Below are 137,355 nucleotides of genomic sequence, written 5' to 3'. Positions count from 1 at the left end.
CTGTTTCTCCAGAAGGGAATCATCCAGAAGGATCTAGAATGGTCGGTGACCAGCCCTGCTGGTGCTTCCTTCCTGCCTTCTCAGACCAGCGCCCCACGTCTTTCCCTTTGCCTGCACCTGCAGAGCAGGCTTGTCACCAGCCTGGCAGGCAGGAGTTCGGAGAAGCAGGCGTGAGCTCCTGCGAAGAGCCCAGTGCTTCTCTGACAAAGAAGCCGCCGGGCAGCTGCTCTTCCCTGCTGGCTGGTGCCGGGGGAGTAGCGGGCACGACGGCCTGGGAAATGTCCCCACACACGGAGCAGCTGTGAGGGAAAAGGCCGCTGTGCACACACCCCATCCCGCAAGGCCGGCTCCCAGGCCGGGAAGGGGGGCAGCTCGCCCTGGGCCCGGGTCTGGGGGCACCTCCTTGTTTTTCTCAGCTCCCAGGACTGGGACTCTCGGGTGCCGGGGGCCAGGGCGGACTGCAGGCCAGGAGCAGTTGTTTGCCCCCTGCCCACTATGGGCTTGGGGACCCCGCCCTACAGGTGCCAGGAAGGGGGCCCCGTGGGGCTGCAGTCAGCCTGGCCCTGACTTCCCCCTCCTGTTTTCATTGGCAAAGGGCCCCAGCTCATGTGACAGGGAAGCCCACCATCAGGGCCCTGGCAGAGACTGGTCTGCTCTGGAGGGCTGCAGAGTACCTGCTGGGTGCCAGGCTCTTTGCAAGGTGCTGGCCTTGAGCAAAGACACCACTCCAGGTCATTTGTAAAGTCACCAAGGAGAGCAGCTAGAAATGTGAGAGCCACTGCCCCCCCTCCCCCGCCCCTCAGGGAGGGGGAGGGGAGACCAGCCCACCGAGGAGCCGAGGGAGGGAGGGCTGGCAGGGGCCTGGCCAGGCCAGCACTGCAGCTGGAGGCCATCGGCCAACTGCCCTTCCTGTGACAGCTCCTCCCTGGAAGCGCTGCCAAGCAGTGTGCCCCCCGGCCGCCACGGCAAGATGGGACGCAGCTGCCGTCCTCCCGGGCGCAGGGGACAGACCGTGTACAGTTGGAGACTGGGCGTCGGTGTCTGGCAGGAAGGAAGCACCCCCCTCCCCGCTTCCCTCCCCTGCTGCTGAGGAAGGGCACTGGGTCGGGGGGAGCATCCCAGCTACGAGGACAGGACAGGAGGAGCGCCTGGGGGTGACCCCCCGTCCCCACCCGCCCTGCACCGCCTGCCTCCACGCCCTGTGCAGGTGGATCCCGGCTGCTTTAGCCCTGCTGATCTGCGCGGCTGATCCTGCGTCCTGAATACAGGGGTCCCGTTCCTTTGGTCCGCAGTCGGACTCTGTCCAGCAATTAGTGGCTGGGAAAAGACTGCATCAGCCCACAGGCCCCAGCCCTCCGCACCGCACCGGAGCTCAGCTGGGAGCAGGAGGGCGAGGGAGGAACTCTTTGGGCACCTGAGGCCGATATCTGTTCGTACAGGGGCAGAGCCTGAGCTGTGCCATCTTAACCATCTTGAGTGTTCAGTTCACAGGCATCAGGTACCTTCCTGGTTTTGCACAACCATCCCCACCACCCACCTGCAGGGCCCTTTCTTTTCTTTCCCTTTTTTTTTTTTTTTTTTTTAATTTTTATTTTGTCTTTTCTAGGGCCGAACCTGCGGCATATGGAGGTAACCAGGCTAGGAGTCTAATTGGAGCTGTAGTCGCCAGCCTGCGCCAGAGCCACAGCAACACAGGATCCAAGCCGCATCTGCGATCCACACCACAGCTCATGGCATGCCGGATCCTTAACCCACTGAGCGAGGCCAGGGATCGAACCCACAACCTCATGGTTCCCAGTCAGATTCGTCAACCACTGAGCCACGACGGGAACTCCATCACCTGCAGGGCCCTTTCATCTTCCCAAACTGAAACTTGGTCCCCGTTAAACTCCTCCCTCCCCTCCTCAGCACCCCCCACCCCCATCCCCCACTTCCTACAGACTCGACAGCTGTAGGGACCCCATGCGAGAGGCATCTGCTCTCTTTGTCCTTCTGTGTCCGTTTACTGCACTGACATCCCCAGGGTTCCCCCGTACTCTAGCCTGTGCCAGACTCTCCTTCCTTTTGAAGGCTGAGCGATATTCCCTTGTGTGGATGGACCCTCTTTTGACTTCCGTTCATCCGTCCATGACACTTGGGTGTTTCTGTCTTCGATGGCACCAGTGCTGCTGTGACCTCGGGGGGTACAAGTGTCTGCGTCCTTGCTTTCGGTTCTTGGGGGTATATTCACATCTGTGAGTGGAATTGCTCGATAACATGTTAATTCTACATGGCTTTTTAACTCTCTCTTTTTTTTTTTGCTTTTTAGGGCCGCACCTGCGGCACATGGAGGTTCCCAGGCTCGGGGTCAGGTCAGATCTGCAGCTGCCGGCCTCCACCACAGCCACAGCAGCTCGGGATCCGAGCCGCATCTGCAGCCTCCACCACAGCTCACGGCAACGCCAGATCCTTCACCCAGTGAGTGAGGCCAGGGATCGAACCTGCATCCTCATGGGTGCTGGTCGGGTTTGTTATCACTGAGCCACAGCCGGAACTCCCTTAACTCATTTGTAAATTTTTTCGAGCCTAAGTCCCGACAGGGCCGAGTTCCTTCCCGTCCAGCTGAGAGTTGGCCAGTCGTGTCCTCTGGGGCCAAGCCAGGCCAGAGCTCTCCCCGCTGTGGCCCAGGAGGCTTGCGACGTGTGGCTTTCCTGGGCTGCGTACCGAGGCTGACGGCATTCCCCTGGCCCCGTCCTGGGGGCCTGGGGGCTGAGCGTGGGGACCCCTGCTCTGCACAGAGATTGATGTACGAAACGCCTCTCCCTGTGACGTGCAGGCCAAGAGGAGGGTCTCCCCGGGGGTCTGAGCCCCGTGGCAGAGGCTGACTGCAGCCTCACTCTCGGGGGTTGGGCCGGCGGGGCGAGAGGGCTCCTCAGGAACGAGGGGGGTCGAGGAGGTGAGGGTGAGAGGCGCCAGGTTCCCTCCCCTCTGAGTCAGGGGAAGGGAACGGAAGCGGGGCGTGGGCTGAGTGGGAGGCCGGCCGCACCCGCAGCCTCACCTGCCTCCCAGGTGAGTCCCACCTGCCAGGCGGGGGGGGGGGGGGTCGGAGGGGGAGCATCAAGGGGCCGGGTCTGTTTTCAAGCAGGCCCGGCCGGCCGGGAGGCTTCCTTTGGAGGAAGTTGCGAAATCTCCCTCCGACCGATTTGAGTTTGGTTTGAGGCCAACCGGGCCTATCTTTATGGCTCTGAGAATGTTCCAGTGTGCATTCCTTCCATGACATGGCTTGACTGACGAGCACAAAACTGGCCCCTCACCCTTGCCCTGGGGGCTGCAAATCCGGGCGGGAACGCACGCGGACAGAGGGGGACCCCGCGCTGACCTCCCCGGCCCCGAGCCCTGGCCCTGGGTCCCGGGAGCCACCCAGGAGGGAGGAGGTAGTGGGGCCCCACGGGAGGGACCCTCACACCCAGCACACCTGGACGAGAAAAGCACCCAGACTGAGGGAAAGGCCGCAGCAGCCGTGGCCTGGGAGGGACGCAGCGTGCGCGGTGCACCCGCTCTAGAGTAAGCAGCGGGCCCTCCGGGGCCGTGCTGAGCTGGCATGTTGCGTCTTGATGACCAGTGATGGTTCCACGGCAGGGGCTGGGGGCAGGTGCCCCCAAGTCTTCCAGCTGCTCTGGGTGCTCGAACTTCGTCATCATAAAATGTACGGGGTGGGGGAGGCAGTTGTTTCTAAGTGGTGGGTTATTTTATCTTTCTGACGTGCTTCTCTGTGTCTTAAAAAGCTGTGTGAGGAACACAGGTTCCTTTGCCTTCTCTGCCTGCGTTCAGTGCTCAGGAATCCCGAGGCTCTGAGAGGTGCTGCCCAGAAACCTGCCCTCGGCCAGAGATGCACGGGCCGCCTCTTGGAAGGTGCTGCGTCAGTCACGTGTGGGACTGGCCTCTGTAGACAGAACCTCTGGGGCAGGGGGGCTCTGGAGGGGACCGGCTCCAACCTCCCAGCCCCCTGATGCCCATGGCCTGCAGGGCACAGATCTGGGGCCCTCACATCCTATGCGCCCACCCCGGAGGAGCAGGACGGAGGCCCCGGGGACACCTGGGTGCCGCAGAGAGAAGATTCAGGGCCCCCGCGCTCCCCCCTGTGGGCTCCTGGGCCAGAGCCAGGCAGCTCGTCTTCCCGTCTTTTTTCTGTTTAAGTTTTCTAGGGCCGCACCCGCGGCATGTGGAGGTTCCCAGGCTAGGGGTTGAATGGGAGCTGCAGCCGCCGGCCTCCGCCACAGCCACAGCCACGCAGGACCCAGGCCGCATCTGCGAGGGCCATGCTGCAGTCCCCGGCAACGCCAGATCCTTAACCCGCTGAGCAAGGCCAGGGATCGAACCCACATTCTCACGGCCGTTGTGTTGTGTTCCTAACGTGCTGAGCCACTTGGAGAACTCCCCCTCTTCCTGCTTTTATCCAGGAGGAGTGGAGGCCGGCGGTGGGGGGTGAAGCCCCAGCCTCCGCACCACGTCTGCGTGACCTCGATTCTCCCTTCCGAGCCTTTATTTCCTCATCTGGGAAACGGGCTGTCCCAGAAGCACCCGGCCGTGCCTTCTATGTGGGGCTTGGGCAGCCGTCGCCGACCCCGTCCATCTGCAGCCTCCTCTGTGCCAGCCCCAGCCCAGGGCCTGGTGAGAGGGATTGTCAGTCAGCGCACTGGGAGCCCCTGTGTGACGCGTAGGTTCCGGGGTCGACTTGGGCAGGCGCGGCCGTGCCGGTGGTGGAAACAGGCAGGGCAGCTGTCGGACCCTGTGCAGGCCGCGGGTTGCAGCCTGCGGCTCAGCCGGGCTCAGACTGTTTCACGGGGTGCTCGGCGCGGGAGCCCAGATTCTCCGGGAGCCGCATGGCGGGGCCTGAGAACCAGATTGCAACTCAGGGCCATCCCAACCCCGTGCCCCGAGGACCTGGCGTCTCTCTAGGGACAGGAAAGCACAGGTACATTTTTATGGACGTCTCTCGGCTTCCTGGGCCCCGGGCTGCCCGTGCAGTGGCCTGTTCCTCCAGCCTGTCCTTGGCCAGGCTCGGAGTGAAGCCCTGCCCCGCGGGGAGAAGCGCCGAGGGCTCGTTCATCTGTGTGGGCAGAGCCCAGGCCAGGGCCTCTGAGGACGCGGGTGGCTTCTGGCTGGTCTGCTGTTTGGACCCTGCCTCTGGCCCGGCTCGGGCTGTGGAAACCTTGGCCCCAGTGAGATCTTTAACCCCAGGAGGTCAAGACCACTGTCCCTTTGCAATCTGCTGCTCTTCAGTCACATGGGTGGTGCTGGGGTGGCCGTGGGCGTTTGGGACGAATGGCTGTTTCTCCGGCGGAGCGGGCGGTGCGTCTGGTTCATGGGCGCGTCCTCCTGCCGGAGCCCGTTTCTGGCCGCTTCAAACAGGGCTGACTCGCCTTCCCGGCGTCAGGACAGAGCGAGGGGTCGCTCCTGACGTCCTGGTGGCGCCGGGGTCACGGAGAAGAAGCAGGGCTGACGTGCACGGAGCACCCCTGCCCAAGGTGCCTGGCCGTGTATGTGGGGGGTGCCGTTCCTGGGTTGCGCTGCCTTCACGTCTGCAAACAAGGCTGCGCCCGGGAGCTCTGCCCACCTCGAACGTCTCTTTTCTGGTCCTGGATCTGCGTGTGAGGGATGACTGTCAAGTAGAGAATCTTCTGGAGAAGGAAGTGATCTTTCCCTGTTCTACCTGCTTTGAAGATGCAGCTTTTCCTTGCAAGTGGAGCACATCTGGCTGTCTTCAGTGTAGCAGTGGAGATGAGTTCAGTGGTGGAGCCAGGCGTCAAAACAAAGGCTTCAGGGCGTTCCCGTCGTGGCTCAGCCATAGCGAACCTGACTAGTATCCATGAGGATGCAGGTTCGATCCCTGGCCTCGCTCCGTGGGTTAAGGATCCGGTGTTGCCGGATGAGCTGTGGTGTAGGTTGCAGACGCGGCTCGGATCCCGCGTTGCTGTGGTTGTGGTGTAGGCTGGCTGCTGAAGCTCTGATTTGACCCCTCGCCTGGGAACTTCTGTATGCCGCACCTGTGGCCCTGGGGGGGGGGGGGGGGAGATGCCAAGCAAAGGCTTCAGAACCACTCGCCTCTTCCTACCCCAGGGCCTGAGGCCAGTCACCTGCCATCCCAGGCTGTAACTGGGAGTCACTGCCGTATCCGTACCGGGAGGGCTGCTGGGCGAACCAGACGGGACAGAGCAGATGAGCGCACATGGCGGCCGCGCTGCCCCACGGACTGGCACGGACAGGCTGCTCGTCCGCGATGTTTGTCAGTTTTAATGCCCTTTGGTCAGTGTGATTCGCACTCTGGGGAGTGCATCTGGCACAACACGGCCTCAGTGGGTGCTGTGCGAGGCAGGGAGGAAGAAGGGGGGATGCACCCCTGTACATCCCAGAAGCAACCCCGACCTGTTTGGCTCAGGAAGTGCCCCCCCGGGGGGGTGCAGACAGAGAAGGGAGGAGAGGCCTCCAGGGACCAAGCGGAGCCAGGAGGCTGAGTGTCCCTCCCACCTGTTGCCAGGTAAGGGCCATCCTGGGGGAGGTGACACCTCCAGCTCTTGGAGGGGTGGACAGGTAGCTGTGGGGTCCTGGGGACAGCCCCTCTGAAGATTCTCAGGTGGCTGAGCCTGGAGAGGAGCCGCTGCAGCACGCAGGTGAGGGTCCCGAAGTACAAGACAGGAAGCGGTGGCGCTGACCAACGCGCAGGCAGACACCACGCTGTGTCCTTTGACCTGGCTCTTGTCACTCAGCTATCTAGATCTTTCCAGATCAGAGTTGGGAGAGCCGACTCATGCTCTCTTTTTAACAGCTGCAGTGTTCATTGGGCACATAAGTTACTAAGGTCTTATCCTCTACTGATGGGTAAAGTTGTTTCCAAGTGTTCGCTACTACAAAAAAACAAAAAAAGACTGCAGTAAAAATCCGTGTCCCGGTATCATCTGTACACCTGCAAACGCCCCTGCAGGATAAATTCCTAGGGGTGAGCTTTTGGGGGTTTTTTGGTTTTTGGTTTTTTTTCTTTTTGCCTTTTCTAGGGCCACACCCGCTGCATATGGAGGTTCCCAGGCTAGGGGTCGAATCACAGCTGTAGCTGCCAGCCTGCGCCACAGCCACAGCAATGCAGGATCCGAGCTGCTGCCGCCGGCCTACGCCAGAGCCACAGCAATGCCAGATCCGAGCCTCGTCTGCGACCTACACCACAGCTCAGGGCAACACTGGATCCTTAACCCACTGAGCGGGGCCAGGGATCGAACCCAAAACCTCATGGTTCCTAGTCAGATTTGTTAACCACTGAGCCGCAAGGGGTGAGTTTTTAGGTCAGAAGGCATGTGTATGGGAGTTCTTGTCGTGGTGCAGTGGTAATGAATCCAACTAGGAACCATGAGGTTTTGGGTTCGATCCATGGCCTCGCTCAGTGGGTTAAGGATCCGGCGTTGCCGTGAGCTGTGGTGTAGGTTGCAGACGTGGCTCAGATCTGGCGTTGCTGTGGCTGTGGCGTAGGCCGGCAGTTGTAGCTCTGATTCCACCCCTAGCCTGGGAACCTCCATGTGCCACGGGTTGCAAGTGTGTGTGTGTGTGTGTGTGTGTGTGTGTGTGTGTGTGTAAAACGTTCACCCACCCCCGTGCCCCAGTAATGAGTGAGAGCTTGTCTCCTACACCCCCACCTGCACACTGGTATCAAAGTTTTGGATCACTGCCGATCTGACGGGTGAAAAATGGCCTTGGACTGTAGTGTCAATTTGCACTTTTATTTTGAATGTGACTAAGCATCATTTTAAAAGCTTGAATCATTTGCATTTCCTGTTCTATGGGCTGTCTGTTCATATTCTTGCGCATTTTTCTGTTGCAATTTCGATTGTCTTGTTGGCTTGGAGAAACTCTTTGCATATGAAAACTGGAACCTTGAGTTCAACCTTGAGACGCAAGGATGGGAACAGAAGAATGTTCTTCCCGAGGCTGCCCATGAGAGGTCTGTGTCCTCAAACTCTGGCCAGACAAGTTCTTTCCACTTATTTTTTTGCTTCCCAGAGCCAACCTACAAGCTCCCAGTACAGCCCTGCTTGTTTCGTTTGGCTTAATTTACTGGAATGAATTGCAGTGATTTAAGGAAGCGTCTTGTGTCTGCCCTCCCTCTCCAGGTGCAGGTTCAGGGGAAGGGTCTGAGCAGGGTCTTCTCCCCCTTCCGCCCAGACTCCCTGCTTTCTCCGCAGCTCCCCGACGTCTTGGTCCCCGACTTCTGGGCGAGCCTGCCAAGCGTTTGCAGCTCCCTCTGTCCCATCCCCTTTCTGGCCGGGGGTCCTGTGCTCTTCCCTGGGAAGGTGATGGCTACCACGGTGCTCAGAGCTTGTCTGCGCTTGCAGCTCTGGGAATGTGGACAGCCGGTGTCCCTTGATGACTGTCCAGAACCTCAAGGTCAGAGCCTGTGGGGCCCTCAGGGACCGGCTGCCTCTGGGTGGAGGAGATGCAGGGCCCAGAGCCCAGCTGTTGTGGGAGCACGCCTAGGGCGCCCCCAAAGGCTTCATGGGCCTGTTTTGAGCTGGTGGGAAGAAGATGACTCAGTGCAAAGCACTTGCCCTCACGCAGCCTCAGAAGGCTTCCCCCGAGGACTTCCCCGAGACCCCCGGCCAGGACTCTCCCGTCTCCCCCAGCCTGGAGCGGCCACAGCCAGCGTCTGGTGCGAGTTGGCAGGTTGGTGCCCTGCTGGCTGGCAGTGGGACTGGGGTCTCTGGGGGCTTGTGCAGGTGGGGAGCCAGGGTGCCCCCGGCGGTGGCCCGGGTCTCCTCCCTAGCCACTCACCACCGCCTTCCCTCTGCCTTGGCCAGCTGCACGCAGAACCTGTCTCAGTGCCAGTGGCGGGGGGCGGGGGTGGTGGGGAGGGGTGGCTCCTATAACCAACTGGAGCTTGTGCGAGAGCCCTCGTGTATTCCCCCCCCCCAGCCCCCCCAGCCGGGAGGTGTGATTCAATATTCCTATCCTGCAGATTCCACAGAATCTGGCCCTTCTACGTGACGCAGCCGCAGCCCCGGTGGGTGTTGTTGGGGTGTGGTTCCTGCAGAGAAGGCTGGGGGCCTGAGGACTCAGGCCACAGGTGTCAGGACTGGCCGTTCCGCAGGGCTGCGTCCACAACAATCCTGCCAAACCGGCTGGGAACCTGTCTTGCTGGGTGCAAGGCCTCTGGGACCTCAGTCCACCCACGTGGGGGCGGGTGGTGTCAGACAAGAGGCCCAAAGAGGCCTTCCCCGTCCTGCCCCCCCACCCCAGACAGAGCCCACTCCCTCTGCCCGGGAGCCATGCCCTGGGATGGTCCTTGGCTCTGCAGCAAACCCCGATGGACTCCGGAGTTTGTTAGTTACCTCTGAACCTGCCCCGGGTACTGGACGCCAGCCTGGGACCCAGGGCACAGCGATGGGCAGTGGGGGTCGGGCCTGCCCCCATGGGCTCCCAGGGAAGCCGGGCTCCGAGCAGGTGTTCTGTCCCTTCTCAAAGCCTCGAGGGGACAGATGGGCAACTCTGTGGGCCAAGGACAGAGGAGCAGGTATGGGGGCAGGTGGGGCTCAGAGAGCGTGGCTGCCAAGCCTGGTTGGGGCAGGATGACAGCCAGTGCAGAGGCCCCGAGGTGGGAAAGAGAGGCATTAGGAGACCCCAAAAGGGAGGCTGGCGGGCGGGGGGAGCTGGCAGGGTGGGCAGGTGCTTCTCGGGGAGCTGAGAGCCCGGGGCGGGGGGTGGGGGGACAGAAAGGCCACCAGTACTGAACATGAGCCATTAGGACTCGAGTGAAAGGTGGACTAGGAGCCAGGCTGTGACCCGTCTGATGACACAGGCCCTGGGAGGGGGCCACAAGTGACCTCACACAGCCGCCCTCCCCCTTCCCACTCGAGGAAACTGAGGCTCAGAGACGGGGGGCGGGGGGGAGCCCCTGGTGCTGGGCTGTCCCTGTCCCCCTCACGCCCCGACGCGGGCCTCGTGTTCTGTGCTCTGGCAGCTTGGTTTGTGGAGCTCCCGTGTCGCTGGCCAGGAGCAGAACACACCAGGACGGCGGGCCAGCCCTGCGGTGGCCTGGGAGGCGCCGGCCCCTGCTTTACCTCGGCCGGACTCCAGCCGAGCGGGAGGCCAGGCGATACGACCTTGGCCGTGACCTCACCTCCTCCTGCTTCCGTCTGGACGGGCTGCCTGACCCTTCTGGCCTCCAGGCACCAAAACTGGAGCGAGGTGACCCTTAGAGAGCCCTCCAGCCAGTCTGGGCAGACAGGGGTTGAAGGCCAGCCAGCGCTCCCGGCCCCCCGCCCGTCACCTCCAGGCGGGGCCTCCGCCAGGGCCCTGGCCCAGCCACCCGACTTCCATCGGGGCCAGGACCCCGACCTGCCTGCGTGGCTGGTGCGCACTCCCCCAGGGACATGGCCCAGAGCAAGCGTCTCTTTCACCAACGAGCCTGTCACAACCTCAGGCAGCTCCTGTCCCCTCCAGGCCTCAGTGGCCCCTCCAGTGGGGGGTGCACCAGGGTCCCGCCCAGCTCGGATGGCGACCTGGGGAGGAGACCGGCCTTCCCTGCGCCCCTCGGAGTCCTGGGAACGCCCACGCCCTTTGTCCCATCAGTCCTGGAAAAGGCCAGGCTGATAAGGCTGTGGGTGGCCAGATGACAGCATTCTTGGGACGCGAAGAAGTGGGCGGGGCCCACGGGCTCAGCTGCGCAGCCAGCGCCGTGGGGCAGCGGCCCTGCATTTCAGGGATGCCAGGAGTGCCCGGCCGCAGAAGGAGGCCACAGTCGTATTTTGCAAGGTTTCGAGGAAAGAATGCCAGCGTCGTGGGAGGGAGCCGGCTCTGCCCCGCCCGCCGCCCCCACCCTGGCCCCTCAAAGCCCACTCCTGAGAGGCACCATTGTCCCTTCTCCCCGGAGGACGGGACCCGACAGCTTGTCTGGGCCGGGCCGTCCGGGGGTGGGGGGCAAGGCGCAGGGCCACTCCTCGCCCCACCTCAGCCCGGCCTCTCCTCTCGGCCCGGGGTTGCCTGTCAGCTGCCAGGCCTGAAATGCCACCGCCTGGGCACCGTTCTTTCACTTTGGGGGGAAAGCAGAGATTTCCATGCTGTGAAAGGCAAGCTGGATGGGATGTACCCGGGGTCAAGGAGACCCGCGCTCTGCTCGGACGCCTGGCCGCACATGCCCAGAAAATGCTTCTGCAGACAGGCGGGGCTGCTGATGGAGCGGGTCGGGAGGCCCAGGGCCTTCCATCGGCTGCTGGTGCCAGGAGTGTGGGTGTGGGAGAAACTGGAGCCCAGCCTGTGCCTCCCCCCGCCCCCCCCCACCCCCCAAGCAGCCTTGGCCAGTGCTTGCCCTCTGAGTTTCAATCGGAGGTAATCGTGCACACACGTGGTGCTCAATAAATGCTGGTGGCGCGGTGGATTGAACAGCATGCCCAGACACGCTTGACCTCCAAGCCCTGTTCCCTGAGTTGCCCGGGGATGCCTGGCCGTGGGGCGACCACCCCATGAGGGTAACCCCCTCACCAGGCTCCCCGTCGGTGCCCGAGGCTGGTCCCCAGAGTCTGGCTGGCCTTCAGCGGGGAGGGAGGGCTGCGTGGCCGGGCACCCAGGCAGGGCCATCGGAGCCTGGCTGCCCCCTTCCCATAGGGGGGCCCACCACGCTCAGGAAATGCCCACACCTCCTCTGGGGAGGCAGCCGAGGACGTGGAGGCGGGGGTCCGGCCGGGGCTGTGGAGGAGCCTCCCCGTTGCAGTGACACTGGGGCTGGCGGGGAAGCTTCAGGAACCCTTCTCCTTCTTCCTTAGTCTGGACCATCTCTGCTTTGTATTTCAGCAGCTGTTACCTCCCTTCAAGGACCCGGAAGCATTCGCTACCTCTTCCGGCAGCGGCAGAGGTTTAAATATATCACTCAGTCTGATCCCCGGCCCGGGAACGCCACATGCCGTGGGGAGGCCAAAATACTTAAGAAAATAAAAAATATTGATTAGCATTAAAAATTCATGAAACCTGGAGTTCCCATCGTGGCGCAGTGGTTAACGAATCCGACTAGGAGCCATGAGGATGCGGGTTCGACCCCTGGCCTTGCTCAGTGGGTGAAGGATCCGGCGTTGCCCTGAGCTGCGGTGTAGGTCGCAGACGCGGCTCGGATCTGGCGTGGCTGTGGCTGTGGTGCAGGCCTTCAGCAACAGCTGCAGTTCGACCCTGGGAGCTACAGCTCCGATTACACCCTAGCCTGGGAACCTCCCTGGGCCGCAGTGTGGCCCTCAAAAGACCCACACACACGCACACTTTAGGAAACCTTTGGGACGTCAGGAACATGTAAAGAAATATACCAGACATTCACGTTCTCACCCCGCGCGTTCATCGAATGTGAACCTGAGGCCATGTTCTGGGCCTTCTCTCTAAGAAATGAGACCGCACATCAAAGGGTGAGTGGATCGGCACGACGTGGTCCACTTTGAGCACAGCTGCTCAGTGACACAAGCCCATCCCCAAAGGCCAGGGGCACCGGATTCGCCTCCGTGGAATGTGCAGGACACGCAACTCCGCAGAGACAGAAAGCAGGCCCGGGAGTGTCCAGGGCGGGGTGGAGATGGGCAAGGACCACTTCACGGAAGGAAAATGTTTTCTTTTTTCTTTTTGTCTCTTGAGGGCCGCACCTACGGCCTGTGGAGGTTCCCAGGCTAGGGGTCCAATCGGGGCTGTAGCTGCCGGTCTACACCACAGCCGCAGCAAGGAGTGCCAATTTACATCAGGGCAAGAGCGGCACAGCTCTGAGCCGAATAAAGGACTAGATTCTACCTTCCTTCATTTTTTCATTTTTAAACATGTCACGGAAGTGTTGTCGTTTTACAGTTTGTGTTCGTTGCTGCTGTGCAGCAAAGTGATTCACTTTTATACATACAATCTCTATAGGGATTCTTTTTCAGATTCTTTCCCCATGTAGACTATCGCAGCAGGTTCAGTCGAGTTCCCTGAGCTGTACTGTGGGTCCCTGCTGAGCAGCCCCTCCCCAGACAGCAGGGTGCACGTGCCAGTCCACACCCCCAACCCATCCCTCCCCCCTTCCTCCTTTGGTAACCATAGGTGTTTTTCAAACTCCGTGAGTCTGTCTGTGTTTTGTAAATAACTTCTTTTGTATCATTTTTAAAATATTGCACATATAAGTAATATCATATGATATTCGTCTTTCTTGGTCTCACTTACTTCACTTAGCATGATAATTTCTAGGTTCATCCATGTTGCTACAGATGGCATTATTTCACTCCTTTTAATGGCTGAGTAATACTCCACTGTGTATATGTACCACCTCTTCTCGATCCACTCCTCTGTCGATGGGCATTTAGGTTGTGTCCGTGTCTTGGTTATTGCAAAGAGTGCTGCAGGGAACGTTGGCGTACGTGTGTCTTTGCGAGTCGTGGTTTTCTCTGGGTAGATGCCCAGGAGTGGGACTGCTGGATCCAGTGGGAATTCTGTGTTTAGTTTTCTGAGGCATCTCCATCCTGTTTTCCAAGTGGTTGCACCAGTTTACATTCCCACCAACAGCGTAAGAGGGTTCCTTTTTCTCCACACCCTCTCTCCGGCACGTATTGTCTGTAGACTTGTGGATGATGGCCATTCTGGCTGGTGTAAGGTGGCACCTCGTCGTGGTTTTGAGGTGCATCTCTCTAATAATGAGTGAGGTTGAACATCTTTTCATGTGTTTTTGGCCACCGCGTGTGTCTTTTTGAATTAGTTTTCTGCAGATACGTGCCCAGGAGTGAGACTGCTATTCATACGGTAGCTCCATTTTATTTTTTTAAGGAACGTGCACACTGTTCTTCATAGTGGCTGCACCACTGTACCTTCCCACCGACAGTTTAGTAGGGTTTCCTTTCCTCCACATCGTCTCCAGCATGGAATGTTTGTGGGCTTTTTTTTTTTTTTTTTTTTTTTTGGCTTTTTTGGGCCACACCTGCAGTATGTGGAAGTTCCCAGGCTAGGGTTAGAATCCCAGCTGCAGCTGCAATGGCCACAGCAATGCTGGATCCAAGCCGCATCTGTGACCTACACCACAGCTCATGGCAATGCTAGATCCTTAATCCACTGAGCAAGGCCAAGGATCGAACCTGCCACCTCATGAAAACTGGTCGGGTTCGTTACTGCTATGCCATGATGGAAACTCCAACGGTTTTTGGGTTTTTTTTGTCTTTTTGGGGCCACACCCGTGGCGTATGTGGCATATGGAGGTTCCCAGGCTTGGGGTCTAATCGGAGCTACAGTTGCCGGCCTACACCACAGCCACGGCAACGCCAGATCCGAGCCACGTCTGTGACCTGCACCACAGTCGCAGCAACACCGATCCTTAACCCGCAGAGCGAGGCCAGGGATTGAACCTGCAACCTCATGGTTCCTAGTTGGATTCGTTTCTGCTGTGCCACAACAGGAACTCCAAGCAACTCCAATGTTTGTAGACTTTTCGATAATGGCCATTCTGACCTGTGTGAGGTCGTACTTCATTGTCGTTTCGATTTGAATTTTTCTTTTTTCTTTCTTTTTTTAAATTTTTCTAATAATTAGTGATATCGAGCATCTTTTCGTGTGCTTTTTGGCCATCTGTCTGTCTTCTTTGGAGAAATGTCTGTTTAGATCTTCTGCCTATTTTTTGATTGGGTTCTTTGCATTTTTTTTTTTTTTTTTGATATTGAGCGGCACGAGTTGTTTGTGAATTGTATACTTTAAACGAGGGAATTCTGTGATGTGTGAATTATATCTCGATAAGGACGGGCGCTGGTTTGCTGCGGCTGCTGGGCCCGAGCACCTCACGCGGGCGGCTCCACCCACAGAAACCTGCTGTGTCCTGTCTGGAGGCTGGAGCCCGTGGAGGGGTCGGCGGCCTGTCCCGCTGATCCGAGAGGGGTGGAGCCGCCCGGCCTTGCCCCGGGGCCAGCAGGGTCTCTGCCAGTCTCTTCTCTCAATGTCTGCCCTCCATGGGTCTGTCTCTGCGTCCAGGTTTTCCCTTTTTGTAAGGAGATCTGTAATGTCAAATTAGGGCTCCCCTGTCAATGGCCTCATTTTAACTCTATCATCCCTGGAAGGACCCCATCTCCAAGAAGGGAGACGCTTTCAGCGCGCCCCGTGCTGTGGTTGCTGGCGCAGACTCCAGAGGATGCACTGGACGCATGCATGGCTGTTGGAGTCCAGGCCGGCATCACCTCCCTGGCCCTTTGAGGGACTCCGCCTCATGTACCCAGATGCCTGATGCAGCACTGCCCTGGGCCCTATGTTCCCAGCATCGAGCACCAGAAGAGCCTGCGGCCCCATGAAGGTCACAGAGCCCCAGGGGTGGGAAGAGAGCATAGGCGGGAAAAATGGAGGCAGAAGAGGAAACTCAAAACACAGCCCCTGGGAGTCCTCCTGCTGCACAGTGGGTTAGGGATCCTGCGTTGTCATGGCCATGGCTTCGGTCGGGTCGCTGCTGTGGCACGGGATCGATCCCTGGCCCAGGAACTTCCACATGCTGTGGCTGTGGCCAGAAAACAAAACAAAATTCAGCCTTGGAACCCATCAGGGGAGGCCACTCGGCCTCAGGCGTCGCCATCGGCTGGGAGCGGGGCGCAGAGCCCTGTGGGTCCCGAGATGGTGTTGGGTTGCCCCGAGGCAGCCTCTGTCCCAAGGGCGTTCTAGATCTGAGCTGCCCTGGGGGTACCCGGCTCCATTCCCCCCACCCCGCCCCAGTGGTGGGGGGGGCACATCTTATGTCCCCAGGGCCAGTACCAGCCACTCAGTCCAGCTGAAAACGACCCAAACCACCCCCCCCCGCCCCTTGCTGCCACGTCTGGTGGCGTGGCCGCCCACAGCCCAGGACCAGGAGGGTGGCCAGGTCAGGGTCCAGGCCAGAGCAGGCCCCTGCCCTCCGCAGAGCCTTGGTGTCCAGCTGTCCTGGAGGCAGCTAGGCCTGCACCTGGTCAGGGCCGTTCTCAGCCTCTGCATCCCACGCCCAGGCCAGTGGTCAGTGCTCTCGAGTGGGTTTCCTTAAAAGCAGACTCTTAGACGAGGATCTGGGGGCCCCTGTGCAAGTGGGACAGGGATGGGGCGTCCACCAGGGACTCACGCCCCTCCTTGGCAGCGACTCCAGCCCTTCTGTCTGCCCCTCTCGTGGTGACAGGGCACAGAGGGACGTTGGCTGGGCAGGCACAGCCTGGAGGGCAGAAGCAGAAAGTCAGGTGCTGGTGGAGCTGAGGATCCAGCGTCTGCCCGCGAGCACCGAGGGGAAGCGGGGGAAATAACCGCCTCCGGGCTCGTGGGCTCGTCGTCCCTGTTGATGCCGCTGCCGTCGCTGGGCCAGACCTCGAGCTCAGCGCTGCAGGGCCCCGTCCTTCCATGAATGGGGTCGTCCCGAGCTCAGAGGCCCTGGTCCCACCGGGCAGTGTCACAGCCTGACCAAGGCCGCCCGTCAAGGCGCAGCAAGAGCCAAGCCAGGCTCCAGAGCCGGTGTGTCTTTGTTCAGGGCGACTTATTACGCTACGCTTACCTGTAGCTGCCGCTCCGCGGAGGGCACTGGTCTGGGTCCAGCTTCCTGTGCGGGCCCAGCGGTGCCTCTGAGCGGCCCTGCTGGTGACTTTCCAGCACTTATGGGGACCCCCTCCCTCTGCAGGCGAGACGGTGAGGCCTCTGAGGGGACGTCGCCTGCCTGGAGTCACAGCAGCAGTGGAACAGAGCTGAGGCCCCGCCCCAAGTCCCAGCCCTCCTCTCTGGGACCCGCCCCCCCACGGCTCCAGGGTGCCGCCGATGTTGCTGCGATTGGGAGCTGTTGGGTGCGCCGTTTAAGAGCAAGCAGGACCCAGGGCGTTCCCGTCGTGGCTTAGTGGTTAACGAATCTGACTAGGAACCATGAGGTTGCGGGTTCGATCCCTGGCCTTGCTCAGTGGGTGAAGGATCCGGTGTTGTCGTGAGCTGTGGTGTAGGTCCCAGACGTGGCTCGGATCCCGGATTGCTGCAGCTCCGGCGTAGGCCAGCGGCTACAGCTCCGATTAGACCCCTAGCCTGGGAACTCCATATGCTGCAGGTGCAGCCCTAAAAAGACAGAAGACAAATAAATAAATAAATAAGTAAGTAAATAAGATCAAGCAGGACCTGGGGCCGGGCGGGTGTGAGGGCGAGCTCTGCGAATTGGGGCAGGTGCCCTAGGCCTCGGCTTCCCCTCCTGCAAAGGGGGGTGAGGACAGCGTGTTGGGGGGTCACTTCTTAGGCGTGTTGGGGGGGGTCACTTCTCCCACAGACCGCCTGGGGCGTGGGACACACGTTCTTTCATAGCAGGTGATGCTTTCATGCTCTCATTTTAAAGTCTCCTGCATGCAGGTGAAAGGTCAGAGAGTGCCCGTCCTGCACTCAGCTGTCTGGGGGCGGGGCCTCACCCCAGCCTGGACAGACCTGCCTCCCTGCCCGGCCCGTCCAGGCTGATGCAAGGCCAGGGCGTGGCCAGGCACCCTAGGGAGCAGGCCTGCAGCCCGTGACCGTGACCTGGGAAGCCACCCGGGTGCCCAGGGCTCCGTCTGCCGGGTGGCCCGGCTGAGGCCACTGCAGGCCCCACTTTCAGCTGTGCATCTTTCCTTGGCCCCGGGGCACAGCTGCAGGGGCCCCAACTCCGCACCACCGGCCAGCACCCCGGAGAGGTCACAGCTGAGGTCAAACCTGCCGTGGGGCTGGGGTTAGTGGAGGCCTGAGGCTGAGGGCAGAGCCCGGCCAGCCGCTGCCCCCCCCCACCCCCGCCGTGTCCTCCCCAGTGCACCTGGAGGGGGGCTCACCTGTCCCAGCTCTGAGGGATCCAGGGGGAGTGGGGACCCTCCCTCCAGGCCACGGGGTGCCATGTGTGCACACGGTGGCCTCTGCGTGAACCGTGGCCGTCAGCCCGTGTCCCCTGGGCCAGCCATTCATTCCAGAAGCCTCGGAGCTTCTCCCACAGGCCAGGAGGTTTCAAATCAGAGCTACAGCTGCCGGCCTCCACCACAGTCACAGCCACGCGGGATCCGAGCCCTGTCTGTGACCGACACCCCAGCTCAGGGCAAGGCTGGATCCTTAACCCACTGAGCAAGGCCAGGGGTCAAACCTTCGTCCTCATGCCATCCGCTATTTCCAGAGAGGGCATCTCCTCAGATGGAACCACAGCCCCTCCTCTCGTTTTGTTTCGGTTTAGTTTTGGCCAAGTCCTGTGGACGTTCACAGGCCAGGGACCAAACCTGTGCCGCTGCAGTGACAGCACCAGGTCCTTAACCTGCTGTGCAACGAGGGAACTCCCAAAGCCCCTCCTCCTGAAGTGAGGCCTCAGCTTCCTTGGGCCGAGGGCAAGCTCCTGCCGCCTCCTGCCCTGCTCCAAGATAACCATCGTGGCGCGGAAGGTCAGTGAAACACCACGTGGCCTAAAGCATCCTCCCGCAGACCCAGGGCAACCAGATGGGCCTGTCTTAGCAGTTCGGGACACCGTGAGAGGAGCAAGGCCCTGGAAGGCAGCTGGGCCCCGGGTGCCGAGTGAGCCCGGGAGCCGGTCCGGGCGCTCCGTCCAGGGACTGGAGGGTTTTCGGGCAGCCTGTGGGGGAGGGGGATAGGTGGGTGGTCCTGGCGAGGGTGCTCAAGTCAGCGCCCGGTAACCAAGGGGAGAGAAGGGCGCTTGGGGGATGAAGCAAACCTTAGCTTCAGGTATGGCTTAATCCAGGACCCTGAGGTCTGGGGAATGACTGGTGGCTCTCCCTCCCCCACCTTATCACCCAAACCACAGTCACCTTCCTCTCTGTGACACAATGGCATTCTCACTGCACCTCCCTCCTTCCATTCTTGCCCCCCCCCCACCGTGAAGCCATTCTCCACATATTTTAAAAACCATGTCACTTCCCTGCTTCAGCTACAGCCCATGGCTTCCTGATACCCTGAAAATAAAGCAGAAACTCCTATCAAAGCCCAGGGTCCCCAACGACATCCTCAGCTCCATCTTATCTCGCTGCCCCTCCCCTCACCGTCCCTTCTGTCCCTTCAACACACCCCGCCCCTTCCTCCCTCACAGACTTTGCACCTGCTGAGCCCTCCTGGTACGCAGTATGTGGTGGCTCCTTCTCATGGGACAGCTCAGACTTCGCGGTCCTGGGCCGACAGCGCTCCAGCCCCTTTTCACTGCAGTGCAGTGCCATCCATCGGACCCCCTGTGCAGGAGGTGTCCTCTCTCTGTGCTGCCCAGCGCAGTGCCCACCTGGCTAAGGGGCGCCTGACGCGGCTACTGCGGCTGGGAGACGTTTCGTCCTCCGCAGCTGAGACTGGCACGGCTGCTGGGTGCTCTGGCTGGAGCCGCACCAGCGATGCATGGGGCGCGCTGGCGAGTGTCGACGGCGACCTGGTCTGTCTTCTGTGTGTACTGTCTGTCTCTCCGACGAGAGCGTAAGCTCCGTGAGGGAAGGACTGGGTCTGTCTCGTCTGTGCCTCTGGCCCCAGGGCTCCGAACTGGGCCTGGCTGTGGCAGGTGCTCAGGGCCTGGCTGTGGAGTGAGTGAATGAAGGACTCCTACAGGCTGTGAACCTTGGAGCCACCCAGGTCTCTGAGAGGAAGGCTCGTTCCGCTGGGGACTTGCTCTGTGCCCTCAGGTCAGGATCTTGCCCTCTCTGGGCTCAGCGTCCTCATCTGTAAATTGAGAAGGTCCCAGAAGGTCTCCAAGGGGCCCTCTGCCCTAAGGCTCTTGAGGCTTCCTGCTTCGTTACGCACCCCCCGGCTGCCCCCTCTTGCCCATCGCCTCAATCTCCCGCCCCCGCCTCCTCCACCCCCCCAGCTCGTGGAGAACAAAGGCCCTCACGGGGATGATGAGGCGGGGCTGGGCTGAAGGGGCTGTGCCTTGGATCAAAGACGCTCTGAAGGCCAAAGCCAACGGGCCCCAGGTTCCACGCCAGGGCAGACTGGTGGCTGCGCTGCGTGTGCAGAGTGGACTTGGGGCCTCCAGGCCCGGACTCTGCGGCTGGCCCACCTTCGCCCTTCTCCCCCCGGGGCTCAGGGGCTGGCGGGGGTGTGGGCCCCACGTGCTTCTTCTTCTTCTTTTTTTTTTTTGCTTTTTAGGGCTGCACCTGCAGCACATGGACGTTCCCAGGCTAGGGGTCTCATCGGAGCTGTACCCACCGGCTCCACACAGCCACAGCACCCCCAGATCCGAACCGTCTGTGACTCGCACCACAGCTCACAGCACACGGAGATACCCCTACATACAAGAGACACAAGCAAACACAACAGGCAGAGCATACACGTGGGCGTGCGCACACGGACACGTGCACACACGGTATAATCGCACATGCAGTCCCACAGAAACACAGACCCGTGGGCACTGGGGCCGGCCAGCCAGTGCAGCGGCCCCCACAGACTCATGCAAGCACCTGCTCACACACATACAGCAGACACACAGATGTGTGCGTCTGTGCAACTCACACTCACACACACACACACACACACACTCGTGGACCCGCGTATGAAGGTGGCCGTGCATATGCTGCAGACGTGGCTGGGCCTGTTCACACCGTCACAGACAGACCCCCCACCAGATGTGCGCAGATGTGGACTCCCGCGGAGGTGTCACTCCCTCCGCACGGGGTGACGGCCCCGCAGTGACCCGGAGCACCCAAGGGTCAGAACCCGGCACGTGGTCCCAAGCAAACCACCCCCCGCCTGGCCGCACGCAGTGGTGGCCGGAAGGGCTGCAGCCTGCCCTGCCCTGGCCAGCTGGCCGCACGCCAGGCCCCGGTCTGGCGGTAGCGTTGGTGTGGCCCGCCTCTCGCCTCCCCGGCCCCTTCTCCTTGGCCGTGTGACCCCGGAGGCCTCACCCCACAGCCAAGCAGGGCCTAGAAATTTGGGTAACAGCTTAGATTTTGATTTCTTTTGGAGAACGAGAGGCTCCGGCAGGCCTGGTTCCGAGTCCTGCAGGGGCCGGCTGCTGCCCATCCTAGAAGGGCCGTGGATGCCCGGGGCCTTGTCCCCCAGCCCTGGGGGCTGCAGCCTGGAAGTCGGCTGTCCTGCACGTGCGCGCGTGCCTAGACGGCCCGTTAGCGCCTCTCTTACACAGACGGGCTCCTTCAGCGGAAACTGCACCGGCCCAACCAGATTCCTCCAAATATGTGGCGAATACATCTTTCTCTGCTAGTAAATATCTACCGTCTGACTCTTTAGAATAACTCTACATTTTTGAACTATTTAGATTTTTTTTTCTTTTTTTTTGGTCTTTTTTCCATTTTTTGGGCCGCTCCCGCGGCATATAGAGGTTTCCAGGCTAGGGGGCAAATCGGAGCTGTAGCTGCCGGCCTACACTGGAGCCACAGCAACACGGGATCCGAGCTGCGTCTGCAACCCACACCACAGCTCATGGCCACGCCGGAACCTTGACCCACTGAGCAAGGGCAGGGATCGAACCCGCCACCTCATGGTTCCTGGTTGGATTCGTTTCCGCTGGGCCACGACAGAAAGTCCTGAACTATTTAGACGTATAAGCAAGAACACAACGTGCTCCTGTCTGCTCTTCCCCCAGCTCCCCCGTGTCCGTGTCTTTCTGACAACGGCACAGCAGAAGTTGGCGTTTGTAAGGTATCACTAAGCGAGGGCTTTCTCAGGACGCTGCCAGTTGCTCGACGACTGCCCTTTCCCCGGTCTAAGCCCCCGACCAGGACCCCGCCTGAGGTTCGGGCCAAGCTGTTTCCTTTCCTCCTGCCTGGTGACCTTGACTGTTTCGCAGGGCGCGGCTCGGGATGTTGTCGAGTGCCGCTGCCCCATTTGCGTCTGATGTTTTTCCCACAGGGACACGCGGGGAGCGCTTTTGCGGGGAGGGGAGCCCCCGGCGCGCCCGTCTCTCTGCATCTCCTGGGCGCTGTGACGTCACAGGTTTTGTGGCTGCGGGTGTCCGCGTGCAGGCGCGTCTGCTGGGCTCCCCCGCTGGACAAGCCCCGTTCTGCCCTTTCCTCCTCCTCTCTCTGGCTGCCAGGCCTCAAGTCCAGCCACGCCAGGTCTTGGCATATCCACGCGTGTCACCACGGCCTGATCTTCAACGACCGGAAGCATCCCCGTGTGCGGAGCTGCCGTCACTTGTCTAGCTGGGACCCTCGTGTCTCAGGCGTCTGCTGTGCTGCCTTTTCCTTTGACAAACAAAGCAGCAAAGAACGACACTGTAGCTCAGCCTCCCATTCAACAAATATTTTCCAAGCCACTTTCCTGTGGCAGGCGCTGCCCGCCCGGCAAACAGTCTGCTTCCCTCTTTCATCTTGTTTTCTTAGAATAAATTCATGGGTTGGGATTGCTGGTCTGAGATAAGCACATTTTTAAGGCTTGTGATACGTGTCCCTAAACAAACCTGCAGGAGAGTTGTGCCGGTCAGCCCTCGGACTGGCTTTCTTTATTATCATTATCACAAAAATAATTCATGTTTTCATAACTGGAAATTATCGGACATTAGATGATATTAAAGAATTATTATTTTTTTAGGTGTGATAATGGTATTGTGGCTACTTTAAAAAAAAATAGGCCTTATCTTGTAGAGACACATGTTGAAATATTCATGGAGGCAGCGGCACGAGGGGCATTTGCTTCAGTATAACATGAGCGGGGAGGCGGGAGCGGGGAGCCTGGACTCAGGCTCGTCCCGGGCTGGCGGTGGTCGAAGCTGGGAACGGGTGGGTGGGTACACTGATGGGCATCTTATGACTCTCTGTTAGTAAAAACCAAGTGTTCGCTTAAAAAAGTGTTTCATACAATATGATTCCGCGACGTGGATGAGACTCCTCATTCCTGCTCCTCCCGGGCTGGCGACAGCAGCTTGGGCGTGTGTGCGGGCATTCCCCACGCGAATCGTATGTGTGTCTGCGTCGTATGTACGTGCAGACGGCTGGCCACTTCAACGCCTTCGTTCTTTAATGGCTCGATGTCCGCCCCGTATCAGAGAACCATCATTTATTTATCTGATCCTCCAGGGGCCGACAGCCAGCGCATCCCCGCGTCTCTGCTCTCAAGGACAAAGAATGACCCAGTGGCCCTCCTTGGGCATAGCATACTGGGTGTGCTGGCACGAGCGGTTCTACAACCCACGTTTCTAGAGCGAAAGCACTGGGTCACAGCGCGTGCAGGCTGAACATTTTGCCCGAACGGCTAAATGGCCCTTCTCTGGACCCGGTCTGCCCAGGGCCTGACAGTGTCTCTCAGCGCAAATATCTGAGGACTCTTGTCATTGGTTTCCTTCAGTAGAAACGCATCTAGGAGTCACAGCTGGAAGGGGCCTCCGAGATCCTGAGCCCCGGGGCAGGGCGGGCTCCAGCTCCCCACACTCTGAGCAGCCTGTGGGCAGGGGTTGTGCGGAGCCGTGGTCGTGACCGGGCGTCCCACGTCTGAATTCGGGCTCCCTATGTGCTCAGTGAGTGACCTTGAACAAGGTGCTTGAGCTCCCTGGGCCTCAGTTTCCTCATCTGTAAACTGGGAGTGATGCTAATCCCGGCTGGCAGTTGAAGGGTACATTCATCCAGGGAGGCTTGGGGGACTGCTGAGGGTGGGGGGTACTAAGGACCCCCTGCCAGGCACCACCTGGTCCAGAACTGTCCCCACATGGTCGTTGGGCTTAGTGAGATGGTATGTGACAGAACCTGGCGGTGACACGATGGCAGGCAGGGCTAGACCAGGACCGGGGACACAGGCCTTTCTGAGAGAAAGGACAGGGTGGCTCAGGCGACAGGACAGGAAACCCAAGCCGGCCCACTGCTTTTTCTTGTAAATAAAGCTTTATTGGAACAAGCCACACCCATTCACTCCTGTATTGTGGATGAATGTCCCCAGGTGACCACAGTTGAGTTCTTGCAGCAGAGACCACGTGGCCTACAAAGCCCAAAGTATCAGCACCTGGCTCTTTGCAGACGAGGCTCGCCAAGCCCAGTCTAGGAAGCGAGGCGTGTGGTGAGTGCGCGCTTCCCGAGCCCCCTCTACGAGCCAGGTGCCGTTCTAAGCAGGGCGTGTTGTAGCGTATGTGCTCCTTGCAACAACCCTGTGACACAGGCGCATCTGTCGGGGCTGGTCTCAAAGCGGGGCCCCAGGAAGCCCTCCCGGGGACCCACCCCCTCGTGTGGTCTCCTCGCACCGGGTCTCGGTGGCCTGTGAAGACTCACAGGGGGCAGAGGGACGGCGCCAGGGCCCGGCCAGGCATCAGGACTAGCGGCTTAAGCTTCCTCCCTCTTGGGACACTTTGGGGAGCCCTGAGATGTGGGGAGAGGCCTCAGAGAAAGGAGAGGCTCCGGGACCACGAGGAGAGGGTGTGGCCCAGATGGAGCCCCCAGAGGCCCAGCACGTCCCACCCGCGATCCCAGGCAAGGCCAGCAGAGTCACTCCCTGAGCCTGGTTGGCTGGGAACCGTGAGAGGCTCTGAACCCGAGCTGAGTCCCTCGTTCGGTCGGGATGGGTGGTTTTCTGCAGCTGTGTGATCTCTCCTGGGGCCACCCTAGGCCTGTCCACCTCCCAGCTTCCGCCGGCCCGTGCCCCAGGGGCCCGCGCCCCGGAACAGGCATTAAAGCCCGCGAGGAGTTTTTCCAGATGCCGATTAAACCAGAATATCTGGGGATGGGGACCCAAAGGAGGCCTTTTTTACACCCCTCAGGATTTGAGAGCCACAGTTGTTTCCAAAACTTGCCTGGAGATAAGACATGCTTGGCACACTGCTTGAAACACAGACTCCCGAGCCAGGTGCCCTCTTCAGAGGCAGCCTGGTGAGTGGGCTGAGCAGCACCGACCCCGGCGAATCTTGTCCATTGCAGAAGCGAAGCCCGCGGTGCGGGGTGGGGGGACCTTCTGGCATTTCTTATTAATGTTAATACTCAGCAAACACGGCTCCCTCTCTTGGGCTGTCCTAACAGAAGGATGTTCTTATGAGCTGAGTCGTGCCTGCCCCGATCAGACACCTGTGCGCAGGCAACCAGGGGACCGTGGCCAGACAAACTGTATCTACACTGGGATCCTAGGTGATGGTGACACAGCGCGAGGCTCTGACTCACGGGGTCCACGGATCTACAGCTGAGTGAGAAAAGCCAGATACCCGCAGGCAGATTCCCTCCCCACGTGGCTCAAGGGCCGGGCAGCCTGACCTGCGGTGACAGAGATCCAGGAGGGTTCCCCCTGCGTGTGTGTCCACCTGGTGGTTCTGTAACTGGACCTAGGGGTGGATGCACACACGGGCGCGTGTGCGCGAGCACGTGTCCTACCCGCCCACGGGTAGCTGTCAGGTGCGCAGAGCAGGCCTGACCTGCATCTGAGGCCCAGGTGGGAGAGCTTGGGTTGCGTGCCTCTTTGTTCATGGCTTACTTGAGGGTTGCGTGCGGCACCGAGACGGACCCAGGGTCGTGCGCAGGCCCGTGAAAGTTTCCGTGGTCACGGGGCGTGAGTGCCCTTGCCCACGGCACAGGTCCAGGATGCTAGGAATGGAAGACGGGGCTGCAAGACGCTGTTTGCCTGGGTTTTACAGCCTGGTGTGGCGCACGGCCATACAGGACGGAATGGGCTGTTTCTGCTCGTTCGCACTGTGTGAGCGCCTCCTGGGTGCCAGGCAGTGAGTAGGCAGGGGACGCAGCAGTCACCCCGAGCCAGCCTCACCCTCAGGTGCTCACGGTCTGGCCATGTTTGGGAGAGCAGCCCTGCGAAGGGCTGAACGCACCTGTTCTGCCTCCTAAATATTTCCGAATTCCATTCCGAACTTCTCCCGCGGACGGTCCTAATTCAGGCCCCTGCCTTCTCTGCTCCCAGGGCTCCCGTCATTGTTTCCTGATCAGTCACCTCTGGCCCACGTGCAGACCACTTGCCCTTGTGTAGGAGCGCAAGCTACAAGCTTCAGCTCATGGGCGTTCCCTTGGCGACGCAGCGGCGTCCGAGCAGGACTCGTATCCATGAGGATGTGGGTTTGATCCCTGGCCTCGCTCGGTGGATTGGGGACCAGGTGTGGCCGCGAGCTGTGGTGTAGGTCGCACATGAGGCCCAGGTCCTGCGTTGCTGTGGCTGTGGTGGAGGCCGGCAGCTGCAGCTCTGATTGGACCCCTAGCCTGGGAACCTCCCTATGCTGCGGGTGCGGCCTAAAAACAATTTAAAAATATAAATAAATACACAAAAACTTCCGCTAATGGTTTCCCACTGCCTAGGCCGCTCTGGGGCCAGCCTGTGTGGGCTTGACTCCCCACTGCAGGGAGTGTGTTAGGACCATAGGCAAGTATTTTAAATGTCCTGAGCCTCAGGAGCTGATTTTCTGCAAAACCACCTCTGTCCAATCTGCTGCCGCAGGCAGCTTACCCAGCAAGGGCTGGACCTCTGTGCACACTCTCCGTTTACTCTTCCCCGGCCCTCCCGCCTCTCCGGGCTCCTTCTGTCTGGAATGCTTTCCCTTCGCCTTCTCCTGGTTGGATCTCATTCAGCTCAGTCCTGGCCCCAGCACCGCCTCCTCCAAGAAGCCCTCCCTGAAGCTGCATACAGAGCTGGGTGCCCTTGTCTGGACCCCGTTATACCCCAGATTGAATCTGTCTTCTGTTTTTTTGGATTTTTTTTTCTTTTTAGGGCTGCACCCGTGGCATATGAAGTTGCCAGGCTAGGGGTCCAATCGGAGCTACAGCTGCTGCCCTACACCACAGCCACAGCAGTGCCAGATTTGAGCCAAGTCTGGGACCTTCACCATAGCTCGCAGCAACGCCAGCTCCCCCACCCACTGATCGACGCCAGGGATCGAACCTGCATCCTCACGGATGCCAGTTGGATCCATTTCCGCTGTGCCACAGTGGGCACTCCTGCCTTCTAATTTGTCTCCATTTGCTCAGGTGTGAGCTTCTTCCAAGGTGGCCTGAATCAAATGCCTCCTTATGCCCCCACTGCAGACCCTCCTGCCCGGGGATGTGTCCACAGACTTGAGCAGAACACGACAGGCATTTGCTTCAGGGACGGGGCCTGTGAGATGACCTTGAGGCATGGGTAGGACTTTTGAGAATTATTTTAGAGCAAGTTATACATGCACACAACACTGAATCCAAAGAAAGAAGAGGGCGCACAGTGAAAATTAAAAGTAGGTCACCTCTCAACCACCCAGCTCCCTCCCCAGAGGCCACCCGTGGTATCAGTTTCTGAGTATTCTGTGTAGGCAAGAATTGTCTGTCTCCCCCACTACACACACACACTTTTTTATTTTGCAAAAATTTAAACCCACAGAAAAGCCGCGAGGGTAGGACAATAAACACCCTTTGCCTAGATTCACCAATTAACATTTTGGCACGGTGCTAAATCGTTTACAAGCATTATATCATGTGACACTCACGGCAAGCACACACTCATGCCAGTTTTGTGGATGAGGTAACGGAGGCAGCAGGCAGGTGAAGGCACTCGCCCAGGGCCAAGGGCCGGCCAGGCTGGGGCTGGCCTTCCCCACAGGCGGCCGCGGGACTTGGATTCTCCGTTCTTCAGCTCGCTTTGGAGCAAAGTACTTTCTTACACGAACATGACATCCGCCTCCCTGGGATGTTTGCAGGAGGCTCAGTGGAAAAGTACACAGCTCTGGAAGCCTTCGCTGCTTCTCCGAAAACCTTCCATTCTCTAAGCAACAGCTGCTGTCACTGACCCTAGCACATGCTTCAGTGTCACCTCCTCTGCGAGGGCTGAGCTGGCTCAAGCCCTGATTTGGAAACCCCGGCGCTGGGCTCCTCGCTGCCAGTAGGATGACCTTACCAGCCTGGGCTTGGACCCCAGGGCCCTGGATGACCGGGCCCTCACGAAGGCCTCAGCGTGGTCAGTCCTGCTCCTTCTTCCTCCACCTCCACCCCAGCCCCTCTCGACTCACGCTCGGCCTGAATTTCCTCTCCTCTTTAATTTCCCCAAGGACTCCCTCTCTGAGCTGCTGAGCCTTTTGTCCACACCTCCTTCAGTCTTCTCTAAGTGGTCTCCTGGCTCGGAGACTGGACGGTGGAGGACTGGAGGGACGGTTCGCCCACCTAGTAGAACTACGTGGCACAAATTGCTTGGAAGCGTTGGAGCCTTAATTTCCTCAAGTGCGTAATGAGGGCAGGAGTGCCTGGCTCAGTACCTGGCATCGCGTCAGCCCTTACTAATCTCCCGCAATAGAACTGACAGCTCTTCCAGGCTGATGTCTCTGAGTCACCCCCTGAAACCCTACCTCCCTCGTCTTAATTTCTATGTGCCTCAGTGTCCGCCCGTGTAAAACGGGATGGTGATGGGGAGGCTGTGCGCCTTCACTGAGCTCATGCATATCAAGCACTTGTAACACTCTGCAGCCTTGCTGACCACCGCGCGTGGCCCGCGCACAGTGGGTGCGGTGGGTGTCAAGCTAATCCGCTCCACGTGGGCGCAAGAGAGCCAGGTTGGAAAAGCTGTTTGCAGCACCAGCCCGCCGGCCCCGCCCCGCCGGCCCCGCCCCGCCCCGCCGGCCCCGCCCCCGCAGCTGTCAGGGCCGGCGGCCGCGCGCCCGTCCACCAAGCCTGAACGTCCCGCCGCGCCCCGCCTTTCCCCGCCTACACAAGTTACCTTGCGCCCGGCCGCCTTTGTCCCTCCCCCGGCTCCCATTCGCAGGAAGGTTTCTTTGTTAGCCGCGGCGCCCAGCTGCCATTGGCCCGCTGGGCCGCCAATCGCGCCGGGACGCGGCCCCGCCCCGCGTGCGGCCCCGCCCCGCGCGCTGGCCTGTCGCTCCCTCGCGCGCGCCCGCCGCCCCCGAGTGCGCCCGGCGCTCCGCTCCCCTTCGCTGCGGCCGCGGGCGCCCAGGGCGGCGCGGGCACCGAGCGCGGCGACCGGCGGGCGCTTTGGGAGCGGGAGCGGGCGCGCTTGGCCGCGTCCATGGGCCCGGGGCCGGCGGGCGGCGGCGGCGGCGGCGGCGCGGGCGGGCGGCGGGGGCCGCGCGCTCTGTGAGGCGCCGGCCTGCGTGCGCGGCTGGAGGCGGCGGCCGGGGATGCGGCGGCTCCCGGCCTGAGCCCGCGCCCGGCCATGTCGGCCGCCAAGGAGAACCCGTGCAGGAAATTCCAGGCCAACATCTTCAACAAGAGCAAGTGTCAGAACTGCTTCAAGCCCCGCGAGTCGCATCTGCTCAACGACGAGGACCTGACGCAGGTGAGCGCCCGCGGCCGGCGGCGGGCGGCGGGCGGCGGGCGGGGCGGACAAAGCGGCGCCCTGCGCCCGCCGCCCGGTGACTCATGTGTTTCGGAGGCTCGAGGCGCCCGGCCGAGCGCGGGAACAAAGCGCGGGGCCGCACTCGGGCCGGGCGGCGCGGCCGGAGCGGGGTCTCGTCTCTCCCGGGCGCCCCGGGTCGCCGCGCCGGCCTCTCCCCGCGCCGGTCCCTCCGCGGCCGGGCTCCCGGCCGCGCCCGACGGCCCGCCCCCGCCCCGCGCCCTCTCCCGGCCGCCGTGCTCCCCGAGCGTCCCCGGGCGGCCCTGAGCGAGGCCGGGAGCCCCCTTCCCATTGCGGCCCCGCTGACCTAGTTGCGGCCGCTCCTGCCGCGGACACGCTGCTTCCGAGCGGACCGGCCTGGCCCTTCCTCCGCCGCTGGAGTGCCCACCGGCCTTGGCGCTTACGGGGCCGGCGGCGGCGGCCCGGGACGTGCCGCCCCCTGACCGGAGCCCCCAGGCCGCGGAGCCCCCAGGCCGCGGAGCCCGGGTCGCGCCCCGAGGGCCCGCGGAGCTGTTTGCGGGGCGTGCTCCGGGCTGTGCGGCGGGCTTCCGAGGGCCCCTCCTCGGCGCTGCGGGGCTCTCTGGGCGGCCGCGTAGGCGGTGATGCGGGCCCCGCACCGGGACTCGGGAGATCCAGCTTCTGGTCTCCGCTGTCACTCTGAGCCGCGTGACCTTGAGCAGGTCCCTTCGCCTCTGGGTAGTTTCCTTTCCGTTCCCACAAATTGGGAGCAGGGGTCCCTGGCTCTCCCCCCCTCCAGGCGGTTGTGAAAAGCAAGGCATGAGACCTTCTTAAACTTTTCAAAAAATAAGCAGACAGAAAGTTGCTTACAGACCCGTACACTTGGATTTAGGAAGTTTCTGGGCTTGGCAAGGTTATTCTCGGAGAGTTTTCTGGTTATCCCGGGCCGCTGCCTCAATTGCGTGTTTACACCTCATGGGGCTTGCTTTCCATTTCTTAAATTTGGGTGGACTAGAATGGAATCTGCATATTCGAGTTAAATCTGTTGAAAAAAAATCTGTTTATTAGGTGGGTTCAGAGGAGCAGGAGGTGTTGCACATTTCCAGTGTGTTGCTCTTTCTCCTTCTTCCCAGGGGAAGTGTGGGTTTTGAAGCAGGCCTGGGCCCTCCAGGGCCCAACTGGAATGGTAGTTTCTGAAATGAGTGGGGTTATTTGTGCTGGGAGAGATGAGGCCGGGCTTCCACCTCCTGGGATCTTTCAGGAAGAAGCTGCTCTTGAAAAGAGGAGAGAGACTCGGGCGGCTGCCAGCAGCCTCAGCTGCTGCTCCCTGCATCCGGCCCTCCCCCAGCCTGTTCCTCTCATCCTCGGGGCTCCATTGGAAACCCTCAGCCAATCGGTTCCCACCAGTCTCCCCCAAGTCCCTGCTTCCTGCTGCCCCTCCCGCCCCGAGCTTATTTTAGACCGTCCAGGCTGGAAGATAGATCAGCAATCACTGAGGCCACCTCCTCCGTAAGGCGTTTCTCCTTTAGTCCTGTGCGTTTCTCGACATTCATACATACAAGCTCAAGTATAGTTGAAAAACCTTTTTTAATCTAAACTCTACTGCATTTTTGCTCTGCAACATATTTTTTTTTTCCTGCCTAACAGACATCTCACAGTCCCTTTCATGGTAGTACGTATAAACATACCAAAACTGTTTGCATCTTGTACTGTCAGGGATGTACCGTAATTTAACCATTCCTTTATGGATGCACAGCAAGGTTAGTTCCTGGTTTTGTCATTATAAACAGTGAGTGCTTCAGCGAACAGCTTTCTACATGCTTGTGTGTGTGTGTGTGTGTGTGTGCATGCGCGCACGAGTGTAAGTATTTCTCTGGGGGCAGTTACCCAAAAATAGAATGGCTGGGTTGACATCAAATGCCTTAAATTTTTTTTTTTCACAGATAATCACCAAATTGTCTTCCAAAAAAGGCTGTGTCATACCATTGCCAAGATTGGGTAGCAAATGATTTAATTCTCTAGTAATTCCCCCAATGACCAGTGAGTTTAAGCCTCTTTTAATAATATTTATTGAGTGTATTTTGTTTCTTTTGTGGGTTTTCATATTTTTTGTCCATTTTTCTCTTGGATTAGCTCCTCTCTCCCGCACTAATGTGTAGGTGCTTTATGTGTACTTTAGGTGAGGCGTCCGTGAACTTTCTGTAAAAGATCACATAGTAAACATTTCAGCCTTTTGGGCCACGAGATCTTTGTGGCTCCCCGGTAGCTTTGCCCTTGTAGCACGAAAGCCTCTGTGTAAAGCTGCTGTAGATAAGACATAAACTAAGGGGTATGGATCTTTCCAGTAAAACTTTATATACACATACAGGCAGCTGGCGGGATTGGCCTTTGAGCCATGGTTTGCTGATTCCTGCTCAAGATATTAATCTGGCACTTGTCACATACTGTTTTTAATTTTATGTATGGTTAGTTCTCTTTTTCATGCGGTAGTTTTAAATGTGAATGCAATTAAATGTCTGCATTTTCTTTATAGTTTGTAGTTTTAATCTCATGCTTACGAAGGTTTTCTTTGCAACTTTATGGTATAGCCTCTTATTTCCTTCATTCTTTTATAGTTGTTTTTATGCTTAGGTTGTTCATCTATTGGATTTGTGTTTTGGGAAAATAATTCTCGGGAAAGGCAGAAGCTCTAATAGATGCTCTTCCACAAGTCCGTGTAAAGTTCCCGTCGTGGCACATCGGAAACAAATCCGACTGGGAACCATGAGATTGTGGGTTTGATCCCTGGCCTCGCTCAGCGGGTTAAGGATCCCGTGTTGCCGTGAGCTGTGCTGTAGGTTGCAGAGGCGGCCCGGATCTGGCGTGGCTGTGGCTGTGACGTAGGCGGGCAGCAACAGCTCCGATTCGACTCCTCGCCTGGGAACCTCAAAATGCCGAGGGTGCGGCCCTTAAAAAAAAAAGACAAGAGACAACAGACAAAAAAAACAAAAAAAAAAAGATCATGCAAATGTCAGTAAAGGTCTCCAGGTCAGTGCTGTTCAGGGAGAAGGCGTCACCAGACACCAGCGACGGGGCGACAGGACGTTGGCAGTTGATCAGAGGTGGGGATTGAGGAAACCTGGCCGGGTAAAAGTCCCTTTAACGGTGGCCGAGGAGAGCATATTTGGAGTAGGTTTGGGCAGGTGGGACGGAGTGAAAGATAATGTGGTAAATTGGCCATCAGGGGAGTGGAGGTGGCTGGGGCTGGAGGAGGAATAGGGCCGCGTGGAATTCTGGCACGGGAGGGAGCGGGGTGGCTCCGGAGGCTGTGTAGACTGAAACAGGAAGAGGGGAGCAGAGGGGTTGGGGGTTAGTGGGAGCTGCAGGTCTGGAACTGAGGATGCTGGGTGTCCAGGTCCTTGTCCCAGCTGGGGTTCCTGGGCTTTCTGGTGGGGCGTGACCTGAGGTGATGTTTCATTCTCCTGCTGGCTCCTGCACCAATAGGCATCGATTTTTGTGGGAGGAGTCACCAAACTTAATTCTCGTTCCTGGTCCACTGCTGTTTTGTTGCGGGACCTTGGCTGGGTGGTTTTTCTCTCGTGGAGAATGAGAGGGTCGGTCTGGATCTTGCCCAGTTCTTCCAGTCCTCCTGGTCTAATTCCGCCCCTCGCTGGGCCCATGCGCCACGGCCAGGGCTACTGGGGCCTTGGGGTAGGAATCCCAGATGTTGAGGTAGGGGGGCCAGCGCTTGATCTCTTGAATCATTTCATCAACTTTCGTTCCTATGATTTTCTTGGAAGTTCCGGGATATGGATGGTCTTCGTTTGACCTAATGGTCATCTCAGAAACAGCGGGAGGATTTTGTGCCCACCCTTTTTAGAAGGTTTGTAATTACTCACAGATTGGTGGGTAGTTTGGCAAGGGGTATGTCAGAAGTCCCAGACCTCACACTTGGCCAGCAAGCACGTGAAAAGACGGTAACATCCGTAGTGGTTAGGGAAATGCAGGTTGAACCCCTGATGAGATGCCGCCTTCCACCCACTAGGATGCAGAGGAAGGAAAAGGGAAAGTATCAGGTACCCCGAGGATGTGGAGCCCGCGTGCGTTGCTCTCGGGAAGGTGTGCGATGGTTCAGCCGGCGAGGAGGTCGGATTGTCAGTTCCTTAAGAGCGTTATCACCTGACTCCGTGAGTCCATTCCTAGCGTGGACCCAAAGAATTGAAAGTAGGTATTCAAGCAGTTCACAATAGCACTGTTCACAATAGCCAAAAAGTAGCAACAACCCAAGTATCCGTCGTGAACGAACGGATAAATCCAGTACAGTGGTATATCCAGACAGAGGAATATAATTCAGTTATAAAAAGGAATGAAATACTGAGCCCTGCTGTAACATGACTAACCCTCCAAACCATGGCGCTTAGTGGAAGAATCAGAGACAGGTCACAGATTGGTCTGTTGATATGAAATGTTCAGAAGAGGCAAATCCATGGAAACAGAAGGCAGACGAGTGGTTGCCAAGGTTCTGGTTAGTGGGGGACAGGGAGTGCCTGCTGATGGGGTTGGTGTTATTTAGAAGGTGATGAAATGTTTTGGAATTAGATGGAAGCACTGGTTACATAACACCATGAATGTACTAAGTGGCACTGAAGCGTTCACTGTAAAGTAGTTAATTTTTTATTTTTATTTTTATTTTTTGCTTTTTAGGGCTGTACCTGCAGCATATGGAGGTTCCCAGGGTAGGAGTCAAATCAGAGCTACAGCTGCCGGTCTGTGTCACAGCCACAGTAACTCGGGATCTGAGCCGCATCTGCGACCTACACCACAGCACATAGCAACACTGGATCCCTGACCCACTGAGCGAGGCCAGGGATCGAACCCACATCCTCATGGATACTAGTCAGATTTGTTTCCGCTGCACCACAATGGAGACTCCAGTTTGTTTGTTTGTTTTTACTTTTTAGGGCTGCAGGTGCAGCACATGGAAGTTCCCCGGCTAGGGGGCAGATCAGAGCTACAGCTGCCAGCCTACACTGCAGCCATAGCAACACCAGATCTGAGCTGTGTCTGCAACCTACACTGCAGCTTTCAGAAACACAGGATCCCTAACCCACTGAGTGGGGCTAGAAATTGAACCGACATCCTCATGGATACTAATAGGGTTCATTTTCTCTGAGCCACAACAAGGACTCCTAAAGCAGTTAATTTTGGAGTTCCTTTGTGGCTCAGTGGGGTTAAGGATCTGGCATTGTCCCCGCAGTTGCGTGGGTCGCTGCTGTGGCATGGGTCTGATCCCTGGCCTGGGAACTTCCACATGCCACAGGTGCAGCCAACAATAAAAAAGCTGTGGCGTTCCCATTGTGGTGCTGCGGAAATGAATCCCACAAGTATCCATGAGGATTCGGGTTCAATCCCTGGCCTGGCTCCGTGGTTCGGGGACCCAGCTTTGCTGTGAGCTGCGGTGTAGGTCGCAGACGAGGCTTGGGTCCCATGTCTCTAGAGTGTGATTTGATCCCCACTCTGGGAACTTACATGTGCCCCAGGTTCAGCCCTTAAAAGAAGAAGAAGAAGAAAGGTAAAGTAATTAATTCTATGTTACATGAATTTTACCTCAATTAAAAAAAAAATGTAAGAATCACACCCCCTTCTCCCCCAACTCCCAAACCTACCCTTTGCTCCTTGTATTACTGGAGTGAATATCTGATTGTTTTCCAGAGTCTGGACTAGGGATCGGCAAATTTTTTCTTAAAGGGCCAGATAGTAAATATTTTAGGTTTTGTAATTCCACAGGCAAATTCAAGGAGTTTGCATAGGTACTTACATAACCATTTGCAAATATAAAAGCCATTCTTTTTTTTTTTTTTTTTTTTTTGTCCTTTTGCTATTTCTTGGGCCACTTCTGCGGCATATGGAAGTTCCCAGGCTAGGGGTCCAATCGGAGCTGTAGCTGCCGGCCTATACCAGAGCCACAGCAACGCAGGATCCAAGCCATGTCTGTGACCTACACCACAGCTCACGGAAACGCCGGATCCTTAACCCACTGAGCAAGGCCAGGGATCGAACCTGCAACCTCATGGTTCTTAGATTCGTTAACCTCTGAGCCACAATGGGAACTCCTCAAAGCCATTCTTGATTTCTCAGCCTTAAAAAAATAGCCAGTGGGGAGTTCCCGATGTGGCTCAATGGGGTTGGAGGCATCTTGGGAGCACTGGGGCACCAGTTCAATCCCTGGCCGGGCACAATGGGTTAAGGATGCAACGTTGCCACAGCTGCTTGGGTCGAGACTGTGGCTCGGATCTGGTCCCTGGCCTGGGAAGGCCATGTGCCTTGGGGTGGCCAAAAAAGAAAAGGAAAGACAAAGCTAATGGGCTGGATTTGGCCTGTGGAGCATAGCTTGCCAACCCTCCCTGGGTTAGACCAGCCCTCTCCAATGGAACTGTATTACATATGTGTAATTTAGAATTTTCTAGTAGTCATGTTTAAGTAGAAAAAGGTGAAATCGATTTTAGTTTTATTTAACCTAAGGTGTCCAGAATATCATCATTTCAACATGTAAAGAAGCTGTCGTACACACTTGCACCTTCCCAGCCCCTCCAGTGCAGACTTAGCCACTTGGCAAGCGCCGAGTATCTGTGTGTGGCTGGTGCCTGCAGTGGTGACTAGGGCAGGTCTGGGTGCAGCGGCCTGGCCCTCGGCTGGGTCCCTGAGACCCTGGGCGACGCGCCGGCTGGGAAAGCTGTGCTCGTGAGCTTTTCCTCACTGTGGGCTGTCGTGCAGACAGCTGGGCTCAGAAGCTTCCTGGAGCGCCGCTTCTCCTGCTCGTGCTCCTGTGTGCATCTCTCTCAGTGTCTTTGGCCAGCTTTAGGGGTGTGCTTTCTTTGTCACCATTTTTTTTTTTTTTCCTCCTTTGGCCGCACTCACAGTCTGTAGAAGTTGCCAGGCTGGGAATTGAACTTGAACCTCAGAGGTGACCTGAGCCGCTGCAGTGACAATGCCTGGTCCTCACCCAGCTGCATCACAGTGGGAACTCTTGCATGTCCCTTCCTTTTTGGTGACTCCTTTTGCTGTGTCCGAGAGCTCTGGGGCTCTGGTCACTACTTCCCCTCCAGGGCAGAAGGAGGGCGGGTGCTTGCCAGTCAGGGCTTAGGGGACCTCTCTTGCGGGTGGGCTGGGAGGGGGCAGGCCTACCTGCCTGTCCAGGCAGATGGCCGGACGTGGCGACTGCATTCCGCACAGCCCTCTGCATGTGCTGAGTCTCTGCAGCCGTATCCTAGCTGCTTTTCTCCTTGCATTCGAGCCTGCTACCTGAGCCTGCTACGTGAGCTTTCTCTCTGAGCTCCTGTTCCCGTGCTACCCAGAGGGACTGCAGTTGAAGACCTGTGTTCTCTTCTTGGCGCACCTGTGGCAGGCTGACCCAGAAAGGTCACTTACATTCTCCCAGGCCTAGTTTCCCACCTGTAAAGCTGGCGCCCACATTCTCTCGACAAGGAGTGTTCTGCTGATGGAACAGATGCAGCGCACTGGCCAGGCCCGTGGAGGCTCCAGGATGGCCTTTGTGGTAACTGCTGTTCCAGGAAGCATGCGACCACCTCTCCTGTGGGGAACGGCCTTTGTCTGGGCTCTCCCTGATGCTCTTAGGCCAAAATAAAGAAATTTGGCTTGGAATGTTTATCTTTAAATTGTCCCCAAGCTGCCAGATAGATGGAAAGAGAGGAGGGAGAATTGCAAGCTGGAAAGGAGACGGGCGGGTGGGGCGGTGTGGCCTACGCCCAGGTCCCTATATGCTGTGGGGCGGGGAGCCCTGAGGGCTGACTTCGAAGCACTGGATCTGAAAAAACAGGCTTTTATCCTTGGAAACTCACTCTCCAGGCACCCTTTTCCCATCTGAGAGGACATAGTTGGACCAAGTCAGTGGTTTTCAAACTTAATAAATTGAACATGGAGCCTTTTACCAGAAGAAATTTGTACGGAAACATCGTGCGTGAAAAAGAGACATGGCTTCTGGGTGACATGCAGTTGGAGCCTCTCAGCCCCCTCTGTTTTCTGCCCGTGGGACCTCCAGTCATTTCTGAGGCCTCGAGGGCAGGTCTGAAAACTCTGCCGTAGGTGTTCCCGTCGTGGCTCAGCGGTCAGGATCCCAGCTGGTATCCGTGAGGACGCAGGTTCGATCCCTGGCCTCATGCAGTGGGTTAAGGATCCAGCATTGCCGTGAGCTGTGGCGAAGGTCACAGACGCAGCTCGGATCTGGCATTGCTGTGGCTGTGGTGTGGGCCAGCCGCTGAAGCTCCAACACGCCCCCTAGCCTGGGAACTTCCCATACGCCACAGGTGCGGCCCTACAAAGTTAGAAAGAAAGAAAACGCTGCCCTAGATTTTGTGGTCCCTTGGTTTTAGCAGTTGAGCGTCCTGTGAAGTGGTCTGCAGGTCTTTCGCAGCTGCCCTGGGAGGACGCCCTGCATGCCCAGCCCTCCGGCTCCCACTATTCTGTCGCTTCCTTTGGGGGCCAGAGAGCCAGCGGGTTGATTTGCTGGCACATCGTCTCTGGAGACTGGAACTAGAAGCTTCCAAAACGCTTGCTGGGTTTCTCAGTCAGGGTCATCCTAGTTCACATGAAACCGCAGCCTGGCTTTTGCCTGGCGTCTGTAACCCTTCAGGCTCCTGCCTCCTGTCACTCAGTTTAGCGTGTGCACCCTGCGCTGCAAGTGGCCCGAGGTGGCCTGCCCTCGGCTTCAGGGCGGCTCGGGCGAGAGTGAGCAGATGGGCCTGATGCGTCCTCCGGGGCCTGCGTGGCACGGGATCAGGGGTTGTGTCCGCCGTGACCTCCTTCCGCCCGAGGCCGCCGAGCTCCCTGGGGATGGGGCTGCGTTCCACACGATTCCCACGCCAGCCTTCATGCGACCAGAGCCTGTCCTCCCTTCTCCTGGGAAGGCCACTTGGACTTGTCAACCTGGTGTTTCAGTAGGAGGCCGGGCTACTGCCACCGAAACGAAGGCTCTTTAATGGACTTCTACCTCCAAGCCCTGGGAGGAGGGCCTGCGGGCCTGGACATCTCCCCCCCGCTCCATTAAGCAGGCAAGGGACTGTCCACTGAGACCCAGCGAGGGTCAGCCTGGGTCACAGGAAGACCAGGGTGGAATTTTCCAACGTTCCTTTGGCCTCCCTGTGTCTGATGACAAGTGTTAACCTTTGCTGTCAGAATCAGGGCCTGGTCCTGACTTGGATTCCTGAGTTTCTGGAGTGGGGGGCGGGGTTGGGACAAGCAGAGCATTTCGCGGTTTGTCACCCGGTCCTGACGTCTTTTAGCTGTGGGGTGTCCCGTGTCCCCTGAACAGGCTGCTGGCTTTGGTCCAGCCCTGAGCAGGAAGCAGGTTTTCCCCTGAGGAATTGAGACCCAGGGAGTGGTTGTGTCCTTGATCTCTCTGGTCCTGAAGCCCTGGTCTGGCAGGTATGCCAGGGAGCCTCCTGTGCGCCTTAGACAGGCCTCTCACCTCCCAGGGGCCTGGTAGCAGCAGAAGAGCCTAAGGCAGGCCAGCAGCTGCTCAGTTCCAGTTGAGCCAGAGAAAGAGCCCAGGCCTCCTGGGCACCACACTCAGAGCCTCTTTTCCGTGCGGGACCCTCAGGTCTCAGTAGGGCCGGGCCGTTCATTTGCTTTCCGCTTGGGGCTGCGCTGACCTAGAAATCTGACACGGTCCCACTTTTCACTTGCACGTGTTCACGAGAGGGAATGGGGTGGTTGAGGGCGGGGGCTTTCAGCCCAGATTTGGGTTTTATGCTGATTGAGCAAGGTAACAGGATTTAAGTGTCTGTGTCCCTCCCCTAAAAACCGGAGGCTGCGATAATACCCCTGTCTTTGGGTGCCTGTGAGGATGCTGGAAGGTGCAAGAAACAGCTGGTGCTAAATTTATAACTGCTTGAGTGTGGAGCAGGCACCCTGTGGACGCGGCTGGCTTTGTAGGCACGGACCCAGAGCGGGAGCTGCCTCTGTGATGCAATTCTGTGGGGCAGCTGGCACTCATACTCTGATTCTGCCTACCCTGCGCCCACAGAGCAGAAGCCCAGGCTGCCACCTCCCCTGCTAAGCTGCCTAGCACCACCCCAATAGCTTCCTCACAGGAGCCCCTCGGGCTTGGAAGGGCCATAAGCAGTTAGCTTGCTTCAGTATAAAGATTCAACTTTTCAGAATTTTATGGTCCCCGTCGTGGCTCAGTGGAAACAAACCCGACTAGGATCCATGAGGATATGGGTTCAGTCCCTGGCCTCACTCAGTGGGTTAAGGATCCAGCGTTGTTGTGAGCTGTGGTGTATGTTGCAGTCATGGCTTGGATCTGGCATGGCTGTGGCTGTGGTGCAGGCTGGCAGCTGCAGCTCCAGTTGAAACTCTAGCCCAGGGAGTTTCTATATGCCTCAGGTACGGCCCTAAAAAGAAGAGAAAAATTTTTTTTCAGAGTGTAAGAAGTGGAGAGACCGGGTTCTGTCAGCCTGAGACCTCCCTTTAGAGGGTGACGGCTGCTCCGGAGGGCAGCCGCCAGCCCCGCGGCCACCCTGGAGCACCTGCCAGGCCCAGAGCAGGGCCTGGTGCAAGTCCTGTGCATGACTGTGGCAGGTCCTGATTTCGGAAGTCACTTTGGGTAGAAGTGTCAGAGGGGGACTAAGAGAAGCTGCTTTTCCTGCGGTCGCCCCTGGGAGCAGTTGATGGGATCTACATCCTCGTGCCCCCGGCCTAGGTGCAGTGGGGCCACCCAGTCGTCCTTGACTCTCATCTGCTCATCTCCCTCCCCTCCGAAACCCGCTGCGTGTAGGGTCTTCTTCCTGGAGCAGGGCCACGCAACCTTCCACGGCGTGGTTTTCTATACTTAAATCGAAGGAGCAGTTGACTAGCTCTGGGAGTATTTCCTGTGGCAGTGGTGGCATTCATAGCTGACAGTAATCGCTGTGTGCCAGGCCACTGTTAACTCATTTGTATTCGGAGCCGCCTGATGAGGCAGAGAGAAGAAAACAGACGAGAAGAGGGCCTGTAACTTGCCTAATGGCCAGGCAGCAAGGGACAGAGCCGGGATGCAAACCCAGGCCGTCTGACTCGACCTCCGCCTCCCAGTGCTCCCCGCGCGCACGTGAGCGGCTCAGATGGGGGCTCTGGACGTTAGATCCCTGGGTGTGTGTGGCCCTTAGCCCCTAGATTCTGGGAGCCGGGGGCTGCCAGAGGGTGTGTGTGTGCTGGGAAGAGTGGGTTGGAGGGTAACACTTGGGCTGAACTTGTTAAATTTCCTTTTTTCCCCCCTTCCCTCGCATTTTCCTGTCCTACCTGTCATTTTATAGGAAGCACTGCTATTTTGTTTGTTTTGGCCACGCCTGTGGCATGCGGAAGTTCTGAGCCAGGGAGTGAAGCTGCACCTCAGCAGTGACCCAAGGCACAGCAGTGACCCAAGGCACAGCAGTGACAATGCCAGGTTCTTAACCTGCTGAGCCACGAGGGAACTCCAGCAAGCACTGCTTTTTTGAGGGTCAGGGTGTGACTTTCCTGCCAAGCCATGGCCTCTAAACTTTATCCCCACACGCTCTTCAGCTTTCTTCCCTTTGCCACGAGTGGCGTCATGTTCCAAAAATCCTGTGGCCACGGGCTTCTCGTCAGGCCCAGTCAGGGCAGGGGCTTCCGCTCTTCCCCCAGCGGCTACAGGCCAGGGAGGGGCCCTGAGCAGGGGCTGGGCTTGCAGGGCACGTGTGTGGGCAGACGGGGGAGCGGGTGGCTGAGCTGGGGAGTGGGAGGGAGAATGGAGAGGGTGGGCTGCCCCCTCCATGCCTGGCATCTAGTGAGCACTGTGTGTGGGGTGTTTTGTTTTGTTTTGAGGCAAAATTTATATAACGTCAAGTTAATCATTTAAAAATGGACATTTCAGGGAGTTCCCGTCCTGGCGCAGTGGTTGACAAATCCGACTGGGAACCATGAGGTTGTGGGTTCGATCCCTGCCCTTGCTCAGTGGGTCAAGGTTCTGGCGTTGCCGTGAGCTGTGGTGTGGGTCACAGACGCGGCTCGGATCCTGCGTTGCTGTGGCTCTGGTGTAGGCTGGTGGCTACAGCTCCGATTCGACCCCTAGCCCGGGAACCTCCATATGCCGCAGGAGCGGCCCAAGAAATGGCAAAAAGACAAAAAAAAAAAGGACATTTCAGTTGTGTTAGCACATTCACAATACGCCAAATCCACCAGTACTCTCTCATTTTACATATTTCGTCACCCCGAAAGAATACCCCATACCTTGTAAGCGGTTATGCCCCATTCCCCACCCCCAGCCCTCAGCACCCGTCTGTCTGTCTGCTGTCCCTGTGGACGTATTTTTTCCTGTCCCTGTGGATTTACCTAGTCTGGACATTGCAACCTTTTGTCTGGCTTTTTGCACTGAGCATGTTTTCAGGAGTTCATGTGGTCGCGTGAAGCAGTGTCCACGGCTTGTTTATGGCCGAATGTTCCATTACATGGAGAGAGCGCATTCTGCCCCTTCATCTGGAGGTGGCATTTGGGCTGTTCTGTCCTCTGGCTGCTGGGAACGTTCGCTCGTGTGCGTGTTTTTGTCTGACACCTCCTCTCTCTTCTTCTGGGTGGAGACTAGGAGGGACTTGCTGGGCCCCATGGAAATGTGTCAGTGAGCTCTGTTTGGAATCAGCTCGTCCAGCCAGACATCCGCACTGCAGGCTGTGGGGGGGGGGGGGGCAGTGGAGATGGTGCTGGACGGGCGGAGGAGTCCAGGATGGAGACCTGGGGTCTGCGTGCGACTGCGAGGTGCTGCTGGAGGGGCTGTGCCCATGTGCGGGGATGGCCAGGCCCCTTGGAGCCCCGTCCCCCTCCTGGAGTTCAGCGCAGCTGCCAAGCAGGAGCAGAGCTGGAGGGGGTGGGAGAGGAAGGCTAGGCCGTGTGGGGACACGCTGGTGCACCCCAGAGTGGGGAGGTTCATGGAAGCGGCGGAGAGCCAGCAGCCTCCAGAGAGCCTTGGAGTCAGAGGAAGAGGTCTCTGGCCTGCTCGCGCCTCTGTTTCCAGTTTTCAAGCTTTATTAGCTGTGGAGCACGGAGCCCCTTGAAGTGGCTCTCGGAACTCAGCCATGTGAAGTCCAGGTCCAGGGCAGGAGTGGCGCCCCCCTGAGGCTGCTCCCACCCCAGCTGCCTGCCCCACCTGTGCTCTGCAGGGGCTCTGAAGGGCTCTTGGAAAACCACTGGTTTGTTCTAGTCTTGCCTTAGTACTTTTTAGTGGAGTGGAACATTTGATGGATCCGAAAGGGCTCGAGTGGTGTATGGCTCTAGCAGCGGGTGCCGCGCTCCTGTCGGATGCCCGAGGTGCTCAGTAGTTTGATGTATCAGCCTCGGGGCCGCTGGGACCTGGGGCAGGGCGCGGGCAGGGCGCCCGCAAGTGCATGTTGTCTGTTGTAGAGCCAGCCCCCTCTCCAGGCCCCTGTCCTGCCCCCTCTCCAGGCCCCTGTCCCTGGCAGAGCTCGCCTCTCAGGAGGAGGGTCTCCCTGCCCAGCGTGTGCCGGAGTCTTTCATTTCCATGGTTGGTAGGGCTGCCGCCAGGGGAAAGTCTGGCATGAGATTCTTCCCTTTAGGAAGTGTGTTGAGGAGAAAGGCTCTGAGTAGAAGCCTGGAGACGGACATGAAGGCTTGTTTGTGTTGGGCTGACAGAGAGCCGGGGGTGTGATCAGTCCCGGGGGAGCACGGGTGTTGTGGGAGTACAAGGGCCAGTTGCTGATGGGGTGCGCTTGGGTGGCTGGGGCTCCTTTATGCTTCTGATTACTCAGGACTTTTGTTAATGTGGGTTACATCCATGGCATTTACTGTAGAAATTAAAACTGAGGCATTAAAATTTATTTTTTAAGGCCACACCTGTGGCATATGGAAGTTTCTGGGCTAGGGATTGAGTCTGAGCCACATTTGTGACCTGTGCCGTAGCTCGGTGGGTTAAGGATCCGGTGTGGCTGGATGAGCTGTGGTGTAGGTTGCAGACACGGCTCAGATCCCGAGTTGCTGTGGCTGTGTCATAGGCTGGCAGCTGTAGCTCCGATTTGACCCCTTGCCTGAGAACCTCTGTATGCCACAGGTGTGGCCCTAAAAAGCACACATACAAAATTTTTTTTGACTTGAAATTCCTGCAGCAGGTTAAGAATCCAGCCTTGTCTCTGTGGCCGTGAATGTTTGATTCCTGGTGTGGGAACTTCCAAATGCTACGGGTGTGACAATTAAAAATACAGTTTTGGCTCATGAACCCCTTAAAAGAGTCTCAGGGCCCCCTGAAAAAGGCCGTACTTTGAGAACCTCTGGTCTGGCCCAAGCTGGGCCATTTGCTTGAAGGCTCCAAATGCCTCGATGGGAGCTGCCCTGAGGACGCAGAGGCGAGGACACGTGTCGGGACTGAGCAGAGGCCGAGGCCCCCGCTCAGAATGCTGGGGTGGGCACAGGGTGGAGGAGTGGGGCCACCAGCACATTCCAGGACTGGCTCCCCCGGCCTCCTGCTGCCAAGGGTCCCCTGAGGTGCGGCACGTGGCTCATGGTGGGGACGGTTCGTTCTGGCCGAGTAGACAGGAGTTTGCGGCTCAGAGGAGTCGTGCTCTGTGTCACTTTCTCGTCTGGGCACCGCTGCGGGCGGGGCAGGTGTCACTGGGACTGGAGAGCCGGGCGGCTGAGGACTGCCGGCCAGGGCAGGTGGTCCTTCTCTGGCTCTGCCGCTGCCTTGCTCTGCCGCCAGGAAGCAAGACCACCTCCGTCCTCCCCTGGTCACTGCATGTGCCTGATACACTCCAGGACCCTGGAGACGTGGGGCTGGGCTTGGGTGGGAAGCCAGGGTGGGGACGAGGATCGCATTCTGGGCTCCAGGTGTGCCCTCTGAGCACGTGGGCGGGAAGGGAATTCAGGGGACTCTTGGAGGCCCCCAGGGATCTCAGGTCACACACTAGGGATTTTTCCATTCTATTTTTTGGGAAGAAGCTTGGATCAACCTTCAGAATTTTCCTCTTCCAAAGAAAATGACCTCTTATCCTGGAAGTCTCCTCGCCAGGTCCTGCCCCTTGGATTTGGTAGCCGGACAGGAATTTCCCTGTCTTTAAAGTTAAATGAGACGTTATCCCCCACGGACTTAGATGCCTCAGTTACAGCACAGCCTTTGCAGTGACTGTGTCTTAGGGCGTCTGGTAAAGAACACATCTTGGCCTTTCTTGTCCTCTTGCTGCCCCTCTGCTTCCAGCCCGGGGGTGTCAAAAGACCTGCACGTGGAGATTTCCAGCTTGGGCCCCCCAGCCTGCTTACAGGGAGCCCCCCAGGACCCCCGTCCAGCACCCCCTCCAACCTATTTGCCTTTGTGGCTTTTGAGGAGCTAACTCTGCAGACTCCCTTTGACAGGTGGTGTTTACTTCGTTGGTTTCCCCTAAAGGAGGTTTAACAACAGTCACCAAACTTGGACATGCATGTGCACAGCCACCAGAAACAGGGACATGACCCCAGTGTCACCCACAGATGAATGGATAAGCAACTGTGGCCCATCCACGCAGCGGGGTAATTTTTGGCCATGAAAAGTAGTGAGATAGCAGCACCTGCTACAGCGTGGCTGCCCTTGAAAACATCTGCTCAGTGGAAAAAGCCAGACACAGAAGACCACATGCTCGCTGATTCCTTTTGTGTGAAACATCCAGCTTAGGCAAGTCTGCGAGATGGAAAGCAGACGGGTGGTTGCTGGGGGCTGGGGAAGGGGTGGCCGCGGGCAGTGACAGCTCGAGTGTGTTGGGCCTCTTTTGGGGTGACGCAGATGCTCTCAAGCTGATCGTGGTGATGGATGGCACCACAACCCATTGACTGTACACTTACTTTGGTTTATTTTTTCCTTATGGCCTCAGCTGTAGCATGTGGAAGTTCCCTGGCTATGAGATGCACCAGAGCTGCAGCTGAGGCCTCCACCACAGCCGTGGCAGTGGGATCTCAGCTTGCGGCAACGCTGGATCCTTAACCTACTGAGTGAGGCCAGGGATTGAACATGCCTCCTCACAGACACCATGTCAGCTTCTTAACCCACTGAGCCACAGTGGGCACTCTGGCTGTACACTTTTGAATGCTGAGTTGTATGGTATTTGAATTAGACCTCAAAAGTAAGTTATTAGAGGAAGTTCCTGTGTGGCCCAGTAGGTTAAGGATTTGGCACTGCTGCAGTTGTGGTGCAGGTCATGATGGCGGCATGGGTTCAGTCCCTGGCCTGGGCGCTTCCATATGCTGCAACATGGGATCTGAGCTGCCAAAAATATGAAGAAAAAAGAATGGCATTCCCATTGTGGCTCAGTGATAATGAACCCGACTAGTATCCACAAAGATGTGGGTTTAATCCCTGGCCTTGCTCGGTGGTTTAAAGGACCCGGCATTGCCTAGAGCTGTGGTGTAGGTCAGTGATGCGGCTTGGATCCAGCATTGCTGTGGCTGTGGTGTAGGCCAGCAGCTGCAGCTCTGGTTCGACCCCTAGCCTGGGAACCTCCATATGCTGTGGAGTAGCCAACAAAAGGGTAAGTTATTACAAAAATACCCCTGAACAGTTTTACCCCACCTCGTTTTCGAGTTGTGCTTGTAATTCACATTTTGCCCAATGATTATTGGACATCTTTGTTTCCTGTCTCTCTGTCATTTTTGGTTTGACATTTGCTCCCCGTGTGTAGCTAGCACCACAGTCTCTCTCTGTCATACGTGCCATCCTGGTGCCCCAGGCCCCCCAGAGCATGCTGTGTGGACCTGGCATTGGCCTTGTCCTCATACCTTTGTGTGCGTGTCTGTACACACATGGCTTAGGGCCTGGCATGGTCCTGTGTGTGGCAGCAGCGTGGTTGTGTTCTGTCCTGAAAGCAGCTGGGCATCACATAACATCATTTGGAGTTTGGGTCGTTGTTTTACCAGATAGTGTCTTTGTCTCAACCCTATGCTACTTGTGATTTGGCTGAAAGGTAGGACTGTCAGCAGCTTGTCCCAAGGTTTAGGGCTCTGCAGGAGGCGGTCCTGGAGATGCTAGGCCTCCTGGCATCATGGGGACCTGCCTTCTCCCCTTTAAAGCCCTGCTCCCTGACGTGCTACCAGATGGATGGCACTGCATGAGGCCCTGTGGCGTCAGCCTCCCTGGCTCGCGCATGTCCCCGACATCCATTTCTTTCTCTTTTTCTTTTTCATGGCTGCACCCATGGCATCTGGAAGTTCCCAGGCCAGGGCCTGAATCCAAGCTGCAGCTGTGACCCGTGGTGAAGCTACGGCAGCATCGGATCCTTTAACCCACTGCGTTGGGCCAGGGATCAAACCCACATCTACGCAGCGACTCAAGCCGCTGCGGTCGGGTTCTTAACCCACTGTGCCATGGCAGGAACTCGGCGACGTGGGCTGCTGAGCTTGCTCCTGCTTGGTCCTCACAGAGGCCTCCCAGACCCTCCCACTCTGCTCCCTGGCGCCGAGTTCCTCCCCTTGGTTCTACTTTTTGTGTTGTCTTGTTTTGGGTGTTCTCAGTGGCTCTGTTGTCTTTGCCTCCTGATCTTTGGCAGCAAAAATGGGTAAACTGCATTTTCTTCCCCCCCCCTTTTTTTTTTTTTTTGGTCTTTTTTTGTCTTTTCTAGGGCCACTCCTGTGGCACATGGAGGTTCCCAGGCTAGGGGTCTAATTGGACCTGTAGCTGCCAGCCTATGCCAGAGCCACAGCAACATGGGATCTGAGCCACATCTGTGACCTACACCGCAGCTTATGGCAATGCCGGATCCTTAACCCACTGAGAGAGGCCGGGGATTGAACCTGCAACCTGATGGTTCCTAGTCGGATTTGTTAACCACTGAGCCACGACGGGAACTCCTCCTTTTTTTTTTTTTTTTTTTTTTTTTTTGCTTTTTAGGGCTGTCCCTGAGGCATATGGAGGTTCCCAGACTAGGGGTCGAATAGGAGCCATAGCCACTGGCCTATACCACAGCTCACAGCAATTCCAGATCCTTAGCCCACTGAGCAAGGCCAGGGATCGAACCTGCATCCTCATGGATGCTAGTCAGATTTCTTCCCACTGAGCCAGCCCAGGAGCTCCTAAACTGCATTTCTTGCAACTTTCTTCAGGGCCTCGTGTCCTGGTGTAACTAGTGGACTCTCTGTCCGTTCCCCAAAGTATCCCAGTTTGGATGCTGAATCTAGGGGGTGCTCTGCTCACTTGGCTCTGCTTCCTCTGGGTGGAGGTGGGTGCCTGTGCTCACAGTTAGGTCTTTGCAAACACGTTCTCCTTGGGGGTCTCGTCCTGGACCAGCACGTACATTCTGCAGGGACGGCGCGAGCCTTTATTTCTGGACGCGGCTCGCTGACAGGTGGCTCATGGTTAAAGGCAAGATGTGGGGTCAGGTTGCCTTGACTCAGGCCCCGCAGCTTCCTTGGGTGTGAGATGGGGGGAAGAGGGGGCGCAGAGGGCCTGGAGCAGCGGACGCCTCCTAAGCCGTGAGTGTTGGCTGTGGTGACAGCGGGGGTAGGACAGCTGTGACTAAGAGAGGAAACTGACGGACCCTTCAGATGACTTCTCTGTGTGCCCAGTCAGATGGCGTGTGTGTCCCCAGAGCCACCCTTGATGCTTTCCTGACAGCTGGGGAGCAGCAGCCTCTGTCACTCAGAAGCCTGGTCACACGCCCTGGGTGCTGATGGTGCCGAATCGTGTGCAGTGGCCGTCCCGTGGCTGGGTATCCTCGCAGTGGCCGACGGTCCTCTGCTGATTTCCCGTGGCAGGTGACAGGCCCTGGGCGCTGGCACTGGCAGAGGGCGCCCGCGTGAGGAGTGGGGCTGGGATTCTGCTGCAGGACGGTTTTCTCCAGGGCCCGAGAGCTCTTGGCCGGTCTTGGAGGTGAGTTCCAGCACCGTCCGGCCCACTCGGCATTGGGGGGAGAAGCCCGTGCGTGGCCTCTGGCGGGTCTGCAGCGGCAGCCGATGCCGGTTGTGGTAGAAGAGAAGGGGTCTTGGTTCTGCTGGGCAGAGGGGCCTGTGCTGCCCGCTCGGGGTCGGGAGGCGGGCCCTGCCCGCCGAGGAGCCTCCGTGTTTGGCGGGTTTGGACAGAGCGCGCTTCCAGCGGCCAGGACGCAGTGAGGTCTTGGCGAGGGCACGGCCTCAGACTGACTTGGACGTGGGCTCGCGTTTCTCTTGACCGACTTCCATCCACGCGGCCCAGAAAAGACAGGCGACCTTGGAATCGCTCGTGATTTATTTACAAGCGTATGAAGACGGCCAGACGGCTGCTACCCAGGCCTCATTTCTCCTTTTGGAATCGAAATGCAGAAACTATGACACAGCCCGTTTTCTCTGCGAGTGGAAGCGCTTCCACAGAAACTCTTTTGGGGAAAAGAAGGGCAAGGAACCAACCTCCAAACCACAGAAGACGGATTAGCCGGCGTTTACACTCCCTCTGCCCACAGATCTTTCAGCGAGGCGTCTGCCAGGGGCTCTCTGTCCCACCTCATGCTTCAGGGCAGCTCCTCAACGCCCCACCTCCTTGAAATCCTGGCCCCCGCAGGTGGGATCCTTCTCTGAAGCTGCGGGGGCCTGTTCCTGGGAACTGCTGTGCACATGGCCGCTCTGCGTGGGGTTTATAGCCGCAGCCTGCTGTGACCAGCCTGTGCGGGGTCGCATGCTTTGCCCTTACCCTCCGAGTCAGGGGCCCTGGAGTCCCTCTGCCTGACCTCGAATGCTCTAGTCCTGCCTGGTTTCAGCACTGGCCCTGTGCTTGGGCCTGAGTAGGTGCTGGGGTTTATGTCCCTGACTCTCAGGCATTGGTCCTTCAGTGACTCAGTGGGTGTGTCTGATGTGATTTAAAATTTTTTAAATGGAAAGGATGTATGTATTTTCCTTTTATTGTAGATGATGAAACTGAGATTCGTAGACACAGTGTCTTGTTCTGGGCCACGCGGTGATAAAGACATAGAACCAGGGCTTGAACTTGAGCCTCCTGGTTCCCAGGCTGTGTTCTTTCTTTTTAGGGCCACACCCGTGGCATGTGGAAGTTCCTAGGCTAGGGGCTGAATCAGAGCTGCGACTGCCGGTCTACACCGCAGCCACATCAACGCCATATCCGAGCCACGTCTATGACCTACACCAAAGCTCACAGCAATGCCAGATCCTTAACCCACTGAGCCAGGCTAGGGATTGAACCTGCATCCTCATGGTTACTGGTTGGGTTCATTACTGCTGAGCCACAACGGGAGCTCCCCAGGCTGGGTTCTTTCCACTGACTGTGTCGAGCTGTTAGGTCGTTTTGGTGAGAATGCAGTGTAAGGTATAGGGGTTCCCTGACCTCACTCATCTTCTGTCAGGAGTGATCAAGCCCCTGCCCTGGGCAGGATGCAGGCAGGCATGAGCAGGCAAAACCTCTGCCCTTCCTTTTCGTCAAAAATAATGTCTGGAAAGTGCTACGTAGTAGCATTACTTTACAAAAAAGGAGAAAAATAAAACACTCAAGACTTGTTCATGATTCCAATAGTGAGTGTAATAGCTGTTTTCTTTCCTTTTTTTTTTTTTTTTTTTTTTCTTTTTGGGCCATGCCTACTGCACATGGAAGTTCCCAGGTCAGGGATGGAACCCACGCCCCAGCAGTGATCCCAGCTGCTGCAGTGGCAGTGCTGGATCCTTAATCTGCTGTGCCACAGAATTCCCACAATAGCTATTTTCTTACTGCCTCCTAATCTTACTCCATCCTGCTGCATTTTTTAATCCATGGATCACATTTTCACATCCTCCTTTGGTTGCGTGTTCACATGACTGGTCTCTTGCTAGACTGAGAGCCCCTTGGGGACTGAACACGCTTCATGTTTTTGTCTCTGATTCCTTGACCGATTCCAGTTTCACAGCAGCCTGTGGGGAAATTTGCCCAAACGCCTCAAGAAGAGGCTGGTTACCCAGGAGACAGAGGGAAGCCACCTGGCTCTGCAGGGAGCACTGCTTGATGGAGTTTTGTGGGCCCATGCTCTAGAGGGTTTCTTGGGGCATTCCCTGGTGGCTCAGCAGGTTAAGGATCCAACCTCGTCGCTGCTGTGGCACTGCTTCGATCCCTGAGCCTGGAACTTCTGCATGCTGAGGGCGCAAGAAATAGATAGATAGATAGATAGACAGAGGGTTTCTCGAATTCCTCCTAGTAGTTATTAATTCCTCTGAATGGCTGTGAGTGTTATAGTGGCTTAATAGTCATCAGCAGTCGTTTAGCCATTTTCTTATTGGACACCAGTTCCTCCCCAGTCCTGAGCAGAGCTCTGTGCTGCTGTCTGTGTGATTTTTTCAGGCGCAGTTTCTGGCTGTGGGGTTCCTGGGCCAGGAGCATGGAAATGTCGTGGTTCTCACACACGTGGCCACGTGGCTGCTCTCTGAGAGGCCAGGTTCCTGCAGTGTCTCTGCCTTTGGTTTTTGCCAGTGGGGTTCATGGGGTGGCCTGGTTGGAGCTTGGCTTCAGGAAAGGGAGAAGCCTGGTTGCAATGCAGCCTGTCTGCCTGTGCCTCTGCCTGCCGGCTGCCCCCAGTGTTGGGTGCTGCCCGTTCCTCCTGGTGACCTGGGCCCTCCGAGGGTGGAAGCCAGATCACGCAGGCCGTGGCTTGGAGGCTTGCCCAGCAGCACCCAGTGAGCACGTAGGGAACAGTGCTCAGCTGTGCGGTGTGACGCCCGAGTGTGTCACTGACTCACGCCCGCGATGGTTTTCCCAGTCATGAGGCCCTGCCCTGCGCTGGACACCTCGCTCGACCAGGGCGAGATTCCGGTCCGCGGCAAGCTGGGGTGTGGACGAGGATGGGAACAGAGGAGGCTTGGAGTAGGGAGATGGGCCTTGGCAGGGGAGCAGAGTGTTGCCAGAGGTGGGGGGGTGGCGTCCTTCCCTGGGGGGCGTAGGGATGAGAGCAGCTGGGGTGGGGGAGGTGGGAGCAGCCGCAGGAGGTGCTCCGTGGACACTTGGCTTTGGGTCGGTTCCTGTACTCAGAGGGGGTGTGGGGTTTTGAGGGGACCTGTGTAGGGACAGTGTGGTACCCTGCTCCGCGGAGTAGTTGGGTTTTGGGGGGGGAGGCAGCTTTGGAAGTGAGAGGCCCCAGAGGATGGGATGGAAGGCCTGGAGGATGACGGGACATTGACCAGGGCTCAGGACGGGGGCAGCGCGCGTTCTTGCTTGGTCAGTGTTGGGTGCTCCCTCTTTGGCGGTGTGTCTGCTTTCCCTTCTCCGTGCCCTGTGCACGCTGAGGGTACGTGAACCCGAGGGGACAGAAGAGCGAGCTCAGCCCCTCTCACTGCCTCCTCGACTCCGTGAGTCTCAGACGGGCCACGTGCAGCTGAGAGCCGAGCGTGTCATGTTCTGGACCCTTGGAGTGGGCTGTGCTCGGCGGCTGTGTCCAGAGGCCTGTTTGCGTCTGGGAAGCGTCAGTGTGGCAGCTTGACGACTCTATGGGAGGCAGGCCAGGAGGTGAAGGCCTTCCCTGCTGCCTGCGGCCCGCCCACTTGGCCTGAGTCGAGACCGTCAGGCCGTCCCTGATGCAGCCCAGATCTGCCCGAGGACGGTGGGGAGAGGAAGGGGGCCAGAGAACCTCACCTCAGTCAAGTCACAGGCCCGAGAGAAGGTGCACGCATGTGTGCATGTGGGCCCAGAGGAAGCTGTTGGGAAGGCCAGTGGGCCCAGGCAGTGCAGCCCGGCCAGGAAGGGCTGGCCTTGTCTGGAGATGAGCCCTGTGGACTGCAGAGGCCTTGGTGGCTGGAGCCTCTGTGCTCTGGGGCTGCGATGAGTCTCCTTCTAGCAGTAAAGGCCTGTGTGTGGGTAGAGGGAGTATTTAGGAAGTAATAGGTTTGAGGGTTTTTTTTTTTTTTTAATTAACCTTTTTCCTTTGAGATAATTGAAGTTTTGCCTGCAGTTGTAAGACGTAACCCAGAGAGATCCCACGTGCTCTCTACCCGGCTCCCCCAGGGGTAGCATCCTGTAAGGTTAGAGCACAGGATCAGAGTCAGGCCAGCAGCATCGCACAGTCCCTGCGGGATCCCTCACAGCCACACCGCCTGCCCACCCACCACCACTGCCTCCTTAGCTCCTGGCAGCCGCAGATCTGGTCTCCATTTCTAGAAACCCCACATTTCAAGAATGTTAGGTCAGGAGTTCCCATCCTGGCTCAGTGAGTTAAGAACCCGACTAATAGCCATGAGGATGCGGGTTCGATCCCTGGCCCCACTCAGTGGGTTAAGGATCTGGTGTTGCCGTGAGCCGTGGTGGAGGTTGCAGATGCAGCTTGGGTCCTGCGTTGCTTTGGCTGTGGTGTAGGCCACCAGCTACAGCTTCAGTTCGGCCCCTTGCCTGGGAACTTCCATGTGCCATGGGTAGGTCCCTAAAAAGACTGAAAAAAGAAAAAAAGAAAAAAAAAGACTTATGTCCTGGGAATCATACATCATGTAACCTTTGGGGATCGGCTTTTTCACTCATCATAGTTCTTTGGAAAGTCACGCGGGTAGCACTGATCTCTAGTTGGTTCCCTTTTACTGTTTACTCGTGACCCACGGCGTGCGCCACTTGGCCACTGAGGGACATCTTCATTGCTTCCAGGATTTTTTTTTTTTACCCCTCCGAATAAAGCTGCAGTAACCAGTCATGCACAGTTTGGGTGTGAATAGAAGCCTCTGTTTCTCTGGAATCAGTGCCCAGGAATGCATTTCCCGGATCATACTGTAGTTGCATGTTTGGGTTTTTAAGCACCTACTAAATGGTTTTCAGAGCGCTGTGCCATTCTTCATCCCCTCCAGCAGCGTGTGGGTGATAGACTGTCTTCGCATCCTTCCCAGCACTTGGAGTTGTCATCATTTTAAATTGGGGCCATTCTGATAGGCGTGCAGTGACGTGTCACGTGGTGTTACGTTGCATTTCACCAGTAGCTGATGATGTTCAGCAGCTTTTCAGGTACTGATTTGCCATTCGTGTGTCTTCCGTGGGATGTCTTTGCATGGCCTTTGCCCATGTTCTAATTGGGTTGTTTGGGTTGTTCTAATTGGGTTATTGAGTTTTGAGAGTTTTTTTTTTAATATATTCCAGATACTAGTCTTTTTTTATACATGTGGTTTTCAAATATTTTATTTCACTCCGTGGCTTATCTTTTCACTCTTCTAGTGGACCTTTAGTAGAACAAATATTTTTATTATTTATTTATTTGTCTTTGGAGGGCCGCCTCTGTGGCATGTGAAGGTTCCTAGGCTAGGGGTCAATTCAGAGCTGTAGCTACTGGCCTACACCACAGGCACAGCAACGCCAGATTCAAGCTGCATCTTCAGCCTACACTGCAGCTCAAGACAATGCCAGATCCTTAACCCACTGAGCAAGGCCAGGGATTGAACATGCATCCTCATGGATACTAGTCAGATTTGTTTCCACTGAACCACAACGGGAACTCTGAGCAAATAGTTTTAATTTTAATGTCCAGTTTGGCAATTTGTGTTCCACTTTGATTTACTTTTTTGTGTAAGTTTGAGATTTATTTATTTTTTGCCTATGATGCCCAGTTGCACCAGCACCATTTGTTGCAGGACTCACTCCTCCACTGAAGTTTTAGCACCTTTGTTAAAAGTTAAATTGGGCATATTTATGTGGGTCTGTTTCTGGGCTCTCTCTTCTGTTCCATTGATCTGTGTGTCTAACCTTCTCAAACCTCACAGTCTTGTTTACTGTGATTTATCCTTTCACTTAGACGAATGGATTCTTCCCTCTTTCTTCTTCTTCTTTTTTTTTTTTTTTTTTTTTTTTTTTTTGCTGCATCCTATGCCGTAGCTCTGGCAGTGCTGTATCCTTTAACCCACTATGCCGGGCTGGGGATTGAACTCACATCTCTGCAGCCACCTGAGCTGCTGCAGTCAGATTCTTAACCCACTGTGCCATAGTGGGAACTCCTATTCCTATTTAAAAACTATTCTAGTTCCTTTGCCTTTCCATATAAATTTTATAGTAATCTTACCTATATCTGCAGAAGGTCTTTGTGAGCTTTTGTTAGCAATTACATTAAGCTTATACATCAATTTGGAGATGATTGACATCTTAGACTCTCTGATCCTGTGAGCACAGTAAGTCCATCTGTTTAGACTTTTTTTGGCTTTTCATCAGCATTGTGTAGTTTTCAGCATATGCAGGATCCTGTTCATATTTCGTTAGGTTTGCACCCAAGCATTTCATTTTTTTTTTAAATGATTGCAAATGGTATTTTATTTTTAATTTTGATGTCCACATATTCTTTGCTAATACATAGAAATGTGGTCGCTTTTTGTATACTGATCTTATGTACTACAACCTTGGTGGCTGTTGTTTTTGTTTTTGTTTTTGTTTTGCTTTTCAGGGCCGCACCCATGGCGTATGGAAGTTCCCAGGCTAGGGGTAGAATCAGAGCTGTAGCCGCTGGCCTACACCACAGCCACAGCAATGCAGGATCCGAGCCACGTCTGTGACCTACACCACAGCTCACAGCAACAATGGATCCTTAACCCACCGGGTGGGGCCAGAGATCAAACCTGCAACCTCGTGTTTCCTAGTCGGATTCGTTTCCACTGCACCACGACGGGATCTCTGCTTTGTGTTTTTGTTTTTTTTGTGTTTTTTTTTTAAGAAATTTGTCCATTTCATCTAGGTTGTCAAGTTAAAGCTTGTAGAATTGTTTGTAACACATCCTTGCTATCCTTTTGATGTCTGTGGTGATATCTCTTGTTTTATTCCTGATTTGAATTTGTGTCTTCTCTCTTTTTCTTTGTCAGTCTTGCTAGAAGTGTATCAATTTGGTTGATCTTTTCAAAGAACCAGCTCTTGTTTCATTGATTTTTTTTTTTTTTTTTTTTTTTTTTTTGTCTTTTTGCTATTTCTTTGGGCTGCTCCCGTGGCATATGGAGGTTCCCAGGCGAGGAGTCTAATCGGAGCTGTAGCCACCGGCCTATGCCAGAGCCACAGCAACGCGGGATCCGAGCCGCATCTGCAACCTACACCACAGCTCACTACAACGCCGGATCCTTAACCACTGAGCAAGGGCAGGGACCGAACCCGCAACCTCATGGTTTCTGGTCAGATTCGTTAACCACTGCGCCGCGATGGGAACTCCCAGTTTAGTTATTCTATCGATTGTTGAGAGAAGGATGTTGAAATCTCCAGCTGTCATGGTGGATTTATTTATTTCTCCTTTTAGTTTTCACGTCACATTACTTTGCAGCTATGTTGCAGAGACCATATATATTTAGGATTGCTTTATCTTCTTGGTGAATTGACCCTTTTATCATTATGTATGATGCGTTTCTGTCTCTGGTCATTTTCTTTATTTTTAAGTCTAGTTCATCTGATCCTAATAGAGCAACTTTGCTCTCCTCTGATTAATATTTGCAAGATGTGTGTTTTCTATTCTTTTACTGTCAAGCCCATGTGATCACACTTACAGTGTGTTTCTTGTAGACCTTGTGCAGTTGGGTCATTTTAAAAAATCTTCTTGGTCAGTGTCTGTCTTTTAATTGGTATATTTAGACTATGTACTTTGGGGTGGGGGGCTGTACCTATAGCATATGAGTATTGTTTTTCTCTGCTTTCAAGATTTTTTTCTTTGTCTTTAGTTTTCAGAAATAATTTTGATGTGTCTTGGTGTGAATTTCTTTGGATTTATCCATTAGCGTTCACTCAGCTTCTTGAATTGCTAGGTTGCCACTCTTGCCACATCGGGCAAGCTTTCTCTTCAAGTGTACTTCTGCCTTCCCCTGCTTGTCTCCTTCCAGGACTCTGATGACGCAAACGCTAGATCTTCTTTATAGTCCCAGAGGTCCCTCAGACTCTTCTTCTCGTCCTTTTTTTACCCCCAGTCTGTTTTCTTTCTGACGTCTGACTGGATAATTTCTTTTGCCGTGTCTTGCGGTTCTCTTGTTCATTCCATGGCTCTGTCATTCTGCTGTTGAGCCCTTCCGCTTTGCTCTTTTATTTGGTACTGTATTGTTCAGTTTTAGAGTTTCGCCCTGGCTCTCGTATCTTGTTTCTTCGCTCAGGCTTCGTTTTCATCTCTTCCAAGCATGTTCATAATTTCTTGTTGCAGTCTTTAGCATGGCTGCTCTGAATCGTCATCAGGTAGCTCCACCTGCCTGTCACCTCGGTGTTGGCATCTGTCGGCAGTCTGTGTTCATTCAGTTACTGGTTCTTGGTATGAGGGCGATTTTTCTGTTGAAAGATGGACATTTCTGTGTCACGTTAGGTGACTCTGGGCTGTGTTGGACCCTTCTCTCTCCGTTGGCTTTTTCTAACACTGCTCCAGCAGGGGCAGGGCTGCTGCCTTTTACCTCTGGATGGAAGTGGAGGTCTGGCTCCTCCCTTGGGTCCCACTGACACTGGAGGCGGGAGGCTCCTTGCTGTGCCACAGGGAGGGGGGTTCAGCTCCCCCCGTGTCCTCCTCTGATGTTGCCCGGCAGGTAGAGGGAGGGGAGCTGTTACTGCGGGTGGGGGCTGCCTGAGCCCTCCCTGGTAGGGGTTCCGGGACACCTCTTAGCTGGTGGGCAGGAGTCTGGCCTCTGCTGGTGGGGGTGGGGCTGCGTCTCTTCTGTGTGTGCTGGCGTCAGGTGGTTGTCATCGGAGCGTTTTCTGCCTTGCCAAGTTGTCCCCCATCCCTGGTCCTTGAGCTCAGTAGAGGCTTTTATTGGGGCTTTTCTCATCTGTGCCCGTTGGCACTAGCAGGTTGCCCCTCCTCCGGACCCCAGTCCGGGACAGGGTGCCCATCTCCATGTCGCTCCTGGGGTCTTGGGGTCCCCAGCCCCTCTGCCTTCTCTCTGCCTCTTCCAGTCTGCTCAGGTTTGTCCTATGTGCGGGATCCAGGGTCTTATTTGCAGGTGGTGGAGGTATAGTGAACAGTACATCTCTCTACGCCGTCTCCCAGGAAGCAGACATTTCCAGCGATCGCTTTCAGAGGGGCTCTGGGCTGAGCACACTGCCCCGGCCGCCAGCTCTTCCCAGAGCCCCGCCTGAAGTGCAGCGTCCGGGCGAGGGGGGGCGTGAGGGCCGGGCCAAGGCGCAGGCAGGGCTGCTCTCCGGGGAGGCTCCTACATGGGGTCTGGACGGGTGCGCTTCCCCCCGGGCGGCCTGCGGGAAGCAGAGCTCAGTCCCTGCTCTGGGTCCTCAGCACGGACGAGAGCTACCTGCTTCGCCTGTACCCCAGCCTTCAAAGTAAAACCCCAGCCCCCAGCCAGAGCACACCAACAGGACTGCACGCTTCCAGGGCCGGCTCCCTCTTGGGCCACCAGAGTCGGCAGCTCAGGTCACTGTGGGGCTCTCAGGAAGAGGAAGCCTTTGGCCCTTTCAGAGATCTTGCCCCGGAGAGGATGAGATGGAGCCTTCCGTCCCCCTTGTGAGCCTCTCCCACGGGCCCGAGGCTGTGGTGGGCGCTTCTGACTGGCTGATGTGGCCGGGTCTGCTCCTGTCGCCTTCGAAGAGTCTGAGTAGTGGTGGGAGAAGCAGAGCACCTCTGGGACGAGGCAGAGTCAGTGGGTGGGGACTGCAGGTCACCTGAGCCAGAGGAAACTCGCGGTGGGGGCTGGGGGGTGGTCGTGCTTGCTCTCCAGGCTCTCGGAGTGGGCTGCAGGGTCTGGAGGTTGTCGGCGAGGCACAGATGGGTTGAAGGAGGGCCCCGGCCTGGGCTGCTCCGCGCTGCCAGACACGGCTTTGCTTTCGCTGTGCTTTAGCCCTGCAAGTCCTCTCCACCCCAGGCCGCCCTCTGCTCATAGGTCCCTCCCTCAGACGGCAGTGCAGGGTGGCAGGTGCCTTCCTGTCTCCTGAGGACCCTGCAGTTAGTTGCACACTGGACGTTTAGAGGTTCTTCTCATGCAGCTGTGAGCACCGGGTCAGGTCAGCCAAATGTGAGCGCTTTGCTCCACTCCCTGCCCCGCTGACCTTGAAACAGCTGTACTGAGGTGTAACTCACATGCCGTATACACTTGACTGTGGTGTCTTCCCGGTTACCGGCACCACCAATTTTAGAACATTTTCTTCTTCCCCCAAAGGAAGCCCGTGCCCTGTAGCTGTCGCCCTCCGTGATCCTTTCACCCTGCCCTAGGCACCCACTGCCTGCCTTCTGGCACGTGGATTTGCCCTGGTCAGTGCTCTTGGGGAACCTTCTCTGCTTCCCAGCCTGTTGGAGCACCTCTTTTTTTGCCCCCACCCTGTGCTGGCCCAGCCTCCCACCTTTCAGGACGGCCTGCTCTCCGGGAAGGGTCCCCTTGCGGTGATCCAGTGATCCATATGAAGAGGTCATGGCCAGGGGAGGTGTGGGCTGGCAGCCTCTCTGAGTTTGTTGAGTGAATAACGGTGCTCGTTGTGGGCCCGGTTCTGGGGGACGTGTGCCAGTCCCAGGTCTCCTGTTGCCCCCTTTGAGGACAGGACAGGTCAGCACAGCTGATGGTAGGAAATCGCCCCAGAGTCCTACAGCTGAAAACCAGGAGGGTGGTGTGCAGTCCCAGCAGGCAGAATCGGAGGAGACTCGGCCTTGGCATCCAACTCCAGATTTCACTGGTCAGGGAACTGCCAGCAGAGCGGCCAAGTGGGGAAGTCACGTGACCAGATCTGCACAGGGAGTCGTCCCCTGGCACTGACCCCGCCATCCTGTGTGCGGGCGGCGGCGGCGGCTCTGCTCCGGGTGTGCAGTGGCGCCGAGAGAGGCCCAGTGCACTGGCCTGCGCCTCAGGGAGGCCGGGTGCCTCTGGTGTTGGCTGAGGAAACACACCTTTCCTCCTCTCCACTCTGCTGTCCCGCCCGGGTGGCGCTTCGTGCCCTGCACCCCACAGGCCCTCCAGGGCAGTCCCTCTGACGCTGGTTGCCTGCCGGCACCCACTCCCGGGTTTTGCCAAAGCCAGTCTCATTTCCTTCCATCAGCGCCCTCGTCCCCCTCTTCTGTTCTTGGGTGAAAGCCACTGTCTCCCCTGGGGGCCTGAGGACCCTGCAGAAACCAAGGAGAGAGGCTCAGCCGCATGCTCTGTGACCTCTGAGAGGTGACCTTCCCTCTCCGAGCCACAGATTCTGCAGCTTTTCAGAATGAGGTGTTGGGACAAGGCCTTCCAGTTTGGAAGCATGGAATGGAACGCTCTTAAGAGGACCCCCAGGCCTTCCCCAGAGATGGCCGCGGTGTGGGATCAGCAGGCGGGGGTGGGGTGGGGGGTTGCTTTGTGTTCCTGGCCTCCAGCTCGTGGCGGAGCCCTGGGCCTGCCTGTGCCTTTCCTGCCGCTTCCTCAGGAGCTGGGCGTGGCTGAACCGGGAGCTGGAGCCTGAGTGTCTGTCTCCGCTTTCAGCTCCTGAGGAAGCCCTGTGGCCAGGGTCCTCGGAATGGAGGGACTCTTAGGCTCTAAAAAAGTGTAAGAATAGCTAACATTTATTCAGTTCTTATAAGCCAGACAATGCTCGGGTTATTTATTTTTTTCTCATGCAGTTTTTCTGAGATAATTCACATACCATAAAATTCACCCTTTCTTTTTTCTTTTTTTCTTTTTCAGCCACACCTGCGGCATATGGAGGTTCCGGGCCAGGGAACTGCCACCTTCAGCAGTGCAGTGTGCTGGCTTGGGGATCAAACCCAAACCGCTGCAGAGACAACACCAGATCTTTGACCCACTGTGCCACGGTGGGAACTCCAGAATTTACCCTTTTAAAGCATACGATTTTGTAGTTTTTAGCCATTCTTACAAGTTCGTGCAAGTAATTCCACTATCTCATTCCAGAATCTTTTCATCACCCCCGAAAGAACCCCACACCTGTTAGCAGCCACCCCCATTTCCTGCTCCCTCCACGTCTTGGCGACCACTCTTGCCTCTCTTTCCCTGGATTTCCTCATTCTGGGCCTTCCACGGAAGTGGAATCCTGCGATGTGTCGTCTTTGGGGTCTCTCTTTCTCACTTAGCATAATGCCTTCAAGGTTTAGCCACACTGTAACGTGGTGGTGCTCCCTGCCTTTTTATCACTGAATAGTATTCCATCGTGTGGTTAGACCACGTGTCGTTTATCCGTTCCTCTGCTGATAGACACTGGCCTGTTTCTCCCCTGTGGCTGTGAATAGTGCTGCTGTGAACTTCACGTCCACGTTTTGGCTTGATCACCTGCTTTCAGTCTCCCTGGGTGTGTGGTTTTTTGTTTTTGTTTTGTTTTTTAGGGTTGCACCCGTGGCATATGGAAGTTCCCAGGCTAGGGGTCGAATAGAAGCTATAGCTGCCAGCCTACACCACAGCCACAGCAGCTCGGGATCCGAGCCACATCTGCAGCCTGCACCACAGCTCATGGCAATGCCCGGGTCCTTAACCCACTGAGTGAGGCCAGGGATCGCACCTGCGTCCTCATGGATGCGAGTCAGATTCGTTTCGGCTGAGCCATGACAGGGCCTCCTCCCTGGGTGCGTGTGTACCTGGGAGTGGAACTCTGAGTGTACCCTTGAGGACCTGCCGGACTGGTTTCCCCCGGGGCCGCGTGCGTCCCCGTGCTGTGCCGTGCTCTCCTTGCATTATCGCATCAGTCCTCCATAGATGTCACGAGGTGTAGGTGAAATTTTCATTACTCTCACTATCAAAGGGGAAGGCAGGAAGTCCAGGGTCCGTGGCCCAAGGCCCTGCGGCCGGCAGGTTGACGACTCTGGGGCCAGAGCGCGTCGTGGTCGCTAAAGCCTCCGCTCTGTTTTGCACCATCAGGATGAGGGCCTGCGACTGCTGCTGTCCGCCCGTGTGCCTCCTGCCTGCACGCTGGCACTCACAGGTTACTGCAGACAGTGCCACCGTTTCCCCATCTTGGTAGCTTGATCGGGAACTCGAGCAAGGTGGCTGTGTCTTGGGTGTTTCTGTGTCCTCCCGGTTTTCAGGCTCCCCCTGGGTGTTGCATCCTCTGCTCCACAGCCAGTGCTGCAGACCCACCCAAGCCTCTGGCTCCGGACCGTGTTTCTTGGAGGTGGGCTGGGCCAGGCAATGAGATGCTTGGCGTGTGCTGAGCACAGGTGGATTCTGTTTCCAGTGAGTCCCTGTCAGCTTGTCCCCAGCTTGAACCTGTCCAAGGCCCCTGATGACCTGCCCTGCCTTTTTCTCCAGGCAAAACCCATTTACGGCGGCTGGCTGCTCCTGGCTCCAGATGGGACTGACTTTGACAACCCGGTGCATCGGTCTCGGGTAAGGGCATCAGGGTGCACTCTTGGGGGGAGTCGGGGGGGGCTGCTAAGGGCAGGTAGACCGAGTGGAGGGGAAGGGGGTGGGGAGTTGAACCGTGGATCTGGGGATGGCTGGATCCGCAGGGAACCCCTGTTTGCTGGACTCTATTTGATAGTGGGTCCCACGGGAAAAGCCTCAGGTCCATAGTTAGGCTGGCCCTCCATCCAGGATGAGAACACACTTCCTAGAAACAGCTCGTGGAAAAGGCCAAGGGGTGGTCCAGCGCGCCTGTGCATTGTCCCTTCAGAGCGGGGGCCCTGCTTCCCGCAGCCCCTTCTTCCCATCCTTCTCCCCCGCCGGGGGCTCAGCACAGGAGCACCCGTAAAGGGATGTGGGCCTTGAGGGCCGACTCTGCATCAGCCCCCTGTCTCCTGGGGACCAGCCCAGGGCAGGTCCGGGCTGGAGCAGCAAGGTGGTCGCCCAGCACTGTCCTGGCTTGCAGCTAAGTCACTCTTTCCTTTCCCACGTGCTCCCCTCCAGGCACCTGTTTTCTGCACGCTGCTCCAGCTCTGCTCCCTTCTCCTCCCCTGCTCCCCTGAGAGCCTCAGTCCTGCCTCTGGGACTCTGCTGCCCTGGCCTGAATGGTACACCCCATAGAACTTGCTTTGTGTCTCGGGTCTTTGGGCTTCCTTCTGGAAGGTGGTTGATTTTAAAGACAGCACCCAGGGGCGTTGGAAATATTTCTCAGGCAGAGTCCAGGTGGCCTCTCCCTGGACTAGGCTGCCTCTCCCAGCCAGGTCGGAACACCCGGTATGGAACTAGCCTTCGGCAGGTCCCCTTTGCAAGGCCATGTGAGTGTTCTCTTGCTGCCGCCTGGGCGTGAAGATGGCAGCGGCGACTGTGTCCCAGTGCTGCAGTAACCAGGGAGCAGCCCTCATTCCTGTTTTATATTTAGATCATACAGAACTGCCTTTTCTGATGGGAAAATCATTAGTGTAAATGATATAATTCTGGCCCAAAGCAGAGACACAGTATTTTAGTTCGTTCCTGTGGCCTTGTTGCCGGTGGAAGTACGAGTTCTGCTGGGCTTTTGGAAATGTTGACAATAGGTCATGGATTTTCGTGATGATCTTTGGGATTCAGGGACCAGCTCTAGACAGGTGCCCCCTGCAGGGAAGGTCCTCCCGGTCCCCTGGCAGTGCACCTGGCCTCCATCGGCCCCCGCTGACCTGGCCTTTGGGTCCTGGGCGGAGAGCTGCACCCTTCGCCAGTGGGGCCCTCCCTGCGTGTCGGGGCTGTTCCTCCTCGGCCTCACTCCCCCTCGGTTTTGAATCTTGTTTGTGGCCGCCTCCTCAGTGGACGCTGCAGCTGGCCGTCTTTTTCTGTTTCTCGCTCTCCCCTGGATCACTGTCTTTTTCTGTTTCTCGCTCTCCCCTGGAACACTATCTTTTTCTGTTTCTCGCTCTCCCCTGGATCACTGGGACAAGTCTTCTATACCATGTTTCCAGATTTTTCAGAAGTTGGCAACCAGTGCCGGGCATTGTCAGGTTATCCTGTGTCATGTCAGGTGAAGGAGAAAGCCAGTGTTGGCAGTGGTGTGCGGTAGGCTCTGCGCCTGCCGCGTACGGAGGGCAGGAGGGTGACCCAGATGTCATCGCCGCTGCGAGGAGCTTGCACATTAAAATAGACCAGGCGGAGTTCCCGTCGTGGCTCGGTGGTAACGAACCCCACTAGCATCCATGAGGACACGGGTTCCATCCCTGTCCTTACTCAGTGGGTTAAGGATCTGGCGTTGCCATGAGCTGTGGTGTAGGTCACACATGCCACTTGGATCCTGCATTGCTGTGGCTGTGGCGTAGGCTGACAGCTGCAGCTGATTCAACCCCGAGCCTGGGAACCTCCATATGCCTCGGGTACAGCCCTAAAAAGGCAAAAGAAAAGACCAGGCAGGGTTAGGGTTTAGGGTTTAGGGTCAGGGTTTAGGGTTATGGTTTAGGGTTTGGGTTAGGGTCAGGGTCAGGGGTTAGGGTTAGAGGGTTAGGGTCAGGGTCAGGGGAGCACACTGCGTGTTTGGGCCCCTTCCCTGGCCCAGTCCTGGCTCACAATGCACCTTCTTCCACCCCGGGCCTGCTTTCCCTGCCATCTACCCCAGAAATGGCTGTGCAGCCTGCATCCCTCAGATGCCGGCTTGTTGGACTCGGGCCGGGCGAGTGGGGCCGGGCCGGGACCCAGCCCCCTGTGTTCTGTTGCAGAAATGGCAGCGCCGGTTCTTCGTCCTCTACGAGCACGGCCTCTTGCGCTACGCCCTGGACGAGATGGTGAGTGCCTGCGCCGCCCTCCTCATCCCCAGCCTGCGCCAGGCCCTTCCCGGGGGCGGGGCTGCCTGGTGGGCACCGCAGCTCTGTGCTCTCACGCAGCTTCTACTCGGGAGCCTGGAAGGGTAAGGGCCCGCGGCAGCTGGTTGCAATGATGCCTGCAGCCCGGGCCTTTGCTCCGAGCGTCCTCAGTGGTCCCGGGGGAGGGTTGGTGGTGAGGGAGGAAGTCGTTCTTTTCAAGGATGATGGGGTTGGGCCCAGCCAGAGCACCTGGCTCTGGGAAAAGCGGGCCGGGCTGCAGACCTCAGGGGCAGGCGGCGGTGGCCCTGGGCAGGCGTGTGCAGGCTGAGCGCCGCGGATCACTCCCTGCAGCCCAGGGCTCCTCTCAGGGCCGTTGCCGAGATTGGCCTGGCCTGTGCCTTTAGATGTTCGGAGGCCTCCTGGCCGTAGGGCCAGTGCTCTGGTCACCCAGCCGTAGTGTATGGGCGCCGTCCTGCCCCACCGCTCACCTGGTTTGCTTCCTGCTTCCTGGACTCACTGACTGTTTACCAACCAGGTGCAAGGTTCTGGCTTTTCTTTTCCCACCCATTTCGTCTCTTGATTTTTTTCTCTGAAGGAGGTGGGTCTGTCCTAACTCGCTGGAGGTAGGATGAATTTTAAGCTTTATAAAAGTTTGGAGACGGAAGATTTGAGCACCTTTTCCTGTGCCTTGGCGTGTGTGGCTCTGTGGGCAGCATTTTAAACCGGGGCTGTGGAAGAACCTCTCCTCACAGCGCGTGAAACAGGCGTATCCCACTGCCTGCATCCCAGCCTTTCCTTGCTTTGGGGTCCTGGAAGCAGAGTGTGGGCCTCCACTGGGGATCACCATGCCTGACTGCCCGGGGCTGCCTGGCAGTGTCTGGCGTCGCCCTTGATTCTCACAGCTGCACGAGGGTGGAGAGGTGCCTTTGTTTGGCACCTGGTGGGTAGCGGCCTGGGGCAGCGTGTGAGGCGCAGGCCGGCTCCACACCTGATAGTGAGCTGCCCCTGAGTGTCGGCAGTGCCGAGGCTGAGAGCCCCTGTGTGACCTGGTCAGTGGCTTATTTACATTAAAAAAAAATTCGAGTGTTTTACTTGCTATCATCCCTCTTCTTAAAAGGTGGGGAAGGCCCCCCCATCAGATTTCCCAGGAGGGCGGGAGGTGAGGGGGCAGGGCTAGCCTGCGGACTGGCCCGGTGTGTGTGTCGGTGTCGGGGGGGCTGGCTCGTTCCTGGGGTGGAGGGGCTTCTGCCGGGTGTCCCTGCGCATGGGGTGACCACAGGGCCGGCAGAACTGTCGGGGCCGGGCTGTGAGCCTGGGCCGGGCTGGGGCCGAGGTGGGCGGACAGGTCCTGCTTCCTGCAGCAGCTCCGCCCACTGGCCTGCCTAACCGCCGTGCCTTGGCCTGGGTCTTGGAGAGGCAGCTCTGAGCAGCCACTCCCGCCCCGGCCACCCCGTCCCTCCCAGCTAATGGATTGCATGTAATAAGTTGTAGTATTTTATGGCTGGGCTCTTAACACCCAGTCACAATCTGCTTCAAATTGTTACTTGGACATGTGTGCACTGGGACTACTTGTTCTGATTTGCCTCAATATCATCCTACTGAGTAGACTGTGACTTTTTTTCATTGCTGGATCCTTCGTGAATCTTAGTACCTCTGCACTGTCTGACCTGGGGTTTGGCGGCTCTGAGCGCGTAAATATTCGTTGAGCTGAAACGATGCCCTGTGCTGGTGTGTTAGGTGCCGCCGGATTCTCTCTGGGCTCAGGAAGGAGCTGGGCCTGGGCGCTCCTAGGAGCGGGTCTGAGAATGTTTTGCCTTGCAGCTCTTAATGCTTCCTCAGCAGAAGGGAGAGCCCTCCCGAGGGCTCCGGAGAACGAGGTGGGGACAAGAGGGACGCGGTGGCGGCCGGGCACTGCGGAGCACAGGCTGCGCTCCCTGGCGGGTACCTGCCTGGAGGGCTGGGGCCTGGCAGTTGGGCTCCAGGGGCAGACTGTTGCCTTTTTCTTCCAGGCGGCTCTGAGATGGGACTAACCTTTGGGAATCACTTTTCCTTTTTTGGGAAATTTCTTTCTCGATACACCCACATACCCTGTAACTGGTGGGTGTGGAGGAAAGGCAAATTGCCCAAAAAAGGAAAAAAAATTTCTCAAATGCAAGCTGAGGTGAGGTGGGCTCAGGGCGGCCTCCCAGACAAGTGGGAGCCAGAGTAATTTGGCTGGGCCTCTGGAGTGTCAGGAGCGGACAGAGTGGAGACTCTGGAGACCCAGACGGCAGCCTCCGTCCTTGCTTCCGTCTGCCGGCCGTGCTCCGCCCGGCGCTGCACCCATCCTTCCTCTTTCCTGGTGGCTGATGTGAGGCTAGGGTGCTGGTGTCAGCAGGTCCCAGGGTCATTCGAAGACTTTACTGCAGAAGCACCCAGTCCAGAGGAGGTGCGGGCAGCCCGGTTTCAGGTGGAACCCACTGGGCTGGGAGGCCGGCAGTGCCGGGGGGACCGTGCCTGATGAGCTGTGGCGGTCTTGTCTCTGGCTTTCGTCTTCTCTCTCTTTTTCCGCCTGGAAGCCAGGCGGAAACAGGGTCTAGGGATTTTTTTGTTTGCTTTTAAATTTTGGTAAACTATAGGTAACAAAAATTTACCTTTTTTTTTTTAAATTAAAGGGCCACACCCGCAGCATCTGGAAGTTCCTGGGGTAGGGGTCAAATCGGAACCGCATCTGTGACCTACGCCACAGCAATGCCGCATCCTTAAACCACAGAGTCAGGCCAGGGATCAAACCTGCGTCGTCATGGATACTAGTAGGGTTCTGAACCCGCCGAGCCACTCCCAGATTTGTCGTTGTAGCCGTTTTTAAGATGACAGCTCCGTAGCCTTGAGCGCACGCACATTGTCGGGCGCCACCATCAGCTCCCTCCCCAGAGCCCTGTCCATCCTTCCAGGCTGGACCTCTGTCCCCGGGAAACCCTCACCTCCCACCCCCTTGCGCAGCCCCCACTGCCCAAGCCGCCTCTAGAAACCTCCTGTAAGTGGGGTCGTGTGGTATTTGTCCTTCTGCGTCTGGCTGGTCTCACGGAGCATAATGTCTTCAGGGCTCCTCCGTGACGGAGCCTGTGTTGGGATCTCCTTCCTGGGAAAGAGATTTGTAGGGTCTCGTGCTCTTGAACTTGGCCTGCCCCGAAGCACACTGCCCCTGGGTCTCTCCTTGGTGGACACAGCGGGGAGTCGTACCCAAGCTTCTGGGGCAGGCGCGTGGGGCATGTTGTCACTCCCCGCCCCAGTGATTCCTGCAAAGTCAGGACAGACCAGGACCCTGCGCCTTCTCGGAGGCCGAGTGCACACAGCAGGGAGGCCTCATGGCCTTCTGAGCCGGGCCTTGCTCAAGGACAGCTGTGGCTTCGTCAGCCCCTAGGGTGGGCCGGTCGCCCCTAGTCCCTGTGCTGGCACGTGAAGTGGTGGGCTTGGCCCGACCACTCTCGGGGGCCGTCGAGTGCTGGAAGGCAGGGCTTCTGGCTTCTGTACAGTTTGCTTCCTACGGGATGCAGTCCTAGTGGTTGCTTGATGCCAGGATGCACTTGTGCCCCCAGGGAGCATGGGGAGGGACTGAGCTCGGCCCTGCTGATGTCTTTGAGGTTCTCCTGCTCCTCTGCAGCCAGGCCCCCTGCAGCCTCTGCGTCAGCACCTCCTGAGGGCAGGGCCGCGGGATCCGCAGTTACGCCACCACTCCCTGCAGTGTGAAGAAGCATAGGTGTGAGAAGCGCTGTTCTAAACCGGGGCTCCTCTCGGCCGTGCTCGGAGCCCTTGTCTGCAGCCCAATGCCGCTGACTCGTGGTAACCGTGGTGGCTGTTGTGTCCACAGGAGAGAGCCACCGGGGAGGACCTGTGGCCAAAAGAAGGTCACTCTTGGTTTGTGGTGAGGCTCACGGCCTGTTGGGACCCACCTGTGGACACATGAAGATAGATGGAAATCCAGACCACAGTCTGCCCGCTTTTCAGGGCGCTAGGTGGTTTGGGGAGTCGGAGGAGTCTTCTGGGAGGGAAGAGGGGGCATTGGCCGTCCTCCTTGTCCCAGGGGTTGAGGGGATGGCGTGCTCACCCTAACACTCAGGGTTTGTTCTTGAGGCACAGTCTCTAGAGTGCTGCGCATAGCAGCCTGCTTGGTAGATATTGTGTCCATTTCACAGAAGGAGAAACTGAGGCCCAGACAGATGGGGGCGTCCCTCAACTTCATTGACAGCTGGGGTCTGTGAACACGTGAGATGTTGGAGAATGATGGAGTCTTTGCAGTGGTCCCGTGCCTCCCTCTGTCTCCTCAGGCCGGCCTGCACTCCAGCCAGGGTGGACCCAAATTCTCATGGACACCGTGTTCGGCTCTTTTCTTTTTCTTTTTGTCTTTTTGCTATTTCTTTGGGCCGCTCCCGCAGCATATGGAGGTTCCCAGGCTAGGGGTTGAATCAGAGCTGTAGCCACCGGCCTACGCCAGAGCCACAGCAACGCGGTATCCGAGCCGCATCTGCGACCTACACCACAGCTCACGACAACGCCGGATCGTTAACCCACTGAGCAGGGACAGGGACCGAACCCGCAACCTCATGGTTCCTAGTCGGATTCGTTAACCACTGCGCCACGACGGGAACTCCTCTTTTCTTTTTTTGATAGGCAAAAAATAGATTTGTTAAGATAGGATGCTTGTGAGACGATGTAAGCGGAGGGCAGGCTCAGAAGCTCTGCTGTGTTGGGTTCTTAACCTCCTGAGCCGCAACAGGAAGCCCCCAGCGTAATGAACTTTTTAAAAAGCATTTGCCAAAAAAAAAAAGTTCCCGTTGTGGTGCAGCAGAGACAAATCGGACTAGGATCCATGAGGTTGCCCGTTCAATCCTTGGCCTCGCTCAGTGGGTTAAGGATCCGGTGTTGCTGTGGCTGTGGTGGAGGCCGGCAGCTGTAGCCCCAGTTCAGTCCCTAGCCTGGGAGCCTCCATGTGCTGTGGGTATGGCCCTAAAAAGAAAAATGATAATAATAATAATAATTAAAGAATAAAATAAAAGCATTTGCAGAAGTTCCTGTTTGGGCTCAGCGGAAACGATCCCAGTTAGCATCCACGAGAATGTGGGTTTGACCCGGGCCTCGCTCAGTGTGTCAACCATCTGCCATTGCCGCCAGCTGCTGCGCAGGTTGCAGATGTGGCTCAGAACCCTGCGGCTGTGGCTCTGATTCCACCCCTAGCCCGGGGACTTCCATGTGCCCCAGGGGTGGCCCTGTATAAAATTTTTAAAAATCAACACTTGCAGAAGTGGCGAGTGCACACCCAGCTTTCCAGGTTGTGAGGAGGGGAGAGTTGAAGGGAGGCGGGAGCGGTTGCTGGCAGGGCCCGCCTGCGGTGCTGGTGTCAGGGAGAGTTGAGGGATCAGCCAGGGGAGCTTGGAAGGTACTTCACCCCTGCCCGCTGGAGTTTTCTAGACCTGGGCTCTGAGGTGAATCCCTTGCCCTGCCTTTGCTTAATCATGACAACTGCAAATCATTTCCGCCACTTCGGGAGAGGTGTTGGGGCAGTTCATTCCTTGAGGCAGTAGGCGTGGGCGTGGGTGGGTGTGGCCCCTTGGGGTGGGTGTGGATGACCACCGAGGCTGAGGCCGGCAGATGCAGAGGCCCCCGGCTCTGCCTCTGGGCTGCCTGCAGGCCGGTTTGCTCTAGGGCATCTTTGGGTCAACTCCAGGTTGCTTGGAGATGGTGCAGTGAGAGCCGAGGGGGACCCTGACGACCCTCCATGGGCCTGGGAGCTGCCCTGTCGTCATAAGGTCGGAGGCAGTGCTGAAGCTTCCAAGTCTCACACTCCTTTCATTGTTTGCCTCGCTGGGACCAGGGGCTCCATGCGTTGTCCCTCTGGGGTCTTCTGTACGGATGGTGTTCCCTGGACACAGGGGCGCACCTTTGAGCCCTTTGCACTAGACTGGGGCGGGGCTTGGGGACGCAGGTTGCCTGAGACACTGCGGCGCCCTGTTCTGCCTCTGGTAGATTTTTGTTGTCACTTACAACTCCATGTGCTGGCCTGGGTGACATTTCTCAGCATTGAACAGCCGGGGATGGAAGCCATTGGTGCTTGATCACAGGCTGTTTGGGGGCGAAAACCACAGCAGACTTCCGGGGGTGGGGCCGGAGGGGTTTCTAGAGCTGGCCTGGCCTGGACGTCATTTACGGGCGGGGAGGCCCAGTGCAGGTGCCCAGCCAGTAGGTGCGGGTGAGCGGTCAGGTTCACGGGTTGCCTCTGGGGAGGGGGAGAGAGGGCGAGGAAGGGCTTGACGGTTTTCGTGGGGGCCTGATCGGGGGCGGTGCAGATGCTCCGTGCTTTCCATGGGAATCTCTGGCGCGGCAGCCTGAGCCTCGTAGAGGAGAGACGTTAGAGACAGACCACAGCAGTGGTGAGCGAGGAACGGGCCAGGTGGGTGGGACAGATGAGTGCCTGCCAGGTGGGCGGGAAGCCCTCTGCAGGCAACCAGGAGTCACTCTCCGTGCCCCGGACGGGGCTGGAGACAGAGGGCAGGGCCGGCCACTTCCTGGTGGAAGTAGAACTTCTTGTGACCAGAGGCTGTGACTGCCTCCTCTTCACTTTGCCATCCCCTCTCAGCTCCAGGTCTGGGCAGGGGTGGGTGGCACGGGACAGGCATGGCGGGCAAGGAGAGCGAAGGGCCGCTCTCGGTTGATCCTGAGGGCCCGGGTCCCACCTAGGCGTCCACATGGCCCCGTGGGCACCACGCATTTCCTGAGGGAGCTGGGTGCAGGTGCAGCGTGGAGAAGGACTGGCTTTCCCCAGATCAGGAGACAGAGAAGTGACCTGGCCCAGGTGGTGTGCGGCGGGTGGAACTTTGCACTGGGGACCTCTGATGGTCGCTCTGGCGAAGCCTTTCAAAGGGGACGGTTCTGCAGATGGCATGACCGGCGTCCTTTCCATCAAGCTGGCCTGCAGGTTGAGGTGAGGGAAGCAGGGATCTCGCTCAGCTTGTCCTTTTGGCGAGATGGGTTTGTGTTACTTCAGCAGGGGTGGTGTTCTCCCCGAGCCGGTGGGACGGCTGGGTGTGGGAGGAGGGCAGATCCCCAGAGCCACAGGGCCTGAAAGGCACGACTCAGTCACTGTGGTCACCACCTCTGGCCCCACGGGACACCCTGGTCTACGAGCAGAGAAGGGCCTGTGAGGTGCTGCTCCAAGGCCGGGGCCCCAGCTGGGCTGCGGCTGCACCTGCCGTCTGCCCCGCCCCCGCCCAGGTGACCTTCCCTCTGGGCTTCCGCTTGTCCCTCACCCGCGGCTGGGCAGCTGGGCCGTCCTTCAGAGTTCCCGTGAGTGATGGGCCGTCTCCCACCGAACCCGCTGATAGGGCTTGTACCCGTTGCCCCGCTGACCCGTGAGGATCTGCTGTCCTGACAGTGCCTTGCGGTGCCCAGGCCCTTGCCAAGAAGCTGTGCCAGCTCCTCTCACGGGGTCCACTTAGTCCTCCCAGTGGTCCCGTGCAGGGAGTGGCCACCTGCCCCAGGGAGGGTCCCCTCCAGCAGAGCTGAGCTTCTTGCCCTGAGCCTGGGGGCAGAGTCCCGCTTCCACAGCTCTGACTGGTTCATGTTCCAAGGCCCTGGTGTGGCAGGTCGTCCCACCCTGAGGGTGTGGTGGGTGCTGACACCTGCCGCAGGGCACTCAGTGCCCACAGCCTCGCTGCTGGCGTGGAGAAGTGCCAGGGAGGTGAAGGGCTAGGCTGCCTCCTTTTCTTCATCCCGTGAGGCAGCCAGTGTCTGAGGCACCCCCTGGACATGGGCCTTGGCCTTGTGTCTGGTGTGCTGGCCACACCTGGCCCTACTTAGCCCCCGTGTCAGGAGCAGACCTGGCGAGGCGGGGGTGGTGGGTGTGGAGTGGGGTTGAGCTCCTTGGAGACCTGGGCTAGGCTACCCCGCCTCCAACAGATGAGGGGCTGAGGCCCGAGGGGAGGAGGGCAGCTTTCAGGGCCACACCTCTGCCTCCACGCAGGGCCGCCCGCTGCCTGGAGTCTGGCCGCGTGTGACCAGGCGCGGTCCTCGTGGCTCTGGTCCGCCACAGTCATCGTGGGCACGGAGCTGTGTCGTCGGGCGGGGGGAGAGCAGTGGCCTGGGTGTCAGGAGGATGGCAACCTCTGATCTTTTGGGGTCCCCTGCACAGAGTTCACGCTCTGTGAGAGGAGGTTAGGAAGACGGCCTCACCCCCGTGTACCCAGCACAGTTTCTGTGTAATCGCCGCGGCCCTCCCTGGAGCAGCAAGGTCTCCACGCGGATGCGGTCCGCTGCTCTGCCCGTGGGGCGGGGGGCCGCACAGGGAGGGGCAGGCGCAGGGCCGGGCCTAGGAAGTAACCCGGAACCCCCCCCCCCCGCACCCGGTTGTGCCTGGCCCGCGCTCCGCCCCGCTTTTTGGGCGGCCCCGTCGTCTCCTTGCTTTCCTGCAGCGTGTCCTTCGCGGCATCCTCTCCCCGTCGAGGGCAGGCCTGGTCACAGTGCCAGGTGTGGCAAGCACAGCACCACGGCTTTCGGCCGAACGGCCACGGTCTGGTAGCCAGACGGCTTCCGCTGCCCCCGACCCTGAGCCTTGTCGGGCAGTGTGGGACGTCTGCTGCAGACCCACAGCACTCGCTGCACAGAGGCGTGCCCTCCCCGCCCGGGGCTGCCCCAGAGGGGCCGCTTAGGCTCCGGGGGCCCGACTGGTTGGGCGCTCCCGCGTTTGTCAGTGGCACATCCGTACCGCTGTTTCTAGAGTCTGGGGAGGTGTCTGTTGGCTTTGCTCACCAGGCACAGGATTGGGTCTTTCTCCTCCCAGCCCCTCGTCCTGCCGGTGTGGTTCAGCACAGTCCCACCTGGGGTTAAATGGGTGGTGCCCGCGTTACTGTGACCGCGTGGCCCTGCAGCAAAGCACGTTAGGGCTCCTTTCACAGTTGGTTTCTCTTGAGTTAATAACTGCCCTCCTCCCTTCATTTGTTTGATTTATATTTAACCTTAATTGAACTCTGAGCTTTCGGACAGAACCGTAAAACTCCTCTCAGCGGGGGCAAGTCCCAGGTTGGTGGCTCTTTTCTGAATCCGTGGCCACGTCCCTCTGGGGCCTTCCCTCCCCGGCTCCTGTTTGGACCGGGTCTCCTGCAGGCCTGGCGCTTCGCTCTTGACCGGGAACTGCCTCCCGCCTCCTCCCGAGTTTCTCAGACCGTCTCTTTTTCTCTGGGTTACTTCTCCACTTGGCGAAGCCTCCTGAGAAAGGCATGAAGGAAAAAGGGCTTTTCACCTGGCGTGTCTGGAACTGCCTTTCCCGCCCACGCTCTCGATTGGTGGTAGCTGGACTGCGAGGATGTCAGGCTGGAAATAATTTTCCCCTGGAATTTTGATGGCACCATTCTTTGTCTTAAATTTCTACCATTGCCGTTGAGAAGTCCATGTACGAAGGATCCCGATTCTTGGTAAACAAATGGACTTTTCTCTGAAAATCCTCAGGAGCTTCTCGTTATCCCACGGGTTCGAAAATTTCTGGAGGCTCTGCCTCGGTGTGGATGTGTTTTCTCTCACTGAGCCGGAAGCCGGTGCACCTTTCAGCGAGGAAGGTCCTGTCCTTCTGGCCAGCACGTTGTCTTGTGTTTTTCCTCTGGTACTTTTTTCCTTTGTCTTGTTCTTCCCTGGTCTTGACTCCTGTCACCTGGCCCTGGGTTCTTGGGCCGTCTCTCATTTTTCGGTCTTCCTGCGCCGCTTTGTCATGCCTGAGACTCCACGACCCTTACCTGTAAGCCCTTCTGTTGCTGATTCCAGAATATCCTGTTCGCTTACCTTTAGTCTGGTTCTTAGGCCAGCTCTCGCATTTTTGGTTTCTTAGGGCTCCTCTTTCTGTTCTCCATGCATCACCTTTTGTACTTTCTTATTCCTGGTTCAGGGATGCAGTACTTTCTCTTCGCATTTCAGTCATGTTGAGATTCTGTCTCTGGCCTGACCCGCCTTCTTCTCAGTTCCCTCTCTGCCCGTTTTGGTCTTGGGTTTTCTCAGTCGTGACCCTTGGCTGTACCTCTGCTTTTGAGAACAAGCCTGTGTGTAGGGTGAGTGGGTGACTGGCTGACAGGCAGGCAGGGGGCTGGCGTGTCCTCCCATGTGCAGTCTCAGGAGACCTGGGGACCCAGAGGAACCGGGTGTTAGGAGCCCTCGCTTTCAGGATGCAGACGTCCATGGACTCTTCCAGCCCCAGCCGCTGCCCCTGCCCCCGTCCCCGGCTGGCCTGGGTCCAGAGCCTTTGCAGAGAGCATCTGGTTGCCGCTGGTGGGAGCCGGCCCGAGGCCTGACTGCGCCTTACCTGGGCGCCTTGTCCTGTCCACCGGCTCTCACCCTGCCTCCTTGGTTGAGCGGCCTGGGGCCTCTAGGCCCTGAGCCTGCTGCTGTTCTGCACGGTGGCTGCCTGCTTCCTCCTGGTTTCCCTCTGGGCGCTTTCCTGCTTTACCCGGTCACTCTGCCTGCACAGCCACTTCCTGTGTTTCAAAATTTGTTTAATATCCCACATTGCCTCTCCAGCTTGTCTCTGAGAGTTTATACTTTTAAAAAATGATCTGTGGTCTTTTTATTAGGGTTTGATCGGCAACTTGAACCAGCTACTGTGATTTTGGCCACTTTTTTTTTTTTTCTGGCCACACCAGCATGTGGAAGTTTCCGGGCCAGGGATCAAACCCACGCCACGACAGTGACCTGAGCCACTGTGGTGACAGCGCCAGATCCTTAACCCACTGCACCACCAGGGGACTCTGATTTTGGCCACTTTTGTCGGGTGCCCCCCCCCCCCCACATTTTAGGAGTCAGTCTGCTCGGGGCATGTGCATGTTTCCGTTGTGGGCGCCTCCTCCCGCCTTCCCCGCGGCTCTGTTTCCAGGCTGCCCTTAGCTTCTGTGCCTTGCTTTGTCCTGCGTGGGCCTCTTGGTCCCTGGGTCTGCATAGCTCTGTGTGTACCTGCTAGGTTGTGTGTGGCGTGCATGAGAGCGAGTGTTCACACACCTACCGGGGGGGTATTTGCCTCCTGAATTAAATGTTCCAGGTGTAATTTGCTTTAACACCTTTCATGAGGAAGAGGTACTTGCACAGGTAGTTGAAATTCTAGATTCTCTGGTTGGATACGCAAGGGTTAAAGATGACGGCCCTTCCAGAGACGTCAGAGGGCGACCCGCTGATCTTCCTCTGGCAAAGGAGGTGCAGGCCGGGCTGGCCCCGTCACCTCCGTGCACCAGCCCGAAGATCCTGGTCGCGGCCTGGGCCACTTCTGTGCCTGACCCGCGGCGGACTTGAGAAAGGCCGTCGGGGAGCTCTGGGCTCGGGCCCGTCCTCACCCCAGGGCACGTTCCTGGTCGTGTTTCCTTCTCCACTCCCAGCTCGCTGCCCACGACTCTCTCTGGAACCTTGGCAGACCAGGAGAGGTTCAATGTATTCGTTCGCTTATCATGCGCTGTGTGCCATGGGCAGGCTGGGGTCTGAAAGATACAGATGAGGAAGTGTCCTGCCCTCCAAGGTCTCATAGTCTCTGGTCAGGAAGGAGGGGTCCACCATGGGGGGGGGGCAACGTGCCCAGAGAGACAGCACCCCCCCCCCGACCCTGCCACCAGCTCAGGGGTGTCCTGGGAAAGGACTGGTGGGGCCTGGAGGTGCGGGGTCACTCAGAGCGGGGGTGGGGAGTGGTGATTTCTGCCCCCAAGGCCAGAAGTACAGTCTGCTCGGGGTGCAGTTGGAGACTCGTGTGGGGCGTGGAAAGAAGGAATCTCCACCGAAGCAACGCCACGGTCCCTGCGTCCGGTTTGGAAGGACAGTCTTTGTTATAGGGACACGGTGCCACCAGGCAGCTGTATTTACTGTTCTAGACTGTGGGCATTCAGGTTGCTTTCAAGTTTTTTCCTTCCTTCCTCCTTTTTTAAAAAAAAAAGTGCTTCAGCACAAGTTCCCAGACTCAGAGTTGCTGGGTCTGGAGTGTGATCGCTGGTCGTGCTCCAGCAGCGCCGCTCGCCCCCTCGGCGGGGAGGGCGTCCAAGGTCACCCTTTTCTTCTCCGTTTTCTTCTCTCCACGTCCTGTACCCGCACTTGTGTGGCTGTTCCGGAGGCTGCAGAGAGATGCTTTTTGAGTGAGGCACCCATGTTCGAGACCATATTTGCGGTCTCGGTGGACTGAGGAAATAGCCTGACTCATCGGCAGCCTAAAGATAATTGAAAAGCCTTATTTTAGATTCCGTTTCATTCCATCGCAGTCAGGTCAGAACCAGCAGCCGTGGGGGCGGTGGTCTCCCTGCACTTGGGAGAGCTGGGGGCTGGGAGCAGCCCGCTGAGGGGGCGGCCCTGCGGGGGCCAGGGGCCATCGTGCTCGGCCGCCCGGCGCTGCTGGGCAGTCGTGGCGTGCGCCCGCCCTGCACAAACGCAGAGCAGACTGGACAGCGGCAGAGCTCTCGGCTCTTGGGCGTTTGGCCTTTTACCTGGGCTCTGCTGCCCCCTCCCACCCTCTGCCTCCAGGCCTGGAGCACTGGGATTGAAACAAAAGCGTCTCTGGCCCCAGAAGGTCCCTGCTTGCTTAATTCCCATGTCTCTAAAAATATCTGTGGGCTTCTTCCGGCCCAGTCTCCTCCCTGCAGAGTCCGCGCTCTCCCCGCCCTCCACTCGGGGAAGAAATCAGACCTCCCCGTCACTGCTCTTTCCAGGCTCAGAATGGAATAAATAAGAAATGCCGAGTTTCCACAGTTAAGAGGGGAAACTGCCTTTGTTGAGTCTGGAGGGCTGCCACTGCGCGCGGGTCCAGGCCCACACTCTGAGGGCCTGCTGCTCAGAGAAGAGCCCCGGGAGGAAGAAAAGGGGGACGAGCCCCCTTCCCTCGGCCAGTGGGGTGGTGCAGGGGGGCCGGCAGCCTGGCCAGTGCGGACCCAGAGGAGTCTGTGGGAAGCGTCCACCCCGGGTCTCCCTGCATGGAGCTCAGGCCCCTCCCCGCCCCCCCCTCAAACTTTGGATGCCTGCCTGATTGAGGCTCTATTGACTTCCACATTTTCCCAGCTCTGTATGAAGAGAGCAGCCAGTGGGCCGGGCCCGCCAAGCGCCTGAGAGGGGAGGGAGGGATGGAGGAGGAGGAGAGCAATACTCCGGGTGGGCTTCCGTCCTCCCAGGGGGCGGGGAGGGGAGCGGGGCAAAGGGGCTGCCCAGCAGGGCTGTCAGCGGTGGGAAGAATGTCTCTCCCCCGCCCCTCCCGTCAGAAACCCCAAAATAGCCATGTTAACGGCTGAGCAGGCAAGCTTGGAGCCAGCTGAGAGCCTTTCGCATCCCAGCCCCTCCCTCTTGCTCGCAGGCCTTTCTGAGCTCCCCCTTGTCGTAGAAATGCTAAGCCACCCCTACCGCCTTCTCACTGGCCCCACAGGGAAGCCCCGGACTAACCGAGCCGCATCTAAAGGCAGCCGTGGCGGCCGGATCCTGGTGTGAAGTCATCCTGCATTTACTTTTCTTGTAGCTTTGAATTTGCCAATTTCAGGTTTCTTAAAATGAAGCAAATCTGTAGCAAAGATGGAGATAAGGCAAAATGCTAGAGACTGGACTGGACTTGAAACCAAGGGGCTTGGTTGCAGGCGAGAGAGCAGATACCACGAAAACTGCTTGCTGTTCCAAATGTCTTTCCCGGTTATAAAAGTAACCTACTCATTGTACGAATTTTGTAAAAATAAGAGACCACAAAGATGAAAAGACCAACCGGCTATTCAGAAGAATTCTCTGATGGGAACTTGTGGGGGTTGAAATGATGAGAGGCTCTTTTTGGTTTATTGCTTGTTCAGAGGAATCCGTCCAGGCGTCACCTCCCTGCTGCCAGCCTGTCCCACAGGCAGTCAGCAGAGGGTGGAGCTGGGGGGTCCTCCCCGGCGGGTGCTGTCTGCGGGGTTGGGGGGACTGCCCTCTGGGTCTGTCTTACTCCATCGAGGCTGCTGCAGCGAGTACCACAGACTGAGTGGCTTATAAACAACACTGTTTGTTTCTCATTGTTCTGGAGCCTGAAAGTCCAGGGTCAGGTGAGGACCTGCTTCCAGGTGGCTCCTTGTGCCCTCACCTGGCAGAGAGGGGACGCAGGGTCCCATCCTCGAGCGCTCCACCCTCGTGACCGCGTCCGATCGAGTCACCCAGGGCCCCGCCTGTGATGCTCTCCCATTGAGGGGTAGGGGGGTTTCTTTTTTTCTTCTTTTTTTTTTGGTCTATTTGCCTTTTCTAGGGCCGCTTCCGGCGGCATGTGGAGGTTCCCAGGCTAGGGGTCGAATTGGAGCTGTAGCCGCCAGCCTACACCACAGCCACAGCAACGCAGGATCCGAACCTCGTCTGCAACTTACACCACAGCTCACGGCCACGACGGATCCTTAACCCACCGAGCGAGGCCGGGGATCGAACCCACAACCTCTCGATTCCTAGTCGGATTCGTTAACCACTGAGCCACGACGGGAACTCCGAGGGGTAGGGTTTTAATGTAGGAATATTGAGGGGGGACATTCAGTGCATCGAGAGGCCCTTCAGTGACCCCCAGCCAGATTCCACCTCTGCCCTGCCGCTGTCCTGGGCCGAGAGCGGCACAGATGGATGTGGTGTGGGGTGATGACAGGTTAATCTGGAAAGCTGTGGCGCTGCACCCCGAAGGGTCTGTAGGGCCGCCCCACCCCTCCTGGATGCCCACAAGCCTGGCCTGGGGGAGCACAGCGTGCCAGCCCGGGCAGTGCAGGCCCACAGCTCGTGTCGGCTGGCTTGTCACCAGAGGCTCCACGGACGGATGTGTGTGGGCTTGAACTCCAGCTCCGCCGTCTGCTGGCTGCCCTCGCTACGTCTAAACTTTGGCATCCCTGGGATGGGAGAGGAGGGGACTCTCCGATGAGTGTGATGCGGGACAGGACCTCCGTGGAGCTCCACTTCCTGTCCCCCCGCCGCCTTCCTGTCGCACCGGGGACTCCTCCCGGGCGCCGCTGGGGGGCGGGGGGCTTCCGGCCGCCGCCGCTGCCCTGCAGCTGCTCTGGCTGTTTTGGAGGCGGTGGCCTCGACTTTGAGTAGCCCAAGTGGAGGTTCCCCAGCTCGCCCGGGCAGCCCGGGGCCCTGGTCCTGCCTGCCTCCTCCCCTTTCTCACGTGGAGAGCGCGCCCGTTCCTGCTCCACCCGCCCCACCCCTGCCCCTGCCCCGGCCGCGGCTGCTCGCTGGGTGATGTCCAGGCTGTGCCCATCCCAGCAGGGTCCCTCGGGGTGAGCCGGTGTCTCCCTGCCCATCTGCTGGAGTGAGACGACTGTGGAGAAAGACGGCCGCCTGGCTCTCCGCGGGAACGGCGCCCGCTCCCGCACCCGCTCGCTGACGGCCTGCCCTGCCTCAGACCACGGTCCTTTGCACACGATTTCCCCGGCTTCTGATGCCCTCGTTGTGTTTTAAGCTGGGTAACCCAGTCCTCGAGGGAGGCGTCTTTGTTCCTGTTTAGCAGCAGGGCATCTCGCAGGACGTGCGGCAGGGTGTTTTCTTGGGAACAGCCGTCATTCCACTTGTCCCTAAGGAGAAGGGAGGTCTTTGACTCCAGCAGCTGTGGGCCCGCCTGCCCGGTGCACTCCCAGCCCAAGTGAGGGGTCTCATCCCGTGACCCCCAACACCGACTGGCGCTGAGGGCCGACATCTCAGCGACAATCCAGGTCACCCAGTGAGTCCCTCCCGCCTCTTAGCGCATCCCAGGTGCAGCTCCAGAGACTAAAATTAACTCGAGGCATTTAATTAGCTTCGGAGGGGAGGTGTGTGCTGTGCTGGGGAGGGGTCCTTAAAGGCCAGGAGGACCTTGGGGGCGGTGACAGGGGAGAGGACGGCCTGATGCTTCTGGGGATCAGCCTGTCCCCGTGGCCTGTGGGCGGCTGGCACCCTGTGGGCGTTTGGCTCTCAAGTAAGCCCAGCTCTGCTGCTTCCTAACTGTGCAGGGCCCTCCCGGCCCCCGAGACCAGAGCCCCCACCTCTTCCCCTACGTCGAAGTGTCCCGCAGCTGCGCTTCCCGGGCACGCTCTGTCCCCAAGGCAAGGGTCAGGCCCTGCCTGTGCCAGGCTGCATGTAGGGCTGGGGAAGCTGAAGGAAGGTCAGCCGATGCCCCTGTGCCTTGGCCCAGGGCTGTTGGCTGGACGGCGATGCACTCTGGCCAGCCCACTGGTGCCCTGTGGTTGGCGGCGGCCCTGACCCGGCTCTGTGGTAGTGGAGTGAGCTCAGCATGCAAGCCATCGCTCTTCTGCTGGAAAGAAAGTCCCCTGCTGTTTGCTCGTTTTTTCAGTCACCTGGCAGTCTCGGGCATCTCCAGTGTTGTTTGTTTGTTTTTAATGGCTGCACCCACAGCACAGCCCTGGAAGTTCCTGGGCCAGGGACTGAACTTGAGCAGCAGCCTGAGCCGCCGTAGTCCAATTCTTTTTTTTGTTTTTGTTTTTGTTTGTTTTTTTAGGGTTGAACCTGTAGCACATGGAGGTTCCCGGGCTAGGGGTCAAATCAGAGATGTAGCCACAACCACAGCAAGGCCAGATCCAAGCCTCGTCTGTGACCTACACCACAGCTCACGGCCATGCCGGATCCTTAACCCACTGAGCGAGGCCAGGGATCGAACCTGGGTCCTTGTGGATACCAGTCGGGTTCGTTAACTGCTGTGCCACCCTGGGCACACCTCTTCTCTTGAGCCAGGACATGGGAGGGGCTCTTCCTCCCGACCTCCAGCAGCTCCAAGCTAACCTCCCCACAGACACAGGTACCGGGGAGGGGGGAGGAGAGCCTGAGCAGCCTTGGCGCTGGTGGAGCCGGGCTGGGAGTGCATCAGACCTGGAGGAGCCTCAGGGGCCTGTGGTCTGAGCGGGAGGGTGAGGAGGAGACCCCTTCCTGTCCGTGTGGGGAGGCGTGAGGGCCTCTGTGTGTGTGTGTGTGTGCGCACGCGCGAGTGCGCATGCACGGGCGCGGGCGTGTGTGTGCATGCGTCTCCCCCCTTCCTCCTCCCAGCCACTGTGTCCTGGATGCCAGCCTACTAGCATTGCTGCAGAGAGGACCCCGGTCCAGGGCCTCGTGGTGGTCGGGAGGTGTCTCTGAAGCCTCCGGGACAGGAGCTCAGTGAGAGACGAGGTGCGCGCAGGGTGGCAGGCCTAGCTGTTAATATAAAATCTCCCGTGACAGACGCACAGCCTGCATGAGTCCTCCCAGCCGACACCTGCAGGTGAGGGAGAAGCGGCCGTTGGGCCCAGGGAGCTCGGGAGCGGGGTGCGAGAGGGTGGCCTGGAAGCCTTGGCCTAGCTGCTTGCTCATCGCGTCACCTCACATAAAAAAGCGTTTGTCGCGCTGTGCCGTGGAGGTGGAGCTCAGACACCACACAGGTCGTACCTGCACGGACACCGTCCAGCAGCCGTCAGTGCGGTCTGTTTCCGAACACGGTCCTCACCGCAGAGCGGAGCCCTGTGCCCTTCAGCAGGCCCGCCCGTTCCCCGCCAGCTGCCCCAGCCACCCCGTGGCCTTCCCTCTTCTTCCCGTGTGCCTACACGGAGCCACGCGATGTGCAGCCTTGCCGTCTGCTGTTCCCACTCGGTGCTGAGTGTCGAGGGGTCACCCGTGTTCAGCTCGGTGTCCGAATTTCATTCCTGCCTAAAGCAGAACAGCGTGGTGTGGACGGGCCACATTTTGTGTGTTCACCTGCTGGTGGACATCCGGGCTCCTTGCACATTGGCTGTTGTGAATAGAGCTGCTCTGGACGTCACGACAGGTTTCTCTGGACACCCCTAGCGTGTTTTCTTGGATGTGTATCTGGAGTGGAATTGCCAGGTGGGGTGGTGTCTCTCACTGGTGGTTCTTTTGGCTGCCCCTGCAGCATGTGCAAGTTCCCGGGCCAAGGATTGAACCCTTGTCACCACAGAGACAGTGCCGGATCCTTATCCTACTGTGCCAGTGACTTTCTTGAGGAGCCTTCGCACGTGTCCGCAGCGACTGCGCCATCTGACTAGTGGGTATAAGAAAGTCGGGCTCTCGCTGTCCTCCCAGCATGGCACTGACCGTCTCCCCCGTTGCACTCGCTGTGCTTGTCCTCATGGGCATGCAGTGGCCTCTCACGGGGCTCCGAACATGTGTTCTCGTGAGCAGAACTTGGGGTGATAAGGAAGAATGCGTATGTTATTTGCTTATCAAATGCTCTTACAGCACTTGCTCTGTGCCAGAAACTGCTCTTAAGGGCTCTGTGCCCTGTGGCTCATTTACAAAGCCATTTTGCAGCTGGAAAAATTGAGGCCTGGAGAGCTTAGGTGCCTTGCTCAAGGCCACGCTGCTCTGCAGCTGTGTGAGTAGCCGACGGGGTGCCCAGAGCCTCCTGGATATGCGTCTGCTGAGATGCGTCGGGCGGGCCTGCTCGGGCCGTGGACTCATGGCTTCGCCGCCCCGAGCCTTTGGCCTTGTACATTTCCAGAATTTGTTTTACTTTTCCCGATAGAGAATGACTCCTCTGTTCAGGCGGAAAGACACCCAAGCTGTCCTCGTCACTGGGCGGCTGCGTCTTCCCTCCTTCCTGCTGAACGGACCAAGGCTGCTGTCAGCTCTGGGTGGGAGGCCGCTGAGGCCCAGCCGCTGCTCCATCCCTCCTCCGCCCGTGGCAAAGCACCTGTCCCGCATCCCGGGGCAGAGACCCGATGGTTTTCCTTCAGCCGTGTCTCCCTGGGGTCACCCTTGGGGTGCGGCGAGCAGGCTGGTGGGGGCAGCCAGCTGGCTCCAGGGGCGGCTGCCCACCCCTCCCGTGTCAGCCTGTCTTCCCCGGCTCTGCTCTCAGCCTCCGCCTTGGTTTCCTGAAGACTCCCTGGGCCCCACTGTGGGCCCCTTGGCATGGCCCCCTGTCTGGAGAGAAGCTCGTTCTGTTGGGGTCCTTCCTGTGTGGGGAGGGGCTGACAGTGAGGGGCTGCAAGGGGCCTTGTTGCTCTACAGTACGTCTGTGGGACAGGCTCAGGTTTCCACTGCGTTCTCGTGCTTTCTCTCTGTATCCTCTCGTGTCCTGGGTTCCCCACTTGCGGGTTCCACAAGCCTCACACAGAAGCATAGAGGTGGACTCACTGTCCATCCGCGAGTGGACGCGGATCTCGTCCTGCGTCAGCTGAGGTGCGCGTGGATTCCCACCCGCGTCGGGAGCCCTGCCCTCCATCCACGGTGCGGTTGAGGCGCCCTGCAGAGGATGCCCTGGGGTGGGAGCTGCCGTCTGTGGCAGAGGGCGGTGGGGGTGCCCTGGCCCTCTGGGACTGGGGCACATGGGGGAGGCCCGTCCGAGACAGGCCTGGGGGGCATCAGCTACTTGGAGGTGGTGCTTCTCGGGAGGCCCTGGCCAGGAGAGGCTGTTTCTGGCCGTCTGAGGGCCAGTCCTCGGGGAAGAGCGTGGCTGTGCAGCACAGGGAGCTCTGTGTCCTGGCAGGGCTCCCTGGTACGCTTTAGTCTTTGATCATTCCAGCCCCGGCTCGGGCATCTTCCGCCCAAAGAGAGGTTTTTAATCACTGGGGCGACCGTACGGACGGACGAGCACACCCGTCCCAGGCTGCGGCTCGATGCGTCTGCACGTACCTCGGGTGCCTGGCGCGTTGGAGTAGACGTCGGGGGGCTGCTGTCCCCGGCGCCCCATCCGCATCCCCTCCAGCACTGCCGGTGCTCAGGACTGTCCATCCAGTGGCCAGAGGAGTGAAAGGAGCCGTGATTCCCTCACTCTGGGTCTCACAGCCGCCTGTGCTGGCTTGGGGCGTGTCTGCTTCCTGGGCCCCTGCGGTCCCCAGACAGAGTGCCCCTGCCCCGAGGGCTTGGTGGGCTGCATGGTGAGCAGGGGAGAAGCACACGAGCTGTGGCCGTCTCGGAGGGAGGGCCCAGGAGCACTCTGGACACCCCCTCCCAAGCGGTCCCCTGCTGCCCCCGTGCTGGGCTGGGTGCTGAGGGCCCAGGGGATCCCGCCTCGGGTCCAGCATTAGTCCGAGGCTGCCTTCTGCCCGGGAAGGAGCCCAGGAGCCTGCAGAGCACAGGGACGCGGTCCTGCTGCCAGGTTCGCTAGGAGGGCGAGGAGCCAGGCTGGCTGGGCCCTGTCCAGGTTGCTCTGACTCTGTGCTGGACCTGCCCACAGAGCGGGCTTCCCCTGCCCTCAATCCTGGGGGCCAAGGGAAGGGCTTGGGTGCGGCCCTGCCTGGCGGTTTCCAGGCAGACTCGGTGCACAGGCTGCAGGCGAGGGTCCCTGCCGGAAGCTCTCGTTACCTTTCTGTCCCTCCCCACCCCCCCGGCAGACCTGGCCAGCTGGGGATGCCTGTGATTCAGGTTCCAGTTTCTCTGTCACTAGATCTTTTGGGTTCTTGTAATAAGTCTTAGGATTTTTCCCCTTGGGCTTCCAGCTCGTGTGGGTCCTGCTCAGCCCAGGCCGCTTGGTTTCAAGGCCCAGCAGCATGGTTGACCAGAAGGATGTGTCTGCCTATGTGCCCTGTGGTCAGCGCAGCACCTGTGCTGGCTGCGTCCCCTCTGCCGTGTTCTCGGCCAGGCTGTGGAGGCAGGAGTCTCTCTGCCTTGCTGGTCCCCTGGGGCCTCTTGGGGCACCAGCTGTCACCTCCCACCCGGCTCTCGTCGGGGTGCAGTCGCCTGGCATGGTCCCCCTTCCTGGTCTTGTGAGCGTCTCAGTGTCCCTGGAGAAGGGAGGCCTGCCATCTCCCTCTTCCTTCAGGCTGCCCGAGGTTTCATTTTCTTTCTGAATGTGGTTGGTGGGGCCTTTGGGTGCTAACCCAGCCCTGAGTGCCAGGCACCCACAGTACCGCCTCTCGTGATGCAGTGTCGGATTATAATCCAGACTGTAAGACAGACACTGTGCGTCCACACCGCCCCCTGGGAACTCACTGAACACAGAGATACGCAAGGGGACAGCAAACAGTCACCTGAGCAGGAGGAGTCCCAGCATCCCATCCAGGGGGCGACTCCACCCCCGAGGAGGTGGCACTGACTCCCCACCCCTCCCGCGTGGGGCCCACAGGGACGTCCCTCCTGGGAGGACAGTGGGGACGGGGACACCCCTGGAGGGAAGCCCGACAAACACACCTGAGCCAGGCGCTCGAGGTCAGCGCCGAGGGGGACGGGCCTGCTCCCTGGCCGAACCCCCACCCAGTGTAACCCTGAGGAGGGCCCCGGCGCCCCACTGAGTCCGGCGCGTCTGAGCGAGAGGAGCTGGGGGGACAGGACAGCGAAACGGCCTGCGGGTGCCGGCCCGGACCCGGACGGAGGGCACAGGGAGAGCTGAGCGGAGGGCGGCCTCTAGTGACCTGCTGCGGGTCAGCCTGTGGCGGACACAGCACGCCAGGCAGGAGGCGAGCACCGGGGGACACGGAGAGCTCCGCACTCCTCACGGCCTCCCGGGAATCTAAACGGAGCTAAAAGCTTATTTTAAAGTAAAGGAGTAGCACCGAAGAAACGGGAGAAAGGGCAGGCGTTTCTAGGCCAGGCGGCCGGGCAGGGCTGGGAAAGAGGGGCCGCCAGAGTCGCCCTTGGAGGACGGCAGGACCCTGGCCTCCAGCCGGGACACCGGCCGGCGTCCAGCGCAGGACGGGGCTGGGATCCCAGGAGCGACGCCACAGGAAGGGTGGGCTCGGGTCACGGTCGGAAATTCCTCCCTGAGCCCTGGCACCCGCCACCGTGACCTGTGTCCAGGGGCCTCCGTCGCTGCCTCTGCAGTGGGAGGCCTGGTGGCGGCGGTGAGTCAGAGGTGGCGCTGGGGACTGGCTGTTGAGGCCTGAGCCAGCACCTTCTCAGACCTGCACTGTAGTTGCAGGACTCTCTCTCAGACGCTGATCAAACCAAGGCAGCGGCGGGGTTCCCGGCGTGGCGCGACAGAAGCCAACCTGACGAGAACCCATGAAGACGCAGGTTCGATCCCTGGCCTCACTCAGTGGGTTGAGGATCCAGCGTGGCTGTGGCTGTGGCTGTGGTGTAGACCGGCAGCTGCAGCTCTGATCTGACCCCTAGCCTGGGAACCTCCATGTGCCGTGGGTGTGGCCCTAAAAAGCAAAACAAAAAAGCCAAGGCAGCAGCACCGACTCAGGATTGAGTCCACTGGCGCCTCCCCTCTTACTTCCCCCTCTGTCCCTCTGTCCCCGACCTGCACCTCAGTCCCTCCCTGCTGCCTGCCTGCCTGCCTCCCTGCTGCCTGGGAACCACCTCCACCTCCCCCGAGCCCCTCGCCGCCACCTCCCACGCGTGTGCTTCCTCTGTTTCGCTTGCAGGGTCGGCTCTGTGAGGCCAGAGGCGGCTGCTCCCTCGACACTTGGGGCTTCCCTGGGCCAGAGACGGAGCTCGCGCCACAGCAGTGGCACCCTCGGGTCCTTAACCAGCTGCGCCATTAAGGAGACTTTTTTCTTTTTTTTGGTCAGGCCAGAGATTGTTGTCAAGTTGTGTTTGTTGCTGTGTTCTCAGTGCCCAGAGTCGGGCCTGGCACATGGTAGGTGCTTGATGAGCGCCTGCTGTCTGGGTGATCACTGTCGAGTGGCCCATTGATGGTCATGTGTCTGCTCTGGAGGTGGTGCCAGCCTCAGGTCATGGGGACAGAGCGTTCATTTAGCCGAAGCCCCCGGTGTCTGTGCCGCCTCTCCTCCGGTCGAGCTTGTCTCTGCAGCCCGTCTTCTGAGCCTGGCCCTTCCCAGGTGCCTCACTTGACAAGCCTGGTCCTGGGGCCACGAGGAGCCTTTACCATCCGCCTTGGCTGTGCCCGGCCTCCTTGCCCTGTGCTTCCCGCAGGCTGTGGTCAGACTTGACGTCTGCGCTCATCTTTCCGTGGCGGGTGCTGTGCCCTCGGGCCGGGTGTCCAGTGTGTGTGTGCGGAGTTGATGCCTTTTGCAGGCAGTGGCCTGTCCTGTATCCCCGGCCCCTCCCGGAGCAGCGCCCCCTCGAGGGAGCCAGCCGAGGCCTTTTAGCCTGTTCCTGCGGGATTCAGCTCGAGACCTGGTCTCCTCCACGTACCACTCACTGGAATCACGTTCCGTTCGCTTCTGGCCTCTGTTGAGTCCTGACCTGTGTGAGCCTCGGCCCTGAACCCCCCCTGCTGGGAAAGGGAAGGAAGAGCTGCCGGCTCTGCACCTGCCCAGGGCACGTGGGCCTCAGGAGAGGCTCTGCGCCTCTGTTGGTGGTGCCAGCATGCCTTTCGGCTCCCACCCTGCCACGTCCTTCTTCCCTGGCTCCAGGAAGCCATCCTGTGCTGCCCAGCTGCTGTGTGCCCTTGGGCCATCTGGCCCCTCGGGGCTGTTCCTTGTCCCCTGGCTACCTGATTGTCTCAGGCCCTTCCAGTCTGATGGATGGGAGTCTTTGCCAGAGGCAGCTGGGGTTTTTTTTGTTTGTTTTTGTTTTGGGGGGGCCACACACAAGACATACGGACATTCCCGGGCCAGGGATCTACACCTCCGCTGTGGCAGCATCGGATCCTTAACCTGCTGCCGCACAGGAGAGCTCCCGAGACAGCCGCTTGTGTTGAGAAGTGACGGGGCCGGGGACGCAGATGCGCCCTGTCCTCTGCATCTGAGAAGAACACTGAGTCCCGGCCTCCTCGACGTCTGTCCTCCGGGCCTCCCTCAGCTGCCCAGCTCTGCCCCTCGGAGCGGCTCCGGCCTGTCTCCTGACCTTTTCCTGCCGTGCTCCTGCCCCAGCAAGGCTGTGCTCCGCCCTGGGCTGCCTCACGCGGCCTTTCCAGCTCCAACGGCAGATGGCCTGGGGCTCGCCTCCCTCGCTCCTGTGACCTGTGGGGCCATCGTCTGGAGCCTCCCAGGGTTGCTGCCGGCCCTGTCTTGTGCCCCAGCGGTGGCTGGAGCCAAGGCTGAAGGTGGCAGCGTGCTTTCTTCACCGAGCCAGCTGGTGATCTTGCCGTCCAGACGGCCCCTGGCCTCCCTCCTTTGCCGCCCTGCCTGTCGGAGCCCCGTCCGTCGTGTTGTTCGTCTGAAGGGACCTGTGTGTTACAAAGGCGGGGATATAGGCCACACGTGGAACAAAAGAGGAGTTTTCTTTTCCTTCTCACACTAGACTCTACAGGTTTTCTAGAACGTCTGGAGATGATCTCTCTCCCTCAGTTTACAGGGGAAAGCTGAGGGCCCTTGCCCAGGCCAGACCGGTGGTCCGCCCTGGAGCTGGGATCTGAATCCAGCTGTGCCCAGTGCCCAGCCCTGGTTGTTGTCCACCTCGGAGCTCATCAGCTTAGCACCTCGCCCGGGGTCGGGTGCTCTTGTGAGCCACGGCCAGGCCACCTCCTTCTCCTGGGCTCCGCGGGGCCCGCCGGCTGGGGCCAGCTGGGGCGCCTTTGTTCCAGAACAGCAGGCAGGCTGGCCCTCCCGTTTCCCCAGGCCAGACCCCGCTCATCCCCGCTGGGGGCCTCCCTGCTCACGCCGGCCCCCTGCCCGGGAGCTCCCAGCCCTGTGCCCGCTTCCCTTTTGTCCCTGCCGCCCGCCCAGACCTGCAGCGGGAGAGTTGTTTTCTTCTCTTGCCCTTCATCACCGCAGGGGTCAAGTGAGCTTTTGTGAGGGTGGCCCTCGTCTGTCCTGTTCTTACACTGTCCCTGGCCCCAAGCCGGTGTTGTACCCAAACTTGTCTGGTGTGTTCCCAGGTGACCTCGTGGGCTTCCAGGAGGGTGCTGGGGCTGCGCGTTCTCTCGGTGTAAAGTGGAGCCAGTCTGAGCCCAGAGCTTAGGCAAGGCGTCCGTCCTTCCCCCAGGAGGCTTCTAGGTTGGCCTCCGAAACGTTGTGAGTCACAGGAGTAGAGGTGGCTGTGGAGACAGGGTGCAGGCCGGCCTAGGAGCCAGGAGGAGCGGGGCAGAACTTTAAGGCAGATGGTAGTGGTTCTTCTGCCTCTGGGGAAGGAGGCGGGCTCACGTCAGGGGCCGGCGCGGACCTGGCTGCTGCACTGGGCTGCGCTGCCCCTGCCCTGCTGAGGTCAGAAGGCTCACCTCTGCCGGGTGCTCTCCTGTACGTAGTTTGCACCTGAGGTCACCACGCCTTCCAGGAAAATGGTTCTGCCGCGCAGGTAGAAGGGGTGTGGTCTTGACACCCGATGGGCGAGGGAGCAGCAAGATTCTGGGGTGCCTGCTGCCTGTGTGAGGTGCTGCTCCTGCGCTTGAGCTGAGGACTGAGAGTGGGGAGAGGAGGAAGCTGGGGTGGGAGGTGAGGTATGTCCCCACTGTTCTGCGTTGGGCCGGAGCTGGCCCGGCTCCTTCTGTAGGACCACGCAGGTGTTTCTTGGTGCCTGGCTCCCCGCATCGAGGCCTGCCACAGTGTCCTTCCTAGTGCGAGGATTCAGGCGGGCCTGGGCACCTGGATCTTGGGGTGCAGGAACAGATAACGTAAAACCTAACCTCTTAACCATTTTCAAGTGTGCCGCTCAGTGGCGTCACACAGATCACGTTGCTGTGTGGCTGTCACCGCCATCCATCCTCGGAAGTTGCTCATCTTCCCAAACTGAAACTCCGTGCCAGCTAAACTGACGTCTCTCCTTTCATGTCCGGAGTATTTCACCTAACGTATGTTTTCAGGGTTCACCCATGTGGTCGCAGGTGTCAGAATCTCATGCCTTCTTTCCTCCCCTTTCATCTTCCCTTTTCTTTTTTCTCTTCTCTTCTTTTTTTTCTTTTCTATTTAGAGCTGCACCGGTAGCATAGGGAGGTTCCCAGGCTAGAGGTCGGATCAGAGCTGCAGCTGCCGGCCTCCCCCCCTCCACCCCCCACAGCAGTGCCAGATCCAAGCCACACCTGCCACCTTCACGGCAGCCTGCGTCAACGGCGGAGTCTTAACCCTCTGAGTGAAGCCAGGGGATCACACCTGCAGCCTCATGGATACTAGTCAGGTTCTGAACCTGCTGAGCCACCATGGGAACTCCTCATTCCTTTTTATAACGAATACTATTCCATAGTTGGGTAGACCTCGCCTTTTTTTTTTTTTTTTTTTTAATGGCCCCACCCGTGGTACACAGAAGTTCCTGGGCTAGGGATTGAGTCCAGGCCGCAGTGGTGGCAACACTGGCTCCTTGAACCCACTGCCCTGGGCTGGGGATTGAACCGGCACCCCTGCAGCGACCTGAGCTGCTGCAGTTGGATTCTTAACCCCCAGCGCCCCAGTGGGAACTCCGGACCACTTTGTTGTATGTTCATCCCTCAGTGGACTCTTGGGGTTTCCACCTTTTGGTTCCTGTGAATAATGCTGCTGGGAACGCCCATGTCCAGGCGCCTGTCTGGGTGCCTTCTGGGTACGTGCCTGCACGTGGAGTCACTGGACGATGAGAGGATCCTGTGGGTCTCGAGGAATTGCCGGTCTCTTTTCCGCAGTGGCAGCACGTCCTTTTCTCTCCCACCAGCAACATCCAAGAGCTGCAGGTTTTCCACACCTTTATCAGCACGCTTATTTTCAGGGCTGGTTTGTTTTTAATTGTAACCATCTTAGTAGGTATCAACTGGTATCTCATTGTGGTTTTAATTTGCATTTTTCCAAATAAATGATGGTGCTGTGCATCTTTCCATGTGTTTCTTAGCCGTCGTTTATCTTCTTGGGGGAAGTGCCACTCAAGGCAGCCCCTTTTTTTCTGTCTCTCTTTTAAAAAAAAAGTTGGCGTAGTTGGTTTCCATGTTGTCTTCGTTTCTGGCGTTCGGCAGAGTTGCTCAGTTACGCGTATGTACGGATTCTTTTTCTTCCTCTTTGCCATTGTGGTTTCTGACAAGATGCCAAATATCATTTCCCGTGCTGTCCAGTGGGTCTCTGTTGTTTATTTTTTTATATAGTAGTTTATGTCTATTAATCCCAAACTCCTCTAAATTCAACCCCCACCCTTCTTTTGCCCTCGGTAACCATTAAGTTTGTTTTCTATGTCTGTGAGTCTTTCTCTCTTTTGTAAGTAAGTTCATTTGTATTATTTTTTAGATTCCACATGTAAGTGATATTATGGTATTTGTCTTTTGCTTTCGGACTTCAGTTGCTGTGATAATTTCTAGTCCATCCATGTTGCTGCAGATGGCATTGTGTCACCCTTTTTCATGGCTGAGTAGTATTCCATGATATTATACATCACATCTTCTTTATCCCTTCCTCTGCTGGTGGACATTTAGGTTGCTTCCATGTTTGCCTGCTGTGAATAGTGCTGCTATGAACATTGAGGGCCATGTATCTTTTTGAATTAGAGTTTTCTCAGGATATGCCCAGGAGTAGGATTGCAGGAATGTATCATAAGTATTTTTAGTTTTTAAGGCACCTCCATACCGTTTTCCACAGTCACTGCACCAGTTTGCATTCCCACCACCGGTGGAGAAGGGTTACCTTTTCTCCACACCCTCTCCAGATCTGTTACCTGTAGGCTTTTTAATGATTTTAGTTCATTTATTGTTTGTTTTTTGTTTGTTTTTTGCTTTTTAGGGCCGCACCTGCGGCATATGGAGGTTCCCAGGCTAGGGGTCCAATCGGGGCTACAGCTGCCCGCCTACACCACAGCCATAGCAACACAGGATCTGCGCCGCATCTGCAACCTACACCACAGCTCACGGCAACGCCAGATCCTTAACACATTGAGTGAGGCCAGGGATCGAACCCGCAACCTCATGGTTTCTGGTCAGATTCGTTTCCACTGTGCCACAATGGCAACGCCCCTGTCATTTGTTTTTTTGTTGTTGTTGAGTTGTGAGAGTCCTTTGTGTATTCTCAATACTGATCCTTTATCAGATATGTGATTTGCAAATGTTTTCTTCCATTCTGTGAATTGTCTTTTAACTGGTTTTTTTTTTTTTTGTTTTGTTTTTTTTTTTTTTTTTTTTTTTTAGCTCTCTTGATAGTGTCCTTCCTTATATGGACAGAAGTTTCTAATTTCAGTGAGGTCTAGTTTATTTTGTCTTTTGTTGCCTGTGCTTTTGGTGTCATGTGCAAGAAATCGCTGTCAGGTCCCTGTTATGAAGCTGTTGCCTTTGGTCTCTAAGAGGCTCATGGTGTTTTGTGTTTGGATCTTTGATCCAGTGAGTGAGCTGCAGGGTCTGGGTGGCAGGCACTCGGTCTGGTTGTGGGGTGAGTGCCTCTTCCCTGTGCCCCCTGCCCATCTGAGGAGCAGATGGGCCCTGGCTGGGGGCCGATGGCCTGTCCTTCCCTGCAGGTGTGAGAAGGAACGTCCTGGCGTCGGCCTGTGTTCGTCTCCTCCAATGTCCAGAGCAGGTGGCTGGCGCCGCAGCTGCTGCCTTGCCCAGAGCCCTTGTGTCGTGGGGGTTCTGTCCCTTTCTTCTCCCTGCATCCGCAAGGCTGCTGCCCAGCGTGGGCCTGTCCCGCATCCTGTGGGCCCCTTGGTGCTGGATCCACGGATGCCCACACTGGCCCTGGATGGGGAAGGGGCCAGATCTGAAAGGTGGGCCTCCTGGGGATGGGAGTGTCTTCTCAGCAAGTGTCACCTCTGGCAGGAGGACTTCCTGGTGGACTCATGTCCTCAGGGCCAGGAGATTGAAGTTGGCCCTTGTGGACCCTCTGCCCAAGCTGCCTGCTCCTTGGCTCTTGCCACAAGAGGCAGTGCTGGTGCGGCTTAGGAGTCGGACACCAGGAAGGACTCAGTCACCTCCCAGGCAGCTGCTTTCCCCACAGGAGCCTGATCGTGCCCCGCAGGCCCCTCGAAGGGCCGGCTGCACACCCACTGCGGTGTTTTCCATAATTGTGCCTTGTTTTGTTTTATTTCTTTGTTGCCCCTGGGACATGTGGAAGTTCCCGGGCCAGGGAGCGAACCTGAGCTGCAGCTGGGACCACTCCACAGCGGCAGCAACGCCAATCTTTAGCCTGCTACCACCACAGGAAGCCCTCTTATGTGCTGATGTGAGCCACTGTCCTTCAGCGTAGACACCAGTGCAGCAGCCTTGTGTATGAGCGTCACCACAGTCTAATTTCAGAACGGTTTCCATCCTCGCCAGAAGCTCCGTCCTCCCCAGCCGTCGCCCCCGTCACCCCCAGCCCTCCCCAGCCTCGGGCGACCTCGGGCGTGCCTTCCGTCTCTTTCCGTCCTCTGGACACCCCGCCGGCAAGAATGAAGTCATTGCAGCCTCACCACCCCCACTTCTGGCCACAGGAGGCAGGGCTGGGGCCAGTCTCGGTGATCCTGGGGAGGCCAGGCGGCCCTGGGCTCTTCCCATTGAGCAGCGCTGAGGGGCCGGCTCCATGGGGCCCCCTGCTGCGCCCCCAGCAGACCTGGGCTCGACGCTGCCATCGCCCCGACTCGATTCCAGTAGATGGAATGGGGCGGGGGTGGGTAGCCCTCAGACCTGGGCCTGCCCACACCGGGGGCTTGTGGGGAGGGGCCAGGATGCTGCTTGGCTTGGTCTGGAGCGCATCCCTTCTCGCGTCCCCAACCGGCGGGGTCAGTTATGAGACAGGACATGCTTGGAATGTGCTGCGAGGCTGCATCTTCTTTCCGCCGCTGTGGGTTTGGTTCTCCACTGGCCCTCCTGCCCCACTCCCGCGCTGAGCTGCACCCAGGGAGGATGGCTGGAGCTGGGAGGCTCGCTTCTTCCCCTGCAGTGGCCCAGAGAGCCAGTGGCCATATAGGGGTGACTCCGGGAACCCAGGGTCCCTGGGCCAGGGCAAAGAGCTGCTGGCAGAGCGCCAGCAGGGGGCGCTGGGGACGCAGCCTTTTCTTCCCCGGCTGCTTCTCCAGGATTGGACAGAGGAAGTGCCCGGCCCGGTGGGGAAGCTGGCGGTGGAGGTGGGTCGCCACTGAGGCGCCCTCCCTGTGACAGCCCTCAGCCAGCATCGTTGGACCTGGTGTGGCAGCAGCCACGGCCACCTGCCTCCTGCCCACGGCAGCCTGGGGGCACCTGCCTCCTGCCCACGGCAGCTGCGAGTTAGGAAGGTCCTCACCCTTCACCTCAGTAGGAACTTCTTAAAACTGTCCCTTCTTGCTGATGGTTTCTGTCCTTCGTATCAGCGTCTAACAACTTCGGCTGGTAGAAACGGCAGGGGGATGGGTGTTACTTGTTCCTGCCCCGGCCCGGCAGCCTGGCGGCGCTTCTGCAAGGGGGTCTGCCTTTGAAGCGTTCATGACGCCCGTGGCTCCGGCCTGCCCCACAGCCCACCTTCAAGGACGCGCACCTCTCCGGCTTCCTTGCCTCTCAAGATAACCCTGCTAATTTTTTTGTTGGGGGGGGCACACCCGCAGCATATTGGAGGTTCCCAGGCTAGAGGTCGAATGGGAGCTGCCGCTGCCGGCCTCCACCACAGCCACAGCCACTCAGGGCCTGAGCTGCGTCTACAACCTACGCCACAGCTCATGGCAATGCCAGATCCTTTACCCACTGAGTGACGCCAGGGATCGAACCCGCGTCCTTGTGGATACTAGTCGGGTTTGCAACCCGCCGAGCCACGACAGAGACTCCTGCTCTTCTGCTACCACCTGCCCTGGAGCTTTCCTCCCTGCTCTCTCAGACCAGGTGCCCTCGGAAGCCAGGCTTCCGGCTCCTCTGCCATCGCAGCCCCTCCGCCCCCACCGCCAGGACCAGCGGGGATGTTGTTCTCGCTGGGAAGGCGTGTCCAGCGGGATGTCCTGGGACGAGCGGGCCTGGCACCGCGCCTCTCTGGGCAGGGGTCAGGAGGAAGTGGGCTGTGAGGGCAGGGCGAGGTGGCGCACCCTGTCCCCGCTCTGACTGGGGTCTGCACGGCTGTGGAGGCTCAGGAGGCACCTTGGGAGGCGAGGCCGGATGCCCCTGCCTCCTCCGCCCAAGCTGGCCTCTGAGGGCCCCCCGTCTGGCCTCTGAGTGCCCCCCATCTCGCCCTTGCAGCCCACAACGCTCCCTCAGGGCACCATCAACATGAACCAGTGCTCGGACGTGGTGGACGGGGAGGCCCGGACCGGCCAGAAGTTCTCCCTGTGCATTCTGACTCCCGAGAAGGACCACTTCATCCGGGCAGAGACCAAGGAGATCATCAGCGGGTGAGCTGGCGCCCGTGTCGTGTGCCCCCCCCCGCCAGCGGGTCCCTGGACCAGGCCTCTTGGGCACATGGGGTGGCATGGCCCTCGCCCTCTGCCCCGTGTCTCCCCTTCTAGTCTCGCTCCCCGCCCGCCTCCGCGTCATCCCCCTGTCCACACCCTGGCCCCGCTGCCTCCGCCCACCCAGCTCCCCGGGCCACCCTCTGCCGGCCCTGGCAGACCCTCCTGGACTCTCACCAGTCTCCCCGGCTCCCCTGCCCTCAGCCACGAGGGGCTCAGTCTCCACAGCGTGTCCCACCTCAGCTGCCTCCCGCCCCACATCCCCAAGGCCCTTCCCAGCCCTCCCGCCTGGGCCGCGGCCGGGCCGCCCTCCCTGCGTCTTCGCTGCCCCCCTTCCCCCCCGCCCCGCGTCTGCAGCGACCCTCCACTCTGCATGGTGCCGGCTGCTAGGTCTCCGGGAAGCCCTCCCCGCGAGCCATGTGGCTCCCCTGGCTAGCGCCCACAACAGAAGGGGCTTGTCCGCGTGCTCATCCGGCCTCGGCCAGTGCTGGGCCCTCAAGGGTGGAAGCCGTGCCCGCCTCCCTCAGGTCCCCAGTGCCTGCACACAGGAGTCACTGCGGGGCGACCGGAGGCAGTGCCTTCCTCTGAGTGGAAAGAACAGGAAGTCCCGGGTCACCCCTGCCCCCCAGCATGCCCTGGCAGAGGCTCGGGAACGCCCTGGCAGGTGGAGGGCCCTGGTGTTCAGGGAGCCCGCAGGCTGGGGGCCTGGGCCCTGCAGCATCTGCCTTCCGGAGCCCTGCTCCTGCTCTCTGCGGCCTGCCACATGCGGTATGTGACACAGTACGTGATAGGGCAGGTGACGCCGAGCCAGGTGTCCTTGGCATCTCACCGCCTGGCTTGGGTCCCTGTGGGTCCCTGAGGAGGCGCAGGCCCTTCCTCCGGGCTGACCGGCCGGCAGGAGCAGGCGATCGCCCCCGACCTCCTCGGGGGTCTTCTCTGAGGGGAGCCGAGCGGAGGGAGGGGGTGGGCGGCTCTCTTGCCCAGCCCCTCACCTCGGGGGCTCTCCCGTGCCCCGGCCGCCCCGCGCCCCTGCCTTTCGGCTCGGCCTTCGGAGTTGAGGAGCCCTCGCCACGGTGTCCTTCCCGGGGACGCAGACCGTCCGAGGCCCATCCGGATGACCTCGGGCTCTTGCTGCTGGGCTTCCGTGAGGGGTCCCTGCGAGGACCGCGGTCCCTCGCCTGTGCCCGGGCTGGGCGTTGCTCAGCCTCCAGCCACAGCACCGCCCAGAGGGGCAGGGCCGGCCCGGGGGCTTCACAAGCCCCGTTTCGTCAGCAGTGCGCGTCTTCTCACGGGTTCGCCCTGCTCGCTGGCCTTGCCAGCCCGTCAGGTACAGGGTGCAGGGCAGCGCCGGGGCGCTGCTCCTCCCGGCCACGCCCCCTGCTCCCAGGGCCCCCCACTCAGCATGAGGTGACATCTCCCCTCCTCGGGAAAGCTTTGAGGGGGGCCGTCTGCAGGTGCACTGCCTCGGAGCGAATTTTCCAAAGGAAGTTGAGCCGCTGTGGTGGGCGAGAAAGCACGTCTTTTACCCACATGTGCATGCGAGCCCATCAGGCTGCTTGAGGTCCTGGGGGGGGCGTCTGCTCGGGGCTGCCCTGCAGATACAGCCGTGGCCTCCTTTCTGGCTTCGGATCCTGCGCCTCAACTGAGAACCGCCTGCTCTGGGCTCGGGCGCCGTGACTCGCACGCCCAAGTCTGCTTCCCCAGCCACCAGCAGTCAGCTTGCCGCTCGTACTGCTCCCCCAGGGCTGTCCCAGAAGGCCTCTGACCGCGGTCAGCTCCCATCCCAGGCCGAGGAAGCGCCTCTGGGAGCTAGAGACACAAGGCTTCTCCCTGCCCCAGCTTGGGGTGCTGGTCGTTGCTGTGGCCTCCAGCCCAAATGCCGGCAGTGCAGCCCCTGCCCTGACGGTCCTCAGGGGTTCCCAGTCCTGGCCTCTCTGTTCACGTGCCAGCTCTGCTCCGAGAGGGCAACTTTATAGAGCAGGGTCTACGCCTCAGAGGAGAGTCAGGAACAGAAACTGCCCTTCTCCAGGCTGGCACAGAGCCTGCGCCACCTGTGCTGTGGTCAAGGCGGGGCCAGCGCCCAGGTGTGGTCCTGGCACAACCTGTGCTTGTCTGGGCTGTGCTGCCCGCACTTGCTGCCCTGGCAGGGGCAGCTCTGATCCAAGTGGTGCCCTGCCCGGTTTGGGTACCTGGAGGCTGGGTGGCAGGCAGCGTCAAGGCGGAGTCCTGGGCCCCGGGAGCAGGATCTGACTGGCACACTCCTCTCTCCAGGTGGCTGGAGATGCTTGCAGTCTACCCCAGGACCAACAAGCAGAACCAGAAGAAGAAGCGCAAGGTGGAGCCCCCGACGCCACAGGTGAGGGCACCGGAAGGGGTCATGTCAGGGCTGAGGCGGCTGTCAGCTGTGTGTGCTCTCTGCTTCCTTCTGATGGTCTGTGGGCTGCGGTCTGCACACTCCTCCCTGAGCCACAGGACAGGACCCCACAGGGACAAGGGGACCTGCGGTAGGTGGATCCAGGAGGTATCCAGCCCGCAGGTGGGAGGCATGCGGCAATAGCTCAGTGTGTGTCCCACCAGGCACTGGGGAGCCCAGAGCATGCCAGGAAGGGCCCTTGTGAGCCCCAGTCCAGGAGGGGGCTCAGCTCGGCTCCACATCCCACAGAGATGATTCTGCAGGCTGCAGGCTGAGGGGGAGCGGGCAGCAGGATCCCAGAGTGTCCTGGCCAAGTGGGGGGCTCTCAGGGGACCCTGTTCCTGCTCTGAGCTGGCCACAGCTCCCAGGAGACCAGAGTGGGAGGTGGCCGGGTGGTCCCATCAGGAGCAGGCCTTCCCTGGAGGCCCCTCTCCTCCTCCACGCCCCTGGGGGTCTGCAGGGGCTTGGGGTGCTGGTTTGCGTAGTTGATGTCTAGTTCTGGGGCTGTTGTGCACAGGGAAGGAGGTGTCGGGCTCGCCTTGGTGCTCCGTACGGTTGGCCCTGGGACTGCAGGGTCTGAGCTGCGCGGCGGCTCCTCCGCGGGTTTTGTTTAGCAGTAGGCACCGCGGTGCTCCTGGATCGGTAGCCGCGGAGGCTGGTTTGAGGCCAGTCTGAGCGTGCTGGGTTTCTGACCTGCTCCAGGGCGGCTGTGAATGCCACCCTCCCTCTCTGCCCTGCCCTGACTGTGCTCTGTGCTCTGCCTTCCCTGCTCGAACCTCACGGCCACCTGAGCGAGCAGGACGGACGCTAGGCTCCCAGCAGCACCTCCCAAGCCCAGGGCCTGACGGAACCCTCCCCGCCAGAAGCCGGCCTCCCCCAGGACTCAGGGCTCCTTGCTGACACCTCTGGACCTCACTGAGCGGCCGAGGTCTGGGCGGGACAGGGACGTGTGTGGCCAGGGTCCTGCCCCTCTTCTCCTGCAGGCCCCTGAGACTCCCCTGGGCGTGCCTGCTCTGGGCTGCTGCTGCGCAGGGCCTCCTGCTGCTGGCCTGCGGCCCTGTCTGCCTTCTATTCCCCCTCTCCAAGGGGTCCGAGGCCAGCACCCGCCTGGAGCGTGGTGTCCCCGCTAAGAAGTCAGCAGCGTGCACTCGGAGTCCTTTCTGGAGACCGAAAGTGGCACTTCCTGCTGGGGAACAGCGGGCACAGGCAGATCCCCCAGAGCTTCTGGTTTGAGAGAAAAAGATGCCCGGCAGAATAACGGTGTTTAGGGTTATGTTGCGTTTCCATGGGGATGGCTTGGCAGCAGCACCAGAGCAGAGCTCCTGCCTCCAAATAAGGCAACTCCATGTGCAGAATCACTTCCGGCCCAGATCAGGAGTTTGGTTGTCCTGCTTCCCAGCTGTCCCCTCCCCTGTGATGTCCTGTCCCCTCAGACGCTGCTTCACACTTTGGGTTGGTCATAGGAGCCGTGTGGTCACGGGGGGAGGGGTGGGGAGCTCACCCACCTCCCTGGGGGTCTCCTAGAGCCCGGGGGTGCCTGAGGGCCCAGCCTCCTCCATGCATCGTCTGGTGGCGGGGTCTCCCTCCCTCCTGCCCCTTGCTGCCGAGCATTGCGTTGGGCTGTGAGCCTTCGTCAGGGACAAGCCTGCTGGGGGGGGCTGGGGGGTGTCCTGTGAGCCCCATGGGGGCTCTCCACGAGAGAGCTTGGCTCTCTGTGCAGGCTGCCCCTCAGCTGCCTGAGACAGGCCTGTGGGGAGAGCCCTATGGCCACAACGTCTCAGGTCAAACTAATGGAGCTGGGGGCATCCCTGTGCTGCCCCTGCCCTCCGGGAGCTCAGGCAGGCGGAGAGCCCAGGGTCCTGCTTCAAGAAGGCTGTTCAGGCATTTGGGAGTTGGGGCCATGGAGGCACCCCGACCCCAGGCCTGCGGGAGGATGAGGATCGGGCTCTGGCAGGGGCCCCAGCAGAGCCCAGGATGTGGGGAGGAGGCAGGCGGGCGAGACACGGGCTCCCAGGAGAGTCGTTTGCTCGGGAGGAAGGCCTTTCTGGGGCTGAGGCGCCTGGAGGAAGGCAGCAGCAGCCCCCCTTGGGTGCGAGCAGACCGGCCTGGTGGAGCGCTCCCTCCCCTCTCCAGTCCCAGAGCTGGGGCTCAGGTGGCCCAGGGGTCACGTGTCCCCCAGCCGGTGTGCAGGGCAGGGCATTCCGGTCCTCAGGCGGCACTCTGGGAGGCTGGCCCTGCCACCTCTTCCCCAGCTCAGGCTCCTGGCCCATGTCTCTCACCTGTCCTCCAGAGACCTGTAAAATAGCAGACCTCTCGCCGTGAGGGAGGCCCCTCGTGTGTGCCGTGAGCCGCCGCCGCCTCTTTCCGCACGGGTGCCCGCTGCCACGCCCGCTCCAGGTCAGAGCCTGCCTTCTCGCCAGGCACCTGCCCAGGGCTCGTGCTGCGGAGCTTGGGAGGAGGGCTTTCTGTGGAACCCTCCAGAGAGGGGCCTGCTGAGCCCATGGCGGCCCCTGACCAGGTCCGATGCTTCCCTTCCCTCTGCTTGGGAACCTCTTCTGAGCAGCCAGGCAAACGGCGCCGACCATCACGGCACTGCCAGCCCTGAGCGTGCAGCTGTGTCGGCCGCATAGCGACTGGCACGGGGGTGGGGGGCCTTGGGTTCGTGTCGGCGTGAGTCCAGCACCCTCCCCCCATAGCAGGGACAGTGTGGGGAGTGGAGGCGGTGCCACGTGGCCCTGGCCTGGCCCGTGCAAGGCCTCTTCTCCACCCAGCCATCTGCTCTGGTGAAGAAAAGTGACTTCACCTAGAAAGCAGGCTCCCCTCCCCACCCACCCCGGAAGCCAGCGCGTGGCTTTGTTCCTGCTGCCAGACTGACCTTCCGTCCTGCTGACTGGGTGAGGCCTAGCATAAAAGCAGGAAAGAGAGCGAGCTCCCTGTGGACCTTGGCTGCCATCCAGGGTCCTTGTTTCCTGGGACGAGGCCCCGCAAGTAGGAGTTGGGAGGGGCCTGTGGGGACAGCCAGCCCTGCACAGGTTGGGGGCCAGGCCGAGGAGGCAGCCCTTAGGAATTGTGTCTGGTACCCAAGCTCTCAGTCACGGCTCCTTGCATCTCAGGCCTGAGACTTTCTCTGCCTCTCAGGCACCCTTGCCAGCCCAGTGCCGAGGTCACTCCAGGCATCAGGGCTGTGCGTGCACCAAGGTGCCGCCCCCACAGCGTGGTTCTAAGCGTGCCAGCAGAAGGGACTGCTTGCATCATGGCTGCAGCGCCCGCGCCTTCCTCCTTGGCCCCTTTTGGCAGCTTGCCCTCAACAGAGGGACCGTGGTCTTCAGGTCCCCCCCTCCTCCAGCTCTGCAGCAGGGATCCTAGCTCGGGTCTCTGGCCTTGAAGCAGGGGCGCCAGCTTGTCGGGAAGGGGCACAGCAGGGCACGCAGAGGGACTTCTGCCCGGGTGCGTTGTTTCTGGGCTGTGAGCGAGGGTGGCATACTGACCGCAGGAACAGGCGCCCCAAGACCAGGCTTCCTTGGGGGGTTGGAGCTGGTCCTGGTGGAGCCCTCGGGAAGCTGTTGGGAACCGCTGCTCTGCTCATGGAGCCCAAACCTTCACGTCGGTCAGGGCTCTGGGCATCTGCAGCCTGCAAATAACCCTGACGGGAACGAGCGCTGGGGTGTGTCCTGGGCTGTGGGAAGGGCCAGCCCAGCCTCTTCCCATCCCAGCAGGTCTGAGATCCTGGCAGAGTGAAGGGAGGGAGCTTTGGACCCAGCGAAATGCCTGTCTTCTCATTCGGGGACACAGGGCACCTGGGCTTGTGTCTTCAGGGCCGCCCATCCAAGCCCAGGGCACCTGGGCTTGTGTCTTCAGCCCCGCCCGGGCCTCTGTCCTGCTCCTGGGGGCGTCTGGTGGAGGGCAGGGCTCAGAGCCCCACTCGGCCTATCGCTGTCGGTGAGCTGCCTCCCCTCAGCCCAGGCCGCCCCTCCGGTGGGGTGCGTGGTGAGGGCCGGGGGGTGCTGCGCGGCCAGAGCCCAGCGGGTGGTCAGCGTTTTGTGGCTGTGGATAAGTGAGCGGGTGGTCCTGGTAGGTCCGCCTGTGGCCTCGCTAACACCTCCTGCCCGGGGTCCATGACAGAGGTGCATTAAGGCGGGTTCCTGTTGAATGTGGCTTGGCCACCACCTCGGGAGTGGGAAGTGGCCATTTGTATGTTATTCCTACATTTGGGGGAAGACAGCTGACACGTGCCTCACTTTGGGGGGCCCCAAAGCCATCCTGCTGGCAGCCCCTCAGCAGCAGACACCCAGGTACCCTGGGTGGGCAGGGGCTTGGGCCCAGACGCTGCTGGGAGGCAGGGATCCCAGCCCTGCCCCTCTGAGTTCTAGGCTCGCAGCCTGGAGTCGAGGTTCTGTGTGCGCTCTGCCCTTGGCCTGTGTCTGGCCGAGCACCTCCCGCACATGCGTCTCTCTGTGCCAGCTCTGGCCCGGCTTCCATCCAACCGACACAGCCACTTTGGGTGCACGAGGGCTACAGCTTCCAGCCCAAGCAGGACAGCTCTGGGGTATTTTTTGTTTTTTGATTGTTTTTAGGGCCACACCTGCGGCATATGGAGGTTCCCAGTCTAGGAGTTGAATTGGAGCTGCAGCTTCCAGCCTACACCACAGCTCACAGCAACGCTGGATCCTTAACCCACTGAGCGAGGCCAGGGATCGAACCCGCATCCTCACGGATCCTAGTTGGGTTCGTTAACCACTGAGCCATGGAGGGGACTCCAGGACACCTCTGTTCTGAGCCTTCCCTCCCGAAATTCTGGGCCTCTGACGCTGTGTGGTTGACCTCGGTAGCCAGGCAGCCCAGACCTGGTCCTCCCAGGCCTGCTCAGACACCACTGTCCCCTGCAGGAGCCAGGCCCGGCCAAGGTGGCTGTCACCAGCAGCAGCAGCAGCATCCCCAGTGCTGAGAAGGTCCCCCCGACCAAGTCTACACTCTGGCAGGAAGAAATGCGGGCCAAGGACCAGTCAGATGGGAGCAGCCTGAGTCCGGCCCAGAGTCCAAGCCAGAGCCAGCCTCCTGCCGCCAGCACCCTGCGGGAGCCAGGGCTGGAGAGCAGAGACGGTAAGTACAGAGTGCAGAGACGGCACTAGTACAGGCCCCCCGACGGAGTTGGTGCTGGGACTCAGGGCCCGGAGCCCAACCCGCCTTCCAGCTCTTGGGTCCCGTCAGTGAGGCAGGAGGACGTCCCTGCTCGGGGCCCAGCAGGGGCTGCGAGACCACGACTCTGGGCCTTGGGGTCGTGTACGGGGGCCTCTGGGTCCTGTGCCCGGTGCCGCTTCGTGTCAGGGCTGGTCAGCACCAGAGGCCCCGCTGCCCTCGCTGTCCCGTCCTGCCCGGCCCCTGGATGGGGCGGGGGCGGAAGGCCCCGCGGAGGAGACGGTTGGCACTGGTGCTCCGCCTCCTTGCACTTGGGAGGTGCCTCCTCGTCCCCCGCCCGGGCCCGGAGGGCTCTGCACGGCCCGGGCTGGCCTCCCTGTTCCTGTCCAAGCAGGTCACTAGGGCTGAGGGGGCCAGCGAGACTGGCCCTGGTCCCTCAGGCAGAATGCGCTTGGTCCGGCTTGGCCCTCCCCTGGCAACACACACCGCCCATGTCCAGCCCGCTCACCCTCCCGCTGCTGCAAGCCCTCCCCCCGCCCTCCAAGACCATGCGCTCAGCCTGCACGGCCGGCTGGCCCTTGGGGTCCTCCTGGGTGTGTGGCCAGAAGCTCAGCGACCCCTGTTGGCCTGACGGGAGCTGGTTAGGGAGGGCCGGGGGTGGGCTGCGCCCCTTCTTGAAAGATCCTAGGACCAGAGGTGGCGGCAGGCCGAGCACGTCTCCTGTCCCCGCTCTTCCAGAGGAGAGCGCCACGAGCAGCGACCGCGTGGACGGCGGCCGCAAAGTCCGGGTGGAGAGCGGCTACTTCTCCCTGGAGAAGACCAAGCAGGACGTGAAGGCCGAGGAGCAGCAGCTGCCGCCGCCGCTCTCCCCTCCCAGCCCCAGCGCCCCCAACACCAGGTACAGTGGCCCCGGACCGCCCTCCCCGGAGCCGGGTCGTCCCCTTCCTCCGCCAGGTCCACAGCACCCGGGCCGAGGGGTCTGCAGCAGCTCCTCCCTGGACGCGGCCCGCTGGCCCCAGGCCCACGTGGACTCCGGCAGCACCGGCAGGCGGGGAGCAGAGAGACTGGGGCCCGCCTCCGCCTTCAAAGCCGGCAGGCAGTATGCCACCCTGGCCGACGTCCCCAAGGCCATCAGGATCAGCCACCGAGAAGCCTTCCAGGTGGAGAGAAGGCGGCTGGAGCGTAGGACACGGGCCCGGAGCCCTGGCAGGGAGGAGGTGGCCCGTCTGTTTGGCACCGAGCGGAGGTAAGAGGGGGCTGGAGGGTCTGGCGCGGGCACCGCAGCGCACGCCCTCCCCACCCTCAGGGCCTTCTGCGGACACTCGCACACGCTAGTGGCACACGTGTTCCCCCCGCCCTCCCTCGTCCACACGAGAGCCTGGGGAGAGGCGGGGCTTGGAGGTGGGCCCGGGACTGGGTCAGGTGGAGCCGTGGGCCTGGACTGGGTCTCAGGGTGGGGGCCCCTGTGCGTCCCCGAGAGCTGGGGAGGGAGTGTGGCTCCGTCCCTGAGGCCTACGAGCCCAGGCCTGCCCCAGAGCGCCCGAGGACCCCTCCCGCCAGGGCGTCCACCCCCAGCTGGACTGGAGCCTCTGCCCGGGGCGTGGGGGGGCCACCGGAGGCGCGGGGACCTTGCCGCCGTTGGAGCATCTGCATGCTTTCGGGGAGCAGGGAGAGCAAAGCCTTTTCAAAGAGGTTGCTTCTAGGAAGGAGGGTCAGACCCAGGCTCCAGAAGCACCTGCAGCATGTCCTCCCCGTCCACCCCGAGCTCAAGCCCAGCTCAGAGTTGGGGCACGCTATGGGGACAGACCAGGGCGGCCCGGGCTCCCTGCCAGGAGGCCGGCTGGGAACAGGATGCTTTGCTCTCCTGCCCCCTTGCTGCTTACCACCCACCACCTCCTCGGTGTCCCCTCCAGGTTTGGGGACCCGTGACTGGGGGGAGAAGGGGACAGCGTGCTTAAGTCCTCATGAGAGGCACCCTCCCAGCCGGTCTGTCTGCCCGGGGCATCAGCAGCCATCCCAGCACATGGGGGCAGAGACGGGGTCGAGAAGCAGGGGACACCTCAGGGGGACAGCCTGGCCCAGCAGAGCTGTGCCACCGAGCCCAGGCCCAGCCCGGGAACGGGAGGGCCCTGCTCCTGGGACAGATCCGGGGTGAGGCCAAGGCTGTCCTTAACTCACGTAACTGCACGTGAACGGCTTGCCGGCTGCAGGAGGCCACGGGGCCTCCTCGCTGCGTCCTGCAGGCCCCTGAGTGGGCAGCCACACCTGGTTTGGCGGTGACCAAAGAATTAACATTCAGCACACCTGCTTGGCTTAAATCCCTCTCGGCTGGCGGCGTAGGGTAGACGGCATCTCTGGGGCTTTGCTTTCCGCCTGCTCTTTGCCACCGTGGGGGTGGGCCTTCCCCTGTGCTGGCTCCCTGAGCCCCTCACCTCTGTGTCCTAACGCTGTAATGTCACTTTCTTACTGACCCTGATGACATCTGACTGGCTGTTGTCACTTTCCGAGGCCTGCTCTCTGGTCCTGAGTAGCCCCGCAATGTCTGTGTAGAACCGAACCCCAGATGGCAGGAGGTCGGCCACCGTCCCCAGAGGCGCAGCTGCCCAGGAGCCCGGCTGGGGGACCTCGGGGCTTAGTTTGGATGGGCCGTGGCCCTGAAGGGGTCCACCGACGGACCCCGGAGCCTGTGAAACACTTCTTGGGTTGTGAGCCAGTGCCGAGCGAGCGTGGGGAGGCGTGGCCTTTGTTGAACTGCTGGTGCCCCGCACCAGGGCCAGCTGCCCGTGGTCCCAGCTGCCCCTCAGCTAGAACCTGGGGAGGCGGATCTGTCCGTCACTAGCCCCTCCGAGAGGCTCTGCTGTCCTACCTGCAGGACTCCAGGGGACCCACGATTAAAAGGCCCCCCTGGGCACAGTCAGCCAGGGTCAGCTCACCAGAGCCCCGCAGGGGCTGCGCCCCTCCTCTCAGCTGACCCCGCGCTGCCCTGGCAGTGCTGTGGCAGGCGATTCGCATGTGACCCGGCGGGCGCTGTTCCCCAGGGCCCTCCCGGGCTGGCCAGGCCGGGGCCGATGGGGAGAGCTCTTGTTGCACATGCGGCTCCAAGGCCTGAGCGGGCCCGGGACCTCCTCCAAACCACCCACAACCGTCAAGGACGGGATGCCTCGGCCAGCCCGCTTACGCCGCTACCTGGCTTCCTGCACTCATGCCACGCGCCCTCTCCTGCCGCCCGCCTGCCCGCCCTCGGCCGCGCCTGCCCTGCTGGCCCCTGGCTCGGCCTGGGGGCATGGGTGGGAGCAGAGAGCCAGGTGCCTGGGCTCTGCCCCAGCATCACGGCTTTCCCAGAGGAACCCAGGAGCCAAGCGCTTGGTCACCCCACCCGAGGGAGAGCCGCCCTGGGCCCCCACCACCTCCTTCCTGGGGGGCTAGACTTCCGTCTCCTGGGCTCAGCGGCTCGGCCCTTGCTGCCCTGGCCCTGGCCCTGGCCCCGGGTGCGGGAGAGCCCTCCCACCAGGGGAGTGGGGCATCTCGGGGAGCACAGGCCTCGGGCCCGGTGACGGGCGGGCAGCCCACAGGGGCGCATCCCCCACAGCCCCTCGTGACGCGGGGGCAAGGCTGGTCTCCCTCCGCGGTCGTCACCTCGGGTTTTTGCTTCTTTAGTTCTTTGGATGGTTTTGACTGACCGTGATTTGATCTTGACCCGCGGTCCTCTGCTGTGTACTCACTCTCCAGCCTTGTTTTCTTTCAGGTCTTGCCCCTGCCCACCTCCTCGCGCTGTGTCGCTGTGACGTTCCGCGCCCCTCCTCCGCCTGCTTCGCTCCCATCTCAGCTCCGGCTCCAGCCTAGATGGCCTGACGATGCCGCCCACCCTTTCACAGAAATCAACTCGCTTTGTTTTCGTTTTAATTTGGGTTTTGATTCTTTTGACTGTTGGCAGTAAATGTTAATTCGTGGGCCTTCTTCTTGCTCAGTTGGGGTGCCCTGGGGTGGGGGCTGCATCCTGGGCTGCTCTGGAACGTGACAAGGGTGGCGCGCCCTCCCAGGTGGTGGTTGCCTTGCGATCCCAGCTGTGGCTCGGGAGGGGACACACACGGGGTGATGAGCTGGGGCGGGGACGGGGCTGGGCTCAGCCGCAGGACCCGCCCTGCCCGCAAGCTGCTGCGGCCCCTGCGGAGCTCCCGCTGCGGGGCGGGTGGGGGAGCTGCGGCGGCGGCGGCGGTGATGAGCTGCCTGAGCGAGGGGTGTGCGCGGCCCCGGAGGCGCATGCGGGCCAGGCCGGGGGTGTTGGCTCGAGGAGCCCCCGAGACTCTGACCACGTCCCCTCGGGTTCTGGGGACCCTGTCTCCACCTCAGCAGCCTCGTGTCCTCTCTTGCAGGCGGTCTCAGGTCATTGAGAAGTTTGAGGCCTTGGACATCGAGAAGGCGGAGCACATGGAGACCAACGCGTCGGCTGGGCCCTCGCCATCGAGCGACACGCGCCAGGGCCGCAGCGAGAAGAGGGCGTTTCCCAGGAAGCGGGTGCGTGTTCGCCGCGGGGCTGCACTCGGGCCCCAAGCACACCGGGCGCCCCTCTCGTCGAGTCTCGTGTCTCTCGGCTCCTTCTCGGATGAGCGAGCTTCTCGAGGGAAGGCCTGCCCTCTGGGTCTTCCCGCCGGCGTCCGCGCCTCTGCTGCCATCCTGAGCCGCGGCCATCGCCCTCTCTTGCTCTCGGGGGCGGCCCGCCTTCCTCCCTTGCTCTTTCGGGCAGAAGCCACGGCCCCGCTTCTCTGCTCGGTCCTTACAGTGGGTTCCACTTTGGAAACCTGCCCTCCGGGCCGCCTGCCTCTCGTGGCCCTGCCGCATCCGACTTCATCTTGCTGCCTGTTCTCTCTGGGCTCGGCGGGGCCCTGCATCTTCCCTCCGTGACGCCTCAGAGCTGGGGGCAGGGGCCAGGAAAGCTGGTGCCCAGTGCGTCGGAAAGGGAAGGGCGACTTAGCAGCCACCATGGGAAGCTGGAGGCGCCGGACCAGGAGTCCGGGCGCAGGTCCCATCGGCCCCGGGGAGCGGGACGCCGCAGCGCCCCCCCCCCTCGCCTGGAAGTCGGCCCTGCAGCCCGGCCCTCCCTCCCAGGACTCCGGCCGCCGCAGGCTGGCTGGTGCTGACCGGCTGCTCTCTGCCGCAGGACCTCCCCAGCGACGCGCCTCTCCCGGACACCTCGGCCTCCCCCCTGTCTCCACACCGAAGAGCCAAGTCACTGGACAGGAGGTCCACGGAGTCCTCCCTGACGGTGAGCCCAGGCCCAGAGACGCTGCCGCTTCTGTCCTCACCTCCTCACGGGCTGCCCCTCTGCACACGGGCCTCGTGTCTGCGTGGGAGGCGGAGGCCGTGTTTCTGCCTTTCTTGGGCTCCGAGGGCACCTGAGCCCGAGGTCCAGTGGATGCGCCCGTCCGGCTGGGCCGCCCCATTTTGGCTCTGGGGGCTCGGGGCCGCAGCAGGGAACCTGTTTTTCTTGTTCTGAGTGTTTGTTTCTGTGATGTTTTGGAGGCAGGAGCACCCCCTCCCTGGGTGTTTGTCTGGTTCGTGGGGTCCCTGCAGAGGAAGAGCGGCCTTTGCTCCCAGGCATGGGAGCTGTGGCCATCGGCTAGGGGTGGTCAGGCGGCTCCAGCACCATCATCGCTCCTCAGGGAGCCCCGAGTGGCAGGCCAGAGCCTTGGGATGAGACGCCCTTCTGCTTTGTCCTCACCCGTCTGCGGAGCCCAGGGCTGGTCCTGCCCTGACCTGCAGGCGGAGACCTCAGCCGCGCCCTGACCTCCAGGCGGGGCCAGGGCAGCCGGCTTTCTTTCCTGGAGGAAGCTTGGTTTCCCCGGAGTCTGCGTGCGTTTGGAGCAGAGGCTCCAGAGCACGTGTGCCTGGTAGGTGTCTTGCCACATGGCACCCGCTGTCTCAAGCGCCACTGTGGTCTGTGGTCCTGGGTCCTCAGAACAGGGAGAAAACAGCACAGCCCTGTTGTGGTCAAGGAGGCTGTAGGAACGTGGACGTGGGGCTGAGGGGAGCAATGGTTCCCGTCTCGTTACACACTGGCCTTGCTGGCGCCCAGGTGTGCGACCCCGCCGGGCCCTGCTGGGCTGAGGTGGCCCTGAGGTGCTCTCGTGCTGCTCCTCGGGCCCAGCACCCAGGTGCCCGAGGACCCGCGGGGACAGCGCCCTGCCCGGGTTCTTCTGTAGGGAAGCGGACACTCGGATTCATCCTGCTGGCCCGGTGGCCTGAGGGTCTTGGCGGACTCCATCTTGCTCCACGCCAGGCGTGGCCTCTGCTCATCTTCCCGTGGCTTCTGAGAGGACTTCCCGCTCTCCCCTCTGCCATGGCTGCCCATCTTCCCTCCACATGGACGAGCCCTTCTGTGCGGGCCCGTCTTCTCTGCCTCCCGGGCAGCCCAGCTGTGCTGCTCACAGCGAAGGGCCCGGGCCCAGCATCCTTCCTCCCAGACGGGCGCCTGTGGGGGGCCTTCGCAGGCCGGTCTGGCCGGGGAAGAGCCCCTTCCCCGGAGCCCCCGTCCTCTGGAGAGACGCCTGCCGCCTTTGTCACCCTCTGCCGGCAGCTGCAGTACTCGGGGCGTTCCTCTGAACTCTTCTTTCTCTCCCTTTCTTAGCCCGACCTGCTGAATTTCAAGAAAGGCTGGCTGACCAAGCAGTACGAGGATGGCCAGGTGAGTGGCCTGAGGCACCAGGGAGCAGGTGTGAGGCCCAGCCATCCTTGGCCCCAGTGGGCATGGGGGCACCGGCTCTCCTCACCTCCAGCTCACCCCCTCATCTCTTGGACCAGGACCATGGCCAAGAGCCCATCTGCCTGGAAAGACAGGCCTTGGGTGGGACGGGGGCAGCGACAGGGAAGCCCCAGCCTGGCCTCCCCGCACCGTGTGCAGACACACTCCTGCTCCCCGCGGGGTCTCAGCCCCAGGCCGTGGGTGTGGCCCCAGCACCGGCTCCTCCCCCAGCATCCTCTCCAGACCCCAGAGCACAGGCTCCCAGGAGAGGAAGCAGCCCGCCTGTGGGGTAGCAACTGCCGGGCTAGAGGCGCGGGAGCTGCAGCAGGAGGAGGGAGCCACTCGCAGCTGCTCGGGATGGTGGGAGTGTGTCAGGACGAGCCTGCTGGGCCACACCCGGAGGCCCCTGAGCCCGCAGCCCCAGCCCACACCCTGCTTTCCGAGCGCCTGCCACGCCGTTCTTTTTCTTTCGCCCTCTGTCAACCCCTTGGCCATGCGTGAAGACTCGAGCCCCCTCCCTGCCACTCACAGTGAAGATCTGGGAGTCTGGCTGCAGGTGGGCCCCCCCCGCCGGCTAAGCCAGGGGGTGGCCGTGGCCACTGGCAGCCCCTTGCCGCCGCGGGGCCCAGCTGCGTCTGCAGCTGCAGCCTCGGAGCTGCAGCACTGCTCACCAGCCACTCTGTGGGGTCGAGCGCCCACCCCCGCTGTCCATGCTGCCATGTCACCAGGGAGAGGTCACGCGTGTGCGCGCACCACCAGCAGGAGGGGCCCTCTGCTTCAGCTGTGCTCAGGGGGGTCCCCCAGGACCCTGGCTGGGTCGCCTCGGAGCAGAAGGTGGGAGCTGAGTGCTGGTTCTCCCTTCCTTTTCAGTGGAAGAAGCACTGGTTTGTCCTTGCTGATCAAAGCCTGAGGTTCTACAGGGACTCGGTGGCTGAGGAGGTGAGTGTCTCCACCCCTCTGGGCGGATGGGCGTCCGGAGGCTCTGCTGCTCCAGGGCTCAAGTCCCCTCGCATTGGCTCCCGAGAGGGCCTACCTCTCCCAGGACCCGTCCCTGCAGGGACGTTGGCCCTCTGGACCTATGCAGGCGTCTGCTCACAGGGGCTCTCACTGGCGCTTTCTCTTCTCTGTTCTTTGAAAAACCCTGAAAGGCGTCTTATTTTAGGAGTTCCTGTCGTGGCTCAGTGGTTAACGAACCTGCCTAGTATCCATGAGGACTTAGGTTTGACCCCTGGCCCCGCTTAGTGGGTTAAGGATCCAGTGTTGCCATGAGCCGTGGTGTGGGCTGCAGACATGGCTCAGATGCCACGGTGCTGTGGCTGTGGTGTAGGCTGGCGGCTACAGCTCCAATTCGACTGCTAGCCTGGGAACTTCCATGTGCCGTGGGTACAGCCCTAAAAAGACAAAAAATTAAAAAATAAAGACGTCTTATTTTAAAAGTCAAGATAAACAGTTTTGTTTTTTCTGTAAGAGATTTTGTGGTGAATTGAGCCTTTTAAAGAGCTGAACTAAATCTTGTCCCTCGTCTTCTGACAAGGACAGGCAGTGGGCCGCGAACGTGGCTGTCCCAGTTGAGCATTCTGACTCCCTTGTTGAACCAACCAGAAGTGGCGCTTTCTTCACCTACGGAAAATCAAATCTTACTGCCTGCATTCCTATCCAGGAATCCTTCAGCTAATTTCACATCCGAAAAGAGATCCGTGCTCTGCGTTAGCTGTTGCTGCACTTCTGTAGGAGCAAGGGGTCAGAAGCGCCTCAGTGTGTAGCGCTAGAGGGCTGCTCGTGTGCTCAGAGCCGAAGCAGCTGCAGGGGGGTGGCAGGCCTCTGGGCGCACCTGCAGTCGGGGACGGAGGGAGCATGGGTGAGGGTTTGGCCGATCTCAGAGAGGCATCTGCAGACCCTGGGGAGCCACTCAGGGCTTTTTATAACAAAAATACTGGTATGAAACTCTGCTGTCATTTACTTTCCCTGTTGTGTTGGCATTTGTACTGATGGTTTGTGCCTTGGCCTCGTCGGCCACAGTAGCAGATGGCCAGTGGCCATGGTCCTTCACGGCCACTCTTACGGTGCTGAAGAAAGGGCCTTGGCGGAATCGGTAAAAGTACCGATTTTATTAGGGCTCAACCCTTGAGCACCCATCTGTTTAATAATCTGTTTGGGCTTTTTTTGTTTGCTTGGTTTTTTGTGTGTGTTTTTGCCATTTCTTGGGCCACTCCCGCGGCATATGGAGGTTCCCAGGCTAGGGATCGAATCGGAGCTGTAGCCACCGGCCTATGCCAGAGCCACAGCAACGCAGGATCCAAGCCGCGTCTGCGACCCACGCCACAGCTCACAGCAGCACCGGATCCTTAACCCACTGGGCAAGGCCAGGGATCGAACCCACAACCTAATGGTTCCTAGTCAGATTGGTTAGCCACTGAGCCACGATGGGAACTCCCATAATCTGTTTTTTAAAATATGAAGTCTGGAGTTCCCATCGTGGCTCAGCAGGTTAAGAACCTGACTAGTATCCATGGGGAGGCAGGTTCGATCCCTGGCCTCAGGCCTCGCTCAGTGGGGTAAGGATCCAGTGTTGCCGTGAGCTGTGGTGTAGGTCGCAGACTCAGCTCAGACCCCGTGTGGCTGTGGCTGTGGTGTCGGCCGGCAACTCCAATTCGACCCCTAGCCTGCAGGCGTGGCCCTAAAAAGAAAAGTAAAATAATAAAATGGGAAGTCTGCCTGGGTCGTTTGTGCTGCATGTCCAAGTGTGACCGCGTCTGGTGGGGAGGCCTGTGCCCCTGCCCACCGTGCCCGCTGCCTCTCCTCGGGGAGCACTGCCTCTGCTCGGAAGAACGATGGACAGACCGAAGCCCCCGCGGTTTGGGTGCTGGGCAGATGTTTTCTTGAAAATAAACCCAGCGAGGCTACTCCTTCCAGGAAAACGACTGAACAGATTTGTTACCAGCGACAGAGTAACTTGAGCTTCCCAGCAGACTCGGCCCTCTGAGGATGTGTTTGCTCACCAGCCTGCCGGCTTCCCTGGGCTCATGCTCTTTGCCGGGTAGGTGGTGACAGGGCAGCGTGGCATTTGATCTGTGGAGCATCAGTCTCTGCGAGACACGCACAGCTCAGCACCTTCCAGGCGACGAGACGTCCCCAAACCCCGTGTGGATAAGAGAGCCACTCAGAGCAGGGGAGGCCATGGCTTTACCCGAGCAGAGCACAGAACTGCCGCCTGGCGGAGAAGAAGAGCCACGACGGCCTGAAACGACGGTGCAGATACATCCCGCTTTCCGACCCGCGTCAGCCTAGGCCGTCCACATAGACCTCACCCCAAACAGCGGGGACAGCTGGAGGATAGGGCCGCGTGGCAATCCACTTGGCCTCAGACGCGAGGCATCACAGCGCCTTGCAGACGTCTCCTACGGGCTTTTTAGATAATGCTTTTTATTTTTAAAGTGAAATAGGTTTATTTGTGTTCTTAAAAAGTAAATAGGTACTTTTTTCCAGCTCATTTCAAGTATGGCTCATCGACAAAGCCCACATAAACGAAAGTTCTTTGGGGTCCTCGGTTTTTAGGCGGGTTAGGGCGGTTTGGGAGCCCCTGGCAAGGGAGTCCTCGGCAGGACCCCGGCAGACGGCAGTGTCGGTGTTCCTAGGCAGTGAGGGGCGGGCAGCGTCCTGGCCGGTGAGCACACGAGCCCGCCAGCCACAGCGCTCGCGGGCGCTGGCCTTGACCGAGCACCTCTCGCCTCCTCTGCAGGCCGCGGACCTGGACGGGGAAATTGACTTGTCCACGTGTTGCGACGTCACAGAGTATCCCGTGCAGAGAAACTACGGCTTTCAGATACACGTGAGTCGCGGTGGGGTTCAGAGGTGGGCGGGGCCTCGGGCCTTTCTGCCGGTGTGGGCGTCCGGTCCTGTCCCTTCGTCGGCCCTGTAGCTCTCCGCCCCCACCCCCAGTCTGTGATCGGAACTAAAAACAGGCATGAGCATCTTTCTGTCAAGGCTGTCTAAAAGCCTCTTGTCACTGGAGGTTCTTAGCTTTTCCTCTGCCTCTTTAAGCGCTGGGGCTGGGGCCACTGAGGAGGGCACTGAGCTGAGTCTCCGGCTGCTGGAGGGTTGCCTCTCGTTCTGCCCCTGGTCCGGTCACGCCTCCGCCCACAAATCTCTTTAGCCCACAATCTTGTGAAGAACACTCAGACAAGCAAGGCACTTCCCCCGCCCTAAAAAAAAAAAATCTGATTAGACAGATGAAAGGGTTCTCACTGGCTGCTTCATCGCCGCTGGCGGCTTAGGGGCTACTGCAGGCAGCCAGGCTTGAGACCAGCGGTCGGGTCGCAGTAGCAGAGGGAGGCTCTGCCTGGAGAAGTGGACTGCGTGGCAAGGCCCCGCACGCGAAGCTGCTCCTCCTCAGGCTCGCGTTCCCAGCTCGAGCTTCGGGCCTGGCACAGGGCCCAAGCCTCTGTGCCAGTTTCAAACGAGGCTTCTGCATGGTGGGTTATTGCCCATGTGGTGGAACACAAGGTCCAGCCCTGCCCCCAGAGGCCCGCCCACTGCGTGCAGCCCAGCCAGCTCCCGTTCTGATAATGGGCTCAGAGGTTACTTCCCAGGAGCCGGGACAGAGGCCAGACCTCTCTTTGGGGAACGCCGAGTCTTCCCTCACGAGGGCTGCAGGAGCTGGTCAGCACCGAGCCTGCCCCCCGGCGCCAGGACCCCAGCAGCGTCGCTTTGTCCCCTCTTTGGTGCCAGGCTCAGCTGTGTCTGGACCTGGCGTGGCTCTGGCAGGTGGCAGTGGCTGATGTTAATGACACTGGGAGAAGACTGAGGCTCAGACCCCAAGGCCGGTGAATTTATTCAGAGGACGCCAGCCCGCAGGCCACTGGTCACAGCACTCCACCTGCGGGGCCCCAAGCCAGAGCTGGAGGTGGCACTGATCTTGGTGGCCTGTGCTGCCCTTCGGCCCTGCGTCCCTGCAGGAGGAATGGATGTGCTTGGGGAGCTGGAACCCTGGTCTCCTCTCTGTGGACAGCGCCCAGTTTGGGCTCTCTGGGCCGCACGATGAGTCCCCTCCCTCACCCCCCCACCGCACCATCTTCGAGAGCAGCTTCCTCTGGGCAGGGCCTCCTGCCGGGACGAGGCCATTCCCATCACCGATCAGGCTGCAGCTTCACTGTTCTAGGGACACTTTATGTGCAGTGCAGCCCAGGCCTGGCCACACAGGTGCCGGTGTGCCCTCCTGGCCATCAGAGACCGGGCATTTCCAAGTCACCCGTGCTGCCTGGCTGATCTCACCCATCAGCCGAGCCCTCTTCACTTTCCCACGGGTGGGTACCGTGGCTTAGCCCAAGTTCAGGTGCTTCTCCGTGAGCCCCATGGACTGAAAGGTCTACGTCGGGGGGCGGGGGGCTGTCAGCTTCCTGGAGGGGCTCAGCCTGGGTCACTAGGGAGCTTTAAGACCTCAAGGGGCAAAGCTGTCACTGGCCCAGCCGCCAGACCTAGTGGCACCCACCAGGGCACGGAGGGACACGATGGGAGCCCTGAGTTCCGAGCTGGGAGCCCGCCCTGCAGAGAGGCTGTGGAAAGCACCAGAACGTGGAGGCCTGGGCCTTGGGCAGAGGTGCGAGAGGAGGGCGGGGGGGAGGCCGGCCGATCAGACTCCAGAAACACCCGGGAGCGGGAGCCGGTGCGCACAAGCTCAGCAGCCCCCAACCCCAGCCGTCACCGAGGGCCCCGCCAGCAGAGACGGGCCGTGCCGAGCTCCCCTCTCCCGCTGCTGACGGCTCGCGTGGTCCTTTCACGATTAGCCGAGGAACGGTTCTGACGCCCTTGCTCCTGCTTGGCAGGAGCCCGCAAAGGCAGTGAAGGACATGGGCCCCGCGCAGCCCGCCACCTGCCTTCCTGCCCGCTCGCCCGTGGGGACTGTGTCTCCAGGCCGCACCTCAGCTGCTGGCTGTGCTGCCCCCTCGTCCGCGATCCGCTCCCATGGAGTGCAGTCCCCTCCCTCAGCCCCTCTGGCGGGCACCCCACAAGCTCACCCAAGCAGGGGTGCATGAAGTCGGGGACATTGTGCACACCCCGCCTCCGTCTGACCCCTCAGCCCGTGGAGCGGCCCCCGAGCCCAGCCTCGTGCCTGCCTCTCTCCTCCCCCAGGTCCCCCCAGGGCCTGCTGTGCGCGGCTGCCCTCCGCTGGGCCTGCTCCCTGCCCGGCCACCCGCCAAGCCTCCTCAGCCTGCAAGGCCCGCCCAGCCCCCTTCCCGCTGCTGCCCCACGCACACGCCTTCCTCTGGTCGGGAGCCCCTGGCAGAACAGGGAGCATCTTGGTGCAGACGCCTTGGGGCAGCAGCGGGCGTCCTCGGATGTCCTCTTCCCTTGGCCCTTGCTGACCCGAGGGGGCCCCCTTGCACTCCGGGGACGGCCACCTGGCTGCAGTGCTCCCCATGGGACCTCCTGGGGCGGGAAGGTGCCGGTCCCTGCCGATACCTCGTCTTTCGTGCAGACCAAGGAGGGCGCCTTCACCCTGTCTGCCATGACGTCTGGCATCCGGCGGAACTGGATCCAGACCATCGTGAAGCACGTCCACCCGACCTCCGCCCCGGACGTGACGAGGTGAGCCCCGCTGCCCCAGGCACCGCCTCCCCGCGTTCCCTCCGCCCCAGCGTCCACTGCCCACCCCGCATCTGTGCTGCTGTGGGCGCTGCACGCAGCGGAGCGTCTCCCTGGGGTGGGCGCCGGGCCTTGGGGCCGAGCCCCGGTGGGCAAGGGCAGCCCCAGACGCCGCGTTCACAGCCCACCCAAGCACTTCCTTCTCCCTGCCGCTCCCCCGTCTCCGGGCTTCTGTGCAGCCAGGACAGACTGTTCCCTGTGTGAACATCCGTGCGTCGTGAGCCTTGTGGTTCGCCACGTGCCCCCTCCTGGCCGTGGTTAGAAACCCGCTGTAGTCCTTTTACCAGAAGCGGAGGAGACGCCGCCGGGCCGCTTTGGGGCCCCTCATCTGTCCTGAGAGCCTCTGGCTCACGCAGTTCAGCCTGGAGTTTGGAATGCTTCTCGAGCGATGTCTTGTGTCATAGGCCACGTGGGTGGTGGCATCCCTGAGTTCTCCTGGGGCTGCGTTGCACCTCTGTCAGGTCCTCCCCCGCTTCCTGGGGACACTGACCGCGCTCAGCACGGAGGCCGCGTTCCACTCGTTCTTCACCCAACCTTGTCTGTCCACCTCCTCTGTCCACCCCGCTGTCTGTTAAATGACAGGAGCTTGGCTCTTCCTGAGTCTGGACAGCCAGCGGCAGAGGCCAGGGCTCTCTGCGGGCATGCGGATGCCCCATGCGGCGGCTTGGGGCCTGGCCGGGGGGACGATGGTCTGGGGTGTCCCGGGGCAGGCAGGGGATCTGGCCTCAGAAGAGCACGAAGGTCGGCCTCGAGAACACGTGGTTCAGGAGGTGCACCTCCCGCTGTCGGGGACACAGCCCACGGGGACAGGTGTAGCCTTTGTGTGGGAGGATAGACCTGCTGGAGCCAACTCCAGGGTCCGCGCATCTCAGGGTTGGAAGGGCTCCCCTCACCCCGCTTCTTCCTCATGGGCCTTTAGAGTTTGCCGGCAAGATGGGTTTTTAGTGCATCAATGTACTAGAAGTAGGTACCAGTGTCAGGTGTGGGAGCGAGCTGCGCTGCAGCCCCATGTCTGCAGGGAGCTGCAGGGGGCTTCCTCTGCTGGAGGGAGTGGCGGGTCTGGCTTTATGGCGTCCAGACACCTCACACGGCTGAGGTGTCAGTTTAGCGTCATTGTTGGAAGGTCAGTCCTGGCTTTGAATCGGAAGCTCGTGGGTTGCTGTCTCTGGCACAGGAGGCCACAGGGTTCTCCTGTGGTCACCTTCCACGGGCCCGTCTTCTGGCCACACGTAAACACAGGCGCCCCCTGGAGCTCCACCCTGGCCAGCCCTTGTGCCCAGAGGGGCTTCCAGCCCTGTTCTCAGGGCTTCGGCCGGTCCAGAGGCCCCTTTGCTCAGGCTGGGGTCTTGGCATCTTATCCTCAGAGCCCCCCCCACCCCAGTCCCCCAAGCCCCCTGTGCAGGAAGCCTTGTTGTGGGGACAGACTGGGGCTCTCCTTGGCATGGCCAGGTGGCAGGAGGCACCCTGAGCATTCTGTCCCATCTGGCCCTCTGCACCAGGTGGGAGTTCAGGAGAGCCCCTGTGTGGCACGGGCTTGCGGGTGCCACCTGGTCCATCAAGCTCACTTGCCCACAGGTGGTCGGGGCCTGTTTCTCTGATCGCTCTGTCACACCAGCCACCAGAGTAGTTTAGTGAAGACACAGGCCTGAGCATGTTACCTGCTTTTTGGCAACCCCGAGCCTTTTGAGGAGAGTGGCTGGTCTCATTCCTTCTGTTTGCCACCACGGACTGCCCAGGGCACATGTGCCACAGGGGCCACCTCCCACATGACCTCGCTGGATGGTGGCTCTGCCCAGCACAGCCTGCTGGGGCTCTCGGCCTCGGCTCCAGGTGGGGCCAGGCTCCTTTGCTCCATCATCCCGGTGACGCCGTCGTGACGCTCGTCAGTGTCGTTTCTGCCAGGGGAGTCTCCCAGTGTCGTCCCGCTGGACACCTGGGCCATCTGCGGCTGCTCTGCCGGCCCCGCTCAGCCAGGCTGGGGTTCCCTCCAAGGCCGCGCTGCTGGGTCGAGGCCCCCTTCCCCTTGCCTGCGTGAGCCGCGGCCAAGCAGAGAGAGAACGTGGTGAACGCAGGGAGCTGGGCCCACTGCCCGGCACTCGGCCGCCAGGAACTTCGCCTGACAGGCTGTGTGTGTGTCCCAGCTCGTTGCCACAGGAAAAGAAGCGGAGCAGCTCCCCCTTGGAGACCTGCCCGAGGCCGCGGGAGACGCAGGACGGGGAGCCCAGGGAGCCAGACCCGGAGCAGAAGAGGAGCCGGGCTCGGGAGCGCCGGCGGGAGGGCCGCTCCAAGACCTTTGACTGGGCCGAGTTCCGCCCCATCCAGCAGGCCCTGGCCCAGGAGAGGGCTGGCGGCGCCCCGGGGCCCCCCGACGCCCACCCCGAGGCAGAGCCCGGCGAGCTGGAGCGGGAGCGTGCACGGCGGCGGGAGGAGCGCCGAAAGCGCGCCGAGGGGCTGGGCGCCGACGACGCAGCCCTGCGCATGGAGGTCGACCGGGGCCCGGGGCCGCCGGTGACCACCGCGCTCCGGACACAGAATGTGCACGTGGAGATCGAGCAGCGCTGGCATCAGGTGGAGACCACGCCCCTCCGGGAGGAGAAGCAGGTGCCCATCGCCCCCCTGCACCTGTCCTCTGAGGACGGGGGTGACCGGCTTTCCACCCACGAGCTGACCTCTCTGCTGGAGAAGGAGGTAATGGCCGAGGCGGCTGGGGCCGGGCGGGCGGGCTCCAGGCGGCAGCCTTCCCCAGCTGCCCCCGTGCCCAACTCCGCGAGAGAGACGGCCCGCCCACCAGAGGCTTGCCGAGGCCCCCACGGGGAGACAGACAGGTGGACAGACAGGTCCTCAGAAGGCAGCGCAGGCCAGGGATGTGCGGGGGGCAGGGAGGAGCACCGGGCCTTGCCAAGGACCAGAGTCGACCATGCAGAGCCAGGGGTGCCAGAGCTGAGGCTGGTGGGCTTGCAGGGCCCCGTTTCAGGCATGAACTGGCGGTCTGGGTGGAAGAGGGGCTGAACAGAGCTGGGTTTCCCTGGGCGCCAGGCAGCCCTGGGAACCTCGGGGACCTGACGAGGGTGCAGGGCAGGCGGCTGGGGCTGGGGCAGTGAGCCTCCCCAGAGAGGGGTGAGGCGGCTGGTCCCTGCCTTTGAGACCTCCGTTTCCGCCGTGAAGATGTACCCAGAAAGCCTGTCTGCGGGATTTGGACCCTGGCTTTGTAAGTCCGAACAGAGGTTCGTGGCCAAGGAGGTGCAGCATTATGGCCCCCTTCTGGGGTGAAAAGAACACGCTTCAGAGTTGCTCTTAGCAAGAGAGCAGCCGAGGAAGTCACAGCCTGGCCGCCTTGGCCTGTCTCCACTTCCCACCTTCACACTTTGTGAAATTCAGGTGGCTGACATTAATCACTAGCATCAGCACGGAGATTTTGTCTTCATTTTCTGCACCTGCTCGTGCAGTCACAGAGGCAGAGTGCAGTAGAGTGACAGTTCCGACCCGGGTTGCTCTCAGGAGCCAAAAGGAGCCTGCCGGTCAGCAGGCCGCAGTGGACCTGGCAGGCCAGGGCCTGAACACCAAGGCCCCGTGCGTGCCTGTGGCCCAGCCCGCGGCACACCCAGCTCCTTCACCTCCAGGGCACACGCGGGGAACGTCCAGGAAGGGGGCAGGCAGGGGATACCCGGGCTCAAAACCACTCAGAGCAGGAGGGAGGAGCAGCTCGCTTCTGAGGACCCGTCTCACCAACACGGTTTCCTAGGAAGCGTTTCCCGTGAGCCTGCTAGACGGGGTGGCTGTGTCGAAGCTGAGGTAGAGCCTGGAGTCAGGCCTGCCCAGGGGCCTGTTGGACTGCGCGGAGGCCACCCAGGGCACCCGGCGGGCGGAAGGCTTCCTTCTGCCATGAGCACCAAGCCCTCATCTCCTGGTGGGGCCTGCGCCTGCTGGTCCTCAAGCAGGCGTGGAAATCACTGCAGGGCCAGCCCCTGGAAGGCCCGCAGCGAGTCCGGCGAGCCCAGCCCAGCTGCAGTCAGACATGTCCCGCGGGCTGGTGCTGTGCCGCTGCTTCTGTTACTGTCACTCGGCTTTAAAATGTGTCTTTCTGCCAACAGTTGGAGCAGAGCCAGAAGGAGGCCTCGGACCTTCTGGAGCAGAACCGGCTGCTGCAGGACCAGCTGAGGGTGGCTCTGGGCCGGGAGCAGAGCGCCCGGGAGGGCTACGTGCTGCAGGTAGGGCTGAGGGCTGCTGCAGCTCCCCAGGCGCCCGTGGGGTACAGGCTGGGAAAATGCAAACCCAAGCGCCAGGCCTCTGGGCGACCCTGCCGGCGGAGCAGGCTCTCCGGGCGGAGGTCCTGGGCGCTTCTCGTGTGACATTTTGCAAAGTCTGCCGAAACCTCCGCATCTGCGGGCCAGGCCCTGCCCTGGGTCAGGGCTCGGGATGGCAGTCCTGCCCCGGCAGCGCTGTGCTGGGGGAGGTGCCCGCCGGGTGAGTGCTGGGGGAGAAGCAGGACGGGCGAGGGGGTGGAGAACTGGAGCCGCCGGCCTTCACGTCAGGGCCCTGCCGTGTAGACCTAGCACTGCTCCCCTGGGGCCCTTTCACCTCTCGGGCCCAGATCCCGTGCTAGTTCCTCCACAGACGTGTCTGCACGGTGGCGCGCTTGCCTCCTGGCTTCGCGCATCCCTCTGCTTCCTCTCTCCCCACTGCGGCTGTGGCCCGGGGTGCCCACGTTGTTGCCATGCCCTCTGCAGACCCTGAGGCACCAGGGACTGGCGATGGGTGCGTCTCACCAGGCCTTTCTGAGTCATTCGCGTAGACCCTCCAGGCTTGGGGAGGCTCTTTTAAACCCTGGGTGGGCCACCATCCTGCGGGAACCCCCTTCACACCAGGTGCTGACCTAAGAACCCGCCCCGGGTCCGACCTGGACGCTCGCTCCAGCCCGTCCTTCAGCCGGCACCTTGACCCTCCCCACCGGGTCAAATGTGTTGCTTTGAAAGGTCTCTGATCGCAAGTCCGAATGAGCAAGGGCCTTTGGGGTTGCGGGTCGGGAGGACCTGCAGCTCGGGGTGGGCACTGCGCTGACGGCCGGGAGCAGGAGCTGGCACGGTGTGGACGTCGGGAAGTGTGTCTCTAACTTGCCGTAACTGAGTGTCACATCTGTGGCTTTCCCGCCAGCGCACGGAGAGGGAGCCACAGGCAGGCCCGTCTAGGCTGAGCTGCTCTCACGCCTCTGGGTTAGTCCTGTCCAGTCTGCACGCCGTTCAGCTCGGGCAGTTTTGTTTCCGTTGTGTTGCATTTTCTTTTGTTCTGCACGCTTCCCTCTCTTCTGCTCCACGCCACCAAGGTTGGTTTGGTTTGCTCCCTCTCATGTGTGCCCCACGGTTCCGTTCTCCCCCTCGTTTTGTCTTCCTGCAGGTAGAGTAGTTCCTCCTGTCACTGTAGAGGACCGGCTCCGCTGGCGCAGGAGGCCTGGCGATGTCACCTTGCTGACATCCCCCCGCAGGTGCCTCCCTTCCTTCTGCCCTGTCCTAGAAGGAAGCGGCCTCGTCACCGCCCGGTCCTGGTCCTGCGCTTTCGTGGGGTTCGTTGTCTAGAGCTGTGCCTTTTGTTTTGCAAAACAAACAAAGGGGTGCGATGCTCCCCCCCCACCCCCGTCTCTTGTCCCGCAGTCTTTGTTTGCTTGTTATCGGCGTGCTCCATTTTTCAGTTTTGTTTGGTTTATTTCTCCTAGAAGCTATTCGGTTAGCGCTGTTTTGATGCTAATGTCCATGTTTTCCGTTTACCTGGAAGCAGCTGCTTTACCCAAAATTAAGATGATTTGTTGGGATTTTTTTCTAACGAAAAACAAATTGTGCGAAGGATAAAAGGCAGACCCACCAAGGAGCCTTTCTGTGGTTGACCCTGGCCAGAGGTGTGACACTCAGAACTGGGAGGCCCGAGTGTTACTAACCAGTATTTAATCGGTTTTTTTAAGACTGAAGTGGCCACCTCCCCATCCGGTGCCTGGCAGAGGCTCCACAGAGTCAACCAGGACCTGCACAGTGAGCTGGAGGCCCAGTGCCAGCGCCAGGAGCTCATCACGCAGCAGATCCAGGCCCTGAAGCGAAGCTACGGGGAGGCCAAGGACGCGATCCGGCACCACGAGGCCGAGATCCGGAGCCTCCAGGCGAGGCTCAGCACCGCCGCCGCCGAGCTCGCCATCAAGGAGCAGGCGCTGGCGAAGCTCAAGGGTGAGCTGAAGCTGGAGAGAGACAAGGTCCGCGAGCAGCTGGAGGAGCGGCAGCAGAGCGAGGCCGCGCTCAGCGCCCAGCTGCAGGCCAGCGAGCAGAAGCTCCAGAGCGCCGAGGCCCTGCTGCTGGGGAGGACGCAGGAGCTGCGGGACCTGGAGAGGCAGCAGGCACTGCAGCGGGACAGGCAGAAGGAGGTGCAGCGGCTGCAGGAGCGCATCGCCGACCTCAGCCAGCAGCTCGGCGCCAGCGAGCAGGCCCAGAGGCTCATGGAGGAGAAGCTGCAGCGCAACTACGAGCTGCTGCTGGGGAGCTGCGAGAGGGAGAAGCAGGAGCTGCTGCAGAGCCTGAAGGAGGCGGAGGACAGGGCCAGCGCCTTCGAGGACCGGCTCCAGGACCACGAGCAGCAGCTGGAGGTCCTCCAGAGGGAGAAGCTGAGCGCCAAGTCCGAGGGCAGCGAGGCTGTGCACCGGCTGGAGGAGCAGCTGGAGATGAAGGAGGCCAGCATCCAGAAGCTGGCGGAGCACGTGCAGAGCCTCCGGGAGGAGCGGGACCTGGTCCGGCAGCGCTTCCAGGAGCTGCTGGGCCGCATGGCCCTGTCCGACGGGGATGTGGCCGCGCTGCAGGAGCAGCTGAGGGGGCGGGAGGCCGACTATCGGAGCCTGGAGCACTCCTACAGGAGCGTGGCCGGCCAGCTCCAGGGCGCGCACACCCGGCTGCAGGAGAAGGAGGAGGAGCTGCGGCGCATCCGGGACGCACACGAGCAGGCCCTGGAGAGGAAGGAGCAGGACCTCAGGGAGGCGCTGGTGAACACGGCGGCCCTGGGGAGCGGCTTCGAGGACGCAGACGCGAAGCTCCGGTCCAAAGACGAGGCTTTCAGGGAGCCCGACGAGGACTCGGGGGAGCCGCAGGGCCCTGTGGAAGGAGCAGAGGTGGCCGGCGGCAGGCGCGCCAAGCTGGAGCACGAGGCCCCAGGGGAGGAGCTCGGGGACCGCGGCCCCAGTGGGGAAGAGAGCGCTGCGGCCCCGCGGCCGGACGGCTCTGACAGGGAGGGCCACCCGCCGAGCCCCTCGAAACCCAACCTGGGAGCACCCGGTGTGAAAAGGCAAAGGATCCGCTTCTCCACGATCCAGTGCCAGAAATACAGCCACCCTGACGGGTCCGAGAGGACCTGGACCAGCAGCACGTCTTCTGACACCAGTCAGGACCGGTCGCCCTCGGAGGAAAGCGTGTCGTCAGAGCCCCCCCCCAGCTCCCTCCCCACCACCAGCGACGCCGACGCCTACCTGTCCATCATCCACTCCCTGGAGACCAAGCTCTATGTCACCGAGGAGAAGCTCAAAGACGTGACAGTGAAGCTGGAGAGCCAGCAGGGCCAGAGCCAGGAGGCCCTGCTCGCGCTGCACCAGCAGTGGGCCGGCACCGAGGCGCGGCTCCGCGACCAGCTCCGCGCCAGCCTGCGCCAGGTCGCGGCTCTGGCCTCCCAGCTGGAGCAGGAGAGACAGGCTCGGGCAGAGGTCGTCCAGAAGCACGTCGGGGAGCTTGGTAACTTCCAGGTGAAAAACAGTCAGGCCCTGGCTTGCTTAGAAAGCTGCCGCGAACAGCTGCGGTCCCTGCCGGGGGCCGGCCCAGAAGACGCTCGGGAGGCCCAGGCGGGGCCCCTGGCCAGCGTGGAGAGCTTGCTCGTCGGCGCCATCCAGGCCCTGCGTCACCAGCCAGCTCCTGCCGACGGTGGGGCCCAGGCTCAGCCAGGGGAAGGGGGTTTCTCAGAGGAAGGGAAGGGGACTTGGCGGCGGCCCGCGCACCTGCCTGAAGCGGCGGAGCAGCAGCAGCTCAGGCTCCTTTCTGATCAGATAGCTCTGGAGGCCGCACTGATAAATCAAATATCAGATTCCCTGAGAAACACCACATCAGATATCTCGCACATCCTCTCTGAGGTTTCTCAGTCAGCGAGGCTGCCCCTGGAGTCTGGAAGTGCCGAGGTCTGTCCCGGGGCCCCAGCAGACGCCTGGGCTAAGAAGGTGCTGGTGGATGGAGAGTTCTGGAACCAGGTCGAGTCCCTGAGCAAGCACCTGGAGACACAGGGCGGAGAGGCAGCCGGCGCCGCGCCGGCCCAGGTCCCCGCCCGGGCCGACGCCGCGTGGGTCAGGGCAGAGCTCAGCTTGGCCGCACCCGCAGTGAGGGAGACGCTGCACCGCAGGCTGCAGGGCATCCAGGAGACTCTCCAGGGGACGCAGATGGCTCTGCAGCAGCACAAGCGTGTGCTGGGGGAGATCCTGGGAGCGCACCAAACCCCCGACTTCGACAGAGGGATGCAGCGGGCCCCAGAAGCCCTCGGAGTACAGGCGCCTTGGGCCGGGAGCCCGTCAGGAGAGCTCCCGGGTCATCAGGACCGCGCTGGCTCCCAGCAGCCCCCTCCCTGGTGCCGCCAGAGCTCTGGGGCCTTCGTTGCTATTCAGGAGGAACTCGCCCTGCAGCTTAAAGATAAGGCCGGCCTCTTAGGAGAGATCTCGGTGGCTCTGGCCTCGCTTCCCTCCGGGGGGTCGGAGGGGGACTGCCAGGAGCTCCTGCGGGCGTCCCGGACCCGCTCCTGCAGTGCTCGGTTGGGGGGCCTCGGGCGGTTCTCCTCCTCCCTAGTCGAGGGTGCCATCGCTCAGGCTCAGCTGTGCTACGCCGCCTGCCGGGTTCGGCTGGAGTACGAAAAGGAGCGCCAGGGCCTCCAGGGGGCCCGGCCAGGCAGCGGGGGCCCCTGCCAGGAGCACGAGCAAGCCGTCGGGGCCCTGAGGGCAGAGTACGAGGAGCTTCTCCGCCAGCAGAAGAGCGAGTATCTGCAAGTGATTGCCATCGTCGAGAGGGAAAACGCAGAGCTCAAGGCCAGGGTCGCCCAGCTGGGCCAGGAGCGGCGGCGCCTGGAAGAGGCGGAGAGCGAGCCTGGCGCGCGTCTGTCTGCCCCACAAGGGCGGCACGAGGAGGGGGTCAGGAGCGTGGCAGAGCAGCTGAGCAGAGTAGAGGGCACGCCGCAGGCCGAGCCCGGCATGGTCCTGGGCCAGTCAGGTGCCCCGGTCGGGGGTGGGCAGGGCCTGGAGCGGCCCCCCGTGGAGCAGGTGCAGACCCTGGAGGGCAGGTTCCAGCTCAAGATCAGGGAGCTGCAGACGGTTCACGAGGAGGAGCTCCGGACCCTGCAGGAGCACTACGCGCAGACCCTGCGCTGCCTGCAGGAAACCCTGCACCACTGCCAGGGGCGGGCGGCCGCCGGGGAGGCCGAGTCTGTGACGGGGCTGAGAGAGCGCATCCAGGAGCTGGAGGCCCAGCTGGACGCCACGCGGGAGGAGCTGGAGCACAGGGGCCCGGCCGGCAGTGCGGTCACGCTGCAGGAGGAGCGCCAGAGGGACTTTGAGAGCCTCAAGGTTCTGATGCTGAAGCAGGGCGGTGGGGGATCCCGAGAAGCACGGGGCGGAGCTGGGAGGCGGTTCTTGGCTCGGGGTCGCTGCCCGGCAGAGGGAGCGGAAGCCCAGTTCGTCCCACCACGTCCGCGGGCTGCCTGGCCAGGCAGGGCGTGTAGCCGCCCCGCAGCCCTCCCACCCCCTCCTCCCGGCTGCACAGATCTGGGCCTGCAGAAGCTCCTCTCCTGTCCCGGGAGAGCAGACCTGAGCTTCCAAAGGAACGTGTGCCACCCAGCGTTGAGGGCCGCCCCTGCCCTGGCTCCGCAAGAGCTTGGCTCTGGTGGGAGCGCTGCGTCGAAGCGGCTGTGCTTCCAAGTGGGCACGGCCTTCCTTTCTCCAGGGCTCTTGAGACGTGACCTCTCCCCCGCACCCCTGCCCCGTCTCACGCCCCTGGTGGGCGAGATCCTCAGTCCCTGGTGCTCTGGTCTGGGTGGGGCCGTCCAGTTTGTGCTGCCCAGGGTTTCTGGGCCTCGTCCTCTTGGGCTTCTCGCCACCCTGCCGCGTACCCCACCAACCTGTCTCCTCACGTGCCCTCTGTCCCCCTTCCCCCCGCCACCCCAGGGCTCAGGCACACAGAGCCGGCTCCAGCCAAATGCTACGCCGACGCTGCCGTCCACAGGATGCCACCCTGGGTCCCAGAGCCCTTCTGCCAGCTCTGAGCCAGCCCCTTGGCCTGTGCCCAGCGGCAGGGAGCACTTCCACTGCTCAGTCAGAATGGTTCGAAAGCCACCGTGAAGCTTGAGGGGGCTTCAGGGGCTGTCCCGGAAGTGCAGCATGCCGCCTCATGTGGCGGTACATGCGGGCACGGCTTCAGAGCTGGGCGCCTGGGAAGGTAGCTTCCTGGCCACTGTCCACACAGCCCGCAAGTCTGCATGGGGGGCAACTGAGACGAGGCCCAGGTGGGCACCTCACACCAGTCGGCGAGGACCTGGGAGGGAGGGGCCCCTTGTGCTGACACTGGACACGCAGGGACGCCGCTGCGCTTGGGGCTCAGACGTGCCTGTTCTGTGCGCCCTCTGTCCCGTGCCTGTGCCCCTTCTGGTTGGCCCCCGTGGGACACGCAGACGTGACAGCAGACAGCTCTCGCTGGGGCCCAGCCGACAGCCATGGCTGGTACAAATTTTGGCCTGGGTCAGGGGACTGGGGGCTTGGCCCGAGGGCCCACTTAGGATGGCTGCAGGCTGGTGCTCCCCTCATGACCCTGCATGCTGGTGGAGGAACTTTGACCCTAGGGATTACTGGCTTAAAAATTAAGATTTGTTTATAGATTTGCCATTTTTTAAACACACGTCCTTTCCGAAGAAGCAGCCAGTCTTGAAAGATACCTTAGTGGTTCTGTAGAAAAAATTTTGACCCTTGTTTTTAAAGCACTGAGATCAAACCAGATCTCCCAGCTGTGCTGCCTGAGAGGCCACACTGAGCCCACAGGTCCTGGGCGCAAGGGCCCTGAGAGGAGACGGCCAGCTTCCAGATGGAGCCCCGGGGGAGGGTGCCCGGGGAGTGGACGGCGGGGAAGGCCACGTTCCAGGCAGCAGGTCTGATGCAGGGAGGTTGGCCCTGACCGCGGGCTCAGATTCCCACGCACGGTCACAGGGCGCTCCGTGCCCTTCCTTGAACCACGTGCTGGGAGGTTGGGAGGGGGATCCCCCCACGTCGAATCTGCAGGCTCGCCTTCCAGGTTTTAAAGATCAGCCGTGGCACGACCTTGTCAATCGACTATACTTTTAATGGGAAAATTAAAAAATAAAGATCCCCAAAGGCACCACCCTCCTTTGAAACAGATCTTGCAAGGGCTAGACCCAAAGCGTGCCTCCGTGCACGGAGCAGCTGCCCGGCGCGCCCCACAGCCGCGGGCGCGCCCACCTGCCTGCGGGTCAGCAGGCCCGGGCTCCTCGCGGCTCCATGCGGCTGTGCGCGCACCGGTGCCCTCCCCACGCTCAGGCTGGGCGGAGACCAGCACAGACACGTGTGGAGCGCGCGTCTGCAGCTCTGTGTCCCGGGTCTCGGTACAGTCAGTGCGGGCACTGACGAGGGCCCCCCTTTGTGCCCCTTCGGAAAGAAGCCCTCACCTCGTCCCCTCAGTGGACACCCGAGCGGTTAAGTGACCAGGTGAGGCGGCCAGCTGGCCAGTGGCAGGGCCGCCGGGTTCCCTGTCATTCACAGAACAGCCTTGGCGCCCTGCAGCTGACCGAGGCACGTCGCCGTGGACGGCTGTTCCCGACACCCCGTTTGTGACGGTGCTGAGAGCAGCGAGCTGTGTGACCCAGTCCAGACGCGGCCTCCCCGGCCACCGCCGCCCAGCGGCCCTCCCTGGCAGTAGTTCCAGAAGGTCCAAGATGAGCCATGTTACAGTCCCACTGCCGCTTCTCTGTCCGCACAGATAAGGCGTTCAGAGCGACCACAGAAATCAGGCAGAATTTATGGTGTTAATAACACCTTTTTCTAAAATAACTCGGAGGACGTGAAGGGTGTAGGAGCACAAGCGATCTCCCAGCAGCCGCCGGCGGCCCCCAGCGTGGCAGTCGGCGCCAGCGAGCGTGATCTTCGTGCCCGGAGCCCGGGGCGCCAGGACCGCGGTGTGATGGGTCGTCACGCCCGACGCGGAGCCTCCGCACTGTCAGTAAAGCCCCTTCTGCACCTTGCAGGCCACGTGTGAGCGCGGGTTTGCCGCCATGGAAGAGACACATCAGAAGAAGATCGAGGACCTTCAGAGGCAGCACCAGCGGGAACTGGAGAAGCTGCGGGAGGAGAAAGACCGCCTGCTGGCGGAGGAGACGGCGGCCACCATCTCAGGTGGGAGCCGGCCCGGAGTCGGAGGGTGGCGGGCACACGCTGAGCGGCGGCCGGCGTCCACCCTGCCTCACAGCCGAGATGTGCCCTCAGCATCCACGAGAATTCCCTGGCCGCTCCCTTGGAGCAGAGGCGAGCGTAGGAGCCCTGAGCGCTTGCGAGCCCAGAGCCGGCCCCGCAAGGCACGTGAGGGGCTGTCCCAGTCTCGCTGGCCCCTTCGCTGACAGCACAGGCCTCTGCCGGCACCTCCCTGGCGAGGAAGCCGGGGCCGAGCAGGGTGGCCGCTGTGGGCTCGTGTCCCTCCCTCTACCCCACGGCAGCTTCAGGTCTTGGCTCCAGGAAGCCAGTCCAGCCCGCTGGCCTTTGTCAGATTCAATCAGTTTGCTTTCCTTTGAACCTCAGCACGCACACCTGCATCCCTTTGGCGGGGGGAGGGGCGCTCCGGGGACCCCTCCCTCCGCCCGAGTGCCACCGGGCAGAGCATGCGCCGTGGGGGCCGCCTCGCTTCCCAGGCCGCTGCTGACGGCCGGCCCGTCCGCAGCCATCGAAGCCATGAAGAACGCGCACCGCGAGGAGATGGAGCGGGAGCTGGAGAAGAGCCAGCGCTCCCAGATCAGCAGCGTCAACTCTGACATCGAGGCCCTGCGGCGGCAGTACCTGTGAGTTGGGTCCTGCCCGCGGGAGGTGGCCCTGCTGGTGGGGCACAGCGCCCTCCCCGTGTCGTCGTAAGAACCAGAGCCATGGGTCCCCAGGGTGGCACTGAGGCTGCTCAGAGCCTTCTTCCTGAGGGGCAGCAGCGTCCTGGGGTCCCAGCCCAAGTGAGCGCCAGTTACTGAGACAGACCAGGCGGTAAAACCAAACGAACACAAGGCAGCACGGGAGACTTTCTCAACACCACCCCGGTCCTCAGGCCCAAGCTCAGAGGCCGTGCCCGGAATGCCTCCACTGGCCGCTGCTGCTTTGGAAGCTCACGCGTGGGGAACGCAGTCTAGTGCGTGATGCGGGGACTCGGCCTGATCGGCCACAGCCCCCCACCCCCAGTTGTTAAGAAACCCGTGTGCCGATGCCCTCTGCAGAGGCAAGGGGTGAAGGAGGGGCTTTGCCCTTGGTGGAACCACCCCACTGGCTCGGCCGCTGCGAGGGCCTTGGTGGCACCAGCTGTTCCAGGGTCTCCCAGGTGCAGGGTCCCGGGCGGGCAGGTGGGAGTGCTCCCCCGGCCGGAGGCCCCTCGTCCTCGGTTCCCTGTCCTAGGCATCCATGAGGCCCCACAATTAGCGCTGGAAAGTCATATGAGTCTGACCTCTCCCCGAAGCAGCGTGTGCTCGGGCAGGTGTGGGCCAGGTCGGACCGGGTCAGGGGCTCTGTCCAAGGACTGGTCAGCCCCGCCCCCCCGCCATGGGCCAGAGCTGCCTGAGCCCAGTGGCACCGGTGGGGGCCGCCCCCCGCTTGGAGCTGTTTCTGAGTTGGGTCTCGTCGTCCCTCGTGCTTGACGGGGGGCGAGGACTGAGCACTGGCCTCTCCCCAGGGAGGAGCTGCAGTCGGTGCAGCGGGAGCTGGAGGTGCTGTCTGAGCAGTACTCGCAGAAGTGCCTGGAGAACGCCCACCTGGCCCAGGCGCTGGAGGCCGAGCGGCAGGCCCTGCGGCAGTGCCAGCGCGAGAACCAGGAGCTCAACGCCCACAACCAGGTGAGCCGCCCGAGCGGGGCCGAGCCTCGGCGTCCAGCTTACCGCGAGCGTCCCCGCGCATCTGCCCGTGTCCGTCACCACCAGGGTGGCACAGCCGGTGGGGCTGGGGCCTCCTGCTGCCGCCGCGCTGCCCTTGGCCTCTGGAGACCCCGGCTTGTCGGTTTCCTCCCTGCCGCCGCCACCAGGCACGCTGCCTGCCTCCCCTCAAGACCGTGCACTGCCCCGTTCATCTTCGTCACGTTATTCTCTCAGAGTTGGCTTTTGCTCCTTAGAAAACTCAGGTACACGTGAATCTGGCTGATAGAGCAGCTCAAGGAAGGTCTAGTTTGAAGAAAGCGTGTCTGGGAGTTCCCGTTCTGGTCAGCAGGTTAAGGACCCGACATTGTCTCTGTGCGGCTGTGGGTTCAATCCCTGGCCTCGCTCAGTGGATTAAGGATCCAGCCTTGTCACAAGCTGTGGCGTAGGTCGCAGATGCAGCTCAGATCCTGTGTTGCTGTGGCGTAGGCCTCGCTGCAGCTCCGATTTGATGCCTAGCGCAGGAACTTCCATATGCCGCGGGTATGGCCTGAGAAAGAAAAAAAACAAAAAGCAGAAACAGCTTCTCTGTGGGTTCAGCACTGGCCCACTCATCCTCCCGACGCAGGAGGCTGACAGGCCTGGGCTCGGGGCCCCGTGGGCTCGCGACTGCCCACATGGAGCTTCATGCCAGCAGGATGGGGTCCACTTAGTCACTGCAGTGGCCTGAGGTGGTAAAGAAGGCACAGGAAGCGAGTGGTGAGGGTGGCACGTGCATTGCACAGAGAGGTCGAGCCTGCGTCCCTGGCCCCCGCGAGGGTGTCCCGGGCACCACCCTGGCTGCTGTGGGACGGGGGCCCGAGCAGCTGTGCAGAGCGCCGTGGGGCTGTGTTGCCTCCCCAGGAGCTGAACAACCGCCTGGCTGCAGAGATCTCACGGCTGCGGACACTGCTGACTGGGGACACCAGTGGCGAGGCCGCCGGCTCGCCTCTCGCGCAGGGCAAGGACGCCTACGAGTTAGAGGTACTCAGAGCCGGGCCGCGTGCCCCGGTCCACCGCGTGAGCCCGGTGGGGGGCCAGGGGCAGCCCAAGCTTGGGGATGGCGAGCGCACAGGGCCCCAGGTGGCGCGCGCCAGGCCGCACGGGGACGAGTCCGCCACCAGGCAGTGGAGGGCCCTTTAGCCCACCCTCCCGCCCCCCCCCCCCCCCGTTTCTCCCGTGCCGTGAACGCTGATGGCCTAAAGCCAGACGGCCGGGGCCGTGAGCACTGGGGCTGCTGCAGAGTCACCAGCACCAGGAGGCCCGGTTCAAGACAGAATGATGGGATTTTACACAAAAGGCGTCCTTTTAGGAGAGCACTTAAACTTCTCCGTATTACAATTACAATTTCCTGACACGCCGTCCTAAGTGGGGTGGGGCGGGGGGGCGAGGCCGCATTGCGGTCTCAGCAGGACACCCTCGTGGGTCCCAGCCCCGGGCTGAGGAAGAGGCTCTCGGCTCAGGGGCGGCGGGGCAAGGCCCTGTCTTTCTTGTCCCTTTCCCTCTGCGCTGTCACAGCCGTCAGCAGCCTTGCGGTTCTGTCTGCTGACCCAGCCGGCTGTGGGGTGTGTGCCGGGAGGGGTGGGCCAAGAGGTGCCTGCGCGTGCCCGCTGGGTGCGGGGGGGCCGTTCTGTGCCCTGTCTCCCTTCCCAGGACTCCGGCAGCCTCTCTGCTCCTGCACGTCAGACCCTCACTTCTCGCTCTGTCTAGGTGTTGTTGCGGGTGAAGGAATCAGAAATTCAGTACCTAAAGCAGGAGATCAGCTCCCTCAAGGACGAGCTGCAGACGGCATTGCGGGTAACGTGTCTCGCCGCGGGCGGACCTGGAAGACGGGCTGCAGGCGGGTGGATAACCACCACGTAGGCTTCTCCGGAGTAAACCTCGTTTTCACGAGGAGGTGGTTCTGAATGCCGCTCTCCTGGAGCGCCAGCCCGCAGGCATGGGAAGCTGGGCCCTGGGGTGGGCTCCGCGCGCCCCCCTCTCCCGCAGGTGCGCTTGGCATCAGAGTCACTTAGGAATCCAAGCCGTGGGGTCAAGGCTGCACCAGCCTGGCTGCAGCTCGGGGCCCCGCTGCAAGCACCCTCTGCTCTGTCTTTGCCCCCAAGGACAAGAAGTATGCCAGTGACAAGTACAAAGACATCTACACGGAGCTGAGCATCGTGAGGGCGAAGGCTGACTGTGACATCGGCAGGTTGAAGGAGCAGCTGAAGGCCGCGACCGAAGCGCTGGGTGAGAAGCCCCCGGAAAACACGCCCGTGGCCGGATACGGTGAGTCCTGGGCTCTGGGGTCTCACTTAGCCTCTAGGGGTGCTTCGGTCGTGGAGTCGCTGGCACTCGCCTCCAAGCCAGACCCCCTCCCCAGCTCGGCGCCCCCTGGGTAGGACGCCCTCCTGCCCCCGGAGGCCGGGGTGGACACAGCACGTGCGTTCAAAGATGACAGACTGTGTCCCTCTTTTCCTGAGAAACCCACTCACTTGGTGGAAGCAGCTCCCACAGATTGCCTGATCCTGAGGGTTTTTTGTTTTTTTGTTTTTTTTTTGTCTTTTTGCCTTTTCTAGGGCCGCTCCCACGGCACATGGAAGTTCCCAGGCTAGGGGTTGAATCGGAGCTGTAGCCACCGGCCTACACCACAGCCACAGCCACACGGGATCGAGCCGCGTCTGCGACCTACACCACAGCTCGCGGCAACGCCGGATCCTCAACCCACTGAGCAAGGGCAGGGATCGAACCCGTAACCTCATGGTTCTTAGTCGGATTCGTTAACCACTGAGCCACGACGGGCACTCCCGATCCTGGGGTTTTGCCGTAAAATCTGCAGAAGGCCACGAGGGGCAGGCTGGGGGTGCTGCCCGCCGAAGAGGTGCCCTGGCTCCCTGACGTCCGGAAACGCCCCTTCTGGCCCTCGGCCAGCAAGGGCCCCCGTAGCGCGCTGTGTCTCTGCTGGAGGGTCTGTGTGGGCAGGCGGGCGAGACGAGGGGTCTGGGGGCAGGAGAGGACTCAGGACGGGGAGCCCTTGCCCTGGGCCACGGGCTTCATGTCCGGAGGGCCAGTGCTAAGCGCGGGAGTGGGACTGGGCCGCCTCAGCAGTCGCGGTCGGAATCGCTACACGGGGAAACACCTCACGGTTCTGACGAGAGCGGGACACGGTGCTGTCGACACTGAGCCGTGGCCACGGTTGAGAACCCCGAGAACAGCCTGGGGTTCCCGGGAGGCAGCGGGCTGCCCCGTGGCCAAGCCTCCAGCCCTGCGGAGCGCTGCTGCCCGAGGCACAGAGCAAGCATCTCAGCTCTGCCACGTGCATGGCAAATGGGGTGTGTGTGTGTGTGCACGCACATCCTCTGGGGACACCGTCACCCCCACTGAGAGGCGGGCCTGACAGCACCCCCCATCCTTACAGCACCCCCTCAGTTAAGCCTGGGAGCCGCCCCGGAGGGCTTGGGGGTTTAGGGCTGGGGGTTTGGGGTGCCCTTACCTGTTTGAGGGGACATCCTAAGTGTGGGCGTTTACAGAATGAGCTCTGGGTCTGCTTCCTCCCTCAGACATAATGAAATCTAAAAGCAACCCTGACTTCTTGAAGAAAGACCGATCCTGTGTCAGCCGACAAATCAGAAGCATCCGGTCCAAAGTGAGTCTGGGGTCCAGCCCACCCTGGGTCACAGTGGAGGGTCCCCCCGGCGCCACGCGCTTACCCGGCACACGCTGTGGGACCTTGGCGAGGCTGTGGGACCGTCTCCTGACGGCCACGGTGGAGGCACAGGGTCAGGCTCCCCTCGGACCAGCGCCCAGTGGCCGCTCCTGCTCTGTCTGGGCTGCTGCTCATGTGACCTGTTGAACGCGGATGCCCCCTGCCTGCACCCCTCCCCCGCCTGGTGCTCTCCCGTCCTCAGCGTGTACCCCCGACCCCCGCGGGAAGGCCGGGCGGCGGGGGGGGTGCCTTGACCCGCGTGGTGCACTTAGGATTTACCGTGTGTGTCTTGTTTTCTGCTCTTTCCTCCGACAGTCCGTAATTGAGCAGGTCTCATGGGAAAACTGAAGCGACCCGCTTCCAGGTCCCCTGTCGTGTAGGTAAACCACCTCTCACCACCACCCGCCTGCCCACCGCCCTCGAGGGCGTGCCACCTGCATGCACTGCTCACACCTGTGTTCCTCGTCCCTCTCGTTCCTCCCCCTCCAGCCACACACACAGTCCAAGCCGAGGTTCTCAACCTGTTCTGGGAGGTCAACCGCCCCGCAGCTTCCTGACAGAGGGGACCCCACAGCAGGGAGCTCCCCCTAGCTTGACGGGCTACCCACACAGAGCGAGCATCTCAGCTCTGCCACGTGCATGGCAAATGGTGTGTGTGTGCACACGCATACCCTCTGGGGACACCGTCACCCCCACTGACAGGCGGGCCTGACAGCTCTTCCCATCCTTGCAGCACCCCCTCAGTTAAGCAGCCGAGGCGGTGGGCCCAGGTGCCCAGGGAGCGGATGCTGCATGCACGTAACTCGGGCCGCTCAGTGGCACAGGATGAGTGCGTGATGGGGCTGGCGCCGCCGAAGGCAGGGACGGCATGCTGGCTGAGAAGCAGCAGGCCGTCTGAACAGGACATGGGCCCCTGGGTCACTCCAGAGTGGGCTCACCAGCTCGGCCAGCGGTCTGCCCAAACTGATTCTCCAGGTTGAGGGCAGCAGGGAGGGCTCCGCAGAGGGACACAAACCTGGCTGCAGGGCCAGAGTCTGTGGCAGGCTGAGGAGTTTGCTCTACAAAGTTTAAGAAAGTCCAGGTTGGGAGTTCCCGTCGTGGCTCAGTGGGTAATGAATCCGACTAGGAACCATGAGGTTGTGGGTTCAATCCCTGGCCTCGCTCAGTGAGTTAAGGATCCGGCGTTGCTGTGAGCTGTGGTGTGGGTCGCAGATGCGGCTCAGGTCCCGCGTTGCTGTGGCTGTGGTGCAGGCCGGCGGCTACAGCTCCAATTAGACCCCTAGCCTGGGACCCTCCATATGCCACGGGTGCAGCTCTAAAAAGACAAAAAAGAAAAAAAGTCCAGGTTGGAGTTTCCTGGTGGCCTAGTGGTTAAGGACTTGGTGTCACTGCAGTGGCCTGCGTTGGATCCCTGGCCCTGGAACTTGTGCATGCTACCAGCGCAGCCAAAAGAAACCTCTCAGTAGTTTTAACTGATTTTGGTTTCATTCATTTTCCTACAGTCTTGAGTCACAACCAAACAGGGTCTAGGCTGGTTGAAGACTTTGGGCTTCTGCCTTTAACCGGAAAAGCCGCCTGTTCAGCCATAGGGAAACTGGTGCTTCGGTTGACGGTCTTCTCACTGATGACTTGCTCTTTCTTGCTCTTGGAGGCTGACCTGTAGCTGTTTTGAGTTTGCCGCGAGTGATCTGGGCCTTTTGTCTCCAAGTGACAGAGGGCAAGTGCTCTGCTAGGCGCTTCTGAGGAAACCCTGCTCGGGCGAGCCTGGGGCAGGGCCTGTCCGCCAACGGCGTGTGCAGGAGACGAAAGGCTCTGGCGAAGGACCCCAGGGAGGGCCCTTGTGGCGCGGCGTGTCGGGCACACCTCTGCTCTGGCGGGAGAGGGCTACAGCAGAGGCAGGAAGCGAGGGGGACGCATCAGGCTCCCCCTGAGCTGTGCCCGGGGCTCTGGGCGAGGCCAGGCCCCCGCGGGGCTGGGAGGAAGCCCAGGAGGCGGTCCCCGAAGCAGGATCTGCCGAGATTGGTCGTGTCGGGGCAGTGTGGCCACGGACCCCGAAGCCGTACTTGAGTCCGTGTTTGGCACTTGGCGTGTGGACAGCCCTGCGGGCCCTGAGGCGGACAGGGCCCTGACGCTTGTCCTCAGGCCCCGGGCGGAGCTGCCGGGGCTGCGGTGTGCTGTCAGCAGACGCGGGGCCCGAGTCTGTGCGGCCCTTCGTCCTGACTGTGCGTGGAAACCCTCCCACCCCCACAGGAGACAGGAATGCACTTCCCCGGAAACCGAACCTGTAATTGGTCTGAGGCAGCTCCGATGGTACAGATGTGTGTCTTGTGTGTGCGCTTCTCTACCAGCCTCCCGCGGAGGGACAGAAAGGCTCAGCCCCCATCGGGTCAGAAAGTCGGCGGCTTTTCGGGGGGGGGTGGGCAGAGAGGATGCTTCCTGGGGGGGCCTCCCGCAAAGGCTCAGCCCTCAGACGCTCCTGCCATGGAGCACAGTGCCCCCTGCCACCCAGGGCAGCGTGGCAGGGGGCAGGGCTGCCCTGCAGACCGTGACCCTGGCCTGAAGCAGGTGCGCTCCTGAGAAGAGACCGGAGAGTGTCCGTGGCGGTTGTGTGTGCTGAGGACCCCAGAACGGGCCGTGGGTCTGGCCCCTGCCTCCGACCACTCGGTGGCAGCTTCATTTAGAAAACCAGCAGAGCTGTTCTGGGTGGAGGCGGGAACTGGGGGACGCGGGGCAGCTCCCAGCCGAGCTCCTCCTCTGGCCCCAAAACCCGGCGCTGCAGAGTCGGCGAGGGCGAGGGCCTCTGCCCCCGTTAGCAAGACTTCCTTCCCCCTGACCACGGTCCTGCGCCGACAAGACGGGTCTCTGTGCTCGGTCTCCGTGGATCCTCGGCGAGTTCCCACACCCGCAGGGCAGCCAGTGGACCCCCCGGGGCCTCCGGTTGAGGAGCACGTGCTGCCAGGGCACAGGGAGGCCAGGCCTGCCCGGGCTCGCTCGGGGGCCTCCCCGGGGGCATGCAGGGCCGAGCGGGCCATTTCCTGGTTCTCAGCACCGTCCTCTCTCCCGGCCGAGCGCTCTGACCCCCGCCTGCCCGGAGAGCCCGAGGCTCTGCTTTCAGCTTCCCCGGCCTGCCCTCAACGCTCCAGCAGCCCCGCGCCGCCTCTGGCCTGGTCGCCGGCTAAGAGCCCGTCTCTTTCTCCCCCAGAGTCTGAAGGAAGGCCTGACGGTGCACGATCGCCTGAAGCTCTTTGAGTCCAGGGACTTGCAGCAAGACTAGCTGTTCCCGTTCACCTCGGACGCACACCCTCCCCAGCCTCCGGCGGCTCGCCCAGCGCGGCTTCGCGTCTGTACCTTCGTTGTTACTGTCGTCGTCGTCGTCCTGGTGAACTGTGGGTATGGATGCGCGAGAGCCCGGCCTGAGGGTCGTTCCCCCGCCCCTGCTGTCTGCCCCGAAGCAGCTCTTCCCCGCGGCTCCCGCCGCCGCCGCCACCACCGCACTCCCGCCAGTATTAAGGCCCAGCAGCCTGTCCATAAGCTAGCTCTGTCTCGCCGCGTGCGCTGCGGGGCCGGGCCCACGCGGGTCACTGGGAGAGGACAAGCACGGGGATGTGTGGCGGCGGGTCCCAGGGCCGACAGGGCACGACGCGGTGGGGCGCAGGGGAGCCGGCCCCGGGGTGGCTGGTGACCCCCGCGTCCCACCGCTCGGCCTGGGAGAAGGACAGCCTTTTATACCTGTTCCACTAATGCAGCTTCGAACCACCACCCCCCCGCCCGACAGCCGTGGTAGACCTTCCACAACCTGGAAAATGTTGAGAGCAGCCATTCCTATTTTTGTTTTTTATTAAATCTTGCACAAAACCCGGCCCCGCTCGTTCCTTCCTCCGCTCACCCCCTCGGTTATGAGGAAGCCTGGTCTTTTCACACCAGAGCGACAGCTGACCTGCAGCCTGGGGTCTCGGCCTGTGATCGCAGACCAGGACGGACGCTCGCAGAGACTCATGGGACGAAAAAGACCGTCTGTCTCTCCAAACTTTCTGAAAAGCAGCCTCCAGCTGCCTCGGAGAAGGTTGACGGGAGCCCTGCG

At 60.3% G+C, this 137,355-nt stretch overlaps 1 protein-coding gene and 3 long non-coding RNA genes across 4 annotated transcripts; 3 read left to right on the top strand and 1 right to left on the bottom strand.

Moving 5' to 3' along the window:
* Window positions 1-28,867: 28,867 nt before the first annotated feature.
* Window positions 28,868-137,134, top strand: MPRIP (myosin phosphatase Rho interacting protein). Its single transcript, NM_001435399.1, is given in 24 exon segments — window positions 28,868-29,076; window positions 61,114-61,191; window positions 63,423-63,488; window positions 94,276-94,427; window positions 96,756-96,840; window positions 101,784-101,997; window positions 102,772-103,279; window positions 106,407-106,548; window positions 107,192-107,296; window positions 108,659-108,715; window positions 109,643-109,711; window positions 112,512-112,601; window positions 115,248-115,357; window positions 117,556-118,102; window positions 119,506-119,622; window positions 121,365-125,024; window positions 127,706-127,853; window positions 128,392-128,509; window positions 129,376-129,535; window positions 130,454-130,573; window positions 131,300-131,386; window positions 131,695-131,857; window positions 133,129-133,214; window positions 136,477-137,134. Coding segments are annotated over 24 exon segments (7,077 nt in total). The 5' UTR covers window positions 28,868-28,953; the 3' UTR covers window positions 136,549-137,134.
* LOC146398440 (uncharacterized) lies at window positions 33,973-50,134 on the top strand. Its single transcript, XR_014822086.1, has 4 exons — window positions 33,973-39,321; window positions 47,039-47,137; window positions 49,024-49,281; window positions 50,033-50,134. It is a non-coding gene; the product is annotated as an uncharacterized LOC146398440 (long non-coding RNA).
* LOC146398438 (uncharacterized) lies at window positions 68,676-91,143 on the bottom strand. Its single transcript, XR_014822092.1, has 3 exons — window positions 90,969-91,143; window positions 88,919-90,757; window positions 68,676-69,522 (listed from the first exon to the last, which is right to left on the bottom strand). It is a non-coding gene; the product is annotated as an uncharacterized LOC146398438 (long non-coding RNA).
* Window positions 85,291-90,004, top strand: LOC146398439 (uncharacterized). Its single transcript, XR_014822093.1, has 2 exons — window positions 85,291-85,391; window positions 85,748-90,004. It is a non-coding gene; the product is annotated as an uncharacterized LOC146398439 (long non-coding RNA).
* Window positions 137,135-137,355: the final 221 nt, after the last annotated feature.

The sequence above is a fragment of the Sus scrofa genome, chromosome 12 (genome assembly GCF_054392235.1).
Source record: "Sus scrofa isolate SSC_HxYL_T2T_F1_AM1 chromosome 12, Sscrofa_HxYL_maternal_Yorkshire_Landrace_v2.0, whole genome shotgun sequence".
Classification (NCBI taxonomy): Eukaryota; Metazoa; Chordata; class Mammalia; order Artiodactyla; family Suidae; genus Sus; species Sus scrofa.
This window is presented reverse-complemented; position numbering and strand designations above follow the sequence as displayed.